The 144179-nt window shown below is 42.5% G+C and overlaps 2 protein-coding genes and 1 pseudogene across 6 annotated transcripts; 2 read left to right on the top strand and 1 right to left on the bottom strand.

The window, feature by feature from the left end:
• Positions 1–25045: 25045 nt before the first annotated feature.
• On the bottom strand, positions 25046–93969 carry ATAD2 (ATPase family AAA domain containing 2; the record flags this gene model as incomplete). 4 transcript variants are annotated; one of them, XM_080694558.1, is made up of 28 exons in its annotated part: positions 25046–25090; positions 26318–26446; positions 30216–30349; positions 31600–31989; positions 35017–35160; positions 35540–35662; positions 37807–37966; positions 38452–38648; positions 39716–39851; positions 45785–45970; positions 46837–47023; positions 47308–47440; positions 47740–48054; positions 51757–51847; positions 52901–53060; positions 59873–59961; positions 60730–60904; positions 64161–64276; positions 67600–67708; positions 69593–69700; positions 74156–74273; positions 75637–75798; positions 77645–77732; positions 78387–78489; positions 78958–79123; positions 81028–81077; positions 85246–85394; positions 93802–93969. In XM_080694558.1, the coding sequence occupies 28 exons, from the start codon at positions 93967–93969 to the stop codon at positions 25046–25048; spliced, it is 4131 nt and encodes a 1376-aa protein (XP_080550684.1). The 4 variants fall into 4 exon arrangements, with proteins under 4 accessions (XP_080550684.1, XP_080550685.1, XP_080550686.1 ...); XM_080694559.1 differs by having other exon boundaries at positions 78958–79117; XM_080694560.1 differs by having other exon boundaries at positions 85246–85376.
• Positions 93970–99209: 5240 nt separating this feature from the next.
• LOC308262081 (protein ERGIC-53-like) lies at positions 99210–101199 on the top strand (annotated as a pseudogene). The gene is made up of 2 exons: positions 99210–100065; positions 100495–101199. The product of its transcript is annotated as a protein ERGIC-53-like (transcript).
• A 9817-nt stretch (positions 101200–111016) lies between these two features.
• Positions 111017–133456, top strand: NTAQ1 (N-terminal glutamine amidase 1; the record flags this gene model as incomplete). The annotated part of the gene is made up of 6 exons (XM_080693847.1): positions 111017–111099; positions 122228–122327; positions 124866–124916; positions 129673–129821; positions 130841–130965; positions 133347–133456. The coding sequence occupies 6 exons, from the start codon at positions 111017–111019 to the stop codon at positions 133454–133456; spliced, it is 618 nt and encodes a 205-aa protein (XP_080549973.1).
• Positions 133457–144179: the final 10723 nt, after the last annotated feature.

Below are 144179 nucleotides of genomic sequence, written 5' to 3'. Positions count from 1 at the left end.
TCTGGGTCAGCCTCCCCGCCCCCCATAACACACACGCTCTTGTCTCTACTGCTAGGGACAGCTAGCATTTCTACCCTCTTCAATCAACTTCTTTCCTAAATTCCAGGGCTTTCTCGAAATAGTCATATAGTTCTCAGAGACGCAACTCTGGAGTCTTCCCCCATGGGGGGCGCGGCCTGGCCCCCAGGTGGGAGCGCAGCCTGCGGCCCCAGGCTGGCCCGGGGCTCCGACCCCTAGCCGGGCGCGCGCAGCCGGGCAGGACGAGCCCCTGGCTGGGGGAGCCCGGGTCCCCGCGGCGGCCACGCGCCCGGAGGCCAGCGCTGCGACCGGCCTGGGACCCGCGCCCCGGCCGGGGTCCGACGGGAGCCCCGTCCTCGCTCCCCGCAGCCACCCAAGTTGCTCAGTCACTAGGGGCTGCGGCGGGGACCTCCCGCCAGGGCCCCCGCCCCCTCCCGCCACGCGCGCGCCCCCCGGCCCGGAGGCCGGCTCCCGCCCGCCGCCCGCGCCCCCCGCCCGGCCCGCCGCCCGCACGGCGGCGCCCCCCGCCCGCCCCGCGCCCCCCGCCGGCTCGCGCCGCTACCTGCAGGGGCCGCCGCCTCTCAGCGCCCCGCCGCCGCCATCTTGCATTTCAAACCGGCTGCACTTTTCAGGGAGTCAACTCTGACCTGTGAACCCTAAACCCGGAACCACTCGGCGCGCCCGCCACGGGCCGCGGAGCTCGCCGGACCCGCGCGGCGCGGGGACCCGGCGTCGGGCTGCTCCGAGGGGCGCGCCCCGGCGGCCGCCTGGCCGGAGCGGGAGGGGAGAGCCGGCCGAGCGGGGCCCTCCTCCGCGCGCCCCGACCCCGCGGCTCCGCGGGGACCCGACCCCGGCCGCAGCCCCCCGCCGCCCCGAGCGCCGTGGGAGTCAGCCGCCGCCCCGCCCCTCTGTCAGCGGAGGCCCCGCCCCCTGTCAGGAGAAGGCCCGCCCTCCGGGGCGCGCGGCGGCCCCGCCCCTCGCCGGCGCTGGCCCCGCCCCTCGCTGGTGCCGGCCCCGCCCACTGCCTCCGTAGCCTGATCTCCTCTCGGGTCAGGCCCGAAGGCAGCCCTGCCTTTGGGGCGCTCCGCCCTCCTCCTGCCACCTCCAGATCGTGTGAGGAGCGCATTCCCTCCTCCTCCGAAACGCCCCCTGTCACTGAAAGTCCCATCCCCAGGTGGCCGGACGGTTAGGCCCCGCCCCTTGGCAAAAGTCCCGCCCAGGTCACTAGACGCCCCGCCTCCCGGCGCCGGTCGGGATTCCAGCCGCACGCCCCAGCCCGCGCCCCGGTCAACTGCAGCTCCACCTCCGCTTCCCGCGCCTTCCACCCGGAGCCCGGCTCCAGCGCGGACCTCAGTCCTGTCCTACCTCACTTTGAGCCGCCCCGCGAGACCCAGCCTCCTCCCGCCCCCTCCGACTCGGGAAGCCCGGCTTCCCGGTCTCCAGCTCCTCGGGGGCACTCGGCTCAAGCCCGGGTCAGCGAATCCCACTGATTCAAGGTGAACCCGCCCCCAGCGGGGCCGGCCGAGGGCCCAGGTTTTGGGGAAAAGCGGACGGCGTCACCGCCTCTTCCCACCTCCCCTTCCCGCAGCCCCACATCATGGTTAAAGTGCAGAATACAAACCAAAGCGAAAAGAAACGCACTCACCCTCCAGGCGGCTCCGCGCACATTCACAGCCCGGGTGAGTGAGAGCTCTTTGGCGCCTTGATGTTTATTCCCCACCCCCATCGCCGTCGCGGACCCTTTGTGCTTTGACAGCGGCGTTCCCCAGAGCCACATTAATCCTCAAATACGCAGTTGCTTAAAGTGAAAGCCTGATTGTTGAAACCCACCCGCTTCTTGTGGGTTTTATCTGAGAAACTTGTGTGTGCTGAGGCTTAATGATCTTTTAAGGGGAGGTATTCAACCCTGCTTGCTTAACTAGTACTTGCAAAAAGTTTTAACATCACTACTCTTCTGGAATTAAACTCCTAAGTGTTAACTCATAAATGTTAAACTCATAAATGTTAACTACGCACACAAATAATTCCAAGGAACCAATGTAATGTTCTAATAATATAAAGGCAAAAAAGGAGAAAGTAGGGTATAGAAAATGCTATGCTTAATACCAATAAAAATAATAGGCTTTTCACAATGCAGATTTTCTTGGCACCCGGTATGAGAACTACAAAGAAAAAAAGCTGCCCCCACAAAATTTCAATACGCCTCCTAGAAACAGTACTGTGTCTGCTAAGAATCTATGCTTATAATTTATCTCTGAGGACAGAAAATGATTAAATACAGAAATCCATTCGTTTCTCCCTACATTTAACTGCTAATTTTTGTTTGTTGCTGTCGAACCCAGGGGCATTCTACCTCTGAGCTACACCCCCAGCCCTATTTTATTTTTATTTTGAAACAGGGTCTCACTAAGTTAACGAGTTTCACTACTTGCTGACTACTTGATCTTAGTCTTTGAACCTACGATCCTCCTGTCTCTGCCGCTCAAGCACTAGGATTACAAGAGTGTGCTGCCATACCCAATGACCCACTAGTGTTTTTAATATCATGTATGTCAGGCACTACGGGAGATGTAAGGCCGAGTTAGGTCATACCATCCTCCCTCAGTCTACAAAGGAGATTGGTTCTAGGACCCTTGAGGATACCAACGTCCTCCATGCTCAAGTCCCTCATCTAAAACCGTGTATTAGCCGGGCGTGGTGGCGCACGCTTGTAATCCCCGCGTTTGGGAGGTGGAGACAGGAGAGGATCGCAAAGGTTCGAAGCCAGCCTCAGCCACTTAGTGAGGCTCTTCAACTTAGTGAGACCCTGTCTCCAAATAAAGTATAAAGTAGGTCTGAGAGTATAGCCTGGAGGTAGAAAGTCTCTGGGTTCCACCCCCAGTACCACCAAAAAAAAAAAAGAGACCCTGTTTCCAAATTAAATATACATATACATATATACGTATACATATACATATATATATATATATATATATATATATATATATATATATATATATATTAGGTCTGGGAGTGTAGCCCGGAGGTAGAAGGGCTTCCAGGAACCCCAGTACCACCAAAATAAATAAATAAATAAATAAAAACAGTGTAGTAACCAGACAGTGGCACGCTTGTAATCCCAGCATTTGGGAGGCTGAGGCATAAGAATTGAGGTTTGCCAACAGCCTCAGCTACTTAGTGAGGCCGTTAGTAATTCAGTGAAACCCTGTTTCAAAATAAAGAATAAAAAATAGGCCTGGGGGTGTAGCTTGGAGGTAGAATGCCGCTGGATTCCATCTCCAGTACCGCAAAACAAACAAACAAACAAAAAATAGTGTAGTGCCCAGTATGGTGGCACGTGCCTGTAATCCCAGTACTTGGGAGGCAGAGACAGTAGGATCACAGGTTTGAGGCCAGCCTCAGCAACTTAGTGAGGTCCTCTACAATTTAGTGAGACCCTCTTTTGATAATTAAAGTAAAAGCTGGGTGTGGTGACGCACACTTGTAATCCCAGGATTTGGGAGGCTGAGACAGGAGGATCATGGTTCGATGACAGCTTCAGCTACTTAGTGAGGCACTTTGCAACTCATTGAGACCCTGTTTCAAAATAAAGAATTAAAAATAGGGCCGGGGGTGTAGCTCAGAGGTAGAATGCCCCTGGGTTCCATCCCTAGTACCACACACACACACAAAAAAAAAAATTAAAGCTCGGCATAGTGGTACAGGCCTGTAATTCCACTAGTTGGGAGGCTGAGACAGGAAGTTCACAGGTTCAAGGACAGCCTCAGCAAATAGTGAGACTCAGCAACCTAGTGAGACTTCCTTTCAAAATAAAAATAAAATAAAGCTGGAATTAAGCTCAGAGGTAGAATGTTCCTGGGTCAATCCCTAGTACCTCTAAATAAATAAATGAATAAATAAATAAATACTAAATAAAATAGGTCTGAGGGTATAGTTCAGAGGTAGAATGACCCAGGTTCAATCCCCAGTACCACAATAAATAATAAATAAATAAATAGTAAGTTAATTAATTAAAATAGTGTAATATTTACATATAACCTATGCACATTTCCCCTATGCTTTAAATCGTGACTAGACACGGGGCGGGGTGGCGCACTCTTGTAATCCCAGCGCTTGGGAGGCTGAGACAGGAGGATCGCACGGATTCGAAGCCAGCCTCAGCTACTGAGTGAGGCTCTCAGCAACTTAGTGAGACCCTGTTTCCAAATAAAATATAAAATTGGTCTGGGAGTGTATCCTGGAGGTAGAAAGCCCCTGGGTTCCATGCCCAGTACCACCAAAAAATATAAAAAATAAATCGTGACTAGATTATTTATATTACCTAATACATTGAAAATGCTATGTAATTATAGCGAGGCCGTTAGGTAGGTATATGGGCCAGTGAAGGTAAACTTCACATTTCTCTCTGTCTTCCTTCTCTTCCCCCTCCTTCACTTCCTCCACTCCTCTCTCTCCCTTCCTTTATTTCTTTTCTTACTCTCTTTCTCCTCCTCTTCTTTTAGAGTTTAGCATCTCCTCCTCCCCTCTGTAAGCTGTCTGCCTTGTTCACTGCCCAAGGCCAGCGGCCCCGAAGCTTCCCAATGGCCACAGGAAATCAACTGCAGCGGCGCAGGGCTGAGAGCCGCGTCCTTAGCTGAAGCGTGGCTGATTATTCGATGTTCTTGTATAAAGCAAGACTGTTACCACCACTTGAAAAAACTGGTTGCAGACTTCAGCAATATGCATATATGTTGAACACAGCAGATTGCGCCAGCCCACATAAATCTGTTTAGAGACCATGCTCACAGAGGAACTTGTTTTATTAAAATAAGCTCATTTATCAAAATTGTAAATATGACTGATTTTAACAGCTGCGGGGCTCCAGAAGCAAGCCTTTCCCCCTTCGATTAGCACCGAAGAGTCTAGATATTTTTTATGTATAGGTTCTGCGGTCTGTCATCCAGAGACGGGTAGAGCGAAACCTCAGTCCTGTCAGAGATGAGAAGTTGTTGAGGTTTTCAAAAGCTCAGCACTATTGCTCTTCAGAGCCTCTTCCGCCTTTGGAACAGTGGGGAAAAAATATTTGTAGGAAATGAAGGGCTTTGAATAAAAAGTTCTAAGTGCCGGCTTCATCTAAAGAAAAGACTTGCAAGGGCACTTTTTATAGTCGTTTCTGTTATTATTTTTCCTTTTTCTGCCCTTTGTGGAAAAGTCTTTAAAAAAAGAGAGAGAGAGAGAGATACCATGAAACAGACCAGCCAAAAAGAACATCAAACTAAGGCGCTTTAAACTTGTAACTAGAGTTACGTGAACTTGAGAATTCAGCCCGAGCCAAGAGGTCCCACAATTTTCTTCAGAAGGTGAATAAAAATGTCCCTGTTAAGGGCAGTTCAGACTGAACAAACCTTCGAAGTCAGGCTCTGGTCAACTCCTTTTGTATTCCTCTTAGTGCTTGTTCTGGGAAAATAATAATGATGTTATTGATAATAACAGTAAAAACAACTCTGTATTCGTGTGTGTGTGTGTATGTGTGTGTGTGTGTTTTACTGGTGATGGAACCCAGGCATTCTACCCCCGAACTACACCCCCAGTCTTATTTTTTGTTCTTTATTTTGAAACAGGGCCTCACTGAGTTGCAGAGGGCCTCACTAAGTAGCTGAGGCTGTCCGTGAACCGCGATCCTCCTGTCTCAGCCTTTCAAATGCTGGGATTACAAGTGTGTGCCACCACACCCTGCTTCCAAGTCTGTATTCTTTCTTTCTTTCTTTCTTTCTTTCTTTCTTTCTTTCTTTCCTTCCTTTATTCTTGATACTTACAAAATTCCTACCCCCTCCACTCCTCTATATATAGCATAGCACCAATACATAAGACTAGATGATACATAAACAAGATAGAGGAAAACTGATTTCCCAATGTCAATTCACTTTGATACACTATATATATATATATATACACACACAGATACACTATATATGTGTACCCTGTGTGTGTGGGGGATGAAACCCAGGGGCCTTCTATCTCTGACAATACACCCAGACCTATTTTATTTTTTTATTTAAAAACAGGGTCTCCAGGGAGGCGTGGTGGCACACACTTGTAATCTCATCACTTGGGAGGCTGAGACAGGAGAATCGTGCAGTTTCAAAGCCAGTCTCAGCTACTTAGTGAGGCTCTCAGCAACTTAATGAGACCGTTTCCAAATAAAATATAAAATAGGTCTGGGAGTATAGCCCGAGCCCAAAGGTAGAAAGCCTCTGGGTTCCACTCCTAGTACCACCCCCCCCCCAAAAAAAAATAGGGCTGGGGGTGTAGTTCAGAGGTAGAATGCCTCTGGGTTTCATCTCCAGTACTGCAAGAATAATAAATAAATAAATAAATAAATAAACAAATAAAATAGGGCTGAAGGTGTAGCTCTGAGGTAGAATGACCCTAGGTTCCATCCCTAGTACCAAAAAAAAAAAATCAGATTGATTCAGCATATCGTGCGTGTGTGTGTGTGTGTGTGTGTGTGTGTGTGTGTGTGTTAATGGGGATTGAACCAGGGGCATTCTATCTCCAAGCTACAACCCAAACCCTATTTTATTTTTTCATTTGAAATAGGATCTTGCTAAGTTGCTGAAACTGACATTGGAACCTGCAATCTTCCCATCTCAGCCTTCCAAGTACTGGGATTACAGGTCGCACCGTCATGTCCTACTCAGCACATCTCTTCTTAAAAGGTGGGCCCAGGGGAGAAGATGTGGTGTAGTGGAAGCACAGGTGCTCAGCATACCTGAGGTCTTGGGATGGATGTCACCACCACCTACACAAACATGGGCTTAATCCAATCTGTGGTAGGAGTGGCTACCCTGGGGGAAGGAGGCTGTGTGTGGACAGCAAGGCCATAAATAAGGGCAATTCCTTCAGAAGATGGCTGGCAGCCAATAAATACACTGATTTACCTTTTCCTAGACATATTTAGTCTCCTCTCATATTTGAAATTTCCTTCCCAACAAACAGTCAAACTCAACTTCAGGGCCCTTATACACATCCATCTTCCATCTGAGCCTTTCTTGATAAGATGGGGCGGAGTGTCTATTTCTCTTGCCAAATCTACACCTCATGTTTTAGTTCTCACACAGTCATATTATTTTAAAAAAACAAACAAAACAGCCAGGTGTGGTGGCGCATGCTTGTAATCCCCGCGCTTGGGGGGCTGAGACAGGAGGATTGCACAGGTTCGAAGCCAGCCTCAGCTACTTAGTGAGGCTCTCAGCAACTTGGTGAGACCCTGTTTCTAAATAAAATATAAAAAATAGGTCTGGGAGGATAGCCTGGGGGTAGAAAGCCTTTGGGTTCCACCCCCCAGTACCACACACACACACTAAAAAAAACCCCAGATGGATGGCTTAAACAACAGAAATTTCTCTCTCTCTCTCTCTCTCTTTTTTTTTTTAAGTTCTGGAGGCTGAAAGTTAAGGTCAAAGTGTTGGCAGGGTCGGTTCCTCTTGAAGGCTGGGAGGGAAGGATTTGTTTGGGCCTCCCTCCTTGGCTTGTAAATGGCTGTCTCCCCTCTGTATATACCTGTGTTCAAATTTCCTTTTTAGGATACCAGTTGCATAGGATGAGGGTCCATGCTAATGACTTTATTTTAGCTAATTATCCTATCTCCAAACACGGTCACCTACTGTTATGGTTTGAATCTGGGGTATCCTCCCAAAAAACTCATGTGTTGAAGCCTGGTGTCCACTGCAGCAAGGTGCAGGGGCCGGCATGGCTAGAGGCAGCGGTCTCCGGCCCCTCCCTCTCTCTTCCTCTCTCCTTCCTGGCTGTCATGAGTTGAGCAGCTTTCCTCAGCCATGCTGTGCTGCCATGATGATCTGCCTTGGTTACTGACCAACCATGGTCTGAGCCTCTGAAACCTTGAGCCAAAACAGCTTTCCTCCTCTCAGTTGTGCTTGTCAAGTTTTTTGGTCATAGTGAGACAAGCTAACTAACACACCCACTGAGGTACTGCGGTTAGGACTCCAACCTATGGATTGTGAGGGAGACACAACTTAGCGCATGCCAACAGGAAAACAGTCATCACTATAAACAGTGCTCAGAACTCTGAGCTTACTCTTCCCACCGAAACATCACTGGACTTACCCACAGTTCTGCTATGGGAATGGCCTCATTCCCTGAGAGTACTCAGTGACTCTGTGGCTGTAACTGTGTGTGTGTGCGTGTGTTACTGGAAATTGAACCCAAGGGCATTTTACCTCCGAGTTACACCCTCATCCCTATTTTTATACCTTTTTTTTTTTTTTCAGATCTAGAGATGGAACCCAGGGACTACACCCTCTGCCCTATTTTTTATTCTTTATTTTGAAACAGGGCCTCACTAAGTAGTTGAGGCTGTCTGTGAGCCATGATCCTCTGGTCTCAGCCTCCCGAATGCTGGGATTACAAGCGTGCGCCATCATGCCTGGCTCCTACTTTTTATTCTTTATTTTGGAATAGGGTCTCACTAACCTGTAGAGGGCCTCTGCACTCCTGCAGACAGCTGAGGCTGTCTGTGAACCCGCCATCCTCCCGTCTCAGCTTCCCAAGTACTGGGATTATAAGTGTGTACCGCCATGGCTGGCTGTTTTCATTTTTTGAAACAGGGTCTCACTAGGTTGATGAAAGTCTCACTGGTTGCTGAGACTGTCCTTGAACCTGTGATCCTCCTGTCTCAGCCTCCCAAGAACTGAAATTACAGGCATGGGCCACCACACCTGACTCCTGTTTGTAACATACATACATACATATATATATATATATATATATATATATATATATATATATATATAATTTTTTTTTTGCAGTACTGGGGATGGAACCCAGGGCATTCTACCTTTAAGCTACACCCCCCAGCCCTATTTTCTATTTTGAAACAGGGTCTCACTGAGTTGCAGAGGGCCTCACTAAGTAGCTGAGGCTGTCTGTGAACCACAATACTCCTGTCTCAGCCTCCCTTCCGAATACTGGGATTACAAGCGTGCACCAACACACCCAGTTGTGTTTGTAACTTATAAATAAGCCTTTATTTTTAAAGCACCAAGTCCATGAATAAGTAGTTATAGTAGATACTTTTTGAAGGCTTGGTATATGATAAAGGCTTTATTTTAAATTATGTATAATCGAATAGCATTTTATTTGTTTTCGTATTGCTTGAGGCAACGGATTTCAATGCTGGTTAGACAATAGAATCACCTGATGCTTTGAAATAATATTTATGCCCCAGTTCCATCCCCAAAGATCCTGATTTATTTGGTTTAAGGTAGGATACAAATGCTATTTTTTTTAAGCTTCCCCAGTGATTCTAAAGTGCAGTCCATTTTGAAAATCACTGGCCTCTGCTGGGCGTGGTGGTGCACGCTTGTAATCCCCTCGCTTGGGAGGCGGAGACAGGAGGATCTCGCAGGTTCGAAGCCAGCCGCGCATGCCGGCTTAGGAGACCCTGTTTCCAAATAAAAATGTAAAAATAGGTCTGGGAGTGTAGCCCGGAGGTAGAAGGGCTTCCAGGAACCCCAGTACCACCAAAAAAAAAAAAAAAAAAAAAAAAAGAAAAAAGAAAAAAGAAAATCACTGGCCTCAGGCAAAGGAGAAGGAAGGCAACTAGCTCTTTCTTATGAAGCTGCTCTACGTGCCAGGCCATGAGATTGAACTTTGCTATATAATTTGATGTCGTTTTTAAAACAAGCCGATGAATAGCAGTGCCACACCCTCTGTTTTGAGACTTTAGAAGGTTGGCTTGCTCAAGTTCCACAAATTTTAGAGGTATTGAGCCAGATGTTGCTCACCTGTATTGACCACACTTGTAATCACAGTATCTATCTATCTATCTATCTATCTATTATTTATTTGTTATTTTTATTTATTATTTGTGGCACTGAGGATTGAACCTAGAGATACTCTAGCTCCCAGCTACACTCCAAGCCCTATTTTATTTCTTATTTTGAAACATGGTCTCACTAAGCTTCGGAGGACCTCACTAAGTTGCTGAGGCTGGCCTCAAACCTGTGATCCTCCTGTCTTCAGTCTCCCAAATACTGAGATTACAAGTTTAAGGCCAGCCTCAGCAATTTAGCATTGCCTCTGGGTTTTTCCCTAAAAAAGAAGGAGGAGGAGGAGGATGGAGAGAAGGAAAAGTTATTCATATAATGGGTGGCAGAAGCCTGGATAAAGCTGGATGTCAGGATTTACCCACTGTTAGTGGAGGGAATCAGCACAGAAAAAGTAAGGCACACCAATTTGTTTTTTTTGGTGGTGAGGCAGTGTTTGTTTGTCTGTTTGTTTGATAGGTACTGGGAATTGAACCCAGGCGCATTCTACCTCTGAGCTAGACCCGCAGCCTTATTTTATTTTTTATTTGGAACCAGTTGCTGTGGGCCTCACTAAGTTGCCGAGACAAATTTCAGTCTTGCCTGCGTGTGATGTTTTCCATCACAGGGTCAATGATCCTCCGGTGAGCATAGCTCTTGTACTTGTCAGAACAGGTGCTACTATCACAAACCCTGCATATGCAAGGCGCGTGTGGTAGTGGTAGACTCTTGTATGTGATTGAAGCCTAAAGGTATTCTGCTTCTGAGCTATATCCCCAGCCCTTTTGATTTTTTGTTTGTTTGTTTGTTTGTTTGTACTGGGGGTGGAACCCAGAGGCTTTCTACCTCCAGGCTATACTCCCAGACCTTTTTTATATCTTATTTGGAAACAAGTCTCACTAAGTTGGTGAAAGCCTCACCAAGTAGCTGAGGCTGGCTTTAAACCCATGCGATCTTCCTGTCTCAGCCTCCCAAGCGCGGGGATTACAAGCGTGCGCCACCACGCCCGGCAATCCCCAGCCCTTTTGATTTTTTTTTTTTTTCAGTACTGGAGATCAAACCCCAGGACACTCTACCTCCCAGCTACACCCCTAGCCCTATTTCTTTTTTGTTTTTGAAACAGGGTCTCACTAAGTTGCACAGGGCCTCACTAAGTAGCCGAGGTTGTCCACAAACTGCGATCCTCCGGTCTCGGCCTCCCAAATGCTGAGATTACAAGTGTGTGCCAACACGCCCAGCATTGATTTTTTTTTGTTTTGAAACAGGTTTTACCTAGATTGCTGAGGATCTTGTTATGTTGCTGAGACTGTCCTCAGATGTACAATCCTCCTGTCTCAGCCTCTCAAATGCTGGGATTACAAGTGTGCACCACCACGCCCAGCTATTTTATTTTTTAATTTGAAACAGGATCTCACTAAGTTCCTGATGGCCTAAATTGCTGAGGCTGACCTCAACCCTGCAATCCTCTGTTTTAACCTCCCAAGTACTGGGATTATAGATGTGCGCTACCATGTCTAGCTGACAAGAATTTAAAAAAAAAAATTTTTTTTTTGCCTTCCTTTCAGATAACTACTCAAAATAGTTTAATTTTTTTTTTTTTTTTTTTTTTTTGGTGGTACTGGGGGTGGAACCCAGAGGCTTTCTACCTCTGGGCTATACTCTCAGACTCATTTTATATTTTATTTGGAAACAGGGTCTCACTAAGTTGCTGAGAGCCTCACTAAGTAGCTGAGGCTGGCTTCGAACCTGCGCGATCCTCCTGTCTCAGCCTTCCAAGCGCGGGGATTACAAGCATGCGCCACCACACCTGGATGTAAAATAGTTTAAATTTTTTATAATAATTTTTATTACCAAAGGATAATAATCATTGCAGAAACTTAAACATTTAGAAAAGAATTTGTCAGTGTTTCCTTTTTCCTAGCCATTATTAGTCTTTTAGTGTATTTGCAGATTGGCTATTTTTAGATGAAAGAAAACATCAGGTTATCTATGTTTCTTCTCCTCCCAGGTTATTTGGTCTAAGAGTATTAGGAAACTTTCTTTTTGGATAGACATTTTCATTTAGTTAGCATTTTAGAGATTATATTTCATGCCACAGCTGTGAGGTGAAGGTTCAGAAGAAACCAGGGAATTTGTTTGAGTGATGGCAGTAATTTACATTTTCTCTCTAGCGGGGTGAGGAAAAAAAATCTTCAGAAAATTTTAAGAAAGAAACAGAAAAGACACATATGCTGTGGTCCTAAGTATAAATCATGTAAACTGTACGAAAAAAAATAATTATAGAACATAAGATTGAGGGTAACTTATTTTTCTCCCTTAATAATTAAAGCAAATGCTTGCCTTTTTTTAAGGCCCTGATTTTCCTAAATAGTCACCACAGTAAATAGCTATAATTAGGATTCATCACACGTAATCAGTTTCCAAATTATTTCATGAATACATTATCTATTGCAGCGAACCCCTCTTCTTCTCTCCCCAAGTCAATCTTCAGGCCAGTTCAAGTTTCACAATGGTCTTTTACACCAATACTTGGTAGCTCACAGTATCTGAATGTCCAGGGTACCCACGTCTGGTTCTCTTTGATGCATTAAGTGTTTTCGCCCTGTATCTTTGGACATATAAATCATTGGATTCGACATGTGCTCCGAAGGTAGAAGTATTCCAAGAGCCCTCTCACTGCATGCTAAGTGCTGTTCTCTGACTCCCAGCCAGAGCCTGGATGTTGGCAGAGTCGATTGCTCAAATGGAGTGATTTCATTTCCAACCTTTGCACACTAAAATTACACAGCCAAAACACTTTTTTTCTTCTAAAAAGAAAGAAAGAAAGAAAGAAAGAAAGAAAGAAAGAAAGAAAGAAAGAAAGAAAGAAAATGAAACCCAGGATAAAAACACAGGGTTGCTGCAAAAAAAATTCTTTAAAAGGGGAAGATATTTGAAAATAAAATTGTTATGCCATCACAATAAGATACCGAGGAAATTAATGCTGGCTTGTGAGGTTCAGTTGAAAAGCCAGTTGTAGTTATTATTGGACCACTTCATATGTTTTTTTTTTGTTGTTTACTTATTTTTATAAAAGGAGCTAGTGTCTAGCCGGGTGGCGCACGCTTGTAATCCCCGCACTTGGGAGGCTGAGACAGGAGGATCGCGCAGGTTCGAAGCCAGCCTCAGCTACTTAGTGAGGCTCTCAGCAACTTAGTGAGACCCTGTTTCCAAATAAAGTAGAAATTAGGTCTGGGAGTATAGCCCGGAGGTAGAAAAGCCCCTGGGTTCCACCCCCAGTACCACCAAAAAAAAAAAAAAAAAAAAAACAAAGCCAGCCTCAGCTACTTAGTGAGGCTCTCTGCAACTTAGTGAGACCCTGTTTCCAAATAAAATGTAAAATAGGTCTGGGAGTATAACCTGGAGGTAGAAAGCCCCTGGGTTCTACCCCAGGACCACCAAATAAATAAATAAATAAAAATAAATTAATTAATTAAAGGAGCTAGTGTCTTAGGTTGGGCTCCTTGACCTGAAGAGGCAGATGCATGAACAAGTGGTTTATTTGATGCCACGAAGAGCTTGTGTAGAGTGGGGAAGGGAAGAAGAGAAGGGATGGGCCTAACACAGGGACCGAACTCTGGGACTCAGAGCTTAACTCCATGGAGGACCTACAGAGCAGAACACACCACAGAGCTGTGACAGCAAAGGGACAAGCAGACAGGTGTTCGTTACCTTCTCCCTTCTCTTTCTGGCTGGCAGCTTCTTGCAGAAGTGAGAACTTTCTGTCACTTCCAGCCTATCTCCAAATGGATCAGGCAGGTTACAGATGCTGGCAGGTTGTTGCCACTGGCCCATACTCCAATGCTGAATGCCTAAGGGAGATAAGCCTAAGGGGCATCTCTAATGTCTGTTCCAGAGACATGATTAAGAAGGTGGTTTTCCTGAACTGGGCATGGTGGTGTATGCCTGTAATCCCAGTACTTGGGAGGCTGAGACAGGAGGACCACATGTTCAAGGCCAGCCTCAGCAATTTAGCAAGACCCTGAACGACTTAGTGAGGCCTTGTTTCAAAATTTTAAAAAAAGGCTAGGGGTGTAGCTCAGTGGTAGAATGCTTTTGGGCTCAGTCCCCAAAAACCCAAAAACTCACACAAAAAGCAGTAACAAACGAAACGAACATGGGATTCCCCATACACCTACAATCCCAGCTACTCAGGAGGCTGAGGCAAGGATCACAAGTTTTATTAATTAATTAATTAATTTTTTATTTTGAGGGTCTGGGGATGGAACCCAGGGGCATTCAACCTCTGAGCTACACCGCCTGCCCTATTTTTTATTCTTTATTTTGAAACAGGGTCTTACTAAGTTGCTGAGGCTGTCCATGAACTGTGATCCTCCAGTCTTAGCCTCCCGAATGCTTGGATTACAAGTGTGTGGCACCGCACCTGGCTGGATCATAAGTTTTATTATTTATTTATTCCGATACTGAGGATGGAAGCCAGAGGCATTCTACCTTTGAGCTGCACCCTCAGCCCTATTTTTTTTTCTATTTTTTCTTTTGAAACAGGGTCTGAGTTGCAAAGAGCCTCACTAAGTAGCTGAGGCTGTCCTCGAACTCCTGTCTCAGCCTCCCAAATGCTGGAATTACAAGCATGTTCCACCACACCCAGCTTGAATCACAAGTTTTAGGTCAGCCTGGGCAATTTAAAAAAACCCTGTCTCAAAATGAAACTTAAAAAGAGCCAGGGAAGCCGGGCGTGGTGGCGCACGCTTGTAATCCCTGCCCTTGGAGGCAGAGACAGGAGGATCACGCAGGTTCGAAGCCAGCCGTGTGCGCTGCTGGCTTAGGAGACCCTGTTTCCAAATTTAAAAAATGTAAAAATAGGTCTGGGAGTGTATCCCGGAGGTAGAAGGGCTTCCAGGAAGCCCAGTACCACCAAAAAAAAAAAAAAAAAAAGAGCCAGGGAGCCAGGCGTGGTGGCGCACGCTTGTAATCCTCACACTTGGGAGAAGGAGACAGGAGGATTGCGCAGGTTTGAAGCCAGCCATGCTGGCTTGAGAGACCCTGTTTCCAAATAAAAATATAAAAAATAGGTCTGGGAGTGTAGCTGGAGGCAGAAGGGCTTCTAGGAACCCCAGTACCACCAAAAAAAAAAAAAAAAAAAAAAAGAGCCAGGGATAAATCCTGGTTTCAATCACTAGAAACACACACATATACACCCCATGGGTTTTAAGTCGCACAATCCTAATTCTAGGATACTAGGGAATGAACTAATTCTAAGTACTAGGGTACTAGGGAATGAACCCAGGGGCATTCTACCTTGGAGCTACAGGCTCTAGCCTTTATGGGTTTTATTTGTTTTTGTTTTGTGGTACTGAGGATGGAACCCAGAGATTTTCTACCTCTGGAGTAAAGAGGGTAAATATTTTATATTTTATAAAATATAAAATAGGTCTATACTCCCAGACCTATTTTATATTTTATTTGGAAACAGGGTTTCACAAAGTGCCCAAGAGCCTCACTAAGTTGCTGAGGTTGGCTTCGGACCTGTGTGATCCTCCCGTCTCAGCCTCTCAAGTGCTGGGATTACAAGAGGCCTGCTTTTGATTTTGAAACAAGGTATCGCCGGATTGCTGAAGCTGATGATCTCAGACCTACAGTTCTCTTGTCTCAGCCTCCCAAGTACTGGTATGACAGGCATGTGTCACCTCGTCCAGCTCATATAATCCTATTTTGAGTCTTATTTTTATTACACACATGACACTAAGTAAATGACTTTAAGCCTCAGTTTACTTGTAAAGTGACAATAATTCTAGAATCTGCCTTCTAGACCTTTGGGGACTTTGTGAGGACCGAATGAGAGACAGTGTGTAATCGCACACGGGTGTGAGGCTTCACCACATGTATCAAAGAACTGGCTCCGTGTGCTTTAGCGATTATGTCAGAGGTTGTGGTTCTGCTGACCTGTGCCAGACGATCCCTGGGTTGGCTGCCCGGCTTAACCTTTCTTATAACATGAGTTTCACATAGCGAGCACTGTCTAAATGATGTGATCCTGGCCTCTGGCCAGAGCTGGGGTGAACATCAGGACCAACTCACTTCTTTCTTGGAGGAGGCAGGGACTTTGAAATTTAGATCAGTCACAGAGCCTGCGCAATTTGGCTTTGCTGACTCACATTAATGGCAACTATACCAGGACCTTGTGCCAAGGGCTGGGAGCAGCCCTGCTCTCTTCCACTGCCTTTGCCTTTTCTGATCATCTGTGAGGTAATTTACATCCTTTCAAAAACTCTGCCTTTTTACTAAGGTTAGTAAGACAGACTTTTTGTTACGTGCAACCTGGGAGTCTTACTCCAGTAAAGCCCATCTGTTTGTAACCTATTTAACTAACTAGTGGCTGTTTTTTTTTTCTTTCATCATCACTATTTATACAAAAAATATAGTATTTCTTGGTATTTTGTACTTATTCCCAGAGTTAGTAAAAAAAAGACAACAAATCAGAACCCGGAGGTAGAAGGGCTTCCAGGAACAAACATTGTAAAATAGCTGTGTGTGGTGGTACAGGCCTGTAATCCCAGTACTTAGTGTAGGAGCAAAGTGGGGCCATGACAGGCTTCATCCATACAGCAAACCATACAGCAAACACTCTAGGCCTGAGTTTCAGTTTCCCAGGAATACAACTAACAGTTAAGTGCCAGTTTTGGCACTTGGGTCAGGATGAAAAACTCCCAACCAACCTCAGGAGGCACGAACCAAATGGGAGGCACCAAGTATCCTGTCCAGCTGCTTGTGATAACAGCAGCAAAGATTCCTTTTGGTCTAAAGATAACTCCTTTGTAAATTTCCCGAGTGACTGAAATGTAAATCACAGCCCACCCGAAAGACTGAAATGTATAAAACTGCCTTGGAACAAAGACTTGGGGTCCTTGTCAAAACTCCACTGCGTTGGAGGACCTGGATCCCAGCTCTAGCTAGTTCCCCAATAACACCCCCGCCTTTGCATTATTGTGTGTAGTGGTCTCTCTCCCCCTGAGATCCCGGACTCTGGGTGTAACATTAGGAGGTCAACATAGGAGGATTCCAAGTTTGAGGTCAGTCTCACCTCAGCAACTTAGCAAGATCCTGTTTCAATATAAAAAACAAAAAGGGCTGGGGGTGTAGCTTGGAGGTAGAAAGCCCCGGGTTCAATTCCTAGCAAAACACACACACACACACACACACACACACACACACACACACACTAATAATAAAAATAATAGATAAAAAGCCGGGCGTGGTGGCGCACGCTTGTAATCCCAGCATTTGGGAGGCTGAGACCTGGAGGATCGTGGTTCATGGACAGTCTCAGCTACTTAGGCCCTCTGCAACTCAGTGAGACCCGGTTTCAAAATAAAGAATAAAAAATAGGGCAGGGGGTGTAGCTCGGAGGTCAAATGCCCCTGGGTTCCATCCTCAGACCCGCAAAAAAAAAAAAAAAAAAAAAAAAAAGATAAAAATAACAAAAAATAAGATATCCAGATAGGAAAGAAAAAAGTAAAGTATATTCATTATGTAGAATGATTGTCTATGAAGAAAATAGAATCTATCCAAAAAAGCCTACTAGAGCTGGGCGTGGTGGCGCACGCTTGTAATCCCTGCGCTTGGGAGGCAGAGACAGGAGGATCGCGCTGGTTAGGAGACCCTGTTTCCAAATAAAAAGTATAAAATAGGTCTGGGAGTGTAGCCTGGAGGTAGAAGGGCTTCCAGGAACCCCAGTACCACCAAAAAAAAAAAAAAAAGAAGAAGCCTACTAGAGGAAATACTTGAAAGTTGGGCATGATGGCACATGCTTTTAATCCCAGCACTTAGGAGGCTGAGACAGGAGGCTTGTGCAGGTTCAAAGCCAGCCTCAGCTACTTAGTGAGGCCCTTTGCAACTCAGTGAGACCCTGTTTCAAAATAAAAAAAAATAGGGCTGGAAGTGTAGTTCGGAGGTAGAATGCCTCTGGGTTCCATCCCCAGTACTGCAAAAAAAAAAAAAAAAAAAAAAAAAAAAAAAAAAAAAGAAAGAAAGAAAGAAAGAAAGAAAGAAAGAAAATAAAGAAAAATAAATACTTGAGACTAGCAAGGTTGTAAGATAAATATTTAGGAAAAATGTGTTTGTACTGACCACGTATATTTTTTTTTTTGTGTGTGTGTGGTACTGGGGTTCCTGGAAGCCCTTCTACTTCTGGGCTACACTCCCAGACCTATTTTATACTTTCTATTTGGAAACAGGGTCTCTTAAGCCAGCGCGGCTGGCTTCGAACCTGCACGATCCTCCTGTCTCCGCCTCCCAAGCGCGGGATTACAAGCGTGCGCCACCACGCCCGGCTACATTTTTTGTCATTATTCCCTAAACAATACAGTATAACAACTAGTTACATAGCATTTAAATTGTATTAGGTAATATAAGTACCCTAGAGATGATTTAAAGTATGCAGAAGAATGTGTATAGGTTATATGCAAATACTACTGTGTTTTATAGAAAGGATTTAAACACCTGCAGATTTTGGTATCAGAGTTGGGGTTCTGAAATCAAACTTCTACAGATACTGAGGGACAATTATATATTTATGTACTGAACCAAAGTTGTTAAACATGTCAGTTTTCATCTAGACCAATTCTATAGAATCAATACAATTCCAATCAAAATCTCAGCAGCCTCTTTTTTTGGTGGGGGAGGGAGAATGGCATGCTTATTGTGTAGAAAAGTTGTAAAGAAATTTAAAGAACCCAGAATTGCCAAAACAACTATGAAGAAAAAAAAATCAACCAAAGAATTAACACTACCTGATTTCAAGACTTACTATATAGTTATAGCGATCAGGACAATGTGGTATAGAGCCAAATAGACTAATGAAACAGAGCCCAGAAATGGAATCACAGCTAAGTTTTGACAGGAATGCAATGATAATTCTGCAGGAGAAAGGATGAAAGGATTACTCACACACACACACACACACACACACACACACACACACACATATATTTTGTTGTTTGTTTGTTTGTGGTACTGGGGATGGAACCCAGCGGCATTCTACCTCTGAGCTACATCCCCAGCCCTATATTTTATTCTTTATTTTGAAACAGGGTCTCACTGAGTTGCAAAGGGCCTCACTAAGTAGAAGCTGAGGCTGTCCACGAACCGCGATCCTCCTGTCTCAGCCTCGCAAATGCTGGGATTACAAGCGTGAGCCACCATGCCCAGCTGGATATTCCTTAAAACACCCTACATGGTACATAAAATCTAAATGGTCCTTTATACAATGAACATTGTATAACCTTGATCTGAAGGACATAAACTTCCCACCTGGACAAAAAATAAAAGTGAATGCAGAGGGTAAAAGAGGTAGACTGCGCCAGATTCCACACCCTTTCCACTCTGCTGTTTTGCTCTGGAAATTTGACAAAGATAGCAAAGATTATAGCAATGGGCTCTCAAACTTGCTGGCTTTTGAGCCTACTTGACTAATTAGAAGCCTAAGCAAGAACTCGGAGGGGAAGAGAGTGGGATCAGGGCCTTTATTCCCCTGACTCCCTCCACGTGGGGCTGCCCGGATCCCTTGACTGCAGGTCACTGTTCTCAATACGGCAGACTACACAGAATTTCCTTCAAGTTCCAACAACCACCCCAACTCTTCATCCATTACAGTGCAGGATGGTAATGAGCTCAAGTCCCTGCTTGTCATTCCCCTGTAACCTTGATCTCTCCTGGAACTAGCCTGTTTTCAGTATGCTCTTTTCTAATACGCAAGCAGAACTCTTGCACTTAATGTGAGCTGGAAGGTACAAGCGTGTTAATAGCTCTGTTGACATTCATCAAGCCCTGGAAACAACCTAAATACCCATCAAAGGTAAAACATGAATAAACTGTGGCTTCCTCACAAAATGGAGTATCATGGAGCTGTCAAAATGAACGACCCACAACACTATGCAAAGGAATGTTAAGTGATGAAAGGAATCTGCAGAAGATAATACACATGGGTACACTTCCTACAATGTAAAGAATCAGTCTTAAAAAATATAATATGCAGCCAGGCGTGGTGGCGCACACTCGTAATCCCCGCGCTTGGGAGGCTGAGACAGGAGGATCGCACAGGTTCAAAGCCAGCCTCAGCTACTTAGTGAGGCTCTCAGCAACTTAGTGAGACCCTGTTTCCAATAAAATATAAAATAGGTCTGGGAGTATAGCCCAGAGGTAGAAAGCCTCTGGGTCCCACCCCCAGTACCACACACACACACACACCAAAAAAAAAAAAAAAAATGCAGGGGGCGGGAGAGGGCACCAAGCACAGTCTAAATGTATGCCATTTTCAGTATGTTCCACATAAAAATAAAATTGAAAAAAAAGGATGCAAAAAGAAACATACCAAGTGCCGTGTGAGGTTTAACGTGATATTGTATCACGTTAAACCTCACTATGATGTAAAATTACAATGCACCAATAAAACACTTTCAAAATTATAATATATATATAATATATATAATACATAATATATAATATATAAAATATATATAGTACATTATATATATTATATATATATATTATGCAGGAACACACATAGATGCAATAAAATTACATAAAATGGGAATCTAGGAAATGATTGATTATAGTTATCCCGGTACATGCTAGCAGTGGTGGATGTCTCATGGGTAAATATCTGACTGGATGTAGATTATTATGTTCCTAATTTCCTTTTTTATTTTAAATTTTTGGTATTGGGGGTTGAACCTAAGGTTATTCTATTTCCAACCTATATCCCCAGGTCCTCTTCCCCTTTTTTAAAGTTTTAAAACAGGGTCTCAGTAATTTGCTAAGGCTGGCCTTGAACCTAAGATCCTCCCAAATGCTGGGATTACATGTGTGTGCCACTGTGCCCAGCTAATCCTAATTTCCTTTGGAGAAGTAGGTTTTTTTTTCTTTTTGTTGTGGGTCTTACACCTCCTGCCCTATTTTTTATTCTTTATTTTGAAACCGGGTCTCACTGAGTTGCAGAGGGCCTAAGTAGCTGAGGCTGTCCATGAACCGTGATCCTCCAGGTCTCAGCCTCCCAAATGCTGGGATTACAAGCGTGCGCCACCACGTTCGGCTTGGAGAAGTAGGTTTCTATGGGTATTATTGAAAGTAACTAAAATAGGGAGTACATGGATCAATAATAAGCATTATGACTTTGTACACTTGAGGGCCAAATTTAAGTGGAGGGTGGAGACGTACACAGGAAACAGAAAATTAAAAGCCTCAGTTTAGCCGGGGGTGTCAGGGAGGTCTTTGTGAACCATCTCCTAAAGAAGTGGCCTACAATAGTGAGAAGTGATTGAAACCAGGTGTGGTGGCGCACGCTTGTCATCCCAGTACTTGGGAAGCCGAGGCAGGAAGATGGCAGGCTCCCGGCCAGCCTCAGCTATTTAGCGAGGCCCTGTACAACTCAGTGAGACTCCATTTCAATGAAGAATAAAAACTGGGCTGGGGGTGTAGCTAGAAGGTGGAATGCCTTCCCCAGTACAAGTGATTAAGGGCAGGGGGCGGGGCGGAGGGAGGAAACATTGCTTACAGGAGAGAGCTTGGATGGAAACCCAGAGCTGAGAAAAGGCTGTTTACAGCACTGCAAAGCTTTGTATGGGTGTAAAATTGTATTCTTGATCTGTAGTTTTCTATGGATGTTGCTAACAAATTACCACAAACTTAGTGGTTTATAAGAGGAAGTTATTATTTCATAGTTCTGGAGGTCCCAAGTCCAAAATCAGTATTTTTAGGCCCAAATCAAAGTAACGCTAGGGCTGCACACCCCTGGAGGACACTTAATATACATACGTAAAAAAGTAAAACTTTGGCCGGGCGTGGTGGCACACGCTTGTAATCCCCGCCTTGGAAGGCACAGGTTCGAAGCCAGTCTCACTGGCTTGAGACTCTGTTTCCAAAAAAAAAATATAAAATAGGTCTGGGAGTGTAGCCCAGAGGTAGAAGGGCTTCCAGGAACCCCAGTGCCACCAAAAAAAAAAAGAAAAAAAAAAAGGAAAACTTTGCACCAGGCCGGATATAGTTAATATAAACTCACCTTATAATAGGACATTAAGGAAAAGATTACCAATTGGCTTCCTGATTTGTTTCTTGCTTTCATGGAAACAAATGGTGGCCACGTGACTAAGCGCTGGCTGGCCAATGAGATACAAGGAGGGGGAGTATACAATTTCTAGAAAAGCTCTTGGGAAGGGGGTGAGAGCACTTTTTGCCTTCTATGCTTTTACCTGCGGTGGTGTGTATATGTCCGCGCGCACACACATGCACACGTATAATGGCTGGGACTCCTGAAGCCATCTTGGACAGTAAGGTGACGTTAAGATGGAACTCATGTCCTAATTTATGAAAAAGAGCCCTGCTCATGATAATTTTAGGAGATTGCGCTTCAAGCCCTTAATTACATCTGGACCTCTTACTTGAAAGTAAAACTACCTTGCTTAAGCTATTCTTGAGTGGGCCTCATTGATAGTGGAATGTAATTTTAGCCAATAAAGGTCTATACAGACATGGAGACTACTTTTGATGCTTAAGGAATCTGCTGCTTATAGAAATTGAAAGCTGAAAAGGAGTCCTTGGGTACACATGCATGACCAAATGAATCTGAAAGTTTTCCTTGGTCTAGGAAAAGTAACAGGCAGGAGGCAAGAGAGCCAGAAAGAGAAGCATTTCTTGTAAAGACATGTCATAAGGACATAAGCATTTTAGGCTCTTGTAGCTAAAAACACAGGTACCATATAAACATCAGTATCAATAGCATTCTATTTATATATTTATTTACTGGTACTGGAGATTAAACCCAGGGGTGTTCTGAGTTAGACCCTCAGCCCTTTTCATTTTTCTTGAAAAAGGTTCTCCTGAAGTTCCTAGGAGTCTAAGTTGCTGAGACTGGTCTTGAACCTGCAATCCTCCCATCTCAGCCTCCCAAGTACTGGGATTACAGGCATGTACCACTTTTTTTTTTTTTTTTTGCGGGTCTGGGGACAGAACCCAGGGGCATCCGACCTCCCAGCCTACACCCTCTGCCCTATTTTTTATCCTTTTTTTGAAACTGGGTCTCACTGAGTTGCAGAGGGCCTAAGTAGCTGAGGCTGTCCACGAACTGTGATCCTCCGGTCTCAGCCTCCAGAATGCTGTGGCCACTCTAGTTTTTTATTTTTTGAGACAGTCTCTCACTGTTGCACAGGCTGGTCCCCCAATTATCGGTCTAAGTGATTCTCCTGTCTCAGCCTCCTGAACAGCTGGGACTACAGGGATATGCAATCATGCTCCACAGATCAACAATATTTTAAGTCATGCAGAGTAAAAGACTAGCTTCTTATTTTGCACTGAATTATCTTTAATGTGTTTTTAAAAATCAAATAGAAACAAATTTGATGACTTTTCACCTTTAAATTACATAACTGTATATACAAAGTGAAATCCTAGTACTCAAAGCTGTATATGAATTACAAGCTCAAAGCAAGACACACATACTTAAATTTCCTTAGTGAATGGCATTTCTTTATGGATTATATAAAACAGTTCAGGTATTCAAATTACTGGGTCTTCTCTTCCCCCACCTGCACTAGGAATTGAACCCAGGGTGCTCAGCACTGACCCACACTCCCAGCTCTTTTCATTTCTTGAGACAAAGTGTTAAGCTGCTGAGACTGGGCTCCAACTTGTGAGCCTTGTTCATTTACAGGTGTGCACTTGGCTAAATTATTGGGTCAGAAAGCCTTAGACATCCAAGTAAGTCAACAATAAAAGGCAGTTCAATTTTGAACTTTAATAAAATTCAGAATCGGGCTGGGATGCAGATCAGTGGAAAAACACGTGCCTCATTAGCACATGAAGGTCTTGGGTTCAATCCCCTGCAACAGCAGCACCACCGACAATCTCTCTTTAAGATAATAGTTCCATTTCCTCCTTGAATAAAGCTTCCAACTATTTTATAAACTAAGAGTAGAATGCCCACCCTCCAAAAAAAGACTATGTTTGGGATAAATGGTTTTAGCTTTAAGAAAGAGTTGGTACCAGTAATACAAAATCTATATTTATATTCATCTATTTGTATGTAAAAGGTATGTATAAGTTATAACCTAAACATAATTATAGAAACATATAAACAGCTTTCAAATATAAATTTTATGTCACTGAAGATATTCAACAAGATAGCTTTAATACATTTGTTATGTATAAAATTACAAAATTAAACAAAAATATTTAAAATCTTTTTTTTTTTTTTTTTTTTAATGGTACTGGGGTTCCTGGAAACCCTTCTACCTCTGGGCTACACTTACAGACCTATATATATATATATATATATATATATATATATATATATATATATATATATATATATTTTTTTTTTTTTTTAAATTTGGAAACAGGGTCTCTGAAGCCAGCGAGGCTGGCTTCGAACCTGCGCGCTTCGAACCTGCGCGATCCTCCCGTCTCTGCCTCCCAAGCGCAGGGATTACAAGTGTGCGCCACCACACCTGGCTTTAAAATCTTTATTAACCAAAATTAGAATTATAAAAATGTTTGTTAAAAAATCATTTTTTTTTTGGCCAGGATTGGTAGCACAGCCAGTAATCCCAGTACTTGAGAGACTGAGATAGGAGGATCCCAAGTTAGCAACTCAGTGAGATATAAAATTGGGCTGCTGTGTAGCTCAGAGGAAGAATGCTCTTAAATTCAATCCCTAGTACCACATAAACAACCATTCTGACATTCATTACAGAACTGTGGTGGAGCCCTCTTGCAAACAAAGACCTGAGCTCTGGCTTGTGAGTGTCCCCAAGCTCATGAAGCTACGAGCTGATGAGAGAACAGCGAAGGAAACCAAACTACAAAAGGAATGGCACAGACACGGTATGTAAGTTTCTAGTGTGGTATAATAAAGTGTGTTTAGGAAGGGTAAAATTAAAAGTGCTCAGTACAAAAAGTGTCAATGTTGCTAAATTATTTTTAAGTGCCAAAAAATTTATCAAAATAACTTTATTAAGAGTTGGCCAAACTTCAACTATTACTATTACAGTGTTTTGTTGAAACAAACTTTCAATATTTATCAGTATTGTACACATGTACATAAATATCAGGAAAGTTTAAATACTTTTATTTTTATTTTCCTTAAAGTCACAGGATTTCATCTTGCATCTTGACTTGTCATGGGCGAATTAAATAGGAACTGATTGTAAAAAATGCTGGATAAGATGACATCATGATCTGGAACAACTGAAGTTTTCTATCTCATGTTCCATTTTCTGAATGAAGGGTAGAAGAAAAAATGGTAAGTTTCAATATAAAAAAGCTAAAAAAAGTCATTGCTATTTTTTCAATAAACACCCTTAAGGATATTAATGTCCATGTAAATATCTGATAGTTAAAATTCAATTCAGTATGGGATGTCATGACTATTTTCATTGAAGGATATCATTATTTAAATGCTTTTGAAATAAAGTCTGCCTTCGGAATTTCATCTGACATTAAATTGAAATAGTTATATAAGTACCACCCAACATCTATTTTTAAAAATAACACTTTCTATAATGATTAAGATAAGCAGGTATAAACCGGGCATGGCACACTTGTAATCCCTGCGCTTGGGAGGCGGAGACAGGATGAGCACACGCAGGTTCAAAGCCAGCCTCGCTGGCTTAAGAGACCCTGTTTCCAAATAAAATATAAAATAGGTCTGGGAGTGTAGCCCGGAGGTAGAAGGGTTCCATCCCCAGTAACCACCACCACCAAAAAAAAACAGGTGTATCTTAAATCACCCCCCCCCCTTTTCTTGCAGGTCTGGGATGGAGCCCAGGGGCATTCTACCTATGAGCTACACCCCCTGCCCTATTTTTTATTCTTTATTTTGAAACAGGGTCTCACTGAGTTGCAGAGGGCCTCACCAAGTAGTTGAGGCTGTCCGCGAACCGCGGTCCTCCAGTCTCAGCCTCCCAAATGCTGGGATTCCAAGTGTGCGCCACCATGCCTGGCTTATCTTAAAAGGATCTACATATCTTTACTAAAACAAAACAAGACTGAAAATTTTCAGTTTTACCAATAACTATAGTTCTGTTTATGAAAGATGAACTAAAGTTGTTACAGATTAAACAGCTGAATTAACTTGTACCTAAAAATAATTCATAATCCACATTAAAATGGTTAAATTCTTACTTAAACAAAACTTCAAGCCATCTCTTTTATTTTTACAGTACTGGGGATGGAACCCAGAAGCATTCTACCTCTGAGCCACACACCCAGCCCAGCCCTGTTTGTATTTTTATTCTTTACTTTGAAACAGGGTCTACAAAGTTGCAGAAGATCTCACTAAGTAGCTGAGGCTATCCAGGAACTGTGATCCTCCTGCCTCAAACCCTCCTGTCTCAAAGTACTGGGGTTAAAAGCATGAGCTACTACGCCCAGCTTTCACTTATAAAAATGATGTATTATGTAGCAAAAAGCACAAACACAAAAGTTTCAACTCAGTAGTTTACCTGAATAAGTGTTGTTTTATCATAGTCCCTGCGATGCTGATAAATACACTGGCTGATGACTGCATACAAATTTTCCAGTTGAAATACATTGTAGTCTTCACTTTTTCTAATAACAGTCTTCAAAAGATTCTAAAAGAAATGTGTTTACATTGTGAGATAAATTCCCTGTAAACAAGGACTTAATTCTGAAGGTTTGAGAGACTGTTAAAGACAGAGCAGACCAAGCCATTTGAAGGCACAGGCTCCTGCACCACACCTAAGTACGTCATCCTTCTGTGATCCTGGCCTTGGCCTAGATCCTATTCTAAAAACTACAGCTCAGGAGGCTGTCAGCTTCAATTCTGGCCATAAACCTCTAAGCAAATTTTAAAATAACCTAAAATTAGATTAATTTTAAAAACCCCAATTTTTTATAGTGTATTTTACAGCAGTATAGTAATTATAATTAGTTCCATTATGTAAAACTAAAAAAAAAAAAAAAAAAAAAAAGGCCGGGCGTGGTGGCGCACGCTTGTAATCCCCGCGCGGGAGGATCGCGCTGGCTTAAGAGACTGTTTCCACATGAAAATGTTAAAAATAGGTCTGGGAGTGTAGCTCATGGGAGTGTAGCCCGGAGGTAGAAGGGCTTCCAGGAACCCCAGTACCACCAAAGGGAAAAGAAAAAAAAAAAAAAATCAAGTAAGTGGTGAACTACCTTACCAGTGTTCTTATAAAAAGGCTTTTCCATTTACTTCATGTTTTCTTCTCTAGACTGAAATGGTAAACTTTTCTGTAATTTTTCAGAATTTTCTGTAATTTTACAGATTTTTCTGTAATTCTTCAGAGTACATCCCTACCAGGCTATGCCACTACAGTTAAGTAAAAACTGAAATGGTCTAAAAGTATCGGTCATAATAAATATGCATGGAACAGTGATTTAGATAAGTATGTTAAAAACCATAAATTGGGTGTATTCATTTCGAGTCAGCCCCCAAGCCATTTTGGCATGGGGCTGTATTTCTATTTTCTGTATTTCTATCTTTTAATAAACTTCTTTAAATCTTCAAAAACAAACAAACAAACAAACAAAAACCATAAATTAAGCTGGGCTGATGGTATATGACTGTGATCTCAGTACTTGGGAAACTGAGACAGGAGGATCACAGGTTCAAGGTCAGTCTAACAGACCTTTTCAAAATAAGGGCTGGGGATACAGCTTAGAGGTAGAGTGCCTTTAGACTCAATCCTCAGTACAAATAAATATATAAAAACTATAAATCAATGCATTAGTCATAATCTAATATGCAAATTATTCTACATATAGCAAGTTTATCCTCTCATAAGAAGGTCACCACTGCACATCTAGTGGATATATCACGCTTTGAATAGATGTTTAAGTAGTTTCAATAAATGGTTGTTCATAGCTGACTCTAAATGATATTGCTGTATAGTGAGTAGAACAAAGTTATAAAATTTATGAAAACTGTCTAGAAGAGCAAAAATTGCTACACTCAACCTCAAATAATACGGTGAGTTACACAAAGGTCCTATTTTCATGGTCATGAGATTTATAAGGCTTTGAATTTCACTTTTTCTTTTTTTTTTTTGGCAATGGTACTAGGGATTGAATCCGGGGTTGTTCTCTACTTCCAAGCCACACCCCAGATCCTTTTTCTTTTGAAACAGGGTTCCTCTAAGTTGCTAAGTTTGGCCTCAAACCTGAGTTAATTCTGTCTTGGCCTTCCAAGTACTGACATTATATGTGTGCCACCACTCCTGGTTCATATATTTTGAAAAGGATCTCAGGCTCCCGAGGTTCCCAGTAAAAGCCACTGCATCCAGCTTAATTTCATATTTTTTTTTGGGGGGGGGGGTGGTGCTGGAGATTATACTCAGAGGCATTCTACCTCCAAACTATACTCCCAACCCTATTTTTAAATTTTAAAACAGGGTCTCATAAGTTGCAGTGGTCTTCACTAATTCACTAGGTAGCTGAGGCTGGGCATAAACCTGCACTCCTTCTGCCTCAGCTTCCCAAGTATTGAGATTACAAGCATGCACCACCATGTCTATCTTAATTTTACTTATTTTTATTGGGTTTTTTTTTTTTTTTTTTTTGTGGTACTGGGGGTGGAACCCAGAGGCTTTCTACCTCTGGGCTATACTCCCAGACCCATTTTATATTTTATTTGGAAACAGGGTCTCACCAAGTTGCTGAGAGCCTCACTAAGTGGCTGAGGCTGGCTTCGAACCTGCGCGATCCTCCTGTCTCAGCCTCCCAAGCGTGGGGATTACAAGCAAGCGCCACCACGCCCGGCAATTTTACTTATTTTTAAAGAGATTTTTCAGACAGACAAATTTTTATTTGGAGAAAATGCTCCAAGAATATTGCTGTTTCCTTCTCTAAGAAGCACAGACATCAAGTTCTTAGAAGCTTTGCTATAACTCAAAAGAACAAGGCCTTCCTAATTATTACCAGCAGGCTTCCCTAGTACTAAGAGCAGATTTTCTCCAAAACGTTAAACTCTTATCCTTGGAAGCTGAGACTGGAAGAGCATGGTTTGTGGACAGCTTCAGCTACTTAGGTGAAGCTCTTTGCAACTAACTCAGTGAGACCTGGTTTCAAAATAAAGAATAAAAAAATAAGGCAGGGGGTGTAGCTTGGAGGTCAAATGCCCCTGGGTTCCATCCCCAGACCTGAAAAACAAAACAAAACAACAACAAAAACAAACAAACAAAACCTACTCTTATCCTTAGATTTGGTAAACGCATATAGTTTTATACAACAAAATTTCCAACGTCCTCAAGACTTGAACTGTCATCAACATAAAACAGGAAAGTTGGAACTGGTATGCAATTTTGTTTTTCTTTTGAGGGGAGTGGAAATAAGTCAGCCTGATATGTTAGGGCAACTGCAACAAATCCACGTTGTTAGCTAGCTGACGTGTGTCAGGATGAGAGGGCTCCAGAAGTAGGATCACCCTTACAAAGGTGATGGCTACCCCTAAAGTATAAAAAAGTAGAGAAAATGGTAAAGAAAAACTGAGGTCATAAGAAAAGCTGATGGCAAAGATGGCTTAAGGACATAGTAGTCAAGGAAGGAAAATTACAAATGACATCAAATGTTGCAGAGTTCAACTTAACATTGGCAACTGTTATTAGCTATCAGGATGTCACTTTCTTATTAGAGTAGTAGGAATGCAAACCCAACTGAGGGCAATGAGTAGGAAAAAAGAAACAGCAGCTGGTTGAGGTGGCACACATCTTTAAACCCTGTACTTAGGAGGCTGACACAGGAAGATCACAAGTTTGAGACCAGCAATTTAGCAAGACTCTCAGCAACCTAGTTAGATCCTGTTTCAAAACAAAATATAAAGGGCCAGGGGTGTAAATCAGGGGTAGAATGCCCCTAGGCTCAATCCCCAGTACCACATGGAAGGGAGTGAGGGAGGAAGGAAGGGTGAACAACAAATAACCTGGTAGCACATCAGAATCACCTAGTTGTTATCCCTTTGAGACCTATCATATCCTCAGACTTAATTCCTAATTTGAGACAGTGGAAGAAAAACCGTAAAGGGAAGCTAAAAGAAAAATAAATCCTTTAATTTCTTTATGCAATCCTTTTCAGTACTTGGGATTGAACCCAAGGGCATCTACCTCCAAGCTACACCCCAGCCTTATTTTTTATTCTTTATTTTGAAACAAGGTCTCACTAAATTGCAGAGGCCTAAGTAGCTGAGGCTGTCCATTAATCTACTATCCTACTGTCTCAGCCTCCCAAATACTGGGATTACAACCATGAGCCACCTTCTTAGCTTTCTCATGCAATTCTTACGTAGCCAGCCCGATACTAGTCTACAATCCAGTGTTTGGAGATTGCTATATGCACAGTGAAAGCACTATAGTGCAATTTACATACTTTTAATCGCTCGTGGTCCACAACAAGGGAAGGTACAGGCTGAGAGAGAATTGCCAGAGCCTTTTCAACACTGATGAGCTGCTGCTGTTCTACTTGGGAACGTCTAGCTCGAGTCATTCGCAGAACACACATTTCTAGAATAAAAAAATAAAATTATTATTTGGTCCACAGACATAATTCAATAACAGAATTGTGTGTGGGAAAGGAAGATAACTGGTGATTGATTGAACCCAGAAGCATTCTACCTCTAAGCTACACCTTCTGTCCTACTTTATTTTGAAACAAAATCTCAGTTGGTGAGGATCTTACTAAATTGTTGAAACTGGCCTTGAATCTGTAATTCTGTCTCAGTCTCCCAAGTACAAGGGTTACAGGCATGTGCCACCACATCTGGCTTTATTTTTTTACTTTAAAACAGGATTTCATTAATTACTGAGCACCGGCCTCAGACCTGCTATCCTCTTGTCTCAGACTCCCAAATAATGAGATAACAGGTGTACGCCACCACACCCAGATCAGAGAATATTTTTAATGACACAAACAGTAATTCTGGCTCACTAATTCTTCCTTTATAAGATTAAGGAACTGCCACTTACAACCACCCAAAAATTAAGTACTAGCCGGGCATAGAGGTACATGCTTGTAATCCCAGCGCTTGGGAGGTTGAGACAGGAGGATCACACAGATTCAAAGCCAACTTCAGCTACTTAGTGAGGCTCTCAGCAACTTAGTGAGACCTTGTTTCCAAATAAAGTATAAAATTAGGTCTGGGAGTATAGCCTAGAGGTAAAAAAGCCCCTGGGGTTCCACCCCCTGTACCACCAAAAAACAACAAAAAAAGGTGTTTCTAAATGGGAAGTCTGGGAAGCAGGAACATTCAGATAAATATAAATAATGTTGGGTTATACAACAAGAGATATAAGAATGACAGGCACAGGCCAGGGCAAGAGCTGCTCTACAGCACCCAACAAGAGTCACAGGGCAGGTGCTGATCTTGCTTTAAGTGAAGGTGAATCCTGCGATAGTTTAGAACTGGAGAGTGAGACCGTGTGCTCCATGATTTAGACAGATTCTCTTAATCAATCCTCAGAGTATTCCACTAGCCAGAAACTATCTACCCTAATTTTGTAGCTAAGGAAATACGCAAAAGGGCTAAGTATGTTGTTCCAGATCACCAGCTACTACATAATGAACTGGGAGCTCAAATCCTTGTCTGTTTGGCATCGAAGTGCATTTTAACATAAGCAATTTAGTAGCTCAAAGGTAAGTTAAGGCAACACTTTTTTTCGAATTAGATAACATCTGTACTCTAAAAAAAGCAGAAAGCAATATATTGATATGTATTGTGTTAAGAAATGTGAGTGCATCATTAACTAAGATTTACCCTTTTCTTCATCAGAAATGTCCATTATCTGAGAGCTAGAAGCATCTTCATTACAAGCAATCTTATCTTTCCTCAATTCTTGACATGCTGCAGTCTTCTTGGATTCTTCAAGTTCTTTCTCAATGTTGTAAGTACTTGAATTACTGTTTCCCAACTGCACTTTGCTCTCAGAGGCCTTTTGCTGCTTCTCGTTTTCTTCTATTGAAGACTCCCCCGTGTTTCCAGTCTCATTGTGATCTAAACTCGTATCCTGCGTTTCCTCTGTATCACTCTCAATCTTGTCATCCGCCGCATGTTGGCTATCCTCTTTAGCCTGGGAAATTTTCTTTCTCTTTGTTATGGTGCCTAAGTGCCACTTTGACTTTTTGCGAATTTTTCTCTTCAACTGAGCTTCAAAGAATTAAAAAAAGATAAAAGTAAATCTAAAAATTTTCTAAACTCTAAGAAACAACAAAAAACGCTGAGATATACTGATATTACAGGTGTGCACCATCACGCCCAGTGCAAAAAAAAAAAAAAAAAAAAAAGAAGATAAAAACACTTGAAAAAGCAGTTGTTTTGTATGGCTGAAATACAGAAACAAGCCGGGTGTGGTGGCGCACACTTGTAATCCCAGCATTCAGGAGGCGGAGACTGGAGGATTGTGGTTCGTGGACAGCCTCTGCTACTTAGGCCCTCTGAAATTTAGTGAGACCCTGTTTCAAAATAAATAATAAAAAATAGGGCAGAGGTTGTAGCTTAGAGGTCAAATGCCCCTGGGTTCCATCTCCAGACCCGCCAAAAAAAAAAAAAAAAGAAAAGAAAAAAAAAAAAGAAATACTGAAACAAAAGTAGAGTACTGTTAAGAAGATGGGGGGTAACTGGGGGTTGAACCCAGAGATATTTTACTTCTGAACCAAAACCCCAGTATTTTTTACTGGGATGGAACCCAGGGGCATTATACTTCTGAGCTATACCTCTAGCCCTATTTTATTATTTACTTTGAAACAGGGTCTCAGTAAGTTGCAGATGACCTCACAATTTGCTACGGCTGGCTGCGAACCTGTAATCCTCCTGTCTCAGTCTCCCAGGTGGTGGGATTATAAGTGTGTGCCACCCTGCCCATTTAACCTCCTGTACTTTTTATTATGAAACAAGGTCTTACTAAGTTTACTTTTAACCTGATCCTCTTGAAAATGATCAGTTGATAAAGAGTTTGATTTTATCTTCATAACTTTTAAAACACTCCTGAGTAACTTTAAGGAGGACAATGGTATGACTATCTGATATAAATTAGAGAAAGATTATTTAGGCAGCACTATGAGAAATAAACTAGGAGGAGAGATTTAAAACAACCTACACTAAGCCGAGCGTGGTGGTGCACGCTTGTAATCCCAGCTTTTGGGAGGCTGAGACTGGAGGACAGTGGTTTGTGACAGACTCAGATACTTATAGTGAGGTCCTCTGCAACTCAGTGAGACCGTTTCAAAAATAAAAAATAGGGCAGGGGGTATAGCTCGAAGGTCGAATGCCCCTGGGTTCCATCCCCAGTACTGCAAAAAAACCCCAAAAAACCTAACACTGGGGGTGTAGATCAAAACGAACAAACAAAAATAGCCTACACCAGCCAGGCATGGTGGCACACTCTAGAGTCCTGGGAAGCTGAGACAGAAGGACTGCAGCTTCACAGCCAGCCTCAGCAACTTAGTGAATTCCGTTTCCCTACCAATCTCACTAACATGCACGGGGCGCGTGATGGAGGAGGAAAAGGGCAGGATATGGAGGATATGTGTGGATGTATGTTTCACTTTCAATCTCACTATGATGTATAATTATAATGTACCAATAAAAGTATGTAAAAATCCATCTGGGTTTATCATCTATGTCTATATAATTAAAAAGAAGAACATATGCCAGTACTTGTTACCTTCATTTCAGTTCCAACATATTAGGGTAACAATATCCTGGTTACTAACACCATGAACTAATTCTGACCATTTCTGAACACACACACACACACACACACACACACTCTCTCTCTCTCTCTCTCTCTCTCATCATATTCTCTCTCCACCCCCACATAAAAGTGTGTCAAAGTTCAGGAAACTCATCTGTACTATGTTATGTAGTTAAGGCCTAATCCTTCACACATTCAATTTTTTTTTCATTCTACTGTAGATGGGCATGTGAGTTGTTTCCAGTATTGCTTCTTTGAGCATTCTTGTGGTGTATTTTGGGAGATGTAACATACGCATATTTTTGATACTTTATGTATGGGTATACAGCTAGAAACTGACTTTTTTTGGCGCGGCACCAGGGATGAAACCCAGGGATATTCTACCTTCAAGGTACACACCCAACCCGAATTTTTATTCTTTATTTTGAAACAGAGTTTTTTTTTTTTTGTTTTGTTTTTTTTGGAGGGGGGTCTTGGGATGGAACCCAGAGGCATTTGACCTCAGAGCTACACCTCCTGCCCAATTTTTATTCTTTATTTTGAAACCGGGTCTCAATGAGTTGCAGAGGGCCTCACTAAGTAGCTGAGGCTGTCCACAAACCGCAATCCTCCAGTCTCAGCCTCCCAAATGCTGGGATTACATGCAAAGAAAAGGGCCTCACTAAGTAGCTGAGGCTGGCTTTGAACCTCCTGTCTCAGCCTCCCAAGTACTGAGATTATAAGCCACCATGGCCAGCACAACTGATTGTTTTAAGGGAGATTAAAAAGCTGAACAGAGTTTGACATTTATAGGACATAAGCAGCAAAAATTAAAATTAAAAGCAGTCTGAGGAAAGGAAGTCTGGGAAAGCCTCACAAGCTTTGGGTTGTTATCCTGTAGAGTTATACCCTCAGAGTAAGAGGGAAAGGAAAATTTAAAATAGACCAGGATTACTAGAAATTTAAAGTCAGTTTCAAATAGTCAATCCACAACAGTGAATTTGGATTATAAATAGTACAGTACAAACTTGGAGTTATTTGTAAAATCATACCAGGCATGGTAACACATGCCTGTAATCCTAGTACTTGGGAGACTAAGACTGGAGGATAAGACCCTGTTTCAAACTATAAAATTAAATAGAGCTGAGGGTGTAGATTAGAAAACCCCTGGTTTCAATCCCCAGAACCCCCCCCACACACACATACACGTATGCACCCACTACAGATTGAACCTAGGGGCTTTCTACCTCTGAACTACACCCCCAGACATATTTTATTTTTTGTTTGAAACAGGGTCTAAGTTGCAGAGAACCTCACAAAACAGCTGAGGCTGGCAGAAAACCTGAGATCATCCTGTCTCAATCTTCCAAGTACTGGGATTAACAGCATCACCACACCTGGCTCTGTAACTTACAGTATTAATAGAACTGAGGGGGAAGATAAATGGCACTAAAGAATAATGGTTACAATTTTACAACTGAAAATGACTCAAGAGTACTTACCAGGAGTGCTACAAGCCACAGGAATACTAGATGCCTTTAGCTTTTCACTCTGCTCTAGATCTGATCTTTTATCACCAGCAAAAGAGGACGCTTGCTTTGGCATCACATGGTAGTAAGATGGGGCATATTTGGAGGAGCTGCAACCTTATAAACAAACGTGGGGGAAAAGAAAAAACCCACACACAAAATAAACAAGCATGGAATTTCAAAAAGGATTTTCAGATTTCAAAATTACATTAAGATTATTATACTCAACATACTACATCTGAGTTGTTTTTTTTTTTTTTTTTTTTTTGTGGTACTGGGGATGGAACCCAGGGGCATTCAAGCTACACCCCCAGCCCTATTTCTTATTCTTTATTTTGAAACAGGGTCTCACTGAGTTGCAAAGGGCCTCCCTAAGTAGCGGAGGCTGTCCATGAACCCTGATCCTTGTCTCAACCTCCTAAATGCTGGGATTACAAGTGTGAGCCAGCACGCCTGGCTTATCTGAATCTTTCTTGATGCCAAATCATTTTCCTACCTCTTTTCTTTCTAGATTCTTGAATTTCTTCACAAAGCTGTTCAAAGTCTTCATCCAGTTCTTCTTTAATTATTGCATAGGCAGTATCTCTTAAAGCACAGGCTCTATGCCTAATAAGACGATCTGAAAGAAGAGTAAGACAAAACAAAAACAATTCTTAATTTTCCCCTCTTAATATTTTACCTAAAATAACATTTTGGGCTAGGCTGGTAGCCAATTCCTTTTTAGTTTTACCACAAATAGTAAAGACCACCAGTACAGTGTTATTCTGGTTTTGGTACTTAATCTGATGTCCTGACACCTAATTCATCAGGGCAGACTAAATCCAAACAATTTTATTGCTCTGCCCTTTTTTGTTCTCTAAAATATCAGAAAAAAAGGTAAGGCTCAACAATGTCAATAAAACCAAAAGGAAGGATATCAGTATCATTAGGGAGCAAAGAATGTTAGCAATATTCACTTCAAAGTCATGGATGACAGGAATAACTACATTATAAGAAATATTACAAAGGGTTTCTACTATGATATCTGGTTGGACCTAAAGAAAGGCAGGGGCAGTCTAAACAGTGGATTTTAAAGTGCAGCTCCCGGTCCCAGCAGAATCAGCACCTAGGAACTTGTTAGAAATACATATTCGCAGGCCCCCACATCCTACATACACTTGAACCTGTAGATGAGAATCACCCATCTGAAAGAAGTCTTTTAAAGCCAGGAATGGTGGCACATGCCTGTAATCCTAGTTTTTGGGTGGCGGAGAGAGGAGAATTAAACATTCAAGGCCAGCTTCAGCAACTCAGTGAGCCTCTTAGAAATTTAGCAAGACTCTGTTTCAAAATAAAAAATAAAATAGGGCTGAGGATGTGGCTTGGCGGTAGAATGACCCTGGGTTCAAAAGAAGTATTTTAGGAGATTGTGATGCCTACCAAAGTTTGAACAACACTGGTCTAAAGTAATTTTTAAACTGTCACAGTTGACAGAAAGAGAAACAACAGCAGCTTAACTCTAATAGAACAGAAAAGGCCCTCTGCCTCAGGGGCTTTCTCCACCTTACTAGCTTATTTCCTATTACTTACCTCCAAAACTGAACTACAGCAAAAAGCTTAGAACAAGGATTGAGAACTGGGAGAGAAAGAACAGTGAGTTTTCCTCCTCCTTTTCTCCTCCTCCTCCTCCTCCTCCTCCTCCTCCTCCTCCTCCTCCTTCCTCCTTCTCCTCCTCCTCCTCCTACTACTACTACTACTATTTTGTGTCTGTGTGTGGTACTGGGGATGGAGCCCAGGAGCATTCTACCTCCAAGCTACATCCCCATCCCTATTTTTTATTCTTTATTTTTGAAATAGTATCTGAGTTGCAAAGGACCCCACTAAGTAGCTGAGGCTGTCCATGAACTGCAGTCTCCTATCTCAGGCCCCTGAATGCTGGGATTACAAGCATGCACCACCGCGCTCAATTATTTAAGGAAGTCTACAGCTATAACATCCCGAACCCACCCAATCTTCTCTTCGATTCTTTAAGGAAGTCTCAGTAGTTCTCTATGCCAACCAATTTAACTTATAGGCATGATCAATTAGAGGTCTGGGGATTGAGCCACAGGTGTTTCACTTCACAGCTAAACCCCCAGCACTATTTTATTTTGAAACAGGGTCTCATGGATTTACCAAGCACTGATTTTGAACCTGTGATCCACCTGCCTCAGCCTCCCAAGTACTGTGATTACAGGCTAGGCCACCCCACCTCGCTGATATCCACAATCTTAATAGTCTTCGCTTTGCTTTTTTTTTTTTTTTTTCCGGGTCTGGGGATGGAACCCAGGGGCACTGGACCCCTGAGCCACACCACCTGCCCTATTTTTTATTCTTTATTTTGAAACAGGGTCTCACTAAGTTGCGGAGGGCCACACTAAGTAGCTGAGGCTGTCAGTGAACCACGATCCTCCAGTCTCAGCCTCCCGAATGCTGGGATTACAAGCGTGCACCACCACGCCTGGCTCAATAGTGTTTGCTTCGGAAAAGAAGTCTCAGATGTTTTAAGCATTACTACGAGCAAGTATTATACTGTGTTACTTTCCTGGCAGTGCAGCCTTGAGTAAAATGCAACCTTTCTAAACTTACCTTCCTTAAGTGTAGAATGAGGTATGGTTGTGAGGATTAAGTGGCAAATGTAAATGCAAAATATTTCTAATATAGTGCCTGACATAGAATTCAACCCTTGTTAAATTTTAGCAGCTTCCACACCTCCCCCAGAAAAAAAAATTCACTAGTGCTCACCTCCAGGATCTCTATCTGGATTATATTCTAAAGCATTGCTGCAGATTAGATCAATATCACTCAAGTAGTCTTTCACAGTTAGATACTTATGTAGATCAATTTTACTGATTACAGATGAAAGGTCCATTGGTTGCTTTATTACGGTGACATAATCAGGAACCTAAAATTTAAACAAATAACCAAATTGCTAAATTAACTCTAAACATAAAAAAAGTTAGCTCAAGTTTCTCTGCTAGGTAATAGAGGAGATAGATAAATAAGACTTAAGGATAATATATTAACATGAAACTTCTGACTGCTTCTATGGCTGTGGTTTAAACTTACTCTTGTTGGGCTGCTATATTCTCCAGTAACATCCTGTATCCCTTTCCTTATCCAACCATCACCCACGCTCCAGTGTAGTCTCAAACCTGACTATCCAGCTCTATTCCAACTGTGTAGGTCGTATTACCAGGTGGCATTAAGGAAAACATATTTCATAGCTCCTCAAAGTCTCTATGTGCTCAGGACCCTAACTCAGTACACATGTCCATATTAGAAGACAAGTTCGGCATGTGGCAGTGAACGACATGAACTACTCAAATATTCTCTGATTTTGAAGCATTATGGCATAGAACACATTAAATCCAAAGACTAAGTTAATACCTCATCAGGGTCAACAGGCTTAGTAAAAACTCGGAATCGTTTGTCAATAGCAAGTCTGTGTGTGACATTTCTTAAGAAAATCCTCAGTTCTCTGAATGTGTCTTCCTCTTGTTCTTCTAGTCGTCTCAGCTCTTCTGCAGTCAATGGTCTTGGCTCAGGTGGCGGTGCTACTGGGAGAACCTCCAAGGCCTGCAAGACTTCACAAGAATGGAAGATGCTAGTCACCACTTCTCTATAATACCGATGACAAATGATTCAAGGCAAATAGAGCCAGGCTTTGAGGAGTTATGTTTCTTCCATTTGTCAGAATTCCAAGAATTTGAAGCCTGGCATGGTGGTACATTCTTGTGAGGCAGAGACAGAAAGATTGTGGCTCACATCCAGCCTCAGCTACTTAGTGAGACCCTCTGCAAATTAGTGAGACCGTTTCAAAATAAAAAAGAATAAAAAATAGGGCTGGAGGTGTGGCTCAGAAGATTAGAATGCCCCTGGGTTCAATCCCTAGTACTGGGAAAAAAAAAAGGGGGGGGGGAGAGAGAAAGAAAAAAAGTGCCAGGCATGGCGGTGCACACTTGTAATTCCAGTACTTGGGAGGCTGAGACAGGAGGATCGCGGGTTTGAAGCCAGTCTCAGCAACTTAGTGAGGCTCTCAGCAACTTAGCCAGACCCTGTTTCCAAATAAAAAATACAATAGGGCTAGAGTTTTAGCCTGGACATAGAAGGCGCCTGGGTCTATCCCCAGTACCACAAAATAAGTAAATTAAAATGACGGGGGGCTTGTGGTATAGCTTGGAGGTAGTGTGTCCTTAGGTTCAATCCCTAATACCACAAAAAAGAGAGGGAGGGAGGGAAAGAGAGAGCAGCACTACTGACAACAAGCATTAATAACACTGTGAAAAGGCAAGAATATGTCGTATGTAGGTTAAAGACAGAGCACTCTAAAAAAATATAAAGGTAGGTGTGTGTGTATGTGTGTGTGTGTGTGTGTGTGTGTGTGAGAGAGAGAGAGAGAGAGAGAGAGAGAGAGAGAGAGAGAGAGAGAGAGAGAAACCAGTGCCAGAAAGGAGCTTGGAAGGTAAACTGGAGGTGCACTATGAAACATCTGTGCGCTGTAAGAACCTTAGTCCATTAATGGAAAACAGTAGATGTATCAACCTCATGGCCAAGATTTTGAGCTTGTGCTAATAGGTATCAATGATCATTAACTGATATTTTATTCCTTTTTTCTCAAAACTATAGGCTAACCCTGATATGATTAACTAACCTGCTTTCTTTTTTGATAGAGGAGGCTTAGCAGCTTGTTTTAGAATCAAATCTTCAAAAAATGTTGTTCGTTCTTCTTTACCTGGTAACTGGACATTAAAAATCTCTCCATAATCATGGATAAACAATTCTTGGACCTTAAAAAAGAAAATAAATGCAATACATTCAAGATATACATGTGTAATATGCATACACACAATGACTGCATCTTTTTAATTCAACAGTAGGTTATTATACACATGCTATTTTTGGGGTGAGTGGTACTGGGGATTGAGCACATGGGCACTCTACATTTGAGCTATACCATGTACTTCTATTAAAAAAAAATGACTTAAAAATCTTTTAATCAGGTGTGGTGGCACACGCTTGTAATCCCAGTACTTGGGAGGCTGAGATAGGAGGATTACAGGTTTTTGGCCAGTCTCAGCAACTTAGTGAGGGCCTTTTTAATTTAGTGAGATTCTGTTTCAAAATGAGTACAGTAGGGCTGGGGGTATATCTCAGAGGTAAAATGCCCCTGGGTTCAATCCCCAGGACCAAGAAAAATATCAATTTTTAAAGAATACTGAATTTGCTAGGTACACACACCTGTAATCCCAATACTTGGGAGGCTGGGACAGGAGGATCCCAGGTTCAAGGCCAGTCTCAGCAGCTTAGCAAGACACCTTTCTTTCCTTCCTTCCTTCCTTCCTTCCTTCCTTCCTTCCTTCCTTCCTTCCTTTCTTTTTGCGGGTCTGGGGATGGAACCCAGAGGCAATTGACCTCCGAGCTACACCCCCTGCCCAATTTATTATTCCTTATTTTGAAACAGGGTCTCACTGAGTTGCAAAGGGCCTCACTTAAGTAGCTGAGGCTGTCCACGAACTGCGATCCTCCAGTCTCAGCCTCCCAAATGCTGGGATTATAAGCGTGCGCCACCATGCCTGGCTAGCAAGACACGATTTCAAAATAAAAAATAAAAAGCAATAGGGATAAAGGTCAGAGGTAGAATGCCCCTGGGTTAAATCCCCATTGACCTCCACCACCACCACCACCATACACACAAAAAAAGCTGGATTTATGTATGAACCATGTTTGTAATAGATAAGAAACTAAAAAACTTTTAATCTTTTTTTGTGTGTGTGGTACTGGGGATGGAACCCAGGGGCATTCTATCCCATCCCTATGGGACTAGAAGCATGTGTCACCATGACCAGCTTTTATTCTGTATTTTGAAATAGGGTCTAAGTTGTAGAGGGTGCCTCAGTAAGTACTGAGGTTGGCCACGAATCTGAGATCCTCCTGTCTCAGCCTCCCAAGTATAATAATTTACTTTTGCAACCCAAAGTGACCTAATATATGAGAATAAGTAGTTGTCCACGAAGAATAAAGGCTGGGCGTGGTGACACACGCTTGTAATCCCAGCAGTTGGGAGAATGGCCATTCTCAGCTACTCAGTGAGACCCTGCTTCAAAATAAAAAATAAAAAATAGGGTTGGGGGCATAGATCAGAGGTATAATGCTCCTGGGGTTTCATACTGCAAGAATAAAAAGGATAAAGACTGAAAAATAAGTGTTGGCAAGGACATGGAAAAACTGGAATCCTTGTGAACTGCTGGTAGCAATGCTATGGCCTTTTAAAAGAAATAACAAGTCAGGCGTGATGGTGCACATTTGCAATCCCAGTACTTGGTTGGGAGGCTGAGGCAAGAGGATCACAGGTTCACTATCAGCCTCAGCTACTCAGTGAGACCCTGTTTCAAAATGAAGAATTAGCCGGGCGTGGTGATGCACATGTAATCCCCACGCTTGGGAAGCGGAGACAGGAGGATTGCACAGGTTTGAAGCCAGCCTTGCTGGCTTAAGAGACCCTGTTTCCAAATAAAATAAAAAAGGTCTGGGAGTGTAGCCTGGAGGTAGAAGGCCCCTGGTACCACCAAAAAAAAAAAAAAAAAAAAGAATAAAAAAAGAAAAAAAGCTGGAGGTATAGCTCAGAGGTCAAATGCCCCTGGATTCAATCTCCAATACTCCAAAATGAATGAATGAATGAACGAACGAATTAACTAGAAAATGAAAGACATTTAGGAAATTGACTAGACTTTTAAAGAAACTTCAAGTAGGTCTTATGTGTAGCACAGCCTGCAATCACCACCATTCATGTTCTCTTCCTTAGGGCACACTGCCGTATCACAGCTCCTGGTCTCCCCTGCAGCTAAGTATGGGCCTCTAAATTTTAGCCAGTGGAATGAGAGAGGAAATGATATACATCATTTCCGGATCAGGCCCAAGAAAGGGGCAGTCCTCTCAGCGAGCTGGAATGAAAGAAATCCGGAACTTGACATGATAAAAACAAGAAAAGCTCTCTCAAATCACAATGTGTATGAATGATTGCAGGGCAGACAACAGACCTACCAACTGAGGCCACCTGCTAGTGCTGTTCAAAGAACCACCACCACCACCACCACCACCACCACCACCACCACCACCACCACCACCACCACCACCACCATTCAGGTCGGCTTTAGCTCAGTGGTTACTTCCTCGACTGGTTTTCCAAAACAAAAAACATTTTATCAATAACCTGAATAAACATGCCAGATCATAAAAGATTAGTGTGAAATAGCCTGGACAAAAATGAACATAAAGAGTGCAAATAAACTGGGCATGGTGCTGCAAACTTGTAATCCCAGTACTTGGGGAGCTGAGATCACAGGAGGATCGCAGGTTTGAGGACAGTCTCAGCAAGTAGTGAGACTCTCAACAACCTAGCGAGACTATTTCAAAATAAAAAAGTGTAATAGGGCTGGGGGTGTAGCTCAGCAGTAGACTGCTCCTGGGTTCAATCCCTAGAACCACACACACACACACACAGAATGTATATAGAGTGCTATCACTATACAGATATAATAGGTTCTACATGCTGGAAGCAAATGGCAATTAACAAATGGATCCCTCAAACTAAACTGGATTTTTAGAGGAGTCATTGCTAACAAACAGAACTGTGTAAAGTGGACTTCAACAGAGAGAATCCAGAACATGATAGTTAACTACACTAGAAACCTTTAAGAACCACCTCCACCCAAACAGTCTATAATAAATACTTAATAATTTCCTAGCCTATTAAAATTTCAGGTTTCATCATCAATTATTAAGACCTATCAGACACATGATTTGGTCCCTTGATAACTCATTGACTCTGCTTCCTCCTACCCTGCTCCTTACACTCTGCTTTAGACACCTGGCCTTCTTCCTATGTTTACAACATGCCATTCAGTTCTGCCTCAGAGCCTCTGCATCTGCTTTTCCCTTCTCTGTCAAGAACTTCTGTTCCTCAGATACTCAGAGTTCACTATCTCACCTTTTTCTGGGTCTTTATACAGATACTATATTCTCACTGAGGCCTTACTTAACCTGTTTAACACTGTGATCCTACCTGTCCTCTTCTGGCGCTGCTTAGCAACTCCCCTCCCCTGCAAGCAATAGTTAGTATGTATTTTTAAATTTTATTTCTCTCTCACCCATAATTAAAGTGTTAGCCTTATATATGCAAAAAGAACATATGCTTTTGTCTTTATTGTTTGTTGTTATATTCCCAGTACCTAGAACCATGCCTGGAATACAGGTAGCACCCAAATATTTCTTTAATAAGATTTGGATGTCTTTCTTCTAATATCCTTAAGACTGTGCAAACCAATGTTGTCAAGATACTGAAAGCATACATTAAATTTACTCATTAAAACACACACACACACAAAGCCAGGTGTAAGCGTGGTGGTGCACAATTATAATATCAGTACTTGGGGGAGGCTGAGACAGAAGGATCACTTAGGTTCGAAGCCAGCCTCAGTGAGGCTCTCAGCAACTTAGTGAGGCTCTCATTAAGTGAGACCCTGTTTCCAAATAAAATATAAAATAGGGCTGAGAATGCAGACCGGAGGAAGAAAGCCCCTGGGTTCCATCCCCAATACAACCCCCCCCCCCATGCCTGGCATGGGGGCATATCTACAGTCCCAACTATCTGAGAAGTTGAGGCAGGAGGATCACTTTGACTCAGAAGTTTGGGACCAGACTGAGCGATAAAGTGAGACCTTGTCTCTTATTAATGAACAAATCAATGAGGAAAATCTTAAGAGTTCTCGGGGGTGAATTTGAGTAGACATTAAAAAAAAAAAAAAAAAAAAAGTAAAGGAACAAACCAGGCAAGTATGTAGAAGAGTATTCCAGGAAGAAAAAGCATAAGCTTCTGTTCACTATACAGTTGTATAAACTGGTACAAGTTTGAAGAGTAATTTGGTACTATTAAAAATTAAGAATAGGCTGGGCATGTTGGTGCATGCTTGAAATCCCAGTACCTGGGAGGCTGAGACAGGAGAATCACAGGTTTGCATCCAGTCTCTACAACTTATAACACGCCTGGCAACTTAGTGACATCCTATTTCAAAATTAAAACCAGGTATGGTGGCACACACTTGTAATCTCAGAACTTGCAAGGCTGAGACAGGAGGATTGCAGGTTCATAGCCACCCTCAACAACTTAGTGAGACCCTCTGCAACTTATTGAGACCCTGTTTCAAAATAAAAAAATAAGAGTGGGGTATAGCTCAGAGGTAGAATGCTCCTGGGTTCAATCCTCAGTATCATATTAAAAAACAAAAAAGTACATATACTCTATTTTTTGTTTTGTGGTACTGGAGATGGAACCCAGGGGCATTCTATCTTCAAGCTATACCCCAAACCCTATTTTTATTTATTTTTATTTTATTTATTATTTTTTATTTATTTATTTTTTGCGGGTCTGGGGGTGGAACCCAGGGGCATTCGACCTCCGAGCTACACCCCCTGCCCTATTTTTTATTCTTTATTTTGAAACCGGGTCTCACTGAGTTGCAGAGGGCCTTACTAGGTAGCTGAGGCTGTCCTCGAACCGCGATCCTCCAGTCTCAGCCTCCCGAATGCTGGGATTACAAGTGTGCGCCACCATGCCCAGCCTATTTTTAATTAATTATGAATCAATTAATTAATTAAATTTTTGCAGTACTGGGGATAGAACCCAGGGGGATTCTACCTCTGATCTACCCCCCCAACCCTATTTTTAGTCATTTTATTTTGCAGTACTGGGGATTGAACCCAGGGGCATTCTACCTCCGACCTACACACCTAGCCTTGTTTTTTATTCTTTTATTTTTGAAACTGGGTCTCACTGAGTTGCAAAGAACCTCACTCAGTAGCTGAAGCTGTCCTCAAACTGCGATCCTCCAGTCTCTCCTCCTGAATGCTGTGATTACAAGCATGTACCACCACGCACAGCTTTTTTTTTTTTTTTTTGGGGGGGGGTCCTGGGAATGGAACCCAAGGGCATTCTACCGCCAAGCTACACCCCCAGCCTTATTTTTTATTCTTTATTTTGAAACAGGGTTTCACTGAGTTGCAAAAGACCTAAGTAGCTGAGGCTGGGCTTGAATTGTGATCCTCTTGTCTCAGCTTCCCAAATGCTGGGATTACAAGCCTGTGCGGCCACACCCGGCCTTTTATTCTTTATTTTGAAACAGGGTCTCACTGTTTAAGTGTGATTACAAGTGTGTAATCCCCGTGCTTGGGATCCTATTTCAAAATAAAATATAAGGACTGGGAGTATACTTCAGAGGTAGAACTCCTCTGGGTTCAATACTAATCACACATACCAAATACACAATAGGGCTGGGGATATAGCTGAAAGGTAGAATGCTTGTCTCACAGGTACAAGGCCTTGAGTAAATCCCCATAGCAACCCCCCCCCAAAAAAAAAGAGGAAAAGAAAAAAACAGAGGAGACTCATATACTGACAAACACTGAATATATATTAATAAGTGAATAAAGAATAGTGCGTATCATATAACACCAATTTTGTAAAAAAAATTATATAATTTTTCCTTACTAAACACATATGCCATTCTACCCTATAAGTATACAGGCTAAAAAGTTAACATGGGAATTCTGGTGAGAAAACACTGCATCATTAATTTTTGTTAGCATTTGAAGTTTTACAGTAAGTTATTACTTTGGTACAAACAACTCTTTTTAAAAGGATAATGATTCCTCCACAATACATTACCTCTTCTGGTAGAGCTGAATGGGGTTTGTCAGAAGTTGCAAGCAGTAAAACTGGAGCAAATGAAGGAATATTCTGTAATAATGTGGTAAATGTGGCTTTGAGTGTTGGTCCAACTATTTCCCACCATAAGTGGATATGTGGAACATACACTATACTTGGTGCTGTTCGCTTAGCTTCACGAATCATCTAATAGAAAGGAAAAAAATTATATTGAGAGTCAGCACATTAGAAATGCTAACTCCATTAGCCAGAAACAATGTTTAATTTCCCAGAACTATCATATGAAACCCTCAAGTTTTTAAATGTGTCTTCCCCCAAATCCTACAACCTAGTTTCTAAATGTTTTGTAAACATCTCATTTTGTGAAAAACGTAATTGCTTCAGAAGCAACGAGAAAACCGCTCAAAAAATCTAGAAAAAAATTTCAAGTTGTGGTAATCAAAGTTAAACTAAAACATGAACACATTTTACATTAAAAATTAAATATAAGCTGGGCTTGGTGGAGCACAGGCTGAGACAAGAGGATCATGGGTTTGAGATCACTCCTAGCAATAATCTTTACAACATGAATTAATTCTCCATTTTGCAAAGGAAGGAAATGAGGCAGAGATATCTAATAACTTTCATAAGGTCATAGCAATATAAAATGGTAGGTCTGAAATTTAATTCTACATTATTTTTTCTTTTTTTTGTGGTGCTGAGGATTGAACTCAGGGGTAATTTTACCTCTGAGCTACATCCTCACCTCTGTTTTTTACATTTGGAAATAGCATTTCATTAAGCTGTAGAGGGCCTAAGTTGCTGGGGCTGGCCACAAACCTGCAAATCCCCAACTCAGCCTCTCAAGTACTGGGAACGACAACATGTGGCACCACACTCGACTCCTATATTCTTTAATGACCAAACAATCGTGCATAGTTCTATTTCATGAATATGAAGTTAGAAATCAGAAAGAGAAGAAAAACAATGTAAAAAAGCGACACCATTCTAGATTTTGTCTCTGGAAGAGTGCTTTATCTCACAGCCTATTTGTCTGGACAACAATGAATTACCTGGGCACATGTTTCTTCAGGGGATGTAGTACTGACTCCAAAAAGAACTGGAATGTCTAATGTATACACAGTAAATTTTTCCAAAGCATGGATGACAGCTGGGGCCAAGTGAGAACCCTGTCCAAATCCTGGCTCGCCTACAATCAATATTCTCGGTCGAAAAGACATAGGCTGATAACAAGCATTTCTGAAAGAATGATTAATAAACTGTATTTTAGGAAAAAAAATTAATATTTTTCACAAATGACCAATTATAAACTTTCATAAATCTTGTTTATATGACCAGCTAATTATAATAATATGGTTGACATAGTTTCTGGTAATAGATTTTTAGGAATATTTTTATATAATGACAAAAAAGTCTGATATTTTAATTAAAAAAAAAAACCAGACATATCTTTTGTCAGCCATATCTCACTTATTTGGGGGGAATTTACACACCAAAAAAGTTCTTTTGCAAAGAAAATATACCTATTTAAATGAAGAAAATTAGAATTTTCTTTTGCCTTATTAAAGGGTTTTTGAGAAAGTCCATTTTCATATACTGATGGAACATCATCATCACTGTATGCCAAGTCACTTTCTAGCAGAGGACAAGAAATATCTAGAAGAAAAACAAACAAAAAACCCTGCACATTAGCAAATTTTATGTAATACCTCAGTAAACCAGTATACTTTAATATACTTTAAGTCTCAAAAATATTTGTATAGTTATGAATATTAAATAAATAAAAAAATGCGTTTCAAACTTTAAATAAGTTAATCTATGAAGTAAATTTTCTTCAAGTGTCTTAGGCGAATTTTTTTCAAGACTCTTTTATAAATAAATGTTTCTGGAATATATAAGACATGTTAGCTTTGTTGTCTTAAAATAAGTTTTCAATGGTCCATTAAATTTTATACCTGTGTCTAATGCTTCATTTTCTCTGATTTCTGCATGTGGAAAAACTCTCTGTAGGGCTTCTAAGATCTTGTGAACAGTACTCTGTAGGAGTGGTTTCACAATGGCAGACAGTGCCTGCCCAGGTGATGTCACGGCTCTTTTGGAGGCTGGTATCATCTTTTGCATAGCCACCTCAAAATCTTTGGCTGAGATATTAATTGACGAGAGATCCAACTGTAGCTTCTCGCTAGTAGTATAGATCTGCGGGTAGCGTCGGCGTAGAGCACATAAAGCGGCTTCAGCACATATTGACTTAATATCTGCACCACAGTATCCTATTTAAAGCAACCAGGAAAAAATAAACATGTCAGAAAACCAAACAACTCCCAAACTCTATGAGCATGGTCAAACAAAAATTAAAATATCAGCCATGACACATAACAGTAAAATATTTCAAGTAAAATGTAGTAAAATAAGACTAAATATTTACAAAGTGAACTTACACAATGGTAACCATCAACAAATCAACTTGTGAATAGAACATGTATACTTAGTACAGCATAAGAATCAAGAGCAAGAATTTTAAGATTAGATTAAATCCAAATTCTAGTTTGTCATTTACTAGTTATACAATCTTTGGAGAAACAAACACAGAGATTAACACGATGACTAGAAAAATGTAAACAGTTGTAACAACTATTGTCTACTTTGCTCTCAAATTCCCCCAAATGGCCAAGTTGTCAAGTATCATCTAGGACTTTGGAGATGAAAACATTTTAATAAGAGATGAGGTGGACTTCCGGGAAGATGGCAACCGAAAAAAGCAGCGTTTACGAGCCCTGCTAAAACTCGATCTCTATTGCCACAAAATCAGCGCTTTTTATAGCCAGAAAATGCCATCAGCAGAGAAATAAAAAATGTAAACACAAGGGACAGAGAAAAAAAAAAAAGACTAGAAGAACAACCAGAGACCAGAAATCAAACCCGTAATGCAGCAGTGGAGCCACGCCAGCACCATCTTCCCTCACAGCACCAGGATCCAGAGAGGAAAGGTAAACAAGGAGCTGAAGTGAGCAGCTGCGGATCATTCGAATGTAATTCAGCAGTTCTTTCTGCCCAAAGAACGTCTAAAACTCCCAGTGGTCAAGCTCAGCATGCCTTCCAGGGACTCAGAACAGAGCTCAAAACCAGAAAAGAAATACACCAGCCTCACAGCCGAGGGCGTGGTAGCGGCGCCATATTGCCAGCAGCGACAGTGAGTTCACCACGCCCTTGACAGCTCCTGATCAACACAAACAATAACTGTGAGTGAACAATAACTGTGAGTGAAATTGTGGCCCCTAAAGGAGAAATACCTGTACTGCATGCCCAGGGACTTTGATAATCTCCCTGGGTCTGAGATTTTGCAGTCCAACCCAGTGAAGGAGTAGCGGTGGCAGAGATACCACACCTTAGTCACAGCTCCCGGTGTGAAAACGCCCAGCCCGGCATCCTCACGGTCTCGCGGAGCCTTGATTAACTCCCTGGGTCTGAGACTTTGAGATACAACCCAGTAAAGGAGTAGTGGCAGCTGAGATTACAACAGACTCGAGATACAGAGCACCCTAAGTGAAGTCATAGTGATCCAGGGAAGGCACAAACTTCTGAAATCATGGGAAAGAGGAACAACAATAGAGCAATGAATGCCCACAATCCCATATTATCAGCACCTGATAACACAGAAATTCAGAGATCTCCAGAAGATCAAATCAGGAATATAACCGTAGAAATAATACAGGACCTTCGAAAAGAATTTAGAGAGTCTAAAAGACATAAAGGATGCAATCATTGAGGTAAAGGCCTCAATTCAAAGTATAAACAATCAATTAGACCACATGGAGAATAGAATCTCGCTCCTAGAAGAGGATCACTCCAAAAACGAATGCATAATTTATAACTTGGGGGAAAAAAAATCAGACAGCAGGAATCTGACATTGAAGAAATATGGGGCCATTTTAAGAGAGCTAACCTAAGAATAATCGGAATAGAGGAGGGAAAAGAAGGTGAAACCAAAGGGATCAATAATATCTTCAAAGAAATAATAACAGAAAATTTTCCAAATTTCTGACCAAGAGGTTGGTACACAGGTCCAGGAAACTTATAGAACTCCCTTTAGACAGGATCAGAGAAGAGGATCCCCACGCCACATAATTGTCAAAATGACCAATGTGGAAGCCAAGCAGAGAATCTTAAAGGCAACAAAAACAAAGGGCCAAGTGACATTCAGAGGCAAACCAATTAGAATCACTCCAGACTTCCCAAACCAAGTCATGAGAGCCAGAAGGGCTTGGAGTAACATATTCCAAACTCTGAAAGAAAACAACTTCCAGCCAAAAATTTCCTACCCAGCAAAACTTTCTATCAAATTAGATGGAGAAATAAGAAGCTTCCACGACAAACAGAAACTGAAGGAATTTATGTCTTCAAAACCAGCGCTAGAGAAAATACTCAAAGAGATTAACTACAAAGAAGAAATAGGTAACACACACCAGAACCAGAGAAACAAGATTTTCCATCCAACAGACAACTAAGATTGGTTATCTGTGGAGATTCAGAGAAACAAGATTTTCCATCCAGCAGGCAACTAAGCAAAGAATATATTCATGTGTTTATTGATTAAAATCTTTGGAGATTCATTATTTATTTTAGTCTTTTACCTATCTCTAAATTGTATTGTTTACTTTTATTGTTGCTTATTTTTAGGATTTCTACTTGGAATATTAATATACCTTCAGATATAGCATTTGGAAATATTTTACCCCATTCTATCAGTAACTTTTAACTCTGTTTACAGTGTCTTTGGATGTACAATATTTTTTTATTTTCTAGGAAGTTTGTTTATTCTGTTGTTGCCTGTGCCTTTGAAATCATATCCAAGAAATCACTGCCAATTTCAATGTTGTGAAGTGTTATGACCCAGGTTTTCTTCTAAAAGTTTATAGTCTTAAGATTTACATTTAGGTCTTTTATCTATTTTGAGTTAATATTTGTATATGGTGTTAGGTAAGGGTCCAGTTTTATTCTTTTTCATGTAATTAATATTTTTCAACAATATTTAGTGAAAAGATTATTTCCTTCACCAAATGTTCTTGGAAACTTTGTCAAAAATAACTTGACCATATATGGAAGAATTTATTTCTAGGCTTTTTATTTTACTCCACTAGTTTATATATCTGTCTTTATAGCAGTACTACACTGTTTCAATTATTGTAGCTCTATAATGTTTGAAATCAGAAAATGTACATCTTCTAGCTTTGTTCTTTTTCGAGATTGTTTTGTGAATTTAGAGTTCATATTTCATCTTAGGATAGATTTTTTTTCTGGGGAAAAAAAATGTATGATAGTTTTACTTTAAAAAAAAAAAAAAGCTGGGCGTGGTGGCGCACGCTTGTAATCACCATGCTTGGGAGGCGGAGACAGGAGGATTGCGCAGGTTCGAAGCCAGCCGTGCTGGCTTAAGAGACCCTGTTTCCAAATAAAAAAGTATAAAAATAGGTCTGGGAGTGTAGCCCAGAGGTAGAAGGGCTTCCAGAAACCCCAGTACCACCAAAAAAAAAAAAAAAAAAAAAAAAAAAAAAAAATCCTCTGGTAAGAAAGAAAGCAAAAAGTAATACTGAAGTGTTATCTATAAGTGATCAAAAGTTTGATATCAGACAAATGAATCTGTTATGTGAGATTATCATTGTTAATCTTGGATAAATTGCTATATTAGATGTCAACCACTAAGCCAAGCATGGGAAGGAGGGATGGGGAGGGAATGGGGTGAGGATTGGGTAGGGGCTAACTGGGCGATGTGTGCATGTATGTCTACAGAAGTTTTTTATCCCATTACATTATGATGTATGAATACAGTGCACCAATAAAAAAACTAAAAAAGAAAGAGATGAGAAACAAACACAATTTTGTGTTTCTTTACATAAAACTTTGTTAAGACTACAACTTGTCCCATCTTTGAAATGAATGCAGTGTTTCTTTTAAGCACTTAAAACAATGTTTACCAACACAGCTTTCTGCTAGTTCATCTAGAAATATGTCCAGAGGTTTGGGATTCCAATTCCTTGTGTGAATCTTTAGAATCTCTTTCCGAGCCTATAAAAAGAAAGTTTTATTTTTTTACAAATATAATAACATAAAATACTATTCAGATTAGGGAAATTTCAGTCTTAAGCTACTTTTCATTATTTGAAACTAATCAAGACATTATAAAAGAAACATGAAACAATGAAAATGAGAATAAAAGATTTATAAGTTTATGGAAATTAGTTTCATTGTTAAAAAGATTTGCATTGATTAGTGTCCAAGTTATAAATGTAAACAAGAGAAATATACTACCTAAGCCAGCGCGTGTGCAGCTGGCTTGGAACCTGCTGCGATCCTCTTGTCTCCGCCTCCCAAGCCTGGGGGATTACAAATGTGCACCACCATGCCCAGCTTAAGAACTGTTTTTAAAAGCTGGGTGTGGTGGCACACAATTGTAATCCCAGCATTTAGGAGGCTGAGATAGGAGGATGTGGTTCACATACTGCTTCAGCTACTTAGTGAGGCCCTCTGTAACTCAGTGAGACCCTGTTTCAAAATAAACAAAAAACTGAGCTGGGGGTATAGCTTGGAGGTAGAATGCCTCTGGGTTCCATCCCCAGTAAGGCAAAAAAAAAAAAAAAAAAAAAAAAAAAGGAAAAGAAAAGAGCCAAGGCTAATGAAATGGCTAAAGGCTGATTGCTCATTAAGCCACTGAAGCAAAACTGACTCTACCAAGAGGCTATGTTTAAATTGAAAGAATTTTAAGAGCAATTTTAGGGAAGCATTGTTATACTTACAGAAAATAAAATTATCCTATGAATTATTATTATTATTTTGTGTGTGTGTTTGCGTGTGTGTGTGTTACTGGGAACTGAACCCAGGGGCACCTTACCTCTCGGGTATACCCCCAGCCCTATTTAATTTTTTATTTTGAAATAGGCTTTTACTAAATTATAGAGGGCCTCATGTGAACCTAGGATTCTCCTAACTCAGCCTCCCTGTTTGAGTTCTTTTGGAATGATCACTTATAAAGATCAAAAAAAAACCTCAAGAATCTTCAAGCTTTATTAATAATAAAAAGTAACATACTTTCTCAAAATCTGAGAAATTATTAAATCTTACATCTTTATCAGGTAGGCTAAAAAGGAGCTCTCTGTCAAAGCGACCAGGCCTTCGTAATGCAGGGTCTATAGAGTCTAGTCTGTTGGTAGCACCAATGACCACAATTTCTCCTCTGCCGTCCAAACCATCCATAAGAGCTAGCAGGGTTGAAACAATAGAACTAAATTTAAAAACAAGAAAAAAGATTAATAATATAAACATAAAATGTAACATTCAATAATATTTTTTCTTTTGGTGAGATTTAATGTATCATACATGTGAACAAGTTTTCTAGTTACTTTTAGTAGATTAAAAGAAATCTGTAAGATAAACTAAATGCCACATAGAACTTGAAATTAATAGAAAACATGGATGGTCTGTTACCACATTTTTTTTTAACTACAAATAGATCCTGGAAGTCATTTCATAAAGGAACATAATAGTTACCAAACAAATAGTATCTTAAAATTATAGAATGGCTGGGAGGCTAAAACAGGAGGATCACAGTTTGCAGACAGCCTCAGCTACTTAGGCCCTTTGCAACTCAATGAGACCCTGTTCCAAAATAGTAGCTTGGAGGTAGAATGCCCCCTGGGTTTCATCCCCAGTACCTAAAAAAATAAAAAATAAAAAAAATAAAAAATAAAAAAAAAATCCTGAGCTATACCCCAGCCCTATTTTACTCTTTTATTTTGAATCAGGGTCTCATTGAGTTGTAGAAGGTCTAAATTGCTGAGGCTGGCCACGAACCTGCAATCCTCCTGTCTCAGCCTCCCAAGTACTGGGATTACAAGCATGTATCACCATGCCCAGTTTGAGATAAAGACTTTTAAAACACTCCACAATATTACTACCCTAAAGTCAGTAAGTCTTTTTTTCCCTTATTGTGATGCTGGGAATTAAACCCAGGGGCATTCCACCTCTGAGCTACACTACCAGCACTAAAGCTCTGCCTCCTGAATGCTGGGATTACAAGAGTGCGCCACCACACCCAGCTATCTATCTATCTATCTATCTATCTATTTATTTATTTATTTATTTATTTATGGTACTGGGGTTCCTGGAAGCCCTTCTACTTATTTATTTATTTATTTATTTATTTATTTATTTATTTATTTATTATGGTACTGGGGTTCCTGGAAGCCTATTTATTTATTTATTTATTTATTTATTTATTTATTTATTTATTTATTTATTTATGGTACTGGGGTTCCTGGAAGCCCTTCTACTTCCGGGCTATGCTCCCAGACCTATTTTTATATTTTTTTGTTTGGAAACAGGGTCTCTTAAGCCAGTGCGGCTGGCTTCGAACCTGCATGATCTTCCTGTCTCTGCCTCCCAAGAACGGGGATTACAAGTTTGTGCCACCACGCCCGGCTTATTTTTCATTTTAAAGCAGGGTCTCCCAAAACTGGGTGTGGTACTTGGGAGGCTGAGACAGGAGGATCACAGGTTCATGGCCAGCCGCAGCTACTTATGTTTTCTGCAACTTAGTGAGACCCTGTCTAAATAAAAAATAAAGTAGGGCTGGGGATGTAGCTTAGAAGTCAAAGGACCCCGGATTCAATCCCCAGTCCACAAAGTAAGTAAGTAAATAAATAAATAATTTAAAAGAACAGTGTTTCCTTAAATTGCTGAGGCTGACCTCCAACCTGTGATTCTCCTGCCTAAGCCTCCCAAGTACTGGGATTACAGGTGTGTGCCAATCAAGTGAGTGACAGGAATTCTTTTTTTTTTTTTTTTATACTGGGGGTTGAACCCTGGGGCATTCTACCTCTGAGCTACATCTCAGCCCCCCCCCCTTTTTTTTACTTTGAAAAAGAGTCTTGCTAAGTTACTGAGGGTCACACTAAGTTGCTGAGACTGCTTTTGAACTTGTCACCCTTCTGTCTCAGCCTCCTAAATACTGGGATTACAGGTGTGTGTAATCACGCCTGGCAACAATACTTCATTAATATCACCTAATTTTCCCATTGCCTTCAAGTATCTTAATCAGTGCCAGGAGAGAATCTAGGGTGTGGCTTATGCTAAACAAGCACTTTACCACTAAGCTATAACTTTGGCCACTGGAAGTATCTTTTTATGTTTGATTTGTTCAATCCAGGATCCAGAGATTACATTTAGGCATTTGTCCCTTAAATCCTTAATAGTTCCTATTATATCCCTCACTTTTCTCCCTTTTTATTTGTTGAAGAAATGTAGTCATTTGTCTCATAGAATTTCCTTCCTACATTTTGAATTGGCTAACTGCTTCCTGAAGGAGTCATTTAACTAAATTCCTCTTTCACATTTCTATAAACGTACATACAGACTTAGAAAGAAGCTTAGTAAGTTAGGTAAACTATTTGTAATAGCAAAGTCCATAGAAAATATCCTATTTTTCCTACTGAATCACTGCAGGAAGAACATGATACAGGTTTCTCACTTAAGATCAAGTAGTGGGTTGGGTTTAGGTGAGCTGTTATTAGCTTCCTCCAACATAAATTTCCTTATCAACTTTTTTAACTTTAATTTTTGCTGTACTAGGGACAGAACCCAGGAGCATTTTACCTCTGAGCTACACCCCCAGCTCCTTTTTAAAATTCTTTATTTTGAAACAAGGTCTCACTAAGTTGCAGAAGGCCTAAGTAGCTAAGGCTGTTTGCTAATCTCCTGTCTCAGCCTCCCAAAACCAAGCATGTGCCACCACGCCTGGCTACTTTACTCTTTTAGTAGCTAATGGTAATTATTGTTTAGATCAAGATTTCTCAACCTTAGCACTATTGAAATTTTGGGCCAAAATTATTAGCTTTGAGCTGGGCATGGTGGTGCACGCTTATAATCCCAGCATTCAGGAGGCTGAGACCAGAGGATCGTGGTTTGCAGACAGCTTCAGCTACTCAGTGAGGCCCTCGGCAACTTAGTGAGACCCTGTTTCAAAATAAAGAATAAAAAATAGGGCAGGGGTGTAGCTCAGAGGTCAATTGTTCCTGGGTTCCATTCCCAGACCCCCCCTCCCAAAAAAAAAAAGGCTTTGGAGAGCTGTTTTGTATTTTGTAACATGCTTAACAGCATTTCTGACTTCCAGTAGATGCTAGTAATTACCCCCAATCAATTCTTACAATCAGAATTATCACCAAACATTTGTCTCCTAGAAGGGGGAAGGCAAAAATCATCCACAGGTCTAAGCCAGGAATAGTGGTGCACACCTGCAAACCCAGTACTTGAAAGGCTGAGAAAGAAGAGTTGCAGGTTCAAGGACAGCCTCAGCAATTCAGGCTTTCCGCCACCTAGCAAGAACCTATTTCTAAACAAAAAATAAAAAGAGTTGGGGGTATAACTCAGAGGTAGAATGCCCCAGGGTTCCATCCCTAACATCTCACTCTCTCACACATACAAACACACACACAACCCGACAAGTCTATACTCATTGTTTGATAACAGGACCTATCATTCCCTTTTCATTTATTGGTTACAATTTTCCTATAAAGAATTATATTACTGAGCCAGGTATGTGTCCAACACTTGTAATGCCAGTACTTGGGGAGACTGACAGGAAGATTTCAGGTCTGTGCCCAGTCTCAGCTACTTAGTGAAACCCTGTTTTGAAAAAATAAAACACAAAAAATAGGGCCGGGAGTGTAACTCAAGAGCTAAAATGGCCCTGGTTCAATCTCCAGTATTGAGCCCCCCCCCCCAAATTACATTACTGCCAGGTATAGTGGTGTACTCCTACAATCCTAGCAATAGGAAGGCTGAGACAAGGATCATAAGTTCAAGGACAGCCTCAACAACTTAGTGAAGCCATCAGCAACTTAGCTCCTACTTCAAAATAAAAAATAAAAGGGCGAAGGGAAAAACTTGGAGGTAGAATGTCCCTGGGTTCTCTCTCTCTGGTACCACAAATAACAATAACAACAACAATAAATTCATCATAGCTGGACAGGGTGGTACATGCCTGTAATCCCAGTATTTGGGAGGCTGAGAAAGGAATGCCATAGGTTCAAAGCTAGCCTAAGCAACTTAGTGAAGCTCTCCACAACTTAGCAAGACCCTGTTTCAAAATAAAAAATAAACTAGGTGTGGTGGTGCATGCTTGTAATCCCAGCATTTGGGAGGCTGAGACAGGAAGATTGCAGTTCGCAGACAGCCTCAGCTACTTAGTAAGGCCCTTTGCAACTCAGTGAGATCCTATTTCAAAAATAAAGAATTAAAAATAGGACTAGGAGTGTTGCTCAGAGGTAGAATGCCCCTGGGTAACATCCCAAGTACAGCAAGTAAAATAATAAAATAAAATGAAATGAAATATGGCCAGGGTGTACAGTTTAGAGATAGAACGCCCCTGGGTTAAATCTTCAGTACCAAGGTAAGTAAATAAATAATTTTAAGCTGGGTGTACTTTTTTTTTTAACTGTTTTTTTTTAAAACAGGTTCTCGTTAAGTTGCTGAAGGTGTTGCAAAATTGCTGGAGCTGGCCTTGAACCTGCAACCCTCCTGTCTCAGCTTCCCAAGTATATGTACGCCTTGATGCCTGGCTTTACAATGTTAGTATTACTAGCAGTAAGATACAAAATATAGTTTGTCTTAATGTGCTAAAAAAAGAAATAAAAAGCTTTAAGGTTTACCCAGTTTCAATGGTTAAAAAAAAAAAAATCTTACGTAACTAAATTTCTTTTAAAAAATACATACTTGAAATGGCTTTTTGCCGGGCGTGGTGGCGCACACTTGTAATCCCTGTGCTTGGGAGGCTGAGACTGGAGGATCGCACGGGTTCAAAGCCAGCCTCAGCTACTTAGTGAGGCTCTCAGCAACTTAGTGAGACCCTGTTTGCAAATAAAATATAAGAAAGGTCTGGGAGCATAGCCCGGAGATAGAAAGCCTCTGGGTTCCACCCCCAGTACCACACACACACACAAAAAAAAAAAAAAAAGAAAAAAAAAAAAAAGAAAAGAAATGGCTTTTTGTTTTGTGGTGCTAGAGATAGAAGACAGAAACATTCTACCATTGAGGTACACCCCCAGCTTTTTAATTTTTCTTTTAGTTTGAAAACACAATCTAAGCTGCTGAGGCCAGCTTTGAACCTATAATCCTCCCGTCTCAGCCTCTCAAGTACTGGAATTACAGAAATGTGTCACTGCGCCTAGCTAAATGGCATGTTTTTGCTAGTTAAAATTATTCTATAACCTTTTCACTAAAATTTCTTCAATCTCTTTAGAATTGCCCCAAAATAGAGTACCCATTCAATTTATATAATTGTAAAGTAATGGCAGTATTAAATGTTTCTCCCTACTAATATAACAAAGCCAGTATAATAAACTGTTTCACATATAAAAGAATTACTGATTACTAATGGGACATGCAGAGATAAAAACTATTTTTCTTTTTTTGCAGTACTGGGGATGGAACCCAGGAGCACTCTACCTCCGAGCTACCCCGCCAGCCCTGATTACAACTACTTTTATTATGGTACTTTGGCATTTCAATTTACTCAGTAACCAATGAAATTGTCTCTCATCAGGTAAAGAAAGCCCAAAAGACAATAAATATTTTAGATGTTAGAAAACTCAAAACCTAGCCAGGCGTGGTGGCACACGCTTGTAATCCCAGCATTTGGGAGGCTGAGACCTGAGGACTGTGGTTCGCCGACGGCCTCAGCTACTTAGTGAGACCCTGTTTCAAAATAAAGAATAAAGGCCGGGCGTGGTGGCGCACACTTGTAATCCCTGCGCTTGGGAGGCAGAGACAGGAGGATCGCGCAGGTTCGAAGCCAGCTTCGTGCGCTGGCTTAGGAGACCCTGTTTCCAAATAAAAATGTAAAAATAGGTCTGGGAGTGTAGCCCGGAGGTAGTAGGGATTCCAGGAACCCCAGTACCACCAAAAATAAACAAACAAACAAACAAACAAATTATTAAATAATCGGGCAGGGTGTGTAGCTTGGAGGTCAAATGCCTCTGGGTTCCATCCCCAGACCCGCAAAAAAACAAAACAAAAACAAAAAACAAAAAACAAAAAACAAAAAAACCCTCAAAACCTATCAATCACATTATTGCTGTGTCTTATTAACTTTCTACATTACCAATAATATAAAGCAATGCTGGCATATATGTAGACATGTTAACATGTATTTTAGGGTATCCCCGAATAAATTAGGCAATTACATATTTAACTCATGAGACCATTTGAAAAGAACTGAAAAACAATTAATTGGAAATAAAAGTAATTTAGATGTAAGAAAATCTAGGACATTCGCTCCCTTTGATAAGCACCTAATCATGGGGTCTAGTTTTTCCATCCTTAAAATAAGAAAGCTGGGTGTGATAGTTATCAAACACCTATAATCCCAATACTTGGGAGGGCTGAGACCAGTGGACACGGGTTTGCGACCAACATGTTTCAAGAAAAAACAAATAAAGACCTGGAATGTAGCTAGGAAATAAAATGCCTCTGGGTTTAATTTCCAGCATACCTCCCCACAAAGAGAAGAGGTTGGGCTAGTAAAATCTTAAACAAGCAGTAAGGCCCTGAAGACATAGTTTGGGCCAAGCAGTGTCTTAAAAGCATATGAATTAGTAATATTTAAGATATTTTAAATTTTGAATGCAAAATTCAAGAAAGAAAATATATTTCTCTACTCAGCCAATTTCTGTATGCTAATAATAGGCTGGAACTAAGGCTAACTGGCTATGGTCTTGTGCTAGGACCACCATGTCTGGCAGCTTCCTCACCACATCCCTCTTCTTACCACTGGTCTGCCTCACTCATTTCGTGTGCCTCACCTTACTGTCCTGTATCTTGAGTTAAATCTTCTGTACCCAAGATTTTTATACTGTATTCAGAACAACCTGACACTCAGAATGGGTTCTCGTTTTCCTTTCGTATCACACATTAGGGTTTTATTATAAAAAAGGAAAACTACTGGTTTGTAAATAGTTTCTTTTATCATTTAAAATTCTCTCTTATACAATATCAACATAGCTCAGAATATAGAAAGAAAAGTCATCAAACAACTTTTACCTGTGAATTTGATCTTGCCTACTTGACCGTACTGGAGCCAGACCATCGATTTCATCAAAGAAAATAATTGATGGGCGCATCTGATAAGCCTAAAAAGCAGGTCCAGTGGTCACATTTAATCATTAAAAGCCTCAAGTATATCGATTTAATATAAACCATTTTAATCCACTTTCATTCAAATGTATTTGTAATCTATAATTATTTGTAATTTATAAGCCTAATGTAATTTCTAAGAACCATATTTTAACCACTCACACTAAATTATAATAACATCGTTACATTTTAACTGGAAGCATTCAAAATACATACATGATTGATTATATACCTTAGATTTCATATAGCTATTTTTCCTGGGATAGATGCAAAAATACCTATTAAAGACTAACTGTGGAGACAAAGAGTAAAAGATAGTGGCAGTCTTCTTCCTTGTCAGACGAGGAAAAAATTAGTTAGCAAGACATTTTAAAAATGTATTTCAGTAAAGAACCCAGAAAGAGATTTAAAAACACCTGCAGCAATAACTCAAAGCACAATGTAATATCTCACAATATACTTTCAATACAATCTGAGATGGGGAACTGAAAGCCACAATGACAGAATGGTCTTCAGCTCCCATATGGAGACATAATTCACTTCTACTCTGAGTATGACAACAAAGAACATAGGTACAATTATTCATTTCTTACTATAAATCTGTGTACTATAGGTCAGTGTTATCTTGACACATAAAAATAATCTAGAAAGATTATATAATTTATAATTGTTCTGAGTGGTTAAACACAAGATTTAGCTAATGCTTAAAGTTACATGTGCATAGAGTATGGAACCACCTATAAAGGCAAATGTTAAGATCATACCTGGTCAAATAGCAATCGTAGCTGTCTTTCAGATTCCCCTACCCATTTACTCAGACAATCAGCTCCTTTACGCATGAAAAATGCTACTCTTTTATCCCCTTGACTGCATTCATTGGCAAGTGCTCTAGCAACCAGAGTTTTTCCAGTTCCAGGTGGACCATAAAACAAACAACCTCTGTAAAATAATATAGTAAACATTTTAGCACTACATTAAAATGTTGGCTGGGTGTGGTGGTGCATGCCTATAATTCCAGTATTTGGGAGGCCGAGGCAGGAGGATTGCAGGTTCAAGGACAGCCTCAGCAAGTAGTAAGACTCTCACCAACCTTGTGAGACCATGTTTTCAAACAAAAAATTAAAAAAAGAAAAAATCAGGGCTAGAATATGGCCTAGAGATTTAGAATGCCTCTGGGTTTCAACCTCAATACCACATATACACATACATAAAAGTTATACACTTTAGTACTACATAAAAAAGACTACTGAAGCTGGGCGTGGTGGGACATGCTTGTAATCCCCAGGCTTGGGAGGCGGAGACAGGAGGATTGTGCAGGTTCGAAGCCAGCCTTGCTGGTTTAAAAGACCCTGTTTCTAAATTTAAAAAAAAAATGTAAAAATAGGTCTGGGAGTATAATCCAGAGGTAGAAGGGTTCTAGCCCAGGAAGGGTTCCATCCCCAGCACCAGAAAGAAAAAAAAAAAAAAAAAAAAGACTACTGAAATAAAAATTAAAAACCAATTCCATGAATTCATTTAGTGAATAAAAAAAATTAAGACAAGCAGGGTGTGGTGGTGCATACTTTATTCTCTGTACTTGGAAGGCTTAAGCAGGAGATTAAGTTGAGGACAGCCTCAGCAACTCAGTGAGACCCTGTTTCAAAATAAAAAATAAGCTGGGCATGGTGGTACACACTTGTAATCCCACGCTTGGAAGGCTAAGACAGGAGGATTGCACAGGTTCGAAGCCAGCCTCAGCTCCTTCGTGAGGCTCTCAGCAACTTAGTGAGACCCTGTTTCCAAATAAATTATAAAAAATAGGTCTGGGATTATAGCCCAGAGGTAGAAAAGCCCGTGGGTTCTACCCCAGTACCAAAAAAATAAATAAAGCATAAAATAGGTCTGTGAGTATAGGAGCATAGCCCGGAGGTAGAAAAGCCCCTGGGTTCTACCCTCAGTACCACAAAAATACAAATAAATAAATAAATAAATAAATAAATAAATATAATAGGACTAGGGGTATAGCTCAGAGGTAGAACACTCCTGGGTTCAATCCCTACGACTGCAAAAAAAATAAATTTCAGAGCCAGACATGGTGATATATGCTTATATTATAATTCTAGTATTTTGGAGGCTGAGACATGAGGATTGCATGTTCAAAGACAGCCTTAGCAAATAGAGACTCTCATCAACCTAGCAAGATCTTGCTTCAAAATAAAAATAATACTGGGGGTATAGTTCATATATAGAATGCCCCTGGGTTCAATAACACACACAGACACACACGCACGCACGCACGCACTCTTCACAGCACAATTTAAAACCTGGAAGTTGAGCTGGGCGTGGTGGCGCACACTGGAAATCCCAGCATTTGGGAGGCTGAGACAGGAGGATCGTGGTTTGCAGAGAGCCTCAGCTTCTTAGTGAGGACCTTTGTAACACAGTGAGACCCTGTTTCAAAAAACTAAAAAGAATAAAAAAAATAGGGTTGGGGTGTAGCTCGGAGGTAGAGTGCCCCTGAGTTCCATCCTCAGTACCGAAACAAACAACAAATAAACCCCTAAGAATTAATATTGATTATTACATGATTAATATAGAAACTATAAATAAAAACCTTTATGATGTTTGTGGTACTAAGCATTGGATCCAGGGGAGCTCTACTACTGAGCAACACTCCCAGCCCTTTTTATTTTGAAACAAGGTCTTGCTAAGTTGTCTAGGCTGGGTTTGAACTTGTGAACCTCCTGTCTCAGACTCCCAAATATTGAGATTAAGAATGTGTAGCATCATGCCCAGCCTAAAAGATTTTATCTCATCTATTCAGGGGAGAAAAAATGTGTATTATAATGAAGAACAGTAATTAAAATAGTTTGTTTTTTTCTTTTTTTGGTACTCGGGGTGGAACCCAAGGGCCTTCTACCTCTGGGCTATACCCTCAGACATATATATATATATATATATATATATATATATATATATATATATATTTTTTTTTTTTTTTTTTTTTTGGTGGTACTGGGGTTCCTGGAAGCCCTTCTACCTCCAGGCTACACTCCCAGACCTATTTTTACATTTTCATTTTGGAAACAGGGTCTCCTAAGCCAGCGCGCGCGGCTGGCTTCGAACCTGCGCGATCCTCCTGTCTCCGCCTCCCAAGCGCGGGGATTACAAGCGTGCGCCACCACGCCCGGCTTTATATATTTTTTTAAAACAGGGTCTCACTAAAGTTGCTGAGGCTGGCTTTGCACCTGTCTCAGCCTTTCAAGTACTGGGATTACAAGCATGTGCCACAACGTCCAGCTAGTTTGTTTCTTTGTTAATTTACTAAGTTATTTCAACTAGGCACTTTCAAAATTTCCTATAAAAAGTAAATAATGTTTAATATTAATTAAAAATGTAAACAATAAAGAATACTTTTATTTCTGTGGTACTGGGGGTTGAACCCAGGGGCTTTTCTACCTATGGGCTATACTCCCAGACCTTTTTTTATACTTTATTTGGAAACATGGTCTAAGTTGCTGAGAGCCTCACTTAAGTAGCTGAGGCTGGCATCAAACCTGTGCAATCCTCTTGTCTCAGCCTCTCAAGTGTGGGGATTACAAAGCGTGTGCCACCCTGCCTGGCTATAAAGAATACATTTAAAATTCACCTATGTTGCTGGGCGTGGTGACCCACGCTTGTAACCCTCCCGCTTGGGAGGCGAAGACAGGAGGAGGGATCACGTAGGATCAAAGCCAGCCTGCTGGCTTAAGAACCCTGTAAGGGTTTCCAGGAACCCCAGTACCACCACCACCAAAAAAAACAAAACAAAACAAAAAACAAACAAGCCAAAAAAAAAAAAAAAAAAAAGAAAACAACAAAAACAAAACAAAAAACAAGCAAGCAAAAAAACAACAAAAAACAAACAAGCAAAAAAAAGAAAACAACAAAAACAAAAACAAACAAGCAAAAAAAAAAATTCACCTATGTTTAACTGTGATCTATTTGTAGCACTTTTACATGGTAAAAAAAAAAAAAAAAAAAAAAAAAAGCTTATTAATTTAAAAAAGTTTACAAACCAATTTTTATGCTAGGTGATCCAGGGAGAAGTTATATTAAAAAAAAGAGAATCAAGGTCTGGTGTTCAAAACTGAGTTTATCAGCAAAGGTTTAAAAATCAGAAGCAAGAGATGCATAGCACAGATTATGGTTAAAATCAAAAGTATATTTAAATTACCTTGGAGGCTGAATTTTGAATTTTTCAAAGACTTCTGGATATAGTAATGGAAATACCACCATTTCTTTCAGAGCTGCAATATGATGAGACAGACCACCAACACTATCAAATCGTACCTGGTAAGGAAAGAAAATATCGACAATTGCAGATTTGGAGTCAAAATTAAAATGTTATCCCACCTCTAAACTATACCAACTCATATCAATTAACAGTTAATATCAATTAAACAGTTGTGGCCCAAATATTTTTTTTAGAGGAGGTACTGGGGTTTGAACTCGAAGGCATTCTACCTCTGCTCTATACCATCAGCTTGATTTTATATTTTATATGGAATCAGGGTCTCACTAGGTTGCTGAGAGCCTCACTAAGTTGCTGAGGCTGGTTTGAACCTGCAATTCTTCTGTCTCAGCCTTTTCAGAATCATGCCCAGCTAGATCCAAAGTTTAAAAAAAAAAAATGTATATAAAAGCCAGGCGTGGTGGCGCACGTTTGTAATCCAAGCATTTGGGAGGCAGAGACTGGAGGATCATGATTCACAGATACCCTCAGCTACTTAACAAAGCCCTTCCCAGTTCAGTGACACTGTTTCAAAAATAAAAGACTAAAAAATAGGGCTGTGGGTGTAGCTTGGAGGTACAGTGACCCTGAGTTATATCCCCAGTACCGGAAAAAAAAAAAAAAAAAAGTATATAAAGATTAAAGTTTCAATCCAGGTGTAGTGGTATACACCTGTAATCCCAGTATTTGGGAGGCTGAGATAGGAGGATAATCACAGATTTGAGGACAGCCTCAGCAAGTGGTGAGAATCCTAGCAAGACCAACCTAGCAAGACTATTTCAAAACAAATATAAATAATCTCAGCATTTGGGAGGCTGAGACAAGAGGATCACGGTTCACGACAGCCTCAGCTACTTAGTGAGACCCTGTTTCAAAATAAAAAATAAAAATTAGGGCTGGGGGTGTGGCCCGAAGTTAGAATGCCCCGGTGTTCCATCCCTACTATGCAAAAAAAAAAAAAAAAAAAAAAAAAAGTGCTGGAGGTGTAGCTCAGAGAATACTCCAGGTTTAATCCCTAGTACTAAAAAATACTGACAGGAGGATCATGGGTATAAGGACAGCCTCAGCAAAAAGCAAGACTCTAATCAACCTAGCAAGACCCTATACTTCAAAATAAAAATAAAATAGAGCTGGGTACGTGTAGCTCAGAAGTAGAATGCCTCTGGGTTCAATCCTAAGTACCACAAAATAAATAAGTACAGACTGGTGGTATACCTCAGAGGTAACACATCCCCTGGGTTCAAATCTCTAGCACCATTCAAAAGTATTAAGTAAGTAGAAATCAAAGTTTATATTTAAAAAACCACTGGTTTAACTTAAAAACTAAGCCAGCTAAGTAAGTGGTGCAATGTCTAGAATCCCAATACTTAGGAGGCTAAGACAGGAAGATCATATGTATAAGGCAGCCTCATCAATTTAGTATTTCAAAATAAAAAATAGGAGCTGGGTGTGGTGACACATGCTTGTAATCTCCACGCCTGGGAGGCTAAGACAGGAGAATCATGCAGGTTTGAAGCCAGCCTTAGCTGGCTTAAGAGACCCTGTTTCCAAAAAAAATAAATAAAAAATAGGTCTGGGAGTGTAGCCCGGAGGTAGAAGGCCCCTGGGTTCCATTCCCAGTACCACCAAAAAATAAATAACTTAACAAATAAAGAAATAGGGATGGGGTATAGCTCAAAGATAAAATGTCCCTGGGTTCAATCCGCAGTGAGACAGTGACACACACACACACTCGTGTGCGTGTCCGCCCCCCCCCCACCTCTCTAACAACTGGGAGTGGTTGAGTATGCCCGATCCCAACTACTCATGAAACTGATGCAAGAAAACAGCAAGTTTTGCTGCCAGCCTAGGCAACTCTGGAAGATCTTGTGTCAAAATAAAATCTCACTTAATTCCAATTACAATGACAACCTTTAAAAATACAAACAACAGTCGGGTGTGGTGGTGCACGCTTGTAATCCCCACGCTTGGGAGACAGACAGGAGGATCCCGCAGGTTCGAAGCCAGTCTTGCTGGCTTAAGAAACCCTGTTTCCAAATAAAATATAAAAAAATAGGTCTGGGAGTGTAGCCCGGAAGTACAAGGGTAAAAACAACAACAACAAAGCCAGGCACAGTGGTGGCACACACACTTGTAATCCCAGTGCTTGGGAGGCTGAGACAGGAGGATCACACAGGTTCAAAGCCAGCCTCAGCTACTTACTGAGGCTCTCAGCAAGTTAGTGAGAGAGACTCTGTTTCCAAAATAAATTATAAAATAGGCTTGGGAGTATAGCCCAGAGGTAGAAAGCCCCTGGCTTCCACCCCCCAGTACCACACACACAAAAAATAAATAAATAAAAATACAAACAACAACAAATTGTTGGTGGGACTGCAAATTAGTGCAACCACTTTGGAAAACAGTATGGAGGATCCTCAGAAGAATGAGAATGAACCTACCATATGATCTAGCAATGGCATTTCTGGGTTATCTACTCAAAAGAATGAAAAGCAAACTACCAAACTAATGCATGCATATATATGTTCATAGCTCCACAATTCAAAACTGCCAAACTATAGAACCAGTCAAGATGCCCATCAACAGATAAATGGATTACAAAAACTATGGAGTATATACACAATGAAATTTTACTCGGCCATAAAGAACAAAATTATGTCATCTGCAGGGAAATGAATGGAACTGAAGAACATTATGCTAAGTAAGATTAGTCAGTCACAAAATGTAAAAAATTGGATGCTCTCCCTAACATGCGGAAGCTAGAGAGAAAAAGGGTCATAGGAGGATCTCTAGACAATGAAGGAGAAACCATAGATGAGCAAATAAGATGACCTGAGAGGGAGGGGAAGGGGAGATTCCCTAATGTACATGATATACACTCACAAACCTAACAAAGTCATCACTAAGCCAAACATGAGAAGAGAGAAGGGGATGAGGGTAGGGCTAAATGAGTGATGTGTGCTTGTATGCCTCTACTATCTTGTACCCCATTTAGATGACTACAATGTGTCATTAAAAAAATAAATAAAAGCCGGGTGTGGTAGCACTTGGGAGGGGGAGACAGGAGGATCGTGCGGGTTCGAAACCAGCCTGGCTGGCTTAAGAGACTGTTTCCAACTAAAATATAAAATAGGTCTAGGAGTGTAGCCCGAAGGTAGAAGGGTTCCATCCCCAGTACCACCAAAAATAAATAAATAAATAAATAATAAGTAAGATTTCACAAGGGGCTGGGAATGTAGCTCAGTGTGTACCTAGCAGAGTGAGGCCTGGGGATCAATCCCTAGTATTACAAGCAAAAAACCAAAACACAAAATAAAAACGTATCCAAAATAAAGAACAGTATCACGGTTCAAGTCAAGTACACATTTCAAAGTGCAGTACTCACTGAAGAATCTAGGTGCATCGGATCAACATCGGCGAGGCTTGCTCCGATTTTCATTCGATCCTTATAAATCCCCCTTAATTCATCTTTCCGAAAATTTAGTGGGAGACACCTATTTGTGAAAAATTACAAAACGTAACACCCATCAAGTCAACCTTCTCCCCAAAATCCATGTTAAACTATAATGATCTTTCTTTCTTTTGTTTTTCTTTTCTTTTTTTCTTTTTTTGTGGTACTGGGGTTCCTGGAAGCCTTTTTACCACTGGGCTACACTCCCAGAGCTATTTTTTATTCGAAGGTTCGAAGTCAGCCCCAGCTACTTAGCGAGGCTCTCAGCAACTTAGTGAGACCTTGTTTCCAAATAAAATACAAAATAGGTCTGGGAGTATAGTCTGTAGGTAGAAAAGCCCCTGAGTTCCACCCCCAGTACCACACACACAAAAAAACCCTAAAATCTAACAGCATATTTTACAAAAAGATGTATATCTCAATGCAAACTAAATACATTTCAAAAACTCACAGCAACATGGGGCAAGTGAGTACTGTACACTAGACATGGTAGATCTAATGTGATAAGAGTAAAGGATACAAACACTGGTTGGTTTGTGTGCCCCTCTATTTATTATGTTTCTTTCTTTCTTTTTTTTTGGTGGTACTGGGGGTGGAACCCAGAGGGTTTCTACCTCCAGGCTATACTCTGAGACCTATTTTTTATATTTTATTTGGAAACAGGGTCTCACTAAGTTGCCGAGAGCCTCACTAAATAGCTGAGGCTGGCTTCGAACCTGTGTGGTCCTCCTGTTTCAGCCTCACAAGCGCTGGGATTACAAGTGTGCACCAATCACACCTGGCTTATTATGTGTCAATTGTTTTTTATACTTTATTTTTTTACTCTGATAGTATTTTATTACTAAAGTTCAAGCACTGCATTTTAATTCACCCACATCTTTAAAATGGAGAGTCCTTTACCTATCTACTCCATATTATTACTATAAAAATAAATTGAGTTGTTAATATATTTGAACTTATAAAATCACCTATTAGCTGGGCGTGATAGTGCACACTTGTAATCCCAGCATTCGGGAGGCTGAGACTGGAGGATCGTGGTTCACGAACAACCTCAGCTACTTAGGGAGACCCTCCATAACTTAGTGAGACCCTGTTTCAAATTAAAGAATAAAAAATAGGGCAGGGGGTGTAGCTTGGGAGGTTGAATGCCCCTGGGTTCCATCTTCAGAGCCACAAAAAAATCATCTATTATATATGTATATAATATTTACTGTATATAATTTTTCATTATGGAGAAAAATTACCTATTATTTGTTCTATGTAGACAAAAGGGTATCAGAACGGTCACAAAACACAGGAAGGGCTGGAGGTGTGGCCCAGTGGTAATGCCCCTGCCCAGCACATGAGACCCTGGGCTCAAGGAATTACAAAAATGAGTAAATCTTTTCATTTTCCCTAAAAGTTCCACAATGAGAATATATTAAGTGAAAAAAAATATTTGAGGGAATCTTTTTTTTTTTGCGCTACTGGGGATGGAACTCAGGGGCATTCTACCTCTGAGCTGCACCCCTAGCCTTATCTTTTACTCTTTATTTTGAAACAGGGTCTTACGGAGTTAGAAAAGGCTTCACTAAGTAGCTGAGGCTGTCTGTGAACTGTGAGCCTTCTGTCTCAGCCTCCCTAATGCTGGGATTACAAGCGTGCGCCACCACGCCCAGCTGGAAAAAAAAGGTATTTTCTCAGGTCATTGTTCACCAAACACCACTGTGGGATTCCTAATGGTGTGGGGTGTGGCAAGAAAGTGTGACCATATGTTCTAACCTCCATTTGTTTCAACTATAGGTATTTCTAAGATAATTTTCTGGTTTACATATTGATGTATGGTGCAACAAAATAGTCTAGCTATACCTTTTCCAAATTACTATAATTTCTCACCATTCCAAAAAAAAAAACAGTAACCTAAAGAGTCCTCAGTATGGCAACTCACCTATTGATAGCTCTATTACGGCTCCTTTTTCTTCGCCTCTCGAAGTGCTGTTCATCTTCAGAAGAGGAAGATGAAGTAGAGTCACTACTATGGATTGCATGCCTTCGCCTAAAGAGCAAAATCAAAAGGGAGGCAGAGGAAAAAAGGCACAAGATGTTAGCATAGAAAATACCCAATGAGCCAGGCGTAGTGGCACACGCTTGTAATCCCGGTACTTGGGAGGCAGAGTCAAGAAGATCACAGGTTCAAGGATGGCCTCAGCAAGTAGTGAGATTCATCAATCTAGCAAGACCCTATTTTTCAACATAAAAGTAAATTAGGACTAGGGACATAGCTCAGAGGTGGTACTGGGGTTCCTGGAAACCCTTCTACCTCCGGGCTACACTCCCAGACCCATTTTTTATATTTTTACTTGGAAACAGGGTCCCTTAAGCCAGCAAGGCTGGCTTTGAACCTGCACGATCCTCCTGTCTCCGCCTCCCAAGCGTGGAGATTACAAGCGTGTGCCACCATGCCTGGCCAAACACTATTGTAAATGCTTTACATGTGTTAATTTTCCAATTCTACAATACTATGAGATAAGTGAGTTTTCCAGGTCAAAAACCTGAAGCTCAGAGAGGTTAAATAACTTGCCAAAGATCATTAATGCATGGTTGCGCTGAGTTCTGAACCTAGACACCTAGTCATGGATTCAGGTTATTAGTTTTTTCTATACTGTAGAAAGGCCATTATTTCAGATTTTAAAATATGACACATAAGCCGGGTGTGGTGGCGCATGCTTGTAATCCCCGCACTTGGAAGGCTGAGACAGGAGGATCGCGCAGGTTCGAAGCCAGCCTCAGCTACTTAGTGAGGCTCTCAGCAACTTAGTGAGACCCTGTTTCCAAATAAAATATAAAAAATAGGTCTGGGAGGATAGCCCGAAGGTAGAAAGCCTCTGGGTTCCACCCCCAGTACCACCAAAAAAATAAAATAAAATAAGACACATACACCACATCTGCTAATTTTTTGTGTGTGTTTGTGTATGGCACTAAGGATGGAACCCAGGGGTTTTCTACCTCTAGGCTATACTCTCAGACCTATTTTTATATTTGATTGGAAACAGGGTCTCATTAAGTTGCTAAGAGTCTAAGTAGCTGAGACTAGCTTTGAACCTGTGCGATCCTCCTGTCTCAGCTCCCCAAGTACTGGGATTACAAGTGTGCGCGCCACTACACCTGGCTTGCTCATTTTTTTTCATTTAACTAAAGCCCAATGAAAATATGGCAAAGACAAGCACTGAATCAACACTTTGAACCCAACCAGAGATTGAGCTTCTGGCCAGTTTTAGCTCTTTGACAGGGAGGATTTAGGAATACTGGTAAAGTGCACTATTGTTACCTTGCTATTCAAAGGAGCTAGGTTTGTCCATAAACTACAGACTACAGTAAAACAAAAACAAAAACAAAAAAAAAACCCTCTAAATTACTAAAGGTGAGTAATCGTAGGAAGAGAATCTGCTCAATAAAGGCAATCATCTTTTTTTTTCGGGGGCGAGAGGTGGTTGTACTAGGGACTGAACTCTGGGGCGTGCTAACCTTGAGCTACAGCCCCAGTCTTTTTAAATTTGCAACAGGGTCTTGCTAAGTGGCTGGGTCTCACCAAGTTGTGGAAGCTGGCTTTAATCCAGAGACCCTCCTGTCTTAGCTTCCCAAGTACTGGGATTACATGTATGTGCCACCATGCTGGCTAAGACAACTTCTTGAAGCTCTACTATGGTAAACATACCAAGAAAACCTTGAAAGATACTGTTAATGTGGCTGCAAGGTTTCTTGACCAATTGTCATGAATACTTTGTGTGTGTGTGTGTATATATGTGTGGTACTGGGGACTGAATCCAGAGGTATTCTACCTTCAAGCTATACTCCCAGTCTGACTTTTTATTTCTTATCTGGAAACAGGGTCTACCTAAGTTGATGAGAATCTCACTTCAACCACACTCAGCTTGTCATGGATACTAAGAGCAATATCCAAGTAATATTTTAGGGATATGCTTTATTTCCATTTCATATCTTAGTAGGTGAATAGTACATGAGTTATAAACAAGCTATTCAAGTAAAAATAAAATGGCTAAGCAAAATGACCACATTAAAGTGATTGGAAGAGATAAGACTTTTACAACGCACTGAAAAGGAAGTTAAAAAAAAACAGGCTTAAAGGGCTACATTCAAAAGGTCATGTACTAGCTGGGCGTGGTGACGCATGCTTATAATCCTAGCATTTGGGAGGCTGAGACCAGAGGATCGCACTTTGTGGACAGTCTCAGCTACTTAGTGAGGCCCTTTGCAACCCAGTTAGACCCTGTTTCAAAATAAAGAATAAAAAATAGGGCTGGTGGTGTAGCTTGGAGGTAGTATGCCCCTGGTTTCCATCCCCAGTACCACCAAAAGGAAAAAAAAAAAAAAAAGGTCATGTACTAATAAACAAGTGTTAAAAACTTTGGAACCCTCATATACTGCTTGTGGGAATATAAAATGAAGCAATATGGCAGTTCTTCAAACATTAAACAGAGTTAGCACTTGACCCAGAAATTTCACTTAGAATTATATACCCAAAAGAAATGAAAACATTTGTTCACACAACAACTTGTACATGAATATCCACAGCAGCATTATTCATAGTAGCTAAGTGGAAACAACCCAAATGTTTAGCAAATAATAAAAAGATAAATAAAACATGGTATATCTATATAATTGAATTTTATTTGGCAATAAAAAGAATGAAGTACTGATATATGAAAAAAACTTGTAAAGGTTAAACTAAGCGGGGGAAAAAAACAACAAAGAATTCCACTTAAAAGAACCGGGTGTGGTGGCACAGGCTTGTAATCCCTGCACTTGGGAGGCAGAGACAGGAGGATTGCACAGGTTCGAAGCCAGCCTCGCTGGCTTAAGAGACCCTGTTTCCAAATAAAAATAGGTCTGGGAGTGTAGCCTGGAAGTAGAAGGGCTTCCAGGAACCCCAGTACCACCAAAAAAAAAAAAAAAAAAAAAAAAAAAAGAAGAAGAAAAAAAGAAATACCCTAAAATAAGAAAATAAGCAAATCTAGAGATGAAACGTACATTCATGGCCACCTAGGACAGGGAGATGGTAAGACTGGTGGGGGAGCACTGAAGAACTCAAGGCTTCTTTATGAGGTGATGAAAATGTATTAAAGGGGTTATAGTGAAAGATGCACAACCCTATGAATATACCAAAAGCTGCCAAGTTGTGCAAGTTAAACTTTATCTCAGTGAAGCTGTTACCACCACCAAAAAAAAAAAAAAAAAAAAAAAACCAAGTTTAAAAAGGTTATTAAAACCAATACTAGTTAGGTATGGTGGCACATGCCTGTAATGCCAATACTTGGAAGGCTGGGACAGGAGGACTGCAGGTTTAAGGACAGCACCAGCAACTTAGCAAGACCCTAAATAACCTAAAAAATTTCAAAACAAAAAAATAACAAAAGGACTGTGGGTGTAGCTCAAAGGTAGAATGGAACTGGGTTCAATCCCCAGTACTCCCCACAAACCCCAAAACTAAAGCCAAGTTTGATGGTTCACACACCTGTAATCTCAGTACTTAGGAGGCTGAGACAAGTGGACAGAAGGTTTGAGACCAGCCTCAGCAACTTATCAAGACTCTCAGCAACCTATGGAGACCCCGTTTTAAAACAAAATAACAACAAAAGGGTTAGGAGTACAGCTTGGAAGTAGTGCCTATGGGTACACTCCCCAGTTGCTACAAAAACAAAAAGAGCCAGGCGTGGTGGCACATGCTTGTGATCCCCATGCTTGGGAGGCTGAGACAGGAGGATTGCACAAGTTTGAAGCCAGCCTCAGCAACTTAGTGAGACCCTGTTTCCAAATAAAGTATATAAAAAAAGGTCTGAGAGTATAGCCCAGAGGTAGAAAAGCCCCTGGGTTCAACCCCTAGTACCACCAAACAAACAAATAAAAATTCTAAGAAGGTCAGCAAATTCCAGCTGATCTGTCCGGTACCGGGGATGGAACCCAGGGGTATTCTACCTATGAGCGACACTGCCAGCCCTATATTTTATTCTTTATTTTGAAACAGGGTCTCACTGAGTTGCAAAGGGACTAAGTAGTAGCTGAGACTGTACTCCTAGACCTATTTTATATTTTATTTGGAAAGAGGGTCTCACTAAGTTGCTGAGAGCCTCACTAAGTAGCTGAGGCTGACTTTAAAACTGTGATCCTCCTGACTCAGCCTCCCAAGCACAGGGATTACAAGCGTGCACCACCACACCCAGCTGACTAAAAGTGGATTTGATACATCTAATTTATCAAATTAGATGTTTGGGAGGCTGAGGCAAGAGGATTGCAGGTTCAAGAATAGTGTTAGCAATGTGGGGAGACTCTCAGTGACCTAGCTAGACTGTTTCAAAACAAAAAAAGTGCAAAGGCCTGGGGAATGTAACTCAAAGGTAAAATGCCCCTGGGTTCAATCCCCAATAAAACAACAACCACACACACACACATACTCTCTCACTCACATGTGTACATCATAATTTCAGAACCAAACCTGTTCATTCTTTTACAATAAGGACTTCTTGGTCCTGCAGAAGATAGTCGATATCTTGGTCTTGCAGGAGAAGCTGGGCCACTATAAAATATGTTGCGCTTTCTCTGGTGACGTGGTTCTGGAAAAAGAAAATACATTTATCTATGGGGATAATTTTACTCTTCATCTAAATATAAAGATGCTGTCTTCTATGAAAGTACTAGTAAAATAGCTACTACAGAATGTTTTGCTTTTCATTCCTTGTACCATTTATGCTTGCAGGGTTGCTGTTAAAAATGTCTAACACTGCCAGTCACAGTGGCACAAACCTATGTATTCCCAGTACTTGGGAAGCTGAGACAGAAGGATTACAGGTTTGTGGCCAGCCTCAGCAATTTAGTGAGGTTTTCTGCAGCTTTGTGAGACCCTATTTCAAAATTAAAAAATAAGATGCCAAGCGTGGTGGCACACGCTTGTAATCCCAGCATTCGAGAGGCTGAGATGGGAGGATCGCAGTTCGCAGACAGCCTCAGCTACCTAGTGAGGCCCTCTGCAACTCAGTGAGACCCTGTTTCAAAATAAAGAGTTAAAAAATAGGGCAGGGGGTGTAGCTTGGAGGTCGAATGCCCCTGAGTTTTCTTCGTAGACCTGCCAAAAAAAAGGGCTGATGGTTCTACTCTGAGGTAGGATGCTCCTAGGTTCAATCTATAGTTCCACAAAACAAAACAAAACAAAAAACACTAAAACAAATAGGGCTGAGGATTTAGTTCAGAGGTAGACATTCTTGGGTTCAATTCCGAGAGGGAATGAGAGTGAGATACACACATCAGACACCAATAAACCAAAATACACACTGGCCATAAACCACTGTGATATATATATGCCTAACAGGTGATTATCAATCACCTCAGCATATAAATGTTTACAAGCACTGAAGTGCTATGTTAACAAATCATAAGCAGTCTTATCTATACAACCTGATGAAATAAGTCAGAAAAAAAGGGTATGCAATATAAAGTAGACATGAGCTGGGTGTGGTAATGCATGCTTTAATCCCTGTGCTTGGGAGGCGGAGACAGGAGGATCGCGCAGGTTTGAAGCCAGACTTGCTGGCTTAAGAGACCCTGTTTCCAAAAATAAAAAATTATAAAAATAGGTCTGGGCGTCTAGCCCGGAGATAGAAGAATTCCATCCCCAGTACCAACAAACAAACAAACAAACAAACAAACAAACAAACAAACATACATAAAGATATAGACATGTAATTTTTAAATAGCTCAATTATTTGCTTGATTCAAGGCTAAATAGTATTTTTAGAATAAACAGTATCTTGTAGATGTAGCATAGGTTAAAATAGTCAAGAATATTTAGCACCAATAAAAAATTTAAAAAAGAATATTTAGCAAACAGAGCAGTACAAAAAGAAAAGTAGGGACAGTAAAGACGAGAGTAATACTAATAAAAATGCATTATGACCTGCGAAAAGTATGTTTAGCACTTACTTTCCAATGGAGCCTGGTAGTAAACAGTTGCTTTTCTCTGTCTAAGATAATAGCGTTTCTGATTATCCTCTTCTCCATCTTCTTCATCTTCCTCATCCTCGTCCTCATCATCTTCATCATCGTCATCTTCATCTTCTTGGTCTTCACCTTCTTCAGATGATTCTGCAATTAAGAAACACTTCCAGCAGGATACTCACCGAAATGTAAAGAATTTTTATTACTGAAAAAGTTGGGAGAGGGAAAAAAATGAGCTTCCCCCTTTAAATTTATCTACTCCTAGATTATTCATGGAAAAAAATTAAAATTATTTTTGCAACATGAAATAAAGATTTTAAAAATAAGGTAAAAATTATAAACTTGCTGGGCATGGTGGCGCACACTTGTAATCCCCACGCTTGGGAGGCAGAGACAGGAGGATCGCGCAGGTTCGAAGCCAGCCGCGCTGGCGTAAGAGACCCTGTTTCCAAATAAAAATATAAAATAGGTCTGGGAGTGTAGCCCGGAGGTAGAAGGGCTTCCAGGAACCCCAGTACCACCATAAACAAACAAACAAACAAACAAACAAATAAAAATAGGGCTCGGGGTGGAGATCGGAGATAGAATACCCCTAGGTTCAATGTCCAGTGCTACCAAAAATAGAGAAAGAAATAAAGAACCTCAGCAATTTAGTGAGGTTCTGTTTCAAAATAAATAAAATATGACTGGGGGTTATAGCTCTGAGGTAGAATGCCCCTAGGTTCAACCCCCAGTACCCAAAAACAAAGCAAACAAAAACTAGAAGGCAAAAAGAGAAGTTTGAAGGCTAGTGTTACTAAGCACCGAACTAAAGTTGACAATGTTCCTCTATACTTCATTAATATAGGCAACTATGTTCAAAAATAGTTAGGCTTCCAAGTTAATGTAACATACTGACAACTTTATTTTTTTAGTTTTCCTTTTTTCCTTTACTTCCAAAAATATGGAATGATCCATAAATATTCATGACATCCTTGCACGGGGCCATGCTAATCTCTGTATTATTCCAATTTTAGTATATGTGCTGCTGAAGCAAGCACTATGGGCCTTTTAACTTCTCACTAACTTTGGCCTTTTAACTTATTTTAACATTCCATCTAGCTCTCCTGGCTGTTGCTGAGTTACAAGCGTGCAACTCAAATGATCTAAATAATCTAGTTATAATGATAAAACACCTCCATTACGCATCTTAGAGCCATTTCAGAAAAGGTTTTCACTCAAGGAAAAAACAGATTATGCTAATAAGCCCTAAATGAAATAACAAAAATTAAATGTAATCACTTTTTTTTTGTGGTACTAGGGCTGGAAACCAGGGGCATTCTACCTCTGAGCTACACCCCCAGCCCTATTTTTTATTCTTTATTTGAAAACAGAGTCTGAGTTACAAAGGGCCTCACTAAGTAGCTGAGGCTGGCTGTGAACCGTGATCCTCCTGTCTGTTTCCAGAATGCTGGGATTATAAGCGTGCGCCACCACGCCCGGCTTAATCACATTTTAATTAAAATAGAGATGGCATGTTTTTTGTAGATTATACAAACAAATAAATGTTATTTGCTTGTAATTTATTGCTATATAAAATCAACATTACTTTCCCAAATAAAACATACTATCGTTTTAAGCTATCCCTTGTCTCCAACACTTCTTTTAAATTATTACCAATCCTATGACCCTCACAAACTATCATAATTTAATATTCTGAATAAAAGCACTGTTTCCTACTAAATAAAAAATACTTCGCCAGGCGTGGTGGCACACGTCTATAATCCCAGCATTTGGGAGGCTGAGACCGGGGATCTCAGTTCGCAGACAGCCTCAGCTACTTAGTGAGGCCCTCCACAACTCAGTGAGACCCTGTCTCAAAATAAAGAATAAAAAACAGGGCAGGGGTGTAGCTTGGAGGTAGAAGGCCCCTGGGTTCCACCTTCAGACCCGCAAAACAAACAAAAAAACAACCTCAATTCAAACCCAGAAAACAGAACAAGAAGAGACTAACCCACGCTGCCTTCTTGATTGTCAGTTGTTTCTTCATCAGTTCTTTCAATACTTTTTTGTTTTCCTCTTGTATACATATTAAGTTTGCCCTATAAATGGTTAAATAAAAGCCATTAGCATTACATATCTAAAAAAATTCAGCAAGCCTCTCCACTCTGTCTTAAAATGAAGAATTTACAGCTTTAAACTTTTTTTTTTTTTTTTTTTTGTGGGTCTGGGGATGGAACCCAGGGGCATTCGACCTCCGAGCTACACCCCCTGCCCTATTTTTTTATTCTTTATTTTGAAACCGGGTCTCACTGAGTTGCGAAGGGCCTCACTAAGTAGCTGAGGCTGGCCGCGAACCCCGCGCGATCTTCCAGTCTCAGCCTCCCAAAATGCTGGGATTATAAGTGTGCACCACCACGCCCAGCTAGCTTTAAACTCTTAAAACTCTAGCAGTAATTAGTGAATGAACAAACAAATGCTGCACAAAGAGATGAAAAAAAATTAACCTGAAATAGATTATGTACTATAAAAAAATTAAACAAGACATTAAATCATCTCCCCTCCTTTTACACCCCCCAGCTCTATTTTATATTTTCTTTTGAAACAGGGTCTCATTGAGTTGCAAAGGGCCTCATTAAGTTGTTGAGGCTGGCTGTGAACCTGTGATCCTCCTGTATCAGTTTCCCAAGTACTAGGATTACAAGTATGTGCTACTACCTGACTAGATCAACCCTTTAATGAAAGACTGTATTTACCTTTTCTGATTCCTTATACACTCCCAAGTCTTCAAGTTCTCTCATTCTCTGCCTTCGCATCTTCTTCATGTCATCCATTTTTTGAAGTACAGCTTCAGCAGTGCTTTAAAAATATTGATAAATATATTTCAGTAAGAGCATTAATTTACTTGTATGAAAATATTTTAAATTTTCTTTCTGGGAATTTAAGCATATATATCAGAACTATTTACAAAGGTCTCTAATAACTATTCTCCTGTATATTTTATATAAAAACTAAATGCATTAAATGATCGAGATGGTCAAAATTCATGATTCTTTTCCAACAAAAAGTTTTTGCAATTGCTGGGTGTGGTGGCGCATGCTTGTAATCCTAGCATTTGGGAGGCTGAGACAGGAGGATTGCGGTTTGCGGACAGCCTCAGCTACCTAGTGAGGCCCTTTGCAATTCAGCGAGACAGTTTCAAAAATAAAGAATAAAAAATAGGGCTGGGGGTGTAGCTCGGAGGTAGAATGCCCCTGGGTTTCATCCCCAGTATCACACACACACACAAAAAGCAAGATAAATTGTCTAAAAGGAATTTTCGCTTACTTTGTTATAAGTTTGTCAAACAGCACAGACTGGTTCACAGTACTATAACGACTTCTAATCCTACAACTGCGGCGAACTTCAACATCACCATTTTCTACGTGCAAATGTTCTGTAGTTTGAACGATGTTTCTAGTCCTCAAAGACCGAGTAACTGGAATCCCTTTGTCTTCGTAGATGCATATGTAAAATAAACAGAAAAACTTTAAAATAACAGAACTTACATTAGGAACCAAAGTGTTTTACTATACATCTACTTTGTAACCTAGCCTTTTCACTCCCAAGAGAAGACAGGTAATACAAAGACTTGTACATGTTTAAAGCAGTTCATAACAGCTCCCAACTGTAAACATCTCCAGCGCATCAAAAGATGACAAGATGAGCTGGCGTAGTGGCGCACACTTGTAATTCCAGCATTCAGGAGACTGAGACTGGAGAACTGCGGTTCCCAAACAGCCTCAGCTACTCAGTGAGGGCCTCCGCATCTTAGAGACTCTATTTCAAAATGAAGAATAAAAAATAGGGCAGGGGATACAGCTCGGAGGTCACTGCCCCTGGTTTTCATCCCCAGAACCGCAAAATAAATAAATGAATAAATAAATAACTGTGGTATATCCATACAGTGTAATACCACCCAGTAACAAAAAACATGGGCAATACTCAAAATAATTACGCTGAGTAAAAGAAACCAAATAAAAAGCAATATATGTTGTGTGATTCCATTTATATGAAATCTAGATAATGCTAACTAATCTATAGTGACAGAAAGCAGACTGGTGATTACTGAAGAGTAGAGGGGAAGGCAGAGTAGCTGGCAGGAAGAGACGAGGGATTATAAGGGGAGGGGTCATGGCCATCTTCCCTATCTTACTGTGGTGAGAGTTTCTTTCCCATACTTGGCTCAAAACCTAAAACAATGCTTTCTTTGGCAACTGCGAGATCCAGTCCTCCGGAGAAAGTCAGATTTTACTGTTCTCTTTAGTATCACCTCCCTACTTCTAAACCCCTCAATAAAATGATATGAAAAGTCTCCCCCCACCAAAAAAACCCCAACAAATTATACATTTTAACTATTACAGGTTACTGTATATACCTCAACAAACCTGTAAACACAACATTAATTAGGTTTTTGGTACTGGAGAAGGAACCCAGGGGCATGCTACCTCCAAACTATACCCCACCCTGTTTTATTTTTATTTGGAAATGAGGTCTCACCAAGTTGCTGGGGGCCCTGTTAAATTAATGAGGCTGGCCTCAAATTTGCAGTCTTCCTGTCTTGGCCTCCCAAATACTGAGACTACAGGTATGCAATACCACGCCTGGCTACTAATTACTTTTAAAAAAGTGAAATCAAGAGCTGGGCATAGTGGCTTATAATCCCAGTACATGGGAGGCTGAGACAGAAGGATCACAGGTTCATGGCCAGCCTCAACTCATTAGTGAAGCCCTCCACAACTTAGTGAGACCCTGTTTTAAAAATAATTTAAAAAATAGGTTTGGGGGTATAGCTCAGAGGTAGGATGGCCCTGGGTTCAATCCCCAGTACCGCCAAAAAAAAAAAAAAAAAAAAGGTGAAAAGTAGTTGGGCCTATAATCCCAGTATAATCCCAGTAGTTGGGAGGCTCAGATAGGAGGATGGCAGGTTGAAGGACAGCCTCAGCAACACAGCAAGACTGTTTCAAAATGAAACAAACAAATGAACTAGTGGTATAGCTCAGAGGTTGACTGCCTGAATTCAATACCCACTACCAAACAAGCAAACAAACAATAGGGCTGGGGATGTAGCTCAAAGGTAGAATGCCCAGTACCAAAAAAAAAAAAAAAAAAAAAAAAGGGAAATGCAGCTGAGTATGGCAGTGCACGCCTGTAATTCCAGTACTTGGGAGGATGAAACAGGATGACGAAAGGTTTGAGGCCAGCCTCGGCAAGTCAGTGAGGTGCTCAGCAATCTAGGATGGCTATTTCCAAAAGTAAAAAAAATAAAATAAATATGGCTGGGGTGAAGCTCAGAGGTAGAGTGCTCTTTCCAATTCCCTAGTAACACACACAGTGAAATGCTAGAACTTTACTTACCTTCTTTGCTCTCTTCCTTCTTTTTTTCAGCCTGCTGTCTGGCCAGTTGCCTATATGAAAAAAAATAATTCAAAACAATTGACATACCTTTACATTTTATATACTATAGTACTATAAACTAAGATAAAAGTTAAATCAGCATGGAGAAAAAAATGCTCAGATACTTAAAACCCAAAAAACACTGGAAAAATAGCTAAATATGTCTATGCTGATAACTTACGGCTAAACAAAGTTAAGAATTCTGAGCCGGGCCTGGTGGCGCACGCTTGTAATCCCAGCATTCGGGAGGCTGAGACTGGAGGAACGCGGTTCGCAGACAGCCTCAGCTACTTAGTGAGGCTCTTTGCAAAACTCAGTGAGACCCTGTTTCAAAATAAAGAATAAAAAATGGGCAACGGGTGTAGCTCAGAGGTCAAATGCCTCTTGGTTGCATCCCTAGACCCGCAAAAAACAAAAACAAAAACAAAAACAAAAAAAAAAAACTGTTTTGAAATTCCACAATAAGTGTATTTGCAAAGCAGAATTAATCAAAGTATTTGAAACAAGTGAAATACTTTAATTAAGTGTAGATGAACCAACCATTTTGCAAAAACAATATGTTTTATACTTTAAGGATATCATGGTCCCATATCCTTGAATAATTTATAACTATGAACAGAAATAATGTTTCTTAGTGACATGTTAACTGTCTTCTAAGACTATTCTGGCTACAATCTTTACACAACATCCTTTATTATCATTCACATGGAGAAACAGTCCCATTTGTAAATCAGATATCCCACCTCCAAAATGGGTGACAGAATCTACTAAAATGGAAAGAATACTTTCCAAGTCTTTAAAAAATGTACCTCTTCTTCATCATTTTTTTTTTTTTTTTTTTTGCGGGTTTAGGGATGGAACCCAGGGGCATTCTACCTCCAAGATACCCCCCTGACCTATTTCTTTTATTCTTTATTTTGAAACAGGGTCTGAGTTGCAAAGGGCCTCACTGAGTAGCTGAGGCTCCACGAACCGCGATCCTCTGGTCTCAGCCTCCCGAATGCTGAGATTACAAGCGTGCGCCACCACGCCCGGCTCTTCTTCATCTTTAAATTAAAAAAAATTTCACTGAGCAAAAGTGAGAAAGAGAAAGCAAAGCAAGTCCACTGAACAAACAGTGTATCATATTGTTCTTGGGGACTCGATTTTCCATATTTAGGAGAGGCTCTCTGTTAGCCTAATGTCAAGCTACTTGAAATTTACACATGTGGGATTTTAAATATTTTAAAATAAAATGAAACTATCTTATCCAGATAAGTTAACTCATGTTTTTACAACTATAGAAGCCATCATTCATTACTTACCTTTCATGAACACAGGTAAGAACCAAGAACAAAATGAAAACTTTTTCGTGTGTGGCTTACTGGAAACTGAACCCAGCAGTGGTTTTCTACTTCTGAACTACACCCCCAGTTGAATTTTATTTTTTATTTTGAAACAAGGTCTAAATTAACGCACACTTGCCTCAAACTTGCAATTCTCCTAAGAAAATAAAAATAAAATATAAATAAATAATTTTCTTAGTCTCCTAAGAAAAGAAAAACATTTGAGCGATCCATCAAAAGATTAGTTAGAAACTGGGCGTGGTAGCACACGCTTGTAATCCCAGCATGGCTGAGGGAGGAAGATTACGGTTTGTGGCAAGCCTCAGCTAGTGAGGCCCTTTGCAACTCAATGAGACCCTGTTTCAAAATAAAAAATAAACAATAGGGCTAGGGGTGTAGCTAGAAGGTAGAATGTGCCTGGGGTCCATCCCCAGTACCGAAGGGGGAAAAAAAAAAGATTAGTTAGTTGATAGGCTCACAGACTTTTCTCCTAAAGGAAACTCTCCCTTCATACCATGAAAGATGTTGGGAACAGAAACAGAGACGAGGGTAAGAGAGAAGACAGAAAGCAATATGACCACAGAGGCAGAGACTGAAGTCATGCATCCAACAAGCCAGGAAACAATCACCAGAATAGAGTCAAAGAACACATCTGCAGGTGTACAGTCTTGCTGACACCTTGACTGGGACTGCTGGCCTACAGAACTGTAAGAATATTAACTTCTGCTTTAAGGTGCCAAAAAAGAAAAGAAACACACACACACACACACACACGCGGAACACAATTAAAGCAGTATTTCAGACACACCCCGTTTTTGCCTCTAAGGAAAGGGAAGTGTTTTTATCCTTGCAGGATTCGGTAAACTTTTTTAAGTTGCTAGATAATAAAGCACATAGATTCCTGCCTCATGGCACATTTACACAAATCTCTAACAATCTTGATTGTCGGCTTTGAGCCTCTAACAAATTGAAAAGAGTAAGGGATTAAATTTTAAAAAGGAAGGAAGGAAAGAGATAAGTATGGTATAGCATACTGTAGGCAGCAATGAAAAGCAAGTGAGAACACCACAGACAACAGTGAAAAGGGCAAGAACCTGGAACAGCACAAAAGAACTCAAGACTAATATAGAGGCCATTTTGTATTAGACTTTGCTATTATTACTATGTAAAATAATAAACTGTACTTTTCATTTTTCAAGGAGAATTATTTTTTGTGCTGAATCGGAAGCATTTTCATTTGATATTTAATTTGCAATGATTCTTCTTGTAAAAGACTTAAGAAAAATCTGAACGCAGAATCATAGACTTAACTCTCATTTTATTTGAAGAATTCAGAAATCTAATGAAAATAGCAAACATTCTTTGAACAACTGAGATTTTGTAGCAGGGTAAAACATTAGGAACAGAGAATGGCTTAGACAAGCTATCCTTACTGTAAATAACACTAAAAATTTAAAATGTCCATTTACTCAGTTAAAATAGACTCTTCCCAAAGCATAATTTTACCGAGCTTTTCTCTAGACTACTGCTGTTCTATAACTGTTACGAATTCACGGTTTTATACAAATAAAATTTACTCATTATCGTTTAAAATTAGGTTTCTGTAAAATAAATTATATAACGTTATTTTTTATTTAGTTGAAAATATTAGACAGCTTTAATTCCCATTTTTAAAAGCATATTCACACTGTCATTTTTATTTTAATGTTACTGTTCCTGAATCCATCAAACTTTATCTTTGGAAGGTTAAGTTCTTGCATTCTCAATAGATACTAACAAGATTTTAATCTAAACATAGAGATGATTTTTATGTAGGAATTCGTCATGAAAGATACACAAATGGCCAGAAGCAAATAAAAATATACTCAACATTATAAGTCATCAGGAAAATGTAAATGGGATTCACTAAAATGGCTAACACCAAAAAGCCAGACTATGACAGTGATGGCAAAGGTGTGGAGAAATTGAAATACTCATATATCACTGGTGGGAATATAAACTACTACAGCTGACTTGGAAAATAACTTGACAGTTCTTCAAAATGTTAAGGCTACCATTTGACCCAACAATTCAACTCCTGTACAATGACATAAAGCCAAAACTAAATTAATTTAAAGTAAGTTTTAGCTGGGCATGGTGGTACATGCCTGTAATTCCAAATCTTGGGAGGCTGAGACAGGAGGATCACAGATTTGAGGCCAGCCCCAGCAACATATGAGGCTCTCAACAACCTAGTGAGACCCTATTTCCAAATAAAAAGTAAAATTGGGCCGGAGGTGTAGCTCAGAGACAGAGTGCACCAACATGACCAAAAAACAAAGAGAAAGACAGAACGAATACTGGTCAACCAACCTTGTTAGCGCCACTAATACAGAGCTTCACTTGGCATATCCCAAATGTTATTTTTACTTTTTTTGTGTGTGGTACTGGGAATGGAAACCAGGGGCATTCTACCTCTGAGCTACATCCCCAGCCTTTTTTTTATTCTTTATTTTGAAACAAGGTCTCCCTGAGTTGCAAAGGGCCTAAGTAGCTGAGGCTGGCTGCAAACCATGACCCTTCTGTCTCTGCTTCCCAAATATGCAGGGATTACAAGTGTGCACCCCCACACCCAGCTCACAAATATTATTTTTTAAACAAGAAAATAAAAATAAACCCAATTCTATACATAATAATTTTTTAAAAAATTTTAATCCACTAACATTCACTTGTGGCAATTTTATTTCAAATATATTACATCTCAGAAGGCTGAAATCTTGATAAATGGTAAAAAATACACCTAAAAAATTAAATGTAAACCTTTAATTACTGTTTTCACATTATTTTGAAATAGTAGTCAACCACCCAGTATTACCTTGTAAAATGCCTGCCATTCACATGTTTCCCCGTTATTTCCATTGTCTTATCAAAACTAGAATCTGAAGAAGTCTGTGCATTTTTTCTCAAAGACCTTAAAGTACGTGTCCGGTGGTAGGTTTCAACTTCCTTAACTGAAGAGCCATCCTTTAAGAAAAAACAAGAAACCATTTAAGACTGTCCTTAGTCAAAATTCCCAATATAAAAACTTGTCCTAAGCCAGGCACATGCTTGTAAGTCCAGTACTTGGGATGCTACGCCAGGAGGATCGAGGGTTTGTGGCCAGCCTCAGTCACTAAATGAGGCCCTCTGCAACTGACTAGACCCTGTTTCAAAATAAAGAGTGAGCGCCGGGTGTGTGGTGACGCGCTCATATTGTAATCCCAGAGCTGGAGAGGCCGAGACAGGAGGATCGCGCAGGTTCAAAGCCAGCCTCAACTACTTAGTGAGGCTCTCAGCAACTTAGTGAGACCCTGTTTCCAAATAAAATATAAAATAGGTCTGAGAGTATAGCCTGGTGGTAGAAAAGCCTCTGGGTTCCACCCCCAGTACCACAAATAAATTAATAAGTTAATTAATTAAAAAAAAACAGGGCTAGGGGTGTAGCTCAAAGGTAGAATCCCCTCTGGGTTCAATTCTACTGCTACAAAAACAAACAAACAAAAACCTTGTTCTAGCCAGGCGTAGTGGCACATGCCTATAATTCTAGCACACGAACGGTTGAGACAGGAGGATCACAGGTTGGACGCAAGTCTCAACAACTTAGTAAGGCTCTGTTTCAAAATAAAAAGTAAAATAAATAGGCCTGGGCTTGTAGGCCAGAGCTAGACTGTCCCTGGGTTTAATCCCCAGTACCAAAAACAAAAACAAAATAAAAAATCCTTCTCCTAAGAGCTCTCTCCAATTACAAGTCAGTAGCTACTGCTTTTAGTGTAGGATCACTTCGCATCTCTTCACAAAATAGCTGATATCTAATAATTGCCTTATAAATATCAGCTATGAGCCGGGCATGGTGGTGTACGCTTGTAATCCCCGGGCTTGGGAGGCAGAGACTCGAGGATCATGCAGGTTCAAGCCAGCGGCCCTAGCTTAAGAGACCCTGTTTCCAAATAAAAAAATATAAAAATAGGTCTGGGAGTGTAACCCGGAGGCAGAAGGGTTTCCAGGAACCCCAGTACCACCAAATAAATAGATAGATAAATATCAGCTATGTCTATGAAAAAGCTAATACAAGATTTACTTATGGTTCTATTCCAGAACAATCTGGAAAGTGAAATTTCCACTTCTGATTTTAAAAAAAAAAGCAGTGTTGTGGCATATACTTATAATCCCAGTACTTGGGAAGCTGAGACAGGAGGATTACAGGTTCGAAGACAGTCTCAGTTACTTAGGCCCTCACAACTTAGTGAGACTGTTTCAAAATAAACAATAAAAAATAGGGCTGGAGCCGGGCGTAGTGGCGCACCCTTGTAATCCCTGTGCTTGGGAGGCTGAGACAGGAGAATCGCGCAGGTTCGAAACCAGCCTTAGCTGTCTTAAGAGACCTGTTTCCAAATAAAATATAAAATAGGTCTGGGAGTGTAGCCCGGAGGTAGAAAGCCCCTGGGTTCTATCCCCAGTAACACACACACACACACACACACACACACACACACACACACAGGACTGGAGGTATCCTCTAGGCAGAATGTAGAATGTCCCTGGTTCAATCCCCAGCACCACAAAAAAAAAAAAAAAAAAAAAGAGGAAAAAAAGTTAGTACTTTCTCTTTGTTAAAACTTTGTTCATGTATTATTTTAAAATAATACAACAGAGCTGGGTGTGGTGACACACACTTGTAATCCCAGTACCTGCGAGGATGAGACAAGAGGCTCAGGATTTGAGGCCAGCCTTAGAAGGACCTTGTCTTAAAATAAAGAATAAGAAAATCGGGTTTGGGGTGTAGCTCAAAGGTAGAATGCCCCTGGGTTCAATTCTCAGTACCACATTAAAAAAAAAATTAATACAGTGGAGGCTGGTTGAGAACCTGCAATCCTCCTGTTTCAGCCTCCCAAAGTAATGGGATTATATCTGGCTAGTTTTATACTTTTTAATGTCGACATCAAAAGATGGCAGAAATTATACCTTTTATAACTACTCATACCAATGAGGAAAATGTAAATAGTAACTTAAAACTGTAAGAGTGAGGCCAGGCGTGATGGCGCACACTTGTGATCCTAGTACTTGGGAGGCTGAGACAGGAAGATTGTGGGTTCAAGGCCAGCCTCAGCTACTCAGTGAGGCTCTCAGCAACTTAGTGAGACCCTGTTTCCAAGTAAAATATAAAATGGGTCTGGGAGTATAGCCCGGAGGTAGAAAAGCCCCTGGGTTCCACCCCCAGTACCACCAAAAAAAAAAAAAAGAAGAAGAAAAAAAGGACTTTAACAGATATTACTCCAAGGAAGATATACAAACGGCCAATAAATCCATGAAAAGACTTTCATATCATTAGGGAAATGTAACTCAAAGCCACAGTGCACTACTACCTCACACTAATTATGGTCTTTACAAGAAAAAAGAAAGTGTTGGCAGGGACATGGAAAAATCAGAATCCTTGTGCATAGTATGGGGATTTCTAAAAAAAAAAAAAAACAAACACAATTACTATGTGACCTATCTTCTATAGGGAAGTATTTGGGGTTATGTACCCAAAGAAGTGAAAGCGACAACTTGAATACTTATATGCTTACGTTCAAAGCACAATATTACAATAGCCAAGAGCAGAAGCAACTCAAGTATCTAACAATAGAATAACCAAAAGTGATATATATATATATAATGAAATATTATTCTGCCTTTAAAAAGAAAAGCCAGGTTTGGTGGCAACTGTTGTCAATCCCAGTACTTGGGAGGCTGAGCAGGAGATCACAGGTTCCTGGCTAGCATCAGCAACTTTGAAGCCCTCTGTAACTTAGTGAAACCTCTTCTCAAAATACGAAAAATAAAATAGGGCTGGAGGTACAGTGCAGCTCTGAGGTAGAATGCCCTGGGTTTAATTCTCAGTACCACTAGAAAGGGGGGAAAAAAAAAGTTTTTTTTGTGTGGTATTGGTGATGGAACCTAGTGGCTTTTTACCCCTAGACCTACTTTTTATATTTTATTTGGAAACAAGGTCTCACTAAGTTGTAGAAGGCCTCATTAAGTAGCTAAGGCTGGGTTCCAAACGCCGGGATCTTCCTGTCTCAGCCTCCTAATTACTGGGATTACAAGCATGGGCCACCACACCCAGCTAAAAAACTTTGTGCATTGGTAATTAACATACTTTAAGAATAAATTTTGAAGACACTGAAATGATGTAAAAAAAAGCCTAATACTATGGGAGTTCTCTTGAGCTTTCTAGAGTAGACAAAAGCAGAGGAAGTAAAATAGTTGCCAGGGACTGGGGGAAAGGGAAGGCCAGTAAGTTGTTTAATGCTTCAGAAAATGATAAAGTTCTGAAGACAGATAATGGCGATGGTTACAGGAAAGTGTGAATAGATTTAAGGCTACAGAACTGTACAATTACATGGTGAATTTTTTTTGTACTAAGAACTCAACCAAGGGGCATTCTACCTTTGAGCTAAACTCTCAGCCCCTAAGTATGTATTTTATTTTGAACAGTGTTTGAAGAAGCTGCTGAGCCTCAAACCTGTAGTCCTCCTGTCTCAGCCTCCCAAGTACTATCTTTACAGGTGTACACCACTGTGCCAGGCTTAAACAAACAAAGATTAGCCGGGCCTGGTGGTGCACGCTTGTAATCCCCGCGCTTGGGAGGTGGAGATAGGAGGATCGTGCAGGTTCGAAGCCAGCCACGCTGGCTTAAGAGACCCTGTTTCCAAATAAAAATATATATTTAAAAAAGGTCTGGGAGTGTAGCCCGGAGGTAGAAGGGCTTCCAGGAACCCCAGTACCACCAAAAAAATAATGATAATAAAAATAAAATTCAAACTCTGAGACAAAATATCTAAGTTTGATTCTTTGCACATCACTTACAGCTGTGTGCATATTTATAGTGAGAATACTTTTTTTTTTGGTGGTACTGGGGGTGAAACCCAGAGGCTTTCTACCTCTGGGCTATACTCCCAGACCTTTTTGTATATTTTATTTGGAAACAGGGTCTCACTAAGTTGCTGAGAGCCTCACTAAGCAGCTGAGGCTGGCTTCGAACCCATGCGATCCTCCGGTCTCAGCCTCCCAAGCACGGGGATTACAAGTGTGCGGATTACAAGTGTGCGCCACCACGCCTGGCTGTGAGATACTCTCTTAGGGACTATGCCCAGAACAAAGCAACTACAATCTAAGTGGTTGTTATTGCCATTGTTATCTTTTAATTGGTTGTCCAAGGTCTAGATTTGTGGCTATCATGCATTTAAAATGCTATCTTATCAGACCCCTGTTCTAGTTCCTTACTACTTCCTAAATAAAGTGCAACTTCTAAACCTAAAATCTAGAGCCCTTTCTGGATTATGCTTGAATGCAGGGCTGCCATGCCACCACCACTCCTGGCTCATTTTCCTTCTTTTTTTTTTTGGTGGTACTGGGGTTCCTGGAAGCCCTTCTACCTCCGGGCTACACTCCCAGACCTATTTTTAAACTTTTTTTTAATGTGGAAACAGGGTCTCTTAAGCCAGTGTGGCTGGCTCCAAACCAGCGCGATCCTCCCGTCTCCGCCTCCCAAGCGGAGGGGATGACAAGCATGCCCACCACGCCCGGCTCATTTTTCTATGTTATGTTATGCTTCAGTTTTTATAAACCGCCCATATGTCACAAACACACTGGCGTTGTTTGGATTATCTTTTCAAGCTTTTAAATAAGCATACAATTTTTTTCTAAAAAAGTACCGTCTACATGCTGCAGCATGTTTTATTTTACCAAACAACATATGGAAGGATAAAAGTGTAGGTAATACAAAGTCAAGCATGGTGGCACACGTCTGTAATACCTGGGAAGCTGAGACAGGAGGATCGCAGGTTCAAGGCCAGCTTTAGCAACTTAGTGAGACCCTGTTTCAAAACAAATCAAAACAAAACAAAAAGGTCTGGGGGGTGTAGCTTAAAGTACAATGTCCCTAGGTCCAATACCCAGCACCCCCCCACACTAACGTGTCAGTAATACATCCCAAAAGTAATGGATAATCATCACCAAAAAACTCTATCCACCCAAGTGACTTTTAAGCATAAGAAACAAGCTCAAGCTTACAGAAATCAAAGAACTCCAGACCTGTGAAAGTACGGAAATAGACTACAGCTAGTCTGACTAAAGGATAAAGAAACCACAGGGAAAACATACAACTTATAAGGTTGGAAGGATGAAAATAAAGCTTAAAAAATAAACAAAAGCCTAGTGTGGTGGCACAGACCTGTAATCCCAGTACTTGGGAGGCTGAGATAGGAGAATAGCAGTTTCAAGGCCAGCCCCAGCAATTTGGTGAGGTTCCTCAGAAGTTTAGTGAAACCATATCAAAATAAAAAATAAAAGGAGCTGGGGGTACCCAGGTGCGGTGACCTATTCTTATAATCCCATTATTTGTGGACTGAGAATGGAGGATCACAGGCTCAAGAACAGCCTCAGCAAGAAGACTCTCTTCCCTCTAGTGAGACACTGTTTCAAAATAAAAATAAAAATAGGGCTGTGGGTATAGCTTAGAGGTAAAATGCCTAGTTCACTCCCCAGTACCATAAAAAATTTTAAAAATAAAGTTAAACACTTCATTTGATGTTAAGTACACACACGAAATTATCAATGCCAATCTCATTGTGTATGGGGAACGGGAGGAGCTGGGGTGGGATGGGAGTGGGGAAACTTACAAAGAATTGTGTACATGTACGTCTTTATCACTCCAAACTTCCTTATGATGCGTGATTACAATGGATCAATACATGCTTATTAAAAATTAATATACACCCCCAGCCCTATTTTTTAGTCTTTTTAATTTTTGAAACAGAGTCTCACTGAATTGTGAAGGGCCTCGCTAAGTAGCTGAGGCTATCAGGCGAACGTTGATCCTCCCCTCTGGTCTGGTTTCCACCTCCCCAATGCTGGGATTACAATGCTGGGAGGTACACTAGAGGATTTTTAAGTAAAGGAATGAACAACTGCTTTGACTTTTTAAAAGAGTCATGGAGCTGGGTGTGGTGGCGCACGCTTGTAATCCCAGCTTTTGGGAGGCTGAGACCGGAGGATCCTGGTTCGCGGACAGCCTCAGCTATTTAGCAAGGCCCTCGGCAACTCAGTGAGACCCGGTTTCAAAATAAAGAATAAAAAATTGGGCAGGGGGTGTAGCTCGGAGGTCAAATGCCTCTGGGTTCCATCCCCAGAACTGCAAAATAAATAAATAAATAAATAAAGATTTAAAAAAGAGTCATGGCCCTGAGAACTGTTGGCAGAAAACAGGGAGGCCAGTCAAAAAATTTATTTAATAATTCAGGCAGGCGCTAATGGCTTGAACCAGTAATGCCAACAATGGAAGACATGAAAAGTGGTCAGACTCTAAACATGTTTTAAAAACAGAGCCAACAGAATTTGCTTGTGTATTAGATATGACAGGAGTCAAAGGTGACTCTACGGTTTTTGGTCTGAGGAACTGGAAAGATGAAGTAGCTATTATCTGAAATCAACTGTGGTCTAAATCGCTGACAGTGACTGAGTCCTAACTATGCCAAATGTCCAGTCAATCCCCTCACATGCAGGATCACGTGGAATCCTCACTACCCATGTGGTGAGCAATCACCCCATTTTACAGGTGTGGAAACCTGCTGATTACGGGTAATCTTGATAAGCGGAAATTTTAAGTAGTTGTTTTCAAAAGCTATGTACATACCCAGCATTCCATACATCATTATGACCACAGGATTTAGCATTATCCTGTAAATAACAGCGAACAAATAATTTATTAAAATAGCTTTTGTGAATGCAGGGCAATAGGTCAAATGAGATGGCTCACTGCAGAAGTGCTTAGCCTTCCCAGGTCTCTGCCAATTCTGCACCTGATTGAGAAATCCTCAAAGTCAGGAAAGTATTTGTCTTTTCAATTCAGAATAACAATTTCAGAGGTGGAAAGGACTTTTATATAGTCTTTTATCCCGCTCCCCTGTGAAAATGAGCAACCAATACATAGTGATCTTAAAACAAGATCTTAAAACAAGACCGTAATGAAAGACTCAGATATTTAAAAAGTTTTATGCTGTTACTCTCACCATACACCTCCCCTGTTGTGTACACAAAAGGTGTGTGTGTTACTAAGGATGGAACACAGGGGCATTCTACCTCCCAGCTACACTCCCAACCCTATTTTATTCTTTTATTTTGAAACAAGGTCTCACTAAATCCAGAGGGCCTCACTAAGGTTGCTGAGGCTAGCCTGGAACCTGTGATCCTCCTGTCGCAGCCTCCTGAGTACTGGGATTATAAGAGTGTACCATCACACCTGGCCCTTGACCCCTCATTCTGCCTTCAGAGTTCCCAGCCCCCTCTCCTGTCCTATTTTTCCTACTCCCATACCTACCGTCACTACAGCTAGACCACACTACCTGCTGCCTTAACTCGGCGTCTCCAATCTCAGGAACGCTGCCTCCTCCACTTACGCCTCTTCAGCAGCTGGGGCGGGGTAGTGGATGGGAGATTCTCCCTGGGCCTTAAATTTACCCATCGAAAAATCCCATCTGTGCTTGAGATCTACACGAAGCGCGCCTTTCAAGAGGCCTCTACCCCCTCGCAAACTTCCCCTAGAGCCGCTGTTTATAACCGCAGCCTGCTATAACCGAAAGGGCAAGGTCTGGGAGGCAGCGAATCAAAGTTCCAATTTTAGATCTACCACTTACGGCGCACCTACGAGCCTCTCTCTTCTTCGGTCACATAAATACCCTAGGTCCGCATTCTCAAGGGTTCTAAGGCTTCAAAGAAGGAAGCGTTCCCGACGCGCCGATCTTTCTCCTGTCTACACATTATGCAACCTGATCTGACTCACGGCGCCCTTACAACGGAGCCCGAATCTCGGCGTATCCCCGCAGCCTCTACCAGTGTGGACCGGCGCTTCCAGGCCGGGGTCTGGAGCCTCGGGCGCGAGCCAGGGAGGCTGGCCAGGGAGACTGTCTGCGGAGGCTGGCGAGGAAGGATAGCGGGGGAGACAGACTGGGGAGGCTGGCGGGGGAGAGGCTGGAGGGGGAGGTTGAAGGGGAGGCTGGCGAGGGAGGATGGCTGGGGAGACTTCCGGGGAGGCTGGCCAAGGAGAGGTTGGAGGGGAGGCTGGCGAGGGGGGATGGCTGGGAAGACTTCCGGGGAGGCTGGCGAGGGAGGATAGCTGGGGAGACTTCCGGGGAGGCTGGCCAGGAAGGATGGCTGGGGAGGTTAGAGGGGGAGGCTGGAGGCGGAGGCTGGCCAGGGAGCCTGTCCGGGGAGCAGGCAGGGAGGCCCGGGGAGGGCAGCCCCACCTGGCGCTCGGCTCGGGCGGGCTCCGGCCTCCTGCGGCGCATGGGGCCCCGGTAACCGCCCCACCTGGGGCCGCCCGCGCCCCAACCGCCCCGCGCCCGCCACTCACGCCCGCCGCGGCCGCGCTCACGGCCGCTTTCTCGGCGGCGCCGGCCGAGCGGAGCCGCCTCCGTCCCATCTGCTCCAGGCTGAGGAACTCGTTGGACAGGTCCAGGGAGTCCGTGGCCGACGTGGCGGAGCGGCTGTGCGGCTCCAGGCTGCTGCGGAGCACCACCATGGTCTCGGCCCGCGAGTCCCGCCGGCCGCGACCCCGGCCGCGACCCCCGCCCGGCGCAGAGCCGCCGCGGCGCTTCCGCGCTCCGAATTCTGGCGCCACAAGCTCCGCGCCCGCGGCCGCAGCGCGCGCGCCCGGAATCCCTCCGCCGCCGGCCCCGCCCACCCCGCCGCCCCGGAGCGGCGAGCTCGGAACTCCCCTCCCCGAAGAACCGCCCAGACCCCGGGCTGAAGCGGGCCGGGGCGCGGGCTGACGGGCTCGAGGGCCTGAGAGGATCTTCGCCGCAGAGTGCGGACTCCTTTTCTCCTGGTGTAGTTCCGGCTCCGTGAGCTCGGCGGAGGGACACGGAGGGAGCAGTGCTCAGTCCTGTTTGGAATTTTGGCGCGTGGAAGGGGGAGGGGGAGGGGAGGCCTCCACCCGCCCTGATTGGCTGGCGCCGCTGGCGTCTCCGCCCCGCCCCGCCCCTTCTGACACCTGCCTGCTGTTTCCCGCCATCTACGGTTCAAATGCAAAATGCCCAGTCCTTGACAGCAGGAAAATAAAGCACTTAGCCTTTTGACTTTGCACCTTAAGAGGCTTTTACTGCCGGCGGAACCAAAACACGTTGGCTAAACAAAAAGAAAGAAAAGGAGCTTAAAGTACCAGCAGAGCGACGATTAAGGATGCAAGTTACATACCCAGCTCTGCCACTTCCTGTATAGAAATTCTTGAGCAAATCATTCACCTCTCCGGATCCTAATTTCGGAGCTGGAAAATGACTATAATAATATTACCTAAGATCCTTGGGTATTATACGGTAATGCCGTGTCCACACATAATAAATGCTCAAAAAATGTTTGTTACAATAACAAAAGTATAGAAAAGAGCTTAAAATGACGGTCACTTGGCTACTTTGAAATAGTTAATAACATGCTGAATGGCCAATGTGCGACAGGAGTTCTAGTGAAACAAACAAAAGCTATTGATCTGGATAACTACAGTTTATTAATTCAGCATATGTTAAATATTTATTGGGTATCTATTACGTGCCAGGCCTTACCAGGCCTTATTCTAAGTACTAGGAATGGAGCAGCAAAGTAAATGAACAAAAATGCTCTCGTGGAACTTAAATTCTAGTGGATGAGCCAGGTGTCATGGCGCATGCCTGTAATTCTAGTACATCCGAGGCTGAGCAACAGGAGAATTGCAGGTTCAAGGACAACCTCAGCAACTTCGTGAGCCTCTCAGCAACATAGTGAGACTGTTTAAAAAAAATTTTTTTTTAAGGTTTGGGGTCACCGGGCGTGGTGGCGCATGCTTGTAATCCCCGCGCTTGGGAGGCAGAGATAGGAGGATAGCGCAGGTTCGAAGCCAGCCGTGCTGGCTTAAGAGACCCTGTTTCCAAATAAAAATATAAAAAATAGGTGCCTGGGAGTGTAGCCCGGAGGTATAAGGGTTTCCAGGAACCCCAGTCCCACCAAAAAAAAAAAAAAAAAAAAAAAAAGAGGGTCTGGGGATGTAGGTCAGAAGTAGAATGCCCGGGGGTTCCACCCCATGTATAAAAAATATTCTAGTGGAAGCCGGGCATGTTGGCCAACACTTGTAATCCCAGTACTTGGAGGGCTGAGAAAAGAGGATGGAAGGTTCACAGACAGCCTCAGCTCTTAGTGAGGCCCTCTGCAACTTAATGAGACCTTGTATATTAATAAAGAATAAAATATAGGGCTGAGAGTATAGCTCAGAGGTAGAATGCCCCTTGGTTTCATCCCCAGTACTGCAGAAAGAGAGAGACAAACAGACAGACAGACAGACAGACAGACAGACAGACAGACAGAAAGTTGGGTCTGGGCAGAATGTAATGGGGAGTTTGGTTGGAATCCAGTTGCACTGGGAAGCCATGCAGCATAGGAAGGCAATAAAGTAAGGTAAAGGAAGTAGATAAAGTAAATAAAGGAAGGCTGCTTGGGGAGAATGATCAGGAGGTGACCAGGATGGATGAGGAATGAAAAATGAGGAGGTTACTCCACTGTCCTGGCGAGAGAAGATAGTGTCCTGGACTAGTAGTACGGATCAAAGCAAAGTAGACAGTTGGGGATCTGCTTTGGGTTAAAATCCTGCAGGAGTCCTGCTCAGGCTTCAGCGGGGTGGATACAGTTGCCTGGCGTGATGGTGCACGCTTGTAATCTCAGTACTTGGGAGGCTAAAACAGAATTGCAGGTTCATGGCCAGCCTTAGCAATTTAGCAGGTCCCGCCCCCCTCCCTGCAAGGTAGTGAGACCCTGTTACAAAAGAAAAAATAAAATAAGGCCAGGCAGAGTGGCGCACGCTTGTAATCCCAGAATTTGGGAGGCTGAGACAGGAGAATTGTGGTTTGTGGCCAGCCTCAGCTATTTAGTGAGGCCCCTTTGCAACTCAGTGAGACCCTGTTTCAAAAATAAAGAATAAGCCGGGCGCGACGGTGCACGCTTGTAATCCCAGCATTCGGGAGGCTGAGACCGGAGGATCACAGTTCGCAGACAGCCTCAGCTACTTAGTAAGGCCCTCTGCAATTTAGTGAGACCCTGTTTCAAAATATGAATAAAAAATAGAGCAGGGGTGTAGGTCGGAAAAAAATAATAAAACAGACTAAAAAATAGGCCTGGGGGTGTAGCTCAGAGGTACAATGCCCCTGGGTTCCACCCCCAGTACCACACACACACACACACACACACACACACAAATGCAAGCAGCATAAATAAAGGTACGCGTCATTTTATATGATTGCATTAGGAAAAAGAAGCTTTCTCTTTCCGCTGAGGTTGCTGAGTCTGGAAAATATGAGCGTGGCTTGCACTAGCTGTTCTGGCCAGAAGGAAGAAGTTGATCTCAGGATAAAGGCAGATATTGAGAAGCAGAGATGGCGAGGATGTAGGGCTGGGACATCGTATCCTGCTTCCGTTCCCTGCAGACCTCACAGCTCACCCTTTGGCCTCTGAGAGACGGTTCAGTGTTCTTCCTTTTATAAGTGACAGCCTTTCTGCCTTGACTTTTTATTTTATTTTATTATTTTATTTTATTGGAGCTTATTGGAGTTGAATTCTATCTTGGAGCTACTATCCAGCCCTGTTTTGTTTCATTTATTTATTTATTTATTTACTTATTTATTGTGGTGCTGGGGATGGAACCCCAAGGAGTTCTACTTCTGGGCTGCAACCCTCGTCCTATTTTATTGTTTATTTATGTATTTATTTATTTTTTTTTTGTGGTACTGGAGATGGAGCCCAGGGGCGTTCTATCTCCAAGCGATATCCCAGCCCTATTTTCATTTCTGTTTTTTTATTCCTTGTTTTGAAACAGGGTCTCACTGAGTTGCAAAGGGCCTCACCAAGTAGACGAGGCTAGCCGCGAACCGCGATCCTCCTCTATCAGCCTCCCAAATGCTGGGATTACAAGGCTGTACCACCACGCCTGGCTTTATTGTTTATTTTAAAACGGGGTCTCACTAAGTTGTGGAGGGCCTCTTGTTGCTGAGGTTGGCCACAAACCTGTGATCTTTCTGCCTCAGCTTCCCAAGTACTGGGATTAAACGCATGTGCCACCATACCTGATTATTATTATTTTATTTTGAAACAGGGGCTCGCTATGTTGCTGAGGGCCTCACTAAATTACTGACACTGGTCTTGGAGCTGTGATCCTCCTGGCTCAGCCTCCCAAGTACTGGGATTACAGGCCTGTACCACCACAACTGGCTCTGCCTTGACTTTGTGTGTATGTGTGGAGGAGTGGGTACTGGGGATTGAACTCAGGGACACCCCCAGCCCTCTTTATTTTATTATTTGGAGACAGGGTCTCACTAAGTTATTGACTAAATTGCTGAGGCTGGCTTCAAACCTTTAATCCTCCTGTCTCAGCCTCCCAAGTACTGGGATTACAAGCATGTTTCACCATGCCTGGCTCTGCCTCGACATTGAACTGAATGAGCCAAGACGAACTCATGGGGCTCGCGGCTTTGATAGAATCCAGGTGTACTCTGAACTGGACTCCTAACAATTATTAACACAACAAGGACTTACACCTGTCACTCATTTAAAAACAGTTATGCTGCATGTGGTGGCACATACCTGCAATCTCAGTTCTTGGGAGGCTGAGACGGGAGAATCATGGGTTTGAGGCCAGCCTCAGCAATTTTGTGAGACCTTATTTAAAAAATAAAAAGGGCTAAGCCGGAAGTGGTGGGACACATTTGTAACCCCAGCATTTGGGAGGTTGAGACAGGAGGATCGCGGACAGCCTCAGCTACTCAGTGAGGCGGCTCTTGGCGATCCAGTGAGACTCTTATTCAAAATAAAGAATAAAAATATCAAGCTGGGAGGGTAGCTCAGCGGTAGAATGCCCCTGGGTTTAATCCCCAGTGACAAAAAAAAAAAAAAAAAAAATAGAAATGAGCTGGCCCTGGTGGCGCACACTTGTTATCCCAGCAATTGGGAGGCTGAGACAAGTGGGTCGCAGCTCATAGACAGCCTCAGCTACTGAGTGAGGCCCCTTGCAATTCAGTGAGACCCTGCTTTAAAATAAAGAATAAAAAAATAGGGCTGAAGGTGTAGCTCGGAGGTAGAATGCCCCTCCCTGGGTTCCACCCCCAGGACTGCAAAAAATAAAAATAAAAAATAAAATAAAATAAATTACAAATGATCCTGAGATAGAAATCATACTCATCAAGGTAAGGTTCTGGAATATATATATATATATATATATATGCACACATATATGTATATATCTCTATATATACATATATATGTGTATGTATAATTACATATAGGAAGTATATGAAACAAGATAGCAGGTAATATGACTCTGGGTTCAATCCCCAGTAACAACAACAAAAAGGTAATCCTCTGTCACCTGCTCCAACATATTTTCTTAAAGATCCATAAGAGAGACTCGTAACCTAAAACTCTTTTAGTGTTCTGGGATATAACTCAGGTCTGAAGATTTTCAACCTATTTAAGACAATTTAGTGCTTTCTAGCACTGTACCGGTCCTGCCCTTTAATTTCTTCTTATTGCTAATTTTCTTATTCTTTGAAGCTTGAGGATCATTTTTCCTTGATAGAGAAAAGGCAAGTAAAATGGCATTGAGTATTTCTGGGTTTTGTTTTGTCTGATCACATCATATCATATGGTCCCAAGCAATGAGACTACCTCTTCCTTTTGTCTCATGCTTTTAATACCCAACATTAAAAACACACCTTCTCAGTTCAAAATAAAAAGCCTCAACAATCCAAGATGGCGGGATCCAGGCGAAGGGGTCCCCAGGTCAGGGCTCGGCCACTTCTCTGCCCTTTGCTCCTGTCGTCAGCCGCTTCGTGGAGGACAGCGACACGGGAGCAGACCCTGCGGCCGGCGGCGGCAGGACACCCAGGCCGGGCAGCTACGTCGCCATTTCGAGTACAAATAACAGCTTCAAGGGACCGCACCCCGTGCAGAGCGATGGGACCGTGCCCCTCTGGGCCCATGCGGGGAAGGCTATTCCAAGTTCAGATCAGATTCGAATAGCACCATCTTTAAAAAGCCAAAGAGGGTCAGTGTAGACGAAGACAAAAGCACCCTTTGAGAACTGGGCACTGGAGGTGATGTTTCGAGTAACTAACTGGAAGAGGGAGAATTTGAGCTGATGGCCCAGCAATTTGGTAATACAGAAAATCAAGGCTTGGAGGGCCCTGTATTCGGATCATCCGATTTATGGAATGGTGTTGGAATATTTTTTGATTCTTTTGACAATGATGGAAAGAAAAATAATCCTGCTATAGTAGTTGTAGGTAACAATGGACAGATCCATTATGCCCATCAAAACGATGGAGCCAGTCAAGCCCTAGCAGCTGCCAGCGGGACTTTCGTAATAAGCCCTACCCGGTGCAGGCGAAGATCACGTACTACCAGAAGATGCTGACGGTAACGATCAATAATGGCTTTACACCAAATAAAAATGATTATGAATTTTGCGCCAAAGTGGAAAACATGATTATCCCCCCACAGAGTATTTTGGAATATCTGCTGCAACAGGAGGTCTTGCAGATGACCATGATGTTCTTGCTTTTCTGGCTTTCCAATTGACTGAGCCTGGAAAAGAGCTACCTACACTGTGGAGATTCCTCTCTGGGACTTGGGAGGGAGAGACCCGAAATGAAGGACCCAGACAATTGCCTCTTGTGCAACTGACAATTTTATTCTCTGAAACTAGTTTTTTTTATACCCTTTTCCAGTTAGGTTAAGTATCACATTCTCATGGGGAAAAACAGACATCACAATACCATGAGGAATGTTAGGGATAGGGAAAGTGCCATAAATCACTAAGGTACGATCATCAAAGAAAACTAACTAACAAACTAAACAAATGCAGGGGAGGGCAGAGCGGCTCAGTAAAAGGGTTAAGATGAGCTCCCTCTTTCACTGGGGGGCTTTGGGGTGTGAATTCCGGAGGGGACTGGAGTTCGTTCGGCCTGGAGTCTTGGGGGAGTCTGACCTTTCGCCAGCCCCTCTTTTAACTCCTTCGGAATCTTTCATTCCTCAGGCTTCGCCCGTGTCCCCCGTCACTACACCAGATAAAGAAAAAAGAAAAGTATCAGGAAGAATTTGAGCACTTTCAACAAGCATTGGACAAAACATAAAAGAGAAATTCCAGAAGGACCACCCTGACCTCCAGGGCAGCCCACGGATGAAGTATTTGAGAGCATAGAAGATCGTGAGCTAAGACAAATCTTTGAATCGTGTTCATCTGGAAATCAAGCAGCTGAACTGGCGGTTAGATACGATTCTTGACGAGCAGAGAAGATACGTCTCTTCCCTGACAGAGGAGATTTCCAAAAGAGGCACGGGGATCCGGCCCGGCCCGGCAGCTCTCTCAGCAAGAACTGGATACTGTTGTGAAAACCCAGCATGAGATTACGAGACAAGTAAATGAAATGAAGAATTCCATGAGTGAGGCTGTGAGGCTGGTCAGCAGAATCCTGCACCCTGGCTCTGCAGGAGGAGCCTACGAGACCGCGCGGCGCTTCATGGATATCAAGCAGCGCCTTCACGTAGTGAAGACGGACATGGATCACTGGGTGCAGCGGAACGTGCCATCCATTGAAAACCAACATGCCCAGAACTACCCCCGTTTCCATCTTGCTTATCTACGGTCCACTTCATTATACTCGCAGTCGTACAAACGTTGTTCATGAGTTACATCATGTATAGGACTCAGCAAGAAGCAGCTGCCCCACAATTCTTTTGACCACCATTTTCATATGTCTACATCATGTATATATGTACAAAATGTCTCTATGAGGGGAATTCAGTATTTAAATTGCTTCAGAGTCAAGCCGGGTGTGGTGGCGCACGCTTGTAATCCCCGCGCTTGGGAGGCTGAGACAGGAGGATCGCACAGGTTCAAAGCCAGCCTCGGCTACTTAGTGAGGCTCTCAGCAGCTTAGTGAGACCCTGTTTCCAAATAAAATATAAAATAGGCCTGGGAGTATAGCCCGGAGGTAGAAAGCCTCTGGGTTCCACCCCCAGTACCACCAATAAATAAATAAATAAATAAATAAATAGCTTCAGAGTCTAAATTATTAAATTTTGTATAAAACAAAACATTAACATTGATTTTCAGTAAGAATAAACCTTAAAACAAACAAAAAATTGAAAGCCCCTATTGTTTTCAAACCTCTGGGTATTGTAAGCTCCAGACTTCCTGGGTCTCCCCTTCCATGTCTGTGACCTTTCTTATATTTTCCTTTGTTAAACATCCCTCCTCTAAATCCCAAAATCCCTGCCTGCTAACATCCTAATTTCACTGGATACTGGCTCCTGTGAATGCATCTCATATTTCTTCTTAATTCAGATCTTTGAAGTTTGTGGTTGGAATCTGGTTCTGAATACCTCTGCTGAAGCCATTTCCCCGTTTCTAGTCTCTACTATAGGATTACATGGGGTTTTTTGTTGTTGTTTTTGTTTGTGTGGGTTTTTTTTGTTTTTTTTTGGCGGTTCTGGGTATGGAACCCAGGGCCATTCTACCTCTGAGTGACACCCCCAGCCCTATTTTTTTATTCTTAATTTTTAAACAGATTCTCACTAAGTTGCAAAGGGCCTCACTAAGTAGTAGCTGAGGCTGTCTGAAAATTGCGATCCTCCTGTCTCAGCCTCCCAAATGCTGGGATTACAAGTGGGCGCCACCACACCTGGCTAGGATTACATGTTTTTTTTTTGTTGTTGTTGTTGTTGTTGTTTGTTTGTTTGGTTGGTTTTGGTGATACTGGGTATGGAACCCTTCTACCTCCAGGCTACACTCCCAGACCTATTTTATATTTTATTTGGAAACAGGGTCTCTTAAGCCAAAGAGGCTGGCTCCGAACCAGCGCGATCCTCCTGTCTCCACCTCCCAAGCGCGTGGATTACAAGCGTGCGCCACCACACCCGGCTTACATGTATTTTTTTATGATTTATTTTTCCTCAATTTCAAAAATAACTCCAACTTATAAGAGAAAATCTAGAAGAATAAAGAAAGCATAATATGGCAGCCAATGCCACTCTCTCTCAATATTCCTTCTCCCCGTTTTCCTTAAAACATATGTTAGCTGGACAGCCCAGAATAAACCCTGTTTCCTACTCTCCCTTGCTGCTGGGTGCAACCTTCCCAGTATCTTTTGGCCAGTGGAATATGAGCAGAGATGATGTATATGAAATTGCAGGTTTTAGCCTTTTTTTGGTGGCACTGGGGTTCCTGGAAACCCTTCTACCTCTGGGCTACACTCCCAGACCTATTTTATATTTTTATTTGGAAACAGGGTCTCTTAAGCCAGCGAGGCTGGCCTCGAACCTGTGCCATCCTCCTGTCTCCGCCTCCCAAGCACGGGGATTACAAGCGTGCGCCACCACGCCTGGCTAGGTTTTATCCTTTAACCTTCCCCTCGCCTTTCCCCCCTGGTTTTGCTAGGCAGAATGCAAGCAAAGCAGGTACGGTGGTGGTGGTGGTAAGGGGCTTCAACGATGCTGACCGGGGCCCAGACTTGAGATGGCCAGACAACAAGTCCCAGGAGCCTGGGAGACAGACTGTAGGGACACCATATCAGCTCTGGCACGCGTAAGCTCAGCTGTTTCATGAGAAACACATTTGTATCTCACTGAAGTCATTTTACCTGACACAACACGGGTGCCGTCAAAGACAAAGCTGGGCAGTTAAGGCAGCGAAAATGGGGTCCATTTGTAATTACTGACAGCGAGGGACTGAGCCGAACTCCGTTCTCTTAGTGCAGAGGTGATTTAGGTGATGAAAGTGAGGATGAGGGAGGAGGAACGTGAGGCTCTGCAGAGAGAATGAACATTACAAAGGGTTGTTCCGTATGTATCTGGGGCCCGCTGTGCCTGTGAGCTGGCTGTTACCTAAGTTAGGGCTCTGTCCTCCCCTAGGGACTGGGAGAGGGAGGCCCTATCCTCCCTGATGATTCTGTTTCAAAGGAATGGCTCTCCATCTTTAACAGAATGGCAAAAGAGACGTACTGGCAGTTCTAAAGGTTTTTAGTAAATGCTCTCAGGAAGGAGGTCAGGGGCCTATCTTTAGGTGTTGGTAAGAACACAGAGTACACTTTATCTTCAGGGTGTAGCCTTTTAGGCATTCAAATGGAGTGCTGAAGTCCTACGGTGGACACAGCCTTAAGCTAGAACCATATTAAGATTTGGACGAGATTCCATATTAAGATTTGGACGAGATTTGGGCAGACGCGTGGTGCGCCGAGAATCCCCAGCACCCTGTGTGATCAACCGCTGCGCTGTCTCGCAGTTACGGTCATCATCATGACCACGTATGTCTGCGAGTACATAAGCATTGTGACTTTCTCTTATAAGCTGCAGTTATTTTTTAAATTGAGGAAAAAATAGATCACAGAAAAAAATACATGCAGTTCTAGAACAGAGACTATAAATAGGAATGTGGCTTCAGCAGAGGTACTTAGAATCAGATTCCAACCACAAACTTCAAAGTTTTTTTTTTTCTTTCAGTACTGGGGATGGAACCCAGGGGCATTCTTCCTCCGAGCTGTACCCCCCAGCCCTGTTTTTTATTCTCTATTTTCAAACAGGGTCTTACTGAGTTGCAAAGGGCCTCACTAAGTAGTAGCTGAGGCTGTCTTTGAACTGCGATCCTCCTGTCGCAGCCTCCGGAATGCTGGGATTACAAGCGTGCTCCACCACGCCTGGCCAAAGATCTTGATTACAGGTATGCACCAGCATGCTTGACTTGGAGGGCTTAAACTTCACTACAGCACCCGTTAGTTGGGCTCTCTCTTATTATCCCTAGTTTACAAAGAAATGGATGCACAAAAAGGTTGTTGATTTATCCAAGATAATAAGTAGCCGAGCTAGGATTAGAGTCTGACTCCAGCTGTATTTTACTCTTCTTCCTCCCAAGGCAAGTCTCATGCCCTGGGGGAGCTCATGGCAGAGGCAGAGACAGACAGGTTCAGTTACTGAGCATGATGGTGCAATTAAAACAAAATGAACGCCGGGCGTGGTGGCGCAGGCTTGTAATCCCCGCGCTTGGGAGGCGGAGACAGGAGGATCGCGCAGGTTCGAAGCCAGCCGCGCTGGCGTAAGAGACCCTGTTTCAAAAATATAAAATAGGTCTGGGAGTGTAGCCCGGAGGAAGAAGGGCTTCCAGGAACCCCAGTACCACCAAAAAAAAAAAAACAAAACCAAAAACCCAAAATGAACAACAGAGTATTGGGGCCCATGCCTATAATCCCAGTACTTGGGAAGCTGACACAGACACAGGAGGATCGAAAGTTTGAGGCCAGCCTCAGCAAATAAGCAAGACCTGGTTTTAAAAAATGAAAGTGTGGTTGGGGGTTTATTTTAGAGGTAGAATGCCCCTGGATTCAATTCCAACTACCAAAAAAAAAAAAAAAAAAAAAAAAAAAAAAAGACATGATAAAAAGTTGTGACAAGACAGGAAAAAGGATTGGAAAAATGGAAGGCAACGATTTCTTTTTTTTTTTCTTCCTTTTGCACCCCATCCCTCATGCCAAGCCCTGTCTTCATATTTCTTCTCCGTTACTATTGATTAGCATGCATTTACGAGATACTGATGCAATGGATCATGCTGTTTGTGCTCTTTTCTTATCTGGCTTCAGCCCCTTGGCATGATTATTTTGAGGTTCATTCTTTTTTTTTTAACAATTTTATTATTGAACATAAATAGTATACATTTGAACTATATTTGGTGCCCTCTCCCCCCGCCCCCGTTTTCCCTTCCCCCCTCCCACCAATGGTTGTCCAGGTTAACCATGTCTTATTCATAATTTTACACATGTTCAGGTGTAGACCCTCATTAATCAAGATCGGCCTTTCTCCTCTCCTAACTTTCCATTCAAACTTAGCTAGTATTTCCCCTCTAATATCTGGAGTCCCACTGGTATCCTCTGTGTTTCCTAGTTTGGGCATATTAGAGGAAACATATGTACCTTCTCCTTCTGTGCTTGGCTGATCTCACTTAACATAATGTTCTCCAGGGCTTTCCATCTTCTTGCAAATGATATAATTTTGTTCTTCTTTATGGCTGAATAGAATTCCATTGTGTGTATTTCCCATAGTTTTGCTATCCATTCATCTGTTGATGGTGATCTGGGTTGGTTCCATATTTTGGCTATTACAAATTGTGCTGCTATGAACATAGGTATGCATATGTTGCTGTATTTCTCTGAATTCAACCCCTTTGGAAAGATACCCAGGAGTGGTATAGCTGGATCATATGGTGGATCTATTCCCACCTTTCTTAGGAATCTCCACACAGATCTCCATAGTGGCTGAACTAGTTTGCACTCCCACCAACAGTGTAAAAGAGTTCCTCTTTCCCCACATCCTCGCCAGCATTTGTTGTTGTTTGATTTCTTTATGCTTGCCACTCTGACTGGGGTTAGATGGAATCTCAGTGTAGTTTTGATTTGCATCTCCCTGATGGCCAGTGATGAAGAACATCTTTTCATGTATCTATTGGCCCTTTGTATCTCTTCTTTTGTTTAGTGTCTATTTAGTTCATTTGCCCATTTCTTGATTGGGTTGTTTGTTTTGCTTGTGTAGAGTCTTTTGAGCTCTTTGTATACTCTGGATATTAGCCCCCTATCAGAATGGTGGCTGGTAAAGATCCTTTCCCATTCTGTAGGCTTCCTCTTTAGGTTATTGATAGTTTCCTTTGATGAGAAGAAACTTTTTAGTTTGATGTTATCCCACTTGTTTATTCTTGCTTTAATTTCCTGAGCTTTGGAGGTTTTGTTGAGAAAGTTACTGCCTGTGCCAATATGTTGTAGTGTTGAACCTGTGCTCTCCTCTACTAACTTCACAGTCTCAGGTCTAATTTCTAAGTCTTTGATCCATCTTGAGTTGATTCCTGTGTTTGGTGAGATATAGGGGTTTAGATTCATCTTTTTACAAATGGTTAGCTAGTTCTCCCAGCACCACTTGTTGAAAAGGCTGTCTTTTCTCCAGAGTATGTGTTTGGCCCCATTGTCAAAGATTAATTGACTAAAGATGTGTGGGTTTGTTTCTGTATCTTCTATTCTAATCCACTGGTCAGTATATCTGTTTTTGTGCCAGTACCATGCTGTTTTTACTACTATTGCTCTATAGTATAGTTTGAAGTCTGGGATTGTAATGCCTCCTGCATGTTTCTTATTATTGAGAATTGCTTTGGCTATTCAAGGTCTTTTCTTTCTCCATATGAAGTTCATGATTGATTTTTCTATGTCTCTGAAGAATGTCACTGGTATTTTAATGGGAATTGCATTGAATCTATAGATCAGTTTTGGCAGAAAGGCCATTTTGATGATATTTATTCTGCCTATCCATGAGCACGGGAGATCTTTCCATCTTCCAAGATCTTCAATTTCTTTCTTTAATGTTTTATAGTTTTTGTTGTAGAGGTCTTTTACATCTTGGGTTAGGTTTATTCCAAGGTATTTTATTGGTTTTGAGGTTATAGTGAATGGAATTGTTTTCTTTGTTTCTTTCATTGTGGATTCGTTGTTGGCATAAAGAAAGGCCACTGATTTCTTTAGGTTGATTTTGTAATCTGCGACTTTGCTGAATTTGTCAATCAGTTCTAGAAGTCTTTTGGTTGAGTTCTTTGGGTCCTCCAGATAAAGGATCATATCATCTGCGAATAAGGATAATTTTACTTCCTCTCTTCCTATGTGAATTCCTTTGATTTCCTTCTCTTGTTTGATTGCTGCAGCAAGAGTCTCAAGGACTATATTGAAAAGGAGTGGTGATAGTGGGCATCCTTGTCTTGTTCCTGACTGTAGCGGAAATTCTTGCAGTTTTTCCCCATTCAATATAATGTTGGCTTTGGGTTTGCAGTTATTGCCTTAATGATGTTGAAGTACTTTCCTTCTATCCCAATATTTTGCAGTGCTTTTAACATAAATGGGTGTTGGATTTTGTCAAATGCTTTTTCAGCATCTATTGCTATGATGATGTGGTTTTTGTTCTTGGTTCTATTTATGTGGTGAATAACATGTATTGATTTGCGTATGTTGAACCAGCCTTGTTTTTCTGGGATGAAACCAACTTGGTCATGATGTATTATTCTCTTGATATAGTTTTGAATGCATATAGCTAGTATTTTGTTTAGAAATTTGCATCTATGTTCATTAAGGATATTGGTCTGTAGTTTTCCTTTCTTGAGGTATCTTTATTTGGTTTGGGGATTAATGTGATACTGGCCTCATAGAAGGAATTTGGGAGAGTTCCATCTCTTTCAATTTCCTGGAACATGTTATGAAGTATTGGTATTAGTTGTTCACTGAAGGTTTTGTAGAATTCAGCTGGGAACCCATCTGGGCCTGGGCTTTTCTTTGGTGGAAGAATTTTTATTGCCATTTCTATTTCTTTGGTTGTTATTGGTTGGTTTAGGCTTGTTATGTCCTCTTGGCTGAGTGTAGGAAGGTTAACTGTGCTTAGAAATCTATCAATTTCTTCCAGGTTTTCAAGTCTATTGGAGTATAAATTTTTAAAGTAGTTTCTGATAATCTTTTGAATTTCTTCACTATCTGTGGTGATATCTCCTTTTTCATTTCTAATTTTGATAATTTGAGTTGATTCTCTTTTTCTTTTGGTTAGGTTGGCCAGGGGTTTATCAATTCTATTAATCTTTTCAAAGAACCAACTTTTTGTTTTATTGATTCTTTGAATTGTTTTTTTGTTCTCTATTTCATTTATTTCTGCTCTAATTTTGATGATTTCTTGGGAAGGCAACAATTTCTGATAAAAGCTACAAATTAGGAAATTGAAAGGGCACATCAATAAGAGGGCATGTACATCTTGTGCAAAGGCTTGAGGTATCTAAGGAATAGGAAGACACTCTAAAAGAAATATAGGGTAAACAAGGCATACACAATGAAATAAGATTATGCTCCAAATCATGATAGTTAACATTATTATGTGCCAGCAGCTATTCTAAGTACTTTTTGTATATAAATTAAATTTTTTTTGCAGAATTGAGGATGAAACCCACGGGGTATTCTTCCTCTGAGTTACATCCCCAGTCCTATTTTTTAAATTTATTTTTTATTTTTTTGAAACAGGGTTTCACTGAGTTGCGAAGGGCCTCGCTAAGTAGCTGAGGCTGTCCCCGAATCACTATCCTCCGGTCCCGGCCTCCTGAATGCTGAGATTACAAGCGTGTTGCCACCACACCCGGCTTCTAAATTAAATTCTTATAACAACCCTATGAGGTAAGTAGTCATCTTATTCATTTTATAGACAAAGAAACAGAGCTGTGGGTGGTGGTGGTGGTGAAACAACTTTCCCTAAGGTCACACAACTGGTGAGGGGTAAAATATACTCTGCCTGATTTCAAAGCCCTGTAGTAGTATGGGTCCAATCAGGAGACAAGAAACCAAAGAGTAGGTTAAGCGAAGGAAATTGAATAGAAAGAATTAACTACAACATCACAGGGCAAGATGGCACATGCCTATAATCCCAGAGACTCTGTAGGCTAAAGAAAGAGAATGACAACTTTGAGTCCAGATAGGTCAATTTAGCCAGACCTTGTTTCAAAATAACAAATAAAAATAGAGCCGTGGTGGAGCCCCTGGATTCAGTTCAAAAGAAAAAGATGATGATGACAAAACAACATAAAAAACAAAGAAACAAAAAAACTATGCTGGACGTGGTGGAGCACACTTGTAATCCCAGGATGTGGGAGGCTGAGATAGGAGGATTGTGCAGGTTCGAAGCCAGCCTCAGCTACTTAGTGAGGCGCTCAGCAACTTAGTGAGACCCTGTTTCCAAACAAAATATAAGCCGGGCGTGGTGGCGCACGCTTGTAATCCCCGTGCTTGGGAGGCAGAGACGGGAGGAGCCACGCACGCTGGCTTAGGAGACCCTGTTTCCAAATAAAAATGTAAAAATAGGTCTGGGAGTGAAGCCCGGAGGTAGAAGGGCTTCCAGGAACCCCAGTACCACCAAACAAAATATAAAATAGATCTGGGAGTGTAGCCAGGAGGTAGAAGGCCCCTGGGTTCTATCTCCAGTGCCACACACACACACACACACACACACACACACACACACACAGCAAGATATAAGGAAAGTATATGTATAGTATGGTATCTCCATGACAAAAGACTGGTTTGTACTCCTTGATGAAGCGGTGGGCTGCCTATGGGATAGCAGAGCCATTTGCTGGCTAGTGAGGTGGAGGTGGTCTGTGGCTGCTGGGAAAACAGCAGGCAAGCCTCCTGTGTGCATGCAGGGAGTGACCAGCAGCCAGTGGTAGGCAGAAGCAGGAAGAGTCGGGGAGTCAGCAAGGCCAAGGCCTTCAGAGTGCCCAGGGAAGGGCGGGGTAGAGAGCAGGGGAGGCTGGCAGAAGGAACCGCAGCTCAGTGTGTGACCCTGCCCCTCACAAGTGACTGCCTCAGACCTCCCAGAGCCCTGGTTTCTGTGTCCAGAGGGCCGAAGAAAGGTTATTACCAGACTAAAGCTGTGAGGTTAGGAGAGGACTGAATTATCATCTCCCTAACCCTGGGCCTTCCCCCAAACTGCAGAAAGCTTCTTTCTCCTGCAGTATCCCTCCAGCACTCTACCAAGAAGGCTTAATCTGTGCTAACTTTAAAGGGAAAAGATTGAATGGAATTAGGTTATTTAGCATAGATCCTATACCAACGTATAAGGAGCCGAGGCAATAAGTCAACAGACACAAGGACTTGTGCTCAAAGTCTTTAGGATTTCATAAGGTTGAAGAATCTGCCTGTGGGTGGCCTATAAGTCAAGCTATGAATTTCAATTTTTATAATGGGAAGTTCCCTGATCAGTTATATATATATCCATTGCAAATATAGACAATCGAGAAGGCTCTGAAGCGTAAAGTGTAAGTCCTCGATATTCTTCACTCGCCAGAAATAAACACTGTTTTGACAATCTGGTGTCTTTCCTTCGAGACTGCCAGCAAGTTAACAAATACAGGTTTACCACAAAAATGACACCGTGTAAACTCTTTTAAGCTTCTTTCTTTAATATATCAAGACATCAATATTATTTTTTCAAGCCAATATATACTAATTTCCAATTTTAAAAAATTACAATATAGGGAGATTTGGGGTGCGATCCCTCGATAAGGTCTTATTTATAATTAAGCCCTCCCTCCTTTTTCCCCCAGTGTCGCCGGCCCCGCCCCTAGACCCACCCACCAGGGCACATTGCCCCGCCCCCGGCTCCCACCGCACACCCGGAACCACGCAGTCCTCCGCATCCCCGGCCCCGCCCACCCGAGTCCAAGCTGTCGGCCCCGCCCCAGGCTTCACCCACTCTCCAGGCTCCGCCCACCCGGAACCAGGCAGTCCTCCACATCCCGGGCTTCACCCCGCCTTTCTCAAGCCCCTCCCACACACGGCCACGCCCACTCAATCCCGCTGCGCGCGCAGAGAACCTTCGGCACTCGCCCCGCCCAGGACCCGCCCACCTAGCCCCACGCTTCACCGCCCGGAAACAGCCCAAGTCGTCCTAGGCTCCGCCCACTCTGCTCGGGAACTGGCCCCAGGAACCGTGCACCCCAGGTCTGAGCCATGGAGGGGGACTTCGCAGCCACCGCCAGCTACCAGCCGGCCAGCCCTCCGCGGGACGCCTGTGTCTACAGCAGCTGCTACTGGTGAGCGGGCGCGGGCGCAGCTCTGGGACCTCCCCGCCTAGCGGGGCAGATGCTGCAGCTGAGCACCGCCTCCTCCCTTCCCCTCTGGAGCGCGCCAGGCCTCTATTGGCGGGTTCTGTTGCTTTGGGTGCCGTGAGCCCTGTCTTGAGCAGTTGGGTGCGCGGTGGGTTGGGGTAGGGGGTCGTCAGGATGGTGCACTACTTTCTTCTGGAGCATTTCGGTTGGACACGCTCAGCAGATAGTGCTTGGGGGCGAGGAAGTGGAGTTGTAAGTGAAGGGTGGAGCGCAGAAGACCCTTGGAAGTTGTTGGGCTGAAGCCAGTGTGGTTTCAGACTGGGATGCAGGTCATTTTAATTTGGGAAGAGATAGGAGGCATAGAGATTTTGAAGAAATTTTTCCAAGGTCACCCAGTTAATAGGAGTTGCTTTCATTATAATAATCTTTGAATTTACCGAGAACTTGCCATATGCCAAGCGTGAGTTGTATTAGGGGGTTTATGTAAACGGACTCATTTGAGCCTTACAGCAAACCAAGAGGTAGGTACTGCCGTGGACCTTATTTTAAAGATGAGAACACAAGCGCAGTGTTGCAAGTGATTTGGCTGAGGCCTGTCAATTTGTGTGCAAAGGTATGGAGATTTACAGAGGAAGTCTAGCTTTGGGGTCCAGGCGCAGCAGCCTGTTGTAGGCTGCCTCTGCAGCTGAAGCAGCACCCCTACTTGGTCCTTTAGATTCCCACACCCCCCTTCTCTTTCCTGAGTAATGACTTTATTTCCAGTCTGCATGAAATCTCAGGACCACCCTCTCACCCTCCAGCTGGTCTCTGAACCAATGCCACCAGCTTAACATTTGTCCAGCTCTGACCACGTGTTGAGGCCAATGCCAAGTCTTCTGTTAAATAAATTCTAGGAATTTATTTATTTGCATCTAGGGAAGATGCAAATAAAAACTAAAAACCGAAAGTAACTTGGCCACCCCGGGGTGGTGGTGCCCGTAATGGTGGTGCTTGTAATCCCAGCATTCGGGAGGCTGAGACAGGAGGATCGTGGTTAGCTGACAACCTCAGTTACTTAGTGAGGCCCTCTGCAATTTAGTGAGACTTTGTCTCAAAAAAATAAAGAATTAAAGACAATCTACTTCAGCAGAAGGGGCAGTTCTCTAGGCTTCTATCCCTGATGTAGTACTGCTCCTCACGCTGATTTGCTGGAGGGTTTGGGTTCACAACTCTGTGTGATTGGCTATTCAAAGAAACATAGTCTTAAAGTACATTTTGCATTGATTGGCTCACTGCTAGAACAAACAAATTTAAAAGTACAACTGAGGAGCTCGGTGTAGTGGACCACGCTTGTGATCCCAGAATTTGGGAGGCTGAGACAGGAGGATTGGTTCTAGGACAGCCTCAGCTACTTAGTGAGGCCCTTAGCAACTCAGTGAGACCCGGTTTCAAAATAACGAACAAAATATAGGGCTGGAGGTGTAACTTAGAGGTAGAATGCCCCTGGGTTCCATCCCCAGTACAGAAAAAAATACAATTGAGGGTATACTCTGTCTCCATAGGCGTTTTGCAAAATTTTAAGATATATTCTTGAGCCTGGCATGGTGGCGCATGCTTGTAATCCCAGCAATTCGGGAGGCTGAGACTAGAGGATCGCGGTTTGCGGACAGCCTCAGCTACTTAGTGAGGCTCTTTGCAACTCAGTGAGACCCGGTTTCAAAATAAAGAATAAAAAAAAAAATAGGGCAGGGGGTGTAGCTCGAAGGTCGAATGCCCCTGGGTTCCATCCCCAGACCTGCAAAAGAAAAAGATATATTCTTGGAACAAACTGATACATAGGCTGTAGTGACAAATGGATGCTTAATGCAAAACTTACACATGGAAGAAATATATTTCTATGTAAATTACCACTTTGACTGAAAAAATGGTTTTTATTGTTTAACATTTCCACCCATGTCTAGGAGATAGGTTCTATGATATCATTATCCTCATTGTGCTGATGAAAAGACTGAGCCTCCTACGTACGGGGCGGGCTGCTTATGGCAGTGCTGAGCTATTGGGTATGAAGTGTAACAGAACAGACTTTACCACCTGAAACTGATGCTTCAAGTTCAGATCAGGCAAGGAACAAACCTCTTTACAACCAGCAAGACCAAAGAAGAATACACTTAAGTTAAAGACACCACACTTGATCTGAAATAAGAAGTTTGTGCCCACTCAGTAGCTTTGAAAGAGCACTTCCCAACGCTGCTAATGGTCTTTGTTTTCTTCAGTGCTGTACCGTGAGATTGCCTGCTGCAGCAGTGTGGGGAACCATTAAGGCTTTCCCCTAGATTAGTGTCTCTGACTCAGCTGACTGTCCTTCACCCAGAGTCAACAAGGTTTGGGGAGAAGATCAGGTGGTGATGGCACGAGGGTATTGATTAATCTACCTGTAATGTATGTGCTTTGGATTGGTCTGTATTGTATTCCGGTGGTGATGGCACGAGAATGCTGATTCACCTGTAACTGTGTATAAATACCTCTGGAAAAACAAACCCAGTGTTGGCGCAATAAAGATGAGATTGACCCAGAAGTAGGCGTCGGCCAGGAGCATCGGAGCAATAGACAATACTGACCCAGGTGTAGTCGTCGACCGATAGGAAATATTGACCCAGAAACAGGGGTCGACCAGTAGAGATAGTAGGCTGGCGGCTCCCCCACGTTAGAATTAAAAATTCTTTATCCTCACGCCTTTCTTCAGAACCCGTACTTTTGCCGGCTGGCTCTGGCACAGCAGCAGTTGTATTCTTTATTAGCTTGGTAGATCATTTTCTCTCGCTCTTTTTTTCTTAACACTAGTAACTTTCATCCTTTGCAATGTGGGCTGAAAAAGAAGAATCAGCAAATACTACTGAAAGTGAAATATTTGATTATGGCCGCGAGATGAGCTTTGATCAAGACCTCCTCTACAGCAGTGGACACACGGGTACCCCAGTGGTGCTTCAGGAGCAGCACTGCGTGAAATGGGGGTGATTGAAAAACTCTTAACCTCTTACGGATGTATTCAGTGTTCAGAACGTCAAGCTAGACTTTTCTTCCAATGTTCACAATATAATGGCAACCTGCAGGACTTAAAAGTAGGAGATAGCCGGGCGTGGTGGCGCACGCTTGTAATCCCCGCGCTTGGGAGGCAGAGACAGGAGGATCGCGCAGGTTCCAAGCCAGCCATGCGCGCTGGTTTAGGAGACCCTGTTTCCAAATAAAAATGTAAAAATAGGTCTGGGAGTGTAGCCTGGAGGTAGAAGGGCTTCCAGGAACCCCAGTACCACCAAAAAAAAAAAAAAAAAAAAAGTAGGAGATGATGTTGAATTCGAAATGTCATCTGACCAGCACACTGGGAAACCCATTGTTATTAAACTGGTGAAGACAGCTGGGCGTGGTAGCACACGCTTGTAATCCCAGCATTCTGGAGGCTGAGACTGGAGGATTGTGGTTCGTGGACAGCCTCGGCTGCTTAGTGAGGCCCTCTGCAACTTAGTGAGACCCTGTTTCAAAATAAAGAACAACAACAACAAAAAATAGGGCAGGGGGTGTAGCTCGAAGGTCAAATGCTCCTGGGTTCCATCCCCAGACCTGCAAAAAAAAAAAAAAAAAACAGCTCACTGTCGGGCAGTGGTCTGTGCCATGAAGGAGGCATTTGGTTTATTGAAAGAGGTGATGTTGTAAGAGATATTCTTTCACTATAGTGAATTTAAAGGTGACCTAGAAGCCTTACAGCTTGGAGATGAAGTGGAATTCACAATCAAGGACACAGATGGTAAAGAAGTTATGACAGATGTCAGACTGTTGCCTCAAGAAACAGCCGTTTTTGAAGATTATCAGCATTGAACATTTTGAAGGAACTGTAACCAAAGTTACTCCAAAAGTACCCAGTAAGTTGACTTTGTGATTCGTAAAGAACTTCCATTTGGAGACAAAGATAAAAAATCCAAGGTGACTCTGCTGGAAGGTGACTGTGTCAGGTTTAATATTTAACAGATCAATGTGACAGATTAGAACAAGCAGTCAACACAGAAGTTCTATCACATACATTCAGTTTACTAATGAAGCCAGGGAAATGGGTGCACTTGCTGCCATGAGTGTAGCCTCAGCTACTGAGCCTCACTGAGTAGCTGAGGCTGGCTTCGAACCTATGCGATCCTCCTGTCTCAGCCTCCCAAGTGCGGGGATTACAAGCGTGCGCCGCCATGCCTGGCTGAGGGTAGAATTTATTACCCAGTACCACAAAAAAATTACAAAATTTGTATAGGCAAACCATTTTTTTTAACTTGATGGCTAAATGTTAAAATGTTATTTTTTCATATTTAAAATTTCATCACAATCCAATTAACGAAGTTTGGTTAAATTGGAGTGAAAATTATCTTCAAGAGTAGTTCTTTTTCCTGGGATGGGGGATAAATAACTTTACTATGGTTAGTATGTATGGTGCAGAATTTCATGCAAATTAAGTGTGCCAGTAGTGAGCATTTAAACATAATTAAACAACAACAACAACAGCAACAAGAACGAATGCACAAACTTGCTGCTGCTTAGATCACTACAGCTTCTAGGACCCAGTTTCTTTTACTGATTTAAAAACAAAACAGAAGCTGGGTGTGATGGCGCACACTTGTAATCCCAGCATTCGGGAGGCTGAGACCGGAGGATCGCAGTTTGCGGACAGCCTCAGCTACTACTTAGTGAGGCCCTCTGCAACTCAGTGAGACCCTGTTTCAAAATAAAGAATAAAAAATAAGGCAGGGGGTGTAGCCCAGAGGTCGAATGCCCCTGGGTTCCATCCCCAGACCTGCAAAAAACAAACAAACAAACAAAAAACTAACTATCTAAAATAAAACAAAATATAGGCCGGGCATGGTGGCGCATGCTTGTAATCCCCGCGCTTGGGGGGCAGAGACAGGAGGATTGCGCAGGTTTGAAGCCAGCCACGCGCGCTGGCTTAGGAGACCCTGTTTCCAAATAAAGATGTAAAAATAGGTATGGGAGTGTAGCCTGGAGGTAGAAGGGCTTCCAGGAACCCCAGTACCACCAAAAAAAAAAAAAAAAAAAAAAAAAAAGAAAAAAAGAAAAAGAAAAGAAAAAATAAAATAAAATATAAAAACAAAACAGAAAAAAAAAATTTTGCCTGAAATGAATCAATCTTCCTTTCTTCCTTTCTAGTAGCCACCTGGTTCCTGTGTCCTGTAGAATATAGGCACTTGACCCTGGGGTAGCTTCTGCTCAACTTTCTATCACGGGACTGCATTGGTCTGATTTCTTGGCCACACCTGGGTTCCCGGCCAGTGAACTGAAGGCATTGTCTCAGGTGACCAAGGTCTGCTCGAGATGTGGGGGAGGCTGCTTAATCTTCACCATTGTCATTTGAGGTTTTGATATCTGGGTAAAGAGGCCATTTATCTTTGTAAACACGAAACATCTTTGCTTTCTCCAGTTTTCTATTAATGGCGAAAGAATGGAAGCAAATAAAGTTTTACTGAGTTTTGAAAAAAAAAAAAAAAGACCGAGCCCCAGAAAGACTGTCCCGAAATCACACATCTAGGAAGAGGTGGTGTGGAGCTCGTGTGCCATGCTGAAGCCCAAGCTTCTCAATATTGTGTTGGATTTCTCCATTCTGTCTCCTAAATCTTATTAATTCTTGTCCCTTACGTCCATTCACTGTTTGATTCATTCATTAAGTGTTTATTATGTGCTTGGAGTGTGTGATACATGTATGATTCTAGGTACCTGTAAACACAATTGATACATTCCCTGGTCACATCTCATGTTTCTTACATTTTGTGTGTGTTCGTGTGTGTGGTACTAGGGTTCGAACCCAGGGGCTCCCAGCCCTGTTTTTTTAATTTTGAAGCAGAGTCTCACTAAGTTGTTGAGGGCCCCTAAATTTCTGAGGCTGGCTGTGAACCTCTTATCCTCCTGTTTCAGTCTCCCAAGTAGGGGATTACAAGTATGTACTACCACACCAACTGGTGTATGTGTATATGTATATGTATATGTATATGTATATGTATATGTATATACATACACACACACACACACACACACACACATATATTGGTGGTACTGGGGTTCCTGAAACCCTTCTACCTCTGGGCTACACTCCCAGACCTATTATTTTTATTTTTATTTGGAAACAGGGTCTCTTAAGCCAGAAAGGCTGGCTTCGAACCTGCACTATCCTCCTGTCTCCACCTCACAAGCGCGGGGATTACAAGCGTATGCCACCATGCCTGGCCGGTTCTTATATTTTGATGGGGAAAAAGCACACAGAAACAAGTAAATCATGTTTAGGTGGTGGAGCATGCTCTGAAAAAAACAGGACAGAGTGAGAGATGGTGACTCATACTATTATATTAGGATGTTTGAGGAGGACACTGATAAGGTGATACCGATCCAAGAGCTGAAGACAAAGAGGGTGGATAGCAGAGGAAGGTCATTTCAGGCAGGGAGAAGATCCGGTACAAAGACTGAGAAGGAAGCACTCTGTGATTATTTTGGGAAATTCAAAGAGACTTCAAAGAAGCTAGTACAATTGGAATTGGGCAATATGGTGGAAGAATGGCAAGAAACAATGTCTCTTGAGTAGATCATCTTTTAGTTCCTCCAGCTGCAGGCCCGGCCTCGCTCTCCCGACACAAGTCAAGTCTTTGCCCATTGCTGGCTTTCCTGCTCAAGCTGCCCTGAATTCAAATGTGCTGGAGAATCATCTGAGAGCTTGTGGAGCCTGCAGGTCTTAGGGTTCCGCCGCAGAAGGTCGGGGCGTGTAGGCAGCGCGGTGGAGGAGCCTGAGGCTGCTCCGTGGATCACGTTTCAAGGCTGCAGACAGACCACAAAGTCTGTCTCCTGAGCTGAGCAGGCTGTCCAGGGTCTGGTCACTTCCTCCAAGCTCTTTTGAACCTGCCTTCTCTGTGCTACTGCAGGGCTTCGCAGTCTTGGCCCCGCTGATATTTCAAACATGGTAATTCCATGTGTGGGGACTGCCCCATGTGTTATAGAATGTGTGGCAGCATCTCTGGCCTCTATCTTCTAGACGGTATTAGCATCCTTCCTGCAATTGTGACAACCAGACCCGTCTCCAGACATTGCTAGATTGTCCTCTTAGGAGATATAATCATCTGTGATTGGGAACCAGAACTCTACCTTGTCAAAGAATGTCAAGTAGAAGTAGGTATACTTTCTTCCTTCCTTTTTTTTTTTTTTTTTTTTTGCGGTGCTGGGATGGAACACAGGGGCATTCTACCTCTGAGCTACATCCCCAGCCTATTTTTTATTCTTTATTTTGAAATGGGGTCTCAGTGAGTTGCAAAGGGCCTCACTAAGTAGCTGAGGCTGTCTGTGAATTGCGATCCTCCTGTCTCAGCTTTCCAAATGTGTGCACCACCACGCCCAGTTTCAAGACCCCACTTAATGATAATAGCGATAACCAGTATGTGGGAAAATGTGGTTTGCAGAACTTTTCTTTTTAATACTGGTGATCAAACCCAGGCAGGGCCTTGTGCTAGGTAGAGTGGCACTGAGCTACACTCCAAGCCCCCAGAGCATTTCTGATTCTATCTTTTTTTTTTTTTTTGGTGGTACTGGGGTTCCTGGAAGCCCTTCTACCTCTGGGCTACACTCCCAGACCTATTTTTACATTTTATATTTGGAAACAGGGTCTCCTAAGCCAGCTCGCGCGGCTGGCTCCCAAGCACAGGGATTACAAGCGTGCGCCACCACGCCCGGCCTTAATTGTCTTGTATTTTTCAAACATTTGTGGAGTACCTGCTGTGTGCCAGAGATGTTCCCTTCTTCCTGTGTCTCTGACCTCAGCCCATCACTGGTAACCCCTACACCTCAGGCCTTAGACTGCATTTCTGCTAACAGAATGATCACCCGACAGCTTGGGACCCTTATCACCTGTACCCCCGCCCCTTAAACACTACTAGTTAAGTGCATGTTAGGACTCATATCAGATATCAGATCTGGAGATTTTTTTTTTTTAAATTTTAACTGTGGCTCCTAGTATTTCCAAGTAAAAGTTCCCCCTCTGCTTCCCCTACTTTTCTGTACTGGGGTTGAACCCAGAGGCATTCTATCTGAGCTATACTCTCAGCACTTTTTATTTTGAAATAGGGTCTCATTAAATTGCTTAGGGTCTCGCTATATTGCTGAGGCTGTCCTCAAACCTGTGATCCTCCTGTTTCAGCCTACCAGGTACTGGGGTTACAGGCATGTACCACCATCCCTCCCTCAAACCTGTGATCCTCCTGTTTCAGCCTACCAGGTACTGGGGTTACAGGCATGTACCACCATCCCTCCCTCAAACCTGTGATCCTCCTGTTTCAGCCTACCAGGTACTGGGGTTACAAGCATGTACCACCATCCCTCCCTACATTTTTTTTTAGCATCAAAAGTTTCATGAGGAGCTAGGTATGGTGGTGCACACTTGTAATCCCAGTACTTGGGAGACTGAGACTGGAGGATCCTAGTTCTCGGCCTGCCTCTGCTACTTAGTGAGGCTCTCCACAACTCAGTGAGACCCTGTTTCAAAATAAAGAATAAAAAAATAGGGTTGGGGTATAGCTCGGAGGTAGAATGCCCCTGGGTCCCATACCCCATACTGTAAAAAAAAAAAAAAAAAAAAAAGTTTCATGAGGTGTTAGTCATGCTGTTTAGAAACAACTGATGATGACAGGCCGGGCGTGGTGGCGCATGCTTGTAATCCCCGCGCTTGAGAGGCAGAGACGGGAGGATCGCGCAGGTTCGAAGCCAGCCGCGCGCGCTGGCTTAGGAGACCCTGTTTCCAAATAAAAATGTAAAAATAGGTCTGGGAGTGTAGCCCGGAAGTAGAAGGGCTTCCAGGAACCCCAGTACCACCGGAAAAAAAAAAAAAAAAAAAAAAAAGAAACAACTGATGATGGGAAGGGTCTAAAATTCTAGAATCCATGTTTAAATTTGTTTTTTCTTAGTGTAATAGTCACATGTGATTGAAAAATAAGTCATGTAAAAAAAAAAAAGCAGTGTATGTTCAGTGTTTTTTATGTTTTCAGCCTACCAGGAGTGGTTGGATGGGAGGGGGGACAACCAAGGAGAACTGCCTCCCCAAACCCGTTCCCTCTTCCCGTGTCCCTCAGAATGAATGACTCCCTCCTCAGGCTTTCAGCATGCATCTTTTATAGCCTTCTATGCTTGCTATTTATGGCTCTTTATGTCTCTTGTTCTCATCTGTAAACTTAAATTTATTACCATGTCCTCTGAGCGCTTAGCACAGTGACTTGTATCTCATAGGCTCTTGACAATATTTGTGGTAAACTCTTCAAAATGTCTGTAGGCCAGACAGGCAAATATCTTTTCAAAATTTGGACCTCCATCAGGCATGGTGGCACACACTTGAAATCCCAGTACTTGGGCCGAGACGGGAGGATCACAGGTTCGTGGCCAGCCTCTGCAATTTAGTGAAACCCTGTTTCAAAATAAAAAGAATAAAAAATAAGGCTGAGGGTGTAGCTCAGAGGTCGAATGCACCTGGGTTCAATCCCCAATACTATAAAAACAAACAAACAAACAAACAAATAAACAAAAAACTGGATTTAAAAAGGTTAGCTGGGTGGGATGGTGCTCCCCTAAATACTTGGGAGGCCGAGACAGGAGGATCATGAGTTTGAGGCCAACTTCAGCAATTTAGCAAGATAGTCAACAACTTAGTGAGACTCTGTTTCAAAATAAAAAACAAAATAAGACTGGGGGTATATCTTGGAGGTAGAATGCCCCTGGGTTCAATCCTCAATATGTCCCTTCCCCTTGGGGGTTGGGGGGGAAGCTTTAGGTACCTGCTATTTATCATATTAACACAGTAAAATTTTGTTCCTCCAGAATCTGTGTATCATATTGAGTGTTCTGTTGTTTTTACCACCACCACCACTTTCTCCTTGAGGTTTGTTTGGTACGTTAGAGAGAAAACCCTAGGAGCAAAACACTGACGTCCAACTTTGGTGTCTTAGGACTAGTCGTGCGGAGCATTGAGGCAGGTTGATGAGGGCAAGACCTTTGAATGGAAAGGCTTTGTATTTCTACAGGAGATGGTTTTCAGCGCTGTTTGTGTCTCGCTTCATTTTCAGATTCTGTGATCTACATGACTGAAAATTTGGCTCTGGCAGACTGAGTCCTGTGCTCTGAGCAGAGCGGTGGTGTAGCTCTTGTGAGCCAAGGGCCTGTGTGGTGCATCAGAGGCGGGAGCCCAGGGGCTGCGCCGGGGACCCAGCCAGCAGTGCCTGTAGTCGCCTGTGCTTGGGAGTACGGCTCAGTTACTATTCAGTTGGGTGCCCTGGGCATCACTTTATTTAGGGGTGTGTGTGTCCTGACCACAGCTTCAAATTGCTAAAGGCCTGTCACACAGGAGAGAGATGGAGCCAGGAAGATAGATTGCAGTTCAGTGTGAAAAAGAATTTTCTTTTCTTTTGACGTACTAGGAATTAAAGCCAGGGACATTTTACCTCTGAGCAATACCCTGGCCTTTTTTGTTTCTTTTTGTAGAAGCAGGTTCTCACTAGGTTCTGAGAGTTTCTCTATGTTGCTGAGGCTGCCGTCGAGCCTGTGAGTCGAGCCTCCTTACTCAGCCTCCCAAGTACTGAGATTATCAGCGCGTACCACCACCCCTGGCCAGGACTTTTATTTTTTCTCAAGACCTGTCCTTATTAGAGAGGTTTGGGGAATTCCACTCACAGAGGATACCACTGAAAGAATTTCTAAACATACCACCTGGTCCGTGCCAGCCAGGAGCTGTCCTACCCCAAAGGTCAAACCTGCCCTGTTCCTTAGGTGACTAGGAAACCAATGTTAAACTGAAATTTATTGAGTATTTATAAGATGAGAAAAGCAGATTCTCAGAAAGGTCAAGAGGGTCAAAGCTTTCTACCTAGCTATTCTGAACCAGGGTCTCACTGAGTTGCAAAGGGCCTCACTAAGTAGCTGAGGCTGTCTGCAAACTGCAGTCCTCCTGTCTCAGCCTCCGGAATGCTGGGATCACGAGCTTGAGCCACCACGCCCAGCTCCTTTTCAGATTTGAGTAATACAAGTGTTGGCTTTCGATTGTATCAATTAAATAATTATTCTGTTTCAGTGAAGAGAATATTTGGAAGCTCTGTGAATACATTAAAAACCACGACCAGTATCCTTTAGAAGAGTGTTATGCTGTCTTCATATCAAATGAGAAGAAGATGGTAAGTTGGTGAGTGATTACAAAAAACAGATTTAGAATGAGTGTAGCAGCTAAATGTAGCAGGGATTTAGTACTGTTCTAAGACATGCTCCCTAAAATACAGCAACATTTCAAGTGTTTTTTTTTTGTGGGTTTTTTTTGCGGGTCTGGGAATGGAACCCAGGGACATTCGACCTTTGAGCTATACCCCCTGCCCTGTATCTTATTCTTTATTTTGAAACAGGGTCTCACTAAGTTGCAGAGGGCCTCAGTAAGTAGCTGAGGCTGTCCATGAACCGCGATCTCAGCCTCCTGAATGCTGGTGCGCCACCATGCCTGGCTAAAGTGGTTTTTTTTGTGTGTGTGTGGTACTGGGGGTGGAACCCAGAGGCTTTCTACCTCCAGGCTATACTCCCAGACCTATTTTATAGACCTTTATTTGAAAACAAGGTCTCACTAAGTTGCTGAGAGCCTCACTAAGTAGCTGAGGCTGGCTTCGAACCCGTGCGATCCTCCTGTCTCAGCCTCCCAAGCGCGGGGATTACAAGTGTGCGCCACCACGCCCGGCTTCAGCTAAAGTGTTTTTGAATGAGATTTTCCCACTCTCATAGTTGAATTAGAAGGGTTTAGCTCCTGCCAGACATTGTGGTGCACGCCTATAATCCCAGCACATGAGAGGCTGAGAGAGGAGGATTGCAGGTTCAACACCAGACTTAGCCACTTAGTGAGACCCTGTTTCTAAAGAAGAAATAAAATAGGGCTAGAGGTATAGCTCTGAGGTAGACTATCCCTGGGTTAAATGCCCAGTACCAAAAAAAAAAGAGTTTAGCACTTTACTTGTAGGCAAGGGACTGTGTGATGTTTTCTTTACACGAATAATTTTCTTGAGGTATTAATTTAGAGCTATTTTAAGTAATTAGATGTGAATCACTAACTCTTAGGTTCGAGGTAAGAATTTGTCTCTGGAATATGGAATTTGTTTTCTCTCTTGCTCTTAGCTTGTTTGTTTTTGTCTTTGGGGTACTGGGGATCACATTCAGGTTGTTGGATTTGCCAGACAAGTGCTTTGCCACTGAGCGACATCCCAGCTCAGTCTGTGAGATCTAAGTAGGGATGCTTACTTTTTCTTCCCCCTTCTTGCAGTACTGGGATCGATTGAACCCAGTTCCTCGTGCGGGCTAGGCAAGTGCTGCACAACCGAGCTCATCCCACCCCACAGAGCCGTAGTAGATCTACAGGAAGTCTTAGAAAGAGCAAGCCCTTTATAAAGTGTGCTCGCAGGCAGCATCTCACTCGATCTTAATGGAGCAGCATCTTTCTCCATTTTGTAGATGAGTAAATAAAGCCTCACAGGGGCCCCATGAATAATTAAATGGGAGAGCAAGCCTTCCGCCTGCCAGGCCTTCTGAGGAATAGTCTGGGTCCCTTTCCACTCCTCAAAGAATGCCGTACAGTAACTTGAGCTCTTGGGAGCGCTCATTGTGGAGGGTAGTTATTCTTAGAAGGGTTTGGATTTCTTCTTACTCATTCATTCTTCACCTTGATTGTTGGTTGGTTAGCACTATTTTATTTCTAGCTGGGCATGGAGGGACACACCTGTAATCTCAGTACGTGGGAGGTTGAGACAAGAGGATGTCAGGTCCAAGGCCGGCCCAGCATCTGAGCAAGATCCTGGGTTTGTTTATTTATTTATGTATTTATGCATTTATTTATTTATTTATTTATTTATTTATTTATTTATTTATTTATTTATTTGCAGTACCTGGGATGAAACCCAGCGGCATTCTATCTCCGAGCCACACTCCCAGCCCTATTTTTTATTCTTTATTTTGAAACAGGGTCTCACTGAGTTGCAAAGGGTCTCCCTATGTAGCTGGGGCTGGTCACGAACTGCCTTCCTCCTGTCTCAGTGTCCCGAATGCTGGGATTACTTTCAAGCATGCACCACCATGCCTGGCTACTTTTCATTTTAAAACAGGGTCTCAGCCGGGTGTGGTGGTGCACCATTGTAATCCCAGCATTTGGGAGGCTGAGACAGGAGGATCATAGTTCGAGCTACTTAGTGAGGCCCTTTGCAACTCAGTGAGACCCTATTTCAAAATAAAAAATAGGGCTGGGGAGCCAGGCTTGGTGGTGCACGCTTGTAATCCCAGCATTCAGGAGGTGGAGACGGGAGGATCAAGGTTTGCAGACAGCCTCAACTACTTAGAGAAGCCCTTTGTAACTCAGTGAGACCCTGTTTCAAAAATACTAAGAACTAGGGCTGGGGGTGTAGCTTGGAAGTAGATTGGCCCTGGGTTCTATCTCCGGTACAACAACAACAACACAAAAAATAAATAAATAATAAAAATAAATAAAAATTAAAAAGATAAACTAGGGCTGGAGGTATAGCTCAGAGGTAGGGCACTCCTGGCTTCAATCCCTGGTACCACACAATGTACACACATGCGCACATGCACACACACACACGCGCATGCACAAGAAATATTTCCTTTCTCATTATGTATTTCTTTAATGAATCTAGTAGTCTTTTAACTATGCGATGTTCTGTGTTTTGTAGATACCTGTCTGGAAACAGCAGGCGAGACCTGGAAATGGACCTGTGATCTGGGTAAGGCGATCCTGCAGAGAACCTCCATGCATTGTTCCTTGTGACTCCTGAATGGACTGTGTGCTCTGAGAAAGCAGAATTCACAGGGATAGGAGAAAAAGGCTATGTTAGTTCTTTAAATGGACATTTTAGCTGGGCGTGGTGGCGCGTACTTGTAATCTCAGTACTTGGGAGGCTGAGACAGCAGGATCGCAAGTTCGAGGACAGCCATAGCAAGTCGTGAGACTCAACAACCTAGAGAGACTATTTTAAAAATACAAATAGGGCCAGGTATAGTAGCTCACACTTGTAATCCCAGTACTTGGGAGGTTGAGACAGGAGGGTTGCAGGTTCATGGTGAGCCTCAGCTCCTTAGTGAGGCCCTGTTTCAAAATAAAAGAATAAAAAATAGGGCTGGGAGTGTAGCTCAGAGGTAGAATGTCTCTGGGTTCAATCCTCATTTCTGCAAAAAAAAAAAATAAATAAATAAATAAAATAAAATAAAATAAATGGACATTTTGAGAAGAGATGTTATTGGCTTAGAGTAGAATACACATATATTATTATTTATTTTGAGTATCATCATCATCATTATTATTGTTATTATTATTTTTTTACTTTATTACTTTTTGGTGTTGCTGGGAATTGAACCCCAGACACATTCTACCTCCAAGCGATACCCTGGGCTCTGTTATATTTTTTATTTTGAAACAGGATCTTACTGAGTTGCTGAGAGCCTTGCTAAGTGTCTGAGACTGGCTTTGAATCTGCAGTCCTCCTGCCTCTAACTCCCAAGTACTGGCATCACAGGCATGTGCCACCAGGCCTGGCTAGTTTGGGATTATTGTAAGTGGGATTTTATCTATTTTGATACTTTTTTGTGCATATGATACTGGGGATTGAACCCAGGGGCATTCTACACTCTGAGCTACACCCCCAGCCCTTTTTATTTTTTTGTTTTGAAACAAGGTCTTGCTAGTTTGCTGAGTACCTCTCTACTTTGCTGAGGCTGTCCTGGAACCTGCAATCCTCCTATCTTAGCCTCCCAAATACTGGGATCACAGTTGTGGGCCACTGTGCCCAGCTTATTTTTACTTTTGTTTGCGTTTATTTTATGGTGAATTATCCCTGTGCTTTAAGTTTTTGTTTCTTTGATTTTCTTCTGGGGTATCTTTTTCTTCTGTGAGAACTTGTCCTCTGGTTTAGGAACATGTTGTTCTTTTCCAATAAGGATCGTCACTGTGGCAGGGGGAGTTCATGTGTGGGTTGATGGTCCATGCTCTCCCTAAGCACAATGGTACATCTTTGATACTTTGTTCACTTGGGTATGTTGAGTGACCAGAGAATCCACATCTAAACCCATAAATTTTAGCTGGTCATGGTGGTGCATACTTGGAATCCCAGCATTTGGGAGGCTGAGACAGGAGGATGGCAGTTCACAGACAGCCTCAGCTACTTAGTGAAGCCCTTTGCATCTCACTGAGACCCTATTTCAAAATTAAAAAATAAAGGCCGGGCGTGGTGGCGCACGCTTGTAATCCCCACACTTGGGAGGCGGAGACAAGAGTATCGCGCAGGTTGGTTCGAAGCCAGTCTCGCTGGCTTAAGAGACCCTGTTTCCAAATAAAAATATAAATAATAGGTGTCTGGGAGTGTAGCCTGGAGGTAGAAGGACTTCCAGGAACCCCATTACCACCCAAAACAAACAAACAAAACAAAATAAAAAATAAAAAATAAGTCTGGGGGTATAGCTTGGAGGTAGAATGCCCCTGGGTTCCTCCCCAGTATGTAACAAACAAACAAAAAACAAAAAACAAACAAACAAAAAAACAAAAAGCCCCCACAAATTTTGCATTACTCTCTGCATTCTTAAGCACCTGCAGCAAAAACTCATCACAGTTTTTGAGCTGTCCACCTGAGTCCATCCCTGCTGTTTGGCCTCGGCACATCTACCAGGTGTTCCTTTGTAACGCTGGAGTTTCACACATTGCTCCTTCCCTCTCTTTTCTTTTCTTTTTTTTCTCTTTATTTAAATTGAGCCCAAGAGCCTCTATCTCCAGGCTATCCCCCTCACCTTTTTTCTTTTTCTTTTTTGAAACAGAGTCTCACTAGGTTGCTGAGAATCTTGCTAAGGTTGCTGAGCTGGTTTTGAACCTGCGATCCTCCTGTCTGGAATGACAGGCTTGTGCCACCGTGCCTGGCTACATTGCTTTCTTAAATTGTCATGTTATCTTGGTATGGTGGCACACACCTGTTATCCCAGTACTTTGGAGGCTGAAGTAGGATCACAGGTTTGAGGACAGCCTTAGCAACTCAGCAGGACTCTCAGTGGCCTAGTGAAATTTGTTTCAAAATGAAAAAATAAAAAGGGCTGGGGGTGTAGCTTGAAGGTAGAATGCTCCTGGATTCGATCCTCAGTGCCTCAAAATATCAGTTGATAAAGTGACATCTTTCAGATACTTGGAGGCTTTTCATATATACATACCCTTGATGGGCTGGGCTGTCTCCTAGGTGTATAAAGCGAACATGAAGATTCAAACCTCCTTTTTTTCTTTCTTGGTAAAGGGAATTGAATCCAGGGGTATTCTACCTCTGAGCTGCACCCCCAGCTCTATTTCTTATTCTTTATTTTGAAACAGGGCCTCACTAAGTGGCTGAGGCTGGCTGAGAATTTGTAATCCTCCTATCTCAGCCTCCCAGATGCTGGGATTACAAACATGCCCAGCTCCCAGTCCTATTTTTTATTCTTTATTTTGAAACAGGCTCTCACTCAGTTGCAAAGGGCCTCACTAAGTAGCTGAAGCTATTCATGAACCACGATCCTCCTGTCTCAGCCTCCCAAAGGATCACAACCGTGCGCCACCATGCCTGGCTTCCTTCATTTTAGATGAAAAAGGTGCAAAGCCCAGAAAGGCAGGGTGAGTGGCTCAGATCTGGGTCCTTTCCCATGTACATCTATCTGTACGTCACCTTGACCTGTCCTTCTGAAGAGTGGGTTTATGAGCAATGATAGAGATGAAGGAAAAGAAAAATTCCATGAATAATAACAAACTCATGTCCAGATGCTTCAGGCCATATGTCCTGTTTATTGAGTGCCTTTGACAAGCTGGGGACAAAACAGCTCATGTTCTCTCTTCCTCTGCCAGTGGGCAATTGGCTGCTCCAGCTTCAAAGCTCAGACCCAGCCCTGCTGGGGCGAGGAGCAGGGGTTTGTGCCAGGGTTTCCCCTGCGTTGGCTGTGTAGCTGGACATGTTGGGTAATCTCTCTCTTCAGTGTCCCCCTCTGATCAGTGAGTTGTGAGGCTTAACTGAGTTAACCCAGACGAGGCTCAAGGAATGTTGGTGTCCGGTGCTCAGGAAGTGTTAGCTGCTTTTGGCAATGCTACGGAGCCCCTGTTGCAGACTCTCCATCTGCTCTAGACGTCATCCTCATCGCTGAACAGCTCTGCTGATTTTGAGTTGTGGTCTCGCTCCTCATCGTAGGAAGACTTGCAAGGAAAGTACCTGTGGTCATATCCCCCTTGCCCTACATCTGGTAGCTCAGGATGGGGAATCCGCTGCAGGAAGTCTTCCTACAGCCTCTGGCAGATGAATCTTTGTGTCATATTGTCCTGTTATAGGAACTTTAGGCCTTGTTGAAAGGTAGAGTAACCAAGTACTAGGTGCAGAGCCCCTTCCTGGTGACAGCTGGGCGAACTCTAAACCCTCTTGGCATGAGGCTTCTGTGCCAGTGTGTGTTTTGTGACTCTTCATGTACTATGAAGGTGATTCCGGGCCAAGGCCTGCTTCCCAGCCATTGGCTTGAACTAAGGAGAAATTTATGGATAGTGGTTGCTTATGTGATTTATGGATAGTGGTTGCTTACGTCTTTCAGCAAGTTGAATCTTCTTTCTCAAAAGCTCTCCCTCGCTGTCAAGACCTCAGCAACACTGTTCTGGGTCGGTGGCCCCTAGTCCCTTCTATTTCTAGATGGCTTTTGAAAGGGCTGAGAATTTACATACCACTTCTCCCAGTATCTCTAAGAGGTGGACACCCCAGCTATCTCCATTTAACAAAAGAGGAGACAGGCTGGGAAATGGAGGGGCTGAGCTTTGAACCAGGCTGCCACCTGCTGTGACCTCTGACCTGCATACTGCCTGTTCCCTCTTTGTGACACTGCAGGCATTTAATCAGGATTGTCACTTCTCAAGGACTTATCTTTTTCCTCTTTGTATCTTCTGTTCAGCCACACCGGGTCCCACACATAGTAAGGAATACATACTTCAAGAACACTATAACATGAATCAATCAATCAATCTCTCTCTCTCTCTCTCTCTCTCTCTGTCAATACTGAGCCTTTTTTTTTTTCTTTATTTTGAAACAGGATCTCTCTGAGATGCAAAGGGCCCCCCTAAGTAGTAGCTGAGGCTTTCTGCGAACCGCGATCCTCCTGTTTCAGCCTCCCAAATGCTGGAATTACAAGTGTGAGCCACCACGCCTGGCTGGACCTTTACATTCTTATAACTATTTTTCTCTAAGATAGTTTCCAAGAGGTAAAACCCTTGGATCGAAGGGTATACATTAAATGTATACGAGCCTTTTCATGATTTCTGGAGCCATATCCCTGTCACTGGACGTTTGGTCTGTTTTCAGGGTTTTGTGTGCTTTTGCTTCATTTTATTTTGCTGTTATAAGGGGGGCTCTGTAACTCTTGTATCTTTTTCTGTGATCATATATGCGTGTATAGTGAGGACCTTGAAATCCGCCATCCATGCTAATTTCATCAATTTTCCTCTAGGATTACCATGTCGTTTTGCTTCACGTTTCCAGTGGAGGACAGAGCTTCATTTACGACCTCGATACTGTCTTGCCATTTCCCTGCCCCTTTGACCTTTATGTAGAGGAGGCCTTGAAGCCTGAGGATGATATTCACCCACAGTTTAGGAGGTGAGTAAATTTAGAATGGCTTTATTTACTTTTTATCTTGCAATAATAGGGATGGAACCCAGGGATGTTCTACCTCTGAGCTGTACCTTCAAATCCTATTTTATGCCGGGCGTGGTGGCGCACGCTTGTAATCCCCGCGCTTGGGAGGCTGAGACAGGAGGATCGCACGGGTTCGAAGCCAGCCTCAGCAACTTAGTGAGGCTCTCAGCAACTTAGTGAGACCCTGTTTCCAAATAAAATATAAAAAAACGGTCTGGGAGTATAGCCGGAGGTAGAAAGCCTCTGGGTTTCAACCCCAGTACCACCAAAAAAAAAAAAAAAAACCAAACAAATCCTATTTTATATTTTGAAACAGGGTCTCATTCAGTTGTTGAGAGTGGCCTCGAACTTGTAATTCTTCTGTCTTAGCCTCCCAAGTACTGAGTTTACAGGTGTGCGCCACCACACCTGGCTTTATTTACTTTCTAAAGTCTGAGGTCCTTTCTTTTTTTCTTTTTTGCATCTGTTTGGTAAAGATCACTTATCCTGATGTCAGCACTGAGTTGATAATTGAGGTTGATGTGCTTGCTACACCAGAGACTAAAAATATGTTAAAGCTTTGAACGTTACCTCTCACATGAAAGGTTGGCAGTCTTCAAAATTTGTGTGACAGGATCTCAGAGGTCTTCTCTCGGCCACGTTGGGGATTTCTCTCATACTCTTCTGCTTGTGGTGGAATGTCTCGTGCTGCCCACATTGTGAGAGGCAACCCCCCAAAATTATATCTTTTGTCCCTGATACGCAATTGAGTAAATAAAGGTAACTAGGTAGATATATTTCTGTACCTTGGATTTTAGTTAATTATTTCCCATAGCCTCTTTAATAGATAACAGGCCTTTATCTGGATTTGTGTATCACTAATAGTACAAAAATGCATGAGCAATTTTGTGCATGTCATAGAGAAACGAGTGTAGGAAAAATGGGTCAGAATTTCCAGTGTGACACCTCCCCAACCTAAGCGCCTCTTGATTTATCTGCAGGAAATTTCGAGTGGTCCGTGCGGACTCCTATTTGAAGAACTTTGCTTCGGACCGCTCTCACATGAAAGACTCCATCGGAAACTGGAGAGAGCCTCCTCCACCGTATCCCTGCATTGAAACTGGAGGTGAGGCAGGGGCGTCGTCTCCCCAGGTTTTCTGATCCATCACCATTCAGATCAGCGGTTTCTCTTAGCCAGGGACAGTTAGGTCATTCTTTAGGTTAACCCCGCCGAGTGGTGAAGAGGTGAGAGAGGATGCCATTTCTGCGTGTTCCTAGACTGAGAAGTCAGTGCACAGAGAACAGGGCTGGAGGTTAAGAACTCCCCGGGGAAGGAACAGGGTCAAGGTGCAGAGCCTCAACATTTGCCAGATTATGGGTCGTACCTACTGCGGGGACGCTGGGCTTCAGGAGATCTGTTCACAGCAGCACAGTCCACAACCAGCCCAATTATGGAACCAACCCAGGTGTCCATCAACAGGTGAATGAATTACAGAACTATGGGATATACACAGTGGAATTCTGCTCAGCAATAAAGAAGAATAAAATTATGTCATTTGCAGGAAAATGGATGCACCTGGAGGAACACCGTGTTAAGTGAGCTTGGCCAGGGACAGAAAGTGCAGGGGCCCGTGCTTTCTCTCCTAGGAGGAAGCTAGGGTATAATCGGGAGACCAGAGGGACTTCAGACGATGAAGTGGGGACAGGGAGGTGGTCCAGGTGAAGGGGGTGGGAGGGAGGATCAGGGATGAATCAGTTCCACGGACATTATAAACTTAGGTGCGAATGCCAGTGTCAATCCGAGTACCCTGTATGGGGAAGCAGGGGCGGGGAGGGAGCTGGGGAAAGCCCGCCATGAACTACATTTTGATAAGAGACAGTGCACACGAAGACATCTGCAGGCTTGTGGCATTCGACAGTGGGACTTGTAGCACGTGCGGTGGTAGGGTTTCACGTGAAGAAGTCCCCAGGGCATCCTTAGGATGTGTGAAATGTCCTGTCAGCGGCTTTGTAAGACACCTGCATTAGAGGGAGAGGCAGCAGGCTCTAGTGTGCTGCGTGTTCCGTTTATGTACTTGCAGGCTGCAGGCCAGTTGATAATTTCCCGAGATTTGAGAAGCTAAGGGTGGGTCTCCCTGTCTCCGTTGTCTGGCATTCATAAGCATTCGCAGCGTTATTTACGACTGTAAGTCATTCACAGCACTCCCCCTTACTGGTGAGATCAGCCCAGCCCCTGGCCAATACACACTGCATGAAAGAGTTCTGTAAGCCATGCAGGATGCCAGGGAACTAGGGCAGTCACATACATCGCTCTTCAAGAAAGAAAGTAAAGCCGGGCATGGTGGCGCATGCTTGTCATCCAGCATTCGGGAGGCTGAGACTGCAGGATTGCGGTTCGCGGACAGCCTCAGCTACTTAGTGAGGCCATCTGCAACTCCGTTTCAAAATAAAGAATAAAAAAAAAATAGGGCAGGGGCTGAAGCTCAGAGGTTGAATGTCCCTGGGTTCCATCCTCAGACCTGAAAAGAGAGAAAGAAAGAAAGAAAGAAAGAAAGAAAGAAAGAAAGAAAGAAAGAAGTAAAGAATATATTTGGTGTGTTAGAGCATAGTCAAAGAAGGTTCAGAGGTGGTCACTGTGGCTAGCAGGCCTGGAGTCCTAGTCTGGGGAGACTGAGTCAGGAAGATTGTAGATTTGAGGACAGCCTCAGCAACTTATTGAGAACCTGTTATAAAATAAAATGTAGCCTAGCATGGTGGCTCATGCTTCTCATCCCAGCATTCGGGAGGCTGAGACAGGAGGATATGGGTTTGTGGACAGCCTCAGATACTTAGTGAGGCCCTCTGCAACTTAGTGAGACTCTGTTTCAAAATAAAGAATAAAAAAAATAGGGCAGGGGGTGTAGCTTGGAGGTTGAATGCCCCTGGGTTTCATCCCCAGACCCATTAAAAAAAAAAGAGTAAAATAGGGCCTGGGGGTATAGCTCAGAGGTAGAACACCCCAGGGTTCAACCCCTGGTACCACCCCCCCAAAAAAAAATAATAAAGGGCCTGGGGGTTGTAGCTTGGAGATAGAATGCTCCTGGGTTTAACCCTCATTACTAAAAAGAAAGGAAGAGAAAGAAAGAAAGAAAGACAAGAAAAAAGAAAGGATGTGTAAATGCCAGGGTCCAGCCAAGAGTCGAGGTTCGTGTGTTGGTGAGGGGAAGCCGAGGTCGATGAGAGAAGAATGACCACACGAATTAGATTCAGACTTCTCCATTTTATTCAGGATTTGTTACAACTTTTATACTTTTTTTGTTGGCAGAAAAGCAAGGGCACAGTCATGCAAGCAGGATCTTCAAGGACGGGAAATGTTATTATTTACATACGTCAGTGCAGGGTGTCAGACATTTAATTAATCATAGTGTGCTTTGTCTCACTTCACAAGGCTGACCCAAACTGAATCTTACACATTGGCTCAAACTAAGGTCAGTTTGAACTTAACATTTCCGTCATGTGTTTTTCTAGACTCCAAAATGAACCTCAACGATTTCATCAGTATGGATCCCGAAGTAGGCTGGGGCGCCGTCTACACACTGTCTGAATTCACCCATCGGTTTAGCAGTAAAAACTACTAAACCCGATGTCAGGATGCGGAACTGCGGAGACATTCTAGGACGTGAACAAGCCATTCTTTAATTGTGGACAGCAAACCTTGTGGTACACTTGATTTGGTGTTCTATTTCTCTCTTTTTCTCTTTTTCCCCCTTGTTTTTGGTTCTGGGGATTGAACCCCCAGCCCTGTTTTTTATTTTGAAACACTAAGTTGCAGCAGGCATAAGTAGCCAAAGCTGGCCTCGAACCTGCAACCCAAGCCTGCGTTACCATGCCTGGCCTATCTTTTGTGTGTGTGTGTGAACCCAGGGACCGACTACCTCTGAGCTATTTTTTGTTTTGTTTTGTTTTGAGACAGGGTCTTGCTGGGTTGCTGAGAGTCTCATACATTGCTGAGGCTGGCCTTGAACCTGTTGTCTGCCTGTTCCAGCCTTCCAAGAACTGGGATGACCTGGGTGTTGTGGTGCATGCTTGTAATTTCAGCATTCGGGAGGTTGAGACAGGAGGATCACGTTTTTTTGTGGCCAGCCTCAGCTACTTAGTGAGGCCCTTTGCAACTCAGTGAGACCCTGTTTCAAAATAAAGAATAAAAAATAGGACTGGGGGTGTAGCTCGGAGGTGGAATGCCCCTGGGTTCCATCCCCAGTACTGTAAAAAACCAAAAAAACCCCCAAAACAACAACAACAACAACAACAAAAAAGAACTGGATTACAGGCATGTGCCACCACACCCAGCTTACATTTTTCTCTTAATTCAGTCTAGTGGGAACATTAATAAATACAAATATAAAAGAAGTAAATTAGCTGGGCCTGGCGGCTCACACTTATAATCCCAGCATTCCGGAGGCTGAGACAGGAGGATCAGGGTTTGAGGACAGCCTCAGCTACTTAGTGAGGCCCTTTGCAACTCAGTGAGACTCTGTTTCAAAATGCAGAAAAAAATAGGGCTGAGGGTGTAACTCAGAAGTACAGTGTCCTTGGGTTCCATCCCCAGTACCAAAAAAAAAAAAAAAAAGTAAATTAGACCTTTTATGGGGGGCTGGGGCTGGGAATGTGGCTCAGTGGTATAGTATGTATGCTTAGCATGCATGAGACCCTGGGTTTTGTCCCCAGCCCCAGCGACACACACACACACACACACACACACACACACACATTCTTTTTGGTATTTCAAGTTGAAACTCGATACTGCACATAATTGCTACGCTATTTCTGTGGCTCATTAAACGTTATGACTTTTGCCGTTGATTCCTTTTTAAGATAGAGGTCTGGACTTAAAACCAGCTCCCTGTGTCTGTTATGGATGTCTGTCTCTGGTCACACTGTAAGCTCCTTGTGGGCAGGGCTGTGGCTGGAATCTCTGATGCCCGTAAGAGGTGCCAATAAAATATTTCTAGAGACAGCGCTGCTGCTTGGAAAGGGATAATACTGTGAGCTGAATCAGCATTAAGTATTAGTCTTTTTGGACTATGATGTTGTTAAAAAACAAAGAGCAAGTTCTCTCAGGCTGAGTGTGTTTGGCCTACTCATATATGGTTTTTTAAATAAAGTTTGTTTTGAAGATTTTGTGTTGCTCTTCAAAGTACTTAAGATTGTCTGAATCATAGACAAGAAACCTAACACATTTCTCATGCCTATCTTCTTGAAGATGCCTTGGAAAGTTGACTTCAATTGTATAATTCCACATAAAAATGGCATTAAACTGGCATGTAGTATTGGCTCTTTTGCATGTTTTCATGGTTTGAATGTAAAAATGAACAACTTTGTTTCTTTGTGTGTGTGTGTGTGTGTGGGTGGGTGGTGTGGGGTTTGAACCCAAGGCATTCTACCTCCAAGCTGAAAGGTTGAAAATAGAGTTAGGGAGTTTAGGAGGGGAGGTCAAAACACCAACCCGGTTATCAGAAACCGCTGCTTTATTTGGACCCAACCCAGCACCCTCCTGGAAGTCGGCCAGCTGTAGGGGAAGGGACCAATGGGCCACGCGTCTGGAGAGTTGTACACAGTCCTGATTGGCTGGCTGAGTCACGTGGTGGATCGAAGGCACCGGTGTTTTATAGGCATGCCGATTCTCTCGTGACATCTGTCGTCTTGCAGCATCTGTAGTTTCCATGATATCTCCGCTTCTGGCTTCGGAGTTCTGCCTCCTGTTCCCTCTGCAAGATCACGTAGGGGAGGGGAGGGACCCGACTTATCACAAGCTACACTCCTAGCTCTTTTTATTTTTTATTTTTTGAAACAAGGTCTTGCTAAATTGCCAAGGACCTAGCAAAATTGCTGAGGTTGGCCTCAAACCTATAATCCTCTTCTCTCAGCCTCTCAAGTACTGGGATTACAGATGTGCACCATGATACCCAGCTCTTATTTTATTTTCTGTTTTTTGAAACAGGGACTCACTAGGTTGCTCAGAGTCTCGCTAATTCTGCTAAGGTGGGTCTTGAACCTGTAATCTTCCTATCTCAGCCTTCCAAGTACTGGGATTACAGGAATGCACCACCATACCCAGCTGCTGCTGAAGTTTTGCCCTTTGGATTCTTCAGCTTTCCTGGATTTTGTTCTTTCTTTAGATGCTGCTGCTTCTTTCGATTATTCTTCTTCAAACAGGTTCCTTTTGTAGTCCCATTGGCCTTAACTCCAAGTCCTACTCTCTTACCTTTTGGTCTGGAAAGTACATTACAAGTGACTCCTGCAAGATGCAGGAACACCACGAGTTGATTGGATTAATTTCCCTCTGCTGTTCTTGGCAGGAGCCTCATTGTAGTCCACAGTCACAAACGTGGATGGAGAGCCCCTAGTCCGTGTTTGATTCTAAGAGTGTAGGAGCTCATGGTCCATTCCCCCCTTTCCTCTGAGGGGACCACGCAGCCTAGCCCCAGAAGGTGAACTTTCTCTTACCCTCTCAGTCCAAGAAGAACGTGGCTTTGACCATGAGCTACAGCAGATGTCGGGAGCCAGGCTTTTCATCATACCCACTTGTTATCAAGGGAGCGGACAGGGCAGATTTTCACTTAAAAGTCAAATAGGCCATCTTTCCCAAGGTTTCCATGGGGACCTGGGTTTAGAGCAATTTCCGGAGAGAACATTGGATGCAAATGGGGGAGCAGAATGATAGCACCATCGCACTTTTGTGGCCCAGACCTTTTCTACAACCATGGAGGACAGCTGAGTCACTCCTGGCTCAAGGTCCCAGGGAGCAGAGCTGGATGTGAACCCTGGCGCCAGATGCTGAGGAGATCTCGGCCTTGTACTCAGTTTACAGAGGAAATCGGGTTTGAGTCCTTGCGTGCGCTTGCCAAATGCTGCAGAGGACCTTGGGGAAGTTACTTCTCTCTGGGCCTGGTTGCCTCCCCTAATAAAGAGTTGGCCAGGCGTGGTGGCGTACAAGTGGTAAGCTTCATTCCAACTTCTTTTTGTTGTTGTTGTTTTTGAAACAGGATCTCCTAGGTCGCTGAGAGTCACGTGGCGCTGCTGAGGCTGTCCTCAAATCTGCAAGCCTCCTGTTGTAGCTTCTCAAGCACTGGGATTACAGTCATGCACCACCCTGCCTGGCCTGAATCTCTGTCTCTTTTTTTTTTTTTTTTGCGTGTCTGGGGATGGAACCCAGGGGCATTCAACCTCTGAGCTACCTCCCTGCCCTATTTTTTTATACTTATTTTGAAACAGGGTCTCACTAAGTTGTGGAGAGCCTCACTAAGTAGCTGAGGCTAGCCGCGAACTGCGATCCTCCAGTCTCAGCCTCTCGAATGCTGGGATTACGAGCGTGCGCCACCATGCCTGGCTGAATCTCTGGTTTTAAGAAGGTCTTAAATAATTTTTTTTTCTCTCTAATGCCTTGTAACAAGTAGGAGTTGAGGTCACTGCCTTCCTCCAAGGGCACCACTCAGTGGCATCTCAGGTGCCATTTGGTCACCTGAGCTCAGCTTTCAGTCATCTGACAGTGGTTGTATTTCTGGAAAAACGCCTTGTTGATTACCATCCTGCTCTTCCTGGAGTTTTGAATTTTGAGACAATTTACATATTGCAGAGATTTTTAATTTCAAAACTTGGAATGTGAGATGCGCATCTTAAATACCTAAGATAGCAGGCATTTTTCAGTAGAAATCACACAAAATATGTAGCACTGTAGGAAGTAATTATTTTGGTCAGTTTTGAGCAGTATTACGGAACTAAGCCAGAGAAAAGTATGTATTTGGGCTCTTCACCAAGTGCTGAAGCCAGGAGTTGTTAGACATGATTGCCTCGGAGGAAAAAAAGTTAAAAGCTAGTAACAGTACTTTAAAAATAAAAGTCATGTGTTGGACATGGTGGTATACGCCTGCAATCCCAAAAGTTGGGAGGCTGAGACAGGAGGATCACGGGTTTGCGGCCAGCCTCAGCTACTTAGTGAGGCCCTCTACAACTTAGTGAGACCATGTTTCAAAATAAAGATTAAAAAATAGGGCTCGAAATGTAGCTTGGCGGTAGAATGCCCCTGTGGTCCATCCTTGGGAACACCAAAAAAATTAAATAACTAAATAAATAAAAAATAAAATAAAGGCTGGGATGGGGTGGCATGTAGCTTGGAGATAGAATGCCTCTTGGTTCAATCCCAGTACAAAAAAAAAGTAGAATTAAAAACCAAAGAATCGGGCCGGGCGTGGTGGCGCACGCTTGTAATCCCCCGCGCTTGGGAGGCAGAGACAGGAGGATCGCGCAGGTTCAAAGCCAGCCACACGCACTGGCTTAGGAGACCCTGTTTCCAAATAAAAATGTAAAAATAGGTCTGGGAGTGTAGCCCGGAGGTAGAAGGTCTTCCAGGAACCCCAGTACCACCAAAAAATAAAAAATAAAAATAAATAAAAATAAAAACCAAAGAATTGTATACCCTCAGGTACACAATTATTCACACCACCTTTTTCTCTTTTGGTGGTACTGGGGTTCCTGGAAACCCTTTTACCTCCGGGCTACACTCCCAGACACCTATTTTTTATATTTTATTTGAAAACAGGGTCTCTTACACCAGCAAGAATGGCTTCGAACCTGCGCGATCCTCCTGTCTCTGCCTCCCAAGTGTGGGGATTACAAGTGTGTGTCACCACGCCCAGCTCCTTTCTCAACCTTTTTTACCCTCTTATAATCAGCTTTAATTAATTAATTAATTTATTTATTTATTCATGTTTGGCAGTACTGGGGATGGAACCCAGGGGCATTCTACCTCTGAGCTATACCTCCAGCCCTATTTTTTATCCTTTTTTTTGAAACTGGGTCTCACTGAGTTGCAAAGGGCCTTACTAGGTAGTAGCTGAGGCTGTCCAGGAACATGTGATCCTCCTGTCTCAGCCTCCCAAATGCTGGGATTACAAGTATGTGCCACCATGCCGGCTTTCCCTATAATCAGCTTTTAAGCAGCATAGCTCTAGTTCTCTGGGTTCAAGTGCCTTTGGTCAAGAGCAGAAACCAAGAGTAGTTTTGTTTTTCTGTTTTACTGCTCTTAGCCCATCTGCTCACCATTTCTAGCCCTTTGATCTGGCTGCCGTGGGTTCAGGTGAGACCTTTAACCAGCTGAGGCTCTGTCTGTGCTGGTCAAGGAGGTGTTTCTGTGCCAGCTGGGCCTTCAAGGTGCCGTGTGGGTGACGAAAGCCTCGAGAAATATCCATGAGCTTTTGCAAAGAGAGAGTCTTCATAGCAGATACACGAGATAGAAAGCACCAAGATGTTTTCCCTACTGGACTCAATACTTGACGTAACACTTCAGGGTTTTTTTTTTTGTGTGTGTGTGTGTGTGTGTGTGTGTGTGTGTGTGTGTGTGTGTGTGTGTGGTACTGGGGATGGAATCCAGGGGCATTGGACTTCCTAGCCTTATTTTTTATTCTTTTATTTTTGAAATAGAGTCTCAGTGAGTTGCAAAGGGCCTAAGTAGCTGAGGCTGTCCATGAACCACGATCCTCCTACCTCAGCCTCCCAAATGCTGGGATTACAAGTGTGCACCACCACGCCTGGCTCAACAGTTCAGTGTGTGTGTGTGTGTGTGTGTGTGTGTGTGTGTGTGTGTGTGTTACTGGGATTGAACCCAGGGGTGTTCTACCTCTGAGCTACACTCTCAGACATATATATATATATATATATATATATATATATATATATATATATATATTTTTTTTTTTTTTTTTTTTTTTTTTTTTTTGGTGGTGCTGAGGGTGGAACCCAGGGGCTTTCTACCTCTAGGCTATACTCCCAGACCTATTTTCTATTTTATTTGGAAACAAAGTGTCACTAAGTTGCTGAGAGCTTCACTCAGTAGCTGAGGCTGGCTTCTAACCTATGCGATCCTCCTGTCTCAGCCTCCCAAACGTGGGGATTACAAGCGTGCGCCACCGCGCCTGGCTTATATTTTTCTTTTGAAACAGGGTGTCATTAAATTACTCAGGCTGGCCACAAACCTGTGATCCTCCTGTCTCAGCTTCTCAAGTACTAGGATTACAAGTGTGTGCCACCACATCTGGCTCTAGGGTTTTTGTTGTTTTTCCCCTGTACACATCAGTCACTTCCTAGCAACACCACTGATGTCCTAGGGTCAGATCCTGCGGGTTAAGGGCTCAGTCCCATAAAACTGCACCCTACTTACATGAGTAGTAGGTTGTCAAACACACTTAGGACTAAACTGCTGTACATGAGGGTTCCTGTGACCCCTTGGGTTTGATTAGTTTGTGGGCTGGCTCGCAGAACTCAAGGAAACACTTAACATTTACTGGCTTATATGATAAAGGATGCAGGTAAGCAGCTGGATGAAGGGATACAGGGTGAGATCTGGAGGGATCCCAAGTAGAGGTGGAGTGGGGGTGGCCTCCCTTCTGGCACATGGATGTGTTCAGCAACCCGGAAGTACTCTAAACCCCACGATTCCCACAGCTTGGGGGTGGGTTAGGAGGCTTCATTATGCAGACACGAGTGATTATTCATCCATTTCCAGTCCCCCTCCCCTCTTTGGGAGAATGTGGGGTGGGAATGGAAGCTCTGAGCTTCTCATCATGGCCTGGTCTTTCTGGTGACCAGCCCCCACTGGGGAGCCCCAGAGAGTCACCTCATTAGAGCAAATGATGTTCCTATAGGTAGGGAATTCCAGGGTATTCAGGAGCTCTGAGTCAGACATTCTTCTTGTCCAGGAAATTACAAGTATCCTAGAGCTCTGTGTCAGGAACCAGAGTCAAAGATCAAATATTGGAGCAGAAGTTGCTTCTAGTGCCCCTATCGAGAAGGTTTTAGCTGTCACAGGAACCAGGGGCACAGGCTAGAGAATAGAATAAAAGTTTTTCCTAGCACTCCTATTGCTTAGGAAATTACATGGGTTTTAGGAGGTCTATGCCAAGAACCTAGAACAGAGATCAATATTAACATTTCTTATTATTTAAAATCAGATCTCTTTGTTTCTTCAACAAATCTTAAAATAGCACCTCAAAGAAATCTTCAATGGCAGTTAACATTCACAGGATACTAATTTTATGCCAGGAACTGCTCAGAGCTACTTGCATATGAAATTCTTAATTCGTAAAATAACCTGATGAAGGAGGAATTATTTTTAGCCCAGTTTTTCAGATGAGGAAACCAGCACAGGCCACTTTCCCCAAAAAAGTACACTAGCTATACAGGAACATGATTTGAGCCCAGGTATACCTCCAGAATTACTATAACATAAGAGGGCGATCCGGTTCCATTGGAATAAACCCAAAGCAAAATGAAGGCCATATCTCCTGGGGGTCTTGGGTCTGAGGGGTGCGGTGAATCGTAGAAATGAGAGTCTAGAAAAGCAATGGGTGACCTGTCTAGAATTCGATGTCCTTACTACGGGAGGATCTCGAGCCATGTATGAGATTTAGGGTTTAATCTTGTAGGTAAAAAGAGACTTGGGAGGCGGAGATAGGAGGATCGTGCAGGTTTGAAGCCAGCCGCGCTGGCTTAAGAGACCCTGTTTACACATAAAAAAAGTAAAAAATGGGTCTGGGAGTGTAGCCCATGGGAGTGTAGCCCAGAGGTAGAAGGGCTTCCAGGAACCCCAGTACCACAAGAGAGAGAGAGAGAGAGAGAGAGAGAGAGAGAGAGAGAGAGAGAGAGAGAGAGAGAGAGAGAGAGGCACCCTGTAGTTCTCAAACATGGGATGTGAAAAAGTGGCATCTTTGCAGAAGACCCTTTGTGTCTGGCAGGGTGGGGCCGACAGAGGGGACAGTGCAAAGCAGCTTGGGGAAGCCCCTGCACATGAAGGCTGGGGTAAGGTGTGGCTATGGAAGGAAGGATGGATCTGGGAGATTTTGTTTTGAGGATTTGGAAGAGTTTGTACTAGCCCAGTGTTACAAAAGAAGCAAAGAGGGTAGCATGCTCTACCATCTAGGGAAGAGTCAAGGAGGTACGGCATCCTCCTCTTAGGCCCAGGTGCATCTAACCCTCTATCAAGTACCCTGCTCACGGCTTTTTTAAAAAACATTTTTATTGGTGTATTATAGCGTCACATAATGTGGTTCATAGTGATGGTGCCATACGTGCACATAGCACTTGGTGGCCTTTCCCCGGGCTTCCTCTTCATTCCCACCTCCCTGTTGACATTAACATTGGTATCTCAGATGTATAGAATATCAATGCGAGTGATTGCTTCATTGATCCGCCTTCACCCTCCCCCTTCCCCTACTGGCTCCCCTGGAGTTTCTCCTCCATGATCTGAAGACCTCCTGGTGTTCTGACTACTCCCTAACTTCTGCATACGAGAGAAAACACATGAACCGTCACCTTCTGTGGCTGCCTAATCTCACCTAAATATAATGGTCTCCAGGTCCATTAATTTTCCGGCAAATGACATGATTTTGTTTTTCTTTATTGCTGAGTCGAATTCTATTGTGTGTATGTGCCATAATTTTGTAATCCATGCATCTGTGATGGACACCTGGGTTGGTTCCACAATTTGGCTATTGTGAATTGTGTTGCTGCAAACATGGATATGCACATATCCCTGAAATATTCTGATTTCAGTAACTTTGGAAGGATACCCAGAGGTGATAGAGCTGGGTCATATGGTGGCTCTGTTCCCGGGTTTCTGAGGCACCTCCACACTGCTCTCCATAGCAGCTCTGCTTGTGGCTTTCAGAGTCTCTCTCATTTATGTCTCAACACAGTTCCTCCAGGTGGTATGGCAGAGGCCATCAGCCTCGCCCACACACACCGTTACTCACCCTCACCTAAGTGAAGCCCCTGGGACTTAGGGAGAAGCTTCCCCTGGACCCAACACACTTGGTCCTGGAAGTGTGGGGGAGTTACTGCACCCTGGAGCAGCCTTCAGCTGCTGAGGGGCGGCAGCTGGCGGATAGATGCTGCAGGTTTCTTGCTTTTCGGGGGTAAACTCTGAACTAGGTGCTGGCTGCATCATCTCTCAGTGGGTCCATCCCCAGCTGCCCACAGAGGCGTGCCCACTGGACACCTGCCTAGTAAGCTGGCTGGCTTCCTTCCAGGAACCTGGTTACTTCCTTGGCGCCCTACTAGTGCTTCCTAGGATTGCCTCTCCACAAAACTCCTCAGCCCCAAGTCCCTGTCTCAAGGTGTGCTTGGGGAACCCACCCTATTGCCATTTGTAGATGATAACCAGGCCCAGAGAGAGTGTTTCACTTGCTTAAGCTCATATTTCCAGTATGTGGCAAATTGGGACTTTTAACCTAGACCTCCTTAGGTCAAACCGGATTTTATTTGTGTGTGTGTATGTGTGGTACTGGGGATGGAACCTGGGGCATTCTGCCTCTGAGCTACAGCCCCAGCCTTATTTTTTTCCCGACTCTATTTTTTTATTCTTTATTTTGAAACAGGGTCTCACTGAGTTGCAAATGGCCTCGTTAAGTAGAAGCCGAGGCTGTCCGAGAATCATGATCCTCCTTTCTCAGCTTCCCGATTCCTGGGATTACAAGCCTGCGCCATCACGGCCAGCTCCAGATGTTATTTTTCATCTACGATGTTTATTCTTTGCAATGATGCCACCCCAGCTTCTTTTACATGTGTGGTTTCCTTACTAGAGCCTGGCTCATTGGACCATAAACTCATAGCAGGAGGAACTATTGTCTTTTTAATCTTTTTTTTTTAATCCGTACTGAGAATGGAACCCAGGCACATTCTACATCTGAGCTACACCCCAGCCCTATTTTTTATTCTTTATTTTGAAACAGGGCCTCACTGAGTTGCAGAGGGCCTCACTAAGTAGCTGAGGCTGGCCGCGAACTGCGATCCTCCTGTCTCCGCCTCCCAAATGCTGGGATTACAAGCGTGCGCCACCACGCCCGGCTTGGTCTCGATAATTTTGTATCCTCAGGACCAACAAGAACCAGGCCTTTCACAGAGGAGCTGTTCCATAAGAATTAATGAAAGGAGATAGAGCAAGAGGAAGGAAGGAGGAAAGTAGGTGGTTTGGTGCGTGAAACTGGAATGTGGGAGAGTTTCATTGGCTATTTGGACCTGGATCATGGCAGTGACTTATCTTTTTTAATTTTTTATTGGGGCACTGTATTCATACATCATAATGGGATAAAAACTTGTGTAGACATACATGCTCACATCGCCCAGTTAGCCCCTACCCAATCCCCACCCCATTCCCTCCCCCTCCCTCCTTCCCATGCTTGGCTTAGTGGTTGACATCTAATATTATAGCAATTTATCCAAGATTAACAATGATAATCTCACATAACAGACATAACAGATTCATTTGTCTGATATCAAGCTTTTGATCACTTAGAGATAACATTTCAA

Source organism: Muscardinus avellanarius (assembly GCF_963383645.1).
Source record: "Muscardinus avellanarius genome assembly, chromosome: 4".
Classification (NCBI taxonomy): domain Eukaryota; kingdom Metazoa; phylum Chordata; class Mammalia; order Rodentia; family Gliridae; genus Muscardinus; species Muscardinus avellanarius.
This window is presented reverse-complemented; position numbering and strand designations above follow the sequence as displayed.